This window comes from Camelus bactrianus, chromosome 36, assembly GCF_048773025.1.
Source record: "Camelus bactrianus isolate YW-2024 breed Bactrian camel chromosome 36, ASM4877302v1, whole genome shotgun sequence".
NCBI classification, from domain to species: domain Eukaryota; kingdom Metazoa; phylum Chordata; class Mammalia; order Artiodactyla; family Camelidae; genus Camelus; species Camelus bactrianus.
The window spans coordinates 1,365,023-1,486,918 of NC_133574.1; the positions used below are offsets into that span (position 1 = coordinate 1,365,023).

General features: G+C 52.2%; 1 protein-coding gene and 1 long non-coding RNA gene across 12 annotated transcripts; both read left to right on the forward strand.

Moving 5' to 3' along the window:
- Window positions 1–17,423: 17,423 nt before the first annotated feature.
- On the forward strand, window positions 17,424–20,725 carry LOC141576126 (uncharacterized). Its single transcript, XR_012504363.1, has 2 exons — window positions 17,424–19,096; window positions 19,748–20,725. It is a non-coding gene; the product is annotated as an uncharacterized LOC141576126 (long non-coding RNA).
- An 11,396-nt stretch (window positions 20,726–32,121) lies between these two features.
- Window positions 32,122–121,325, forward strand: IKZF1 (IKAROS family zinc finger 1). 11 transcript variants are annotated; one of them, XM_074358683.1, is made up of 8 exons: window positions 32,122–33,638; window positions 48,481–48,534; window positions 55,945–56,064; window positions 97,301–97,561; window positions 103,209–103,376; window positions 106,727–106,852; window positions 111,218–111,352; window positions 117,289–121,325. In XM_074358683.1, exons 2-8 carry the CDS (start codon window positions 48,495–48,497, stop codon window positions 118,005–118,007), a joined length of 1,569 nt encoding a protein of 522 aa, XP_074214784.1. In that variant the 5' UTR covers window positions 32,122–33,638; window positions 48,481–48,494; the 3' UTR covers window positions 118,008–121,325. The 11 variants fall into 11 exon arrangements, with proteins under 11 accessions (XP_074214784.1, XP_074214783.1, XP_074214782.1 ...); XM_074358682.1 differs by lacking the exon at window positions 32,122–33,638 and adding an exon at window positions 33,654–33,880; XM_074358681.1 differs by lacking the exon at window positions 32,122–33,638 and adding an exon at window positions 33,654–33,859.
- Window positions 121,326–121,896: the final 571 nt, after the last annotated feature.

Genomic DNA, 121,896 nt, shown 5'->3' on the forward strand with positions numbered 1-121,896 from the left:
AGAGCAGTCGCTCACTGTCTAGGAGGGAATACGGGTCAGAGTTCAGGGCATTTCTTCTTCAAGGGGCCTGGGAGTAAATCGCTTAGGTTTTTTGAGCTTTAGCAACTCTGTAGCAACTGCTCAACTCTGCAGTAAAGCCACAGTTTGTAAATCCCTAAAGAGGTGATAGATGTAGTTGAAAGAATGAAAGAAGGAAGGAAAGAAAGGAAAGAAGGAAAGAAAAAGAAAGAAAGAAAGAAAGAAAGAAAGAAAGAAAGAAAGAAAGAAAGAAAGAAAGGGAAAGAAAGGAAGGAAGGGAAAGAAAGGAAGGAAGGGAAATAGAAGAAGAAAAGAAAGGAAGAGGAAAGAAAAGAAAGAAAAGAAATGAAGGAAGGAAGGAAGAAAAGAAAAAAAAAGAAAAGAAAAAGAGAGAAAGAAAAAAGAAAACAAGAGAGAAAGAAAGAAAACGGAAAGAAAGACTGTAAGCACTGAGCCCCACGGAGGAGGGGATTACATCTTCCCGGTTCTGAGTCCCCATCCGTGCAGACGTGAGCCCGCAGAGCCCAGGGGAACCTGCAGACAGTCTGGGATGAAAACAGGAGAGCCACCTGCATGATCAGTAGTGCCAGTTTCTAGAAAAGAGATTATTTACATGTGTTAGATTCTGCAGGGAAAGAACTAAAGATGCGATCTGAGCTAGGATGTGCCTCATTCCATCCCACAGGCACGGAAGCTGAGGTCCAGAGAAGTTGAGTTACCCGCCCAAGATTCCATAATTACAAAGAGGCCAAAACAGGGATGGAAGAGGTTCGTTGTTCCAAAGCTCAACTTTTTTTTTTTTTTTTTTTTTTGATGGAAACAGCCTTCCTTGCCTCCAGGCCACGAGCTCAGACTCCGCCGTTCCCACCCCTGCCGCTGCTGGAACTTCTCCTTCACTGATACACAGAGAGATCGCCACCGCGTCTCAGAGAACCAGGAGCCTGGGTTCTAGCAACAGCCCTGGCTCACTTCCTGTAGGTCCTCTGAGCTGTCACGCCCGAGGCTCAGAGTTTCCCGGCGGCGTGCTGGCCACAACACGCCAGCCCATCTCAGGGAGATCAGGGAGGCAGCGTAAGCAAAGATGCTCTGAAAAGCGCAGAGCAGCGTGTGAATAGATGGTGCAACTTTGCATCATTTTTAATTGGCGTTGGCCATTATGATTATGTTTTTGTTTTATTCCAGGAGCAGGCTCAGCTTTGTGAATCAGCCATGGTGCTTTGCAAGGGCGTGCAAGCTCTTCCCATGTGGGATGCGTGCCTGGACCAGGCGCTCATCTCTGCGGAGGCCTCCGTGGGGGGGAGACCTGTTATCTGTGGGCGCTCGCGGATCTGTTCTGCTGATAAGTCAATCTTTTACGGATTGGATTTGAACTCTCCCCCCGCCCCCGTAGCTTCCTCTGATCAATATTTTCTCCTGGGAAACTGTGTATAAAAAGTCACTCCCCCTCCTCCTGAATCATAGCACCACAGGTTAAAAGCTCCATGAAAAGGATGTAATCGTGACTCCCTCTGGCTTGGAACCCAAGGGACCTCAGAATGCTTCGACTTTTAGTTTAGATAAGCATCTCGAGGTTGAACACTTATCTGGAAGCTTTGAACTTTCAATGCCTATTTGGGGAGAAATAGCGTGAGAGTAACTTTTTGTTGCCTCATTTCCAGAACCTCCTGGTTTTGAAGGGGCCAGAAATTCTTTGAAAAAAGGAAAGAGACAAGCCAGCGGTATCTTCTGGCGGGGAGGGACCCAGAGGGAAGTGCTCAGGGACCATCCTAACAAAGCTCCCTCCTAGCCTGGCCGGATTCTGAGCAAGAGGAGTGGGGTGACCTGGTTTTCTGGTTTTTATTGACCCTTGGTGGTTGGATCTTGCTGCGCAGAGAGGGTCGTGCGGCGGGCAGCCCAGACCTCCCAGTCTTCGAGTCTCAAATGCATCCTCTGAAATGTAAGAACAGAGAAGATGTAATGATGGGGGTTATTAACAAAACCAGCACACAGTTCCTGGCACTGAAAATTCCCATCCTTTTCCCCTTTTCTACCACTGTCTCATGGGGGCACTTGTCCTGATGAGACAGCTGCCCCCAAATCAGGTTGGTTATGGAACCTGCCATGTGCACTGGTGGCCCCTGAGCACCACGGGGTCCTGCTGGGAGCCTGCATCCCAGAATGGGGTGGGGGTTCGGGGCTGGATGTGCCGGAGAAGGGAGGGTACATCACACCTCGTCTCCCTGGAAATTTCCGAGATCTCTAGAGCCTCCTTGACCAACCTTGCTTTCCAGTCAAGTCATCCAACTTTTCCATCTGGATATTCCAGAATAGCTCTGGTTCTCCCCGCCTGCCGTGCAGTGATCCCAAAGCAGGGTCGGAGGAAGGGAGAAGAGGTTCCTTCCATGTTTCCTAGATGAGGTGAGGAGCCCAGGGGTCTCCTGTAATTGCTGCAGATCTGCCCAAAGTTAGACAAACAGGAAGTGACCCCGGGGCCAACTCAGATTGCTGCAGGAGAGGGCAGCCTGCTCTCAGCACAGACGGTGTATGTGAAACTGCAAAAAAAATCATGTAATTGCCAATTCAGAATATTTCAGAAAAAACACACCTGATTTTTTTTTCTTCAAACTGAAAAATTCAGTAGGCAACACCCTCTTTTTTTTTTTTTTTTTTTTGGCAACACCTTCTTACCCCATCATTACACACCATCACCTTCACCCTCCTCGTGTCTCCTTGTTCTAAATGCCCATGAAATTAGAACTGATCTCCAGTTGGGGCAATTTCTCCCTTACAATCTGTGTGTAAGACATAACCCAGGGGTATTTTGGTCACCACGGCATCGTTAGTGTGGCACTATCGCAGCACCTGGGAGCCACAGAATAACTGCACAGTCCTGTTCCTACTGCGGATTGAAGCCCCGTGGATGTACGTGCCCCGAGAACAAATCACTCTCTCTCTGCTCATGCATCCAGCTCTGCGCATGGGGCTTAGCGTCCCGCCTTCCACATAGCAGGTGCTCAGGAAACAGTGAATGAGAGAAAGAACTCACAGAGACATTAAACCCTTACTGAGTACCTTCCGGAGAGGAGATAAATTTAAGACAGTTTCCCTGCCCTCCCTGCGGATACAATTTAGTCGAGAAGGGCTGATACAGGTACAGAGAGCTAGGTAATGATCTCAGGCAAGTTACGCCCCATGTGAAGTGTGCTGATGGCACACACGGGAGAAAACCCACCGAAGTGTTGAGGCAGAGGGTGCGGGGTGTCTGGGCAGGGCTGTAGAAAATGCAGGACGTGGGGCGAGAACCAGCCTGTTGCCATGTTCCAGATGCCTGTTTTCTTATTTCACCTCGTTCGATAACTTGCTATTTATTGCAAAGAAAAAAAAAATGAGGCAAGTAAGTAGTGAAGGCAGGATTTTAGTCCAAATCTGTCTGATGTCCCAAAGAATATGCCTTGCTCCCGGTGGGAATGCCTCCCTCTGGCAGAGAGGAAGAAGGAAGGGATATTTGTATCAAAAGCGAAGTTCTTATTAAACATCCCTGATGAAAAATTTGCCAAAAGGCAGTGACTCCAAGTGGCTGCTTCTTTCAAGAAACCTTGGCGGGGGGGGAGACCATATCACAAATCATCCCGCCAATTCGGAGGCTTTGTGGGGTCTTGGAGGGGCAGAGAAGGGGGCCCAGGAGTGTCCATTTGTGCACTTCTGGCTTCAGATTGGGATAAAGTTTGGATAACCTTGACGAAGCCACTTCTGGTCGCCCAGGCAAATGCTGCTTCCGAAGATGTGAGCCACACTCAGCTGCCCCGGGGGAAGAGGCACGTGCTGTTACCAGCTCTGCCTCGGGTGTGGGATTGGGGTGGGCGGACGGCACCCCCTTCCTTGGCTGCCGGCGCCTCCCTCTCCGGCAGACCCCTCCATCGCCTCTTACAACACCCGCCCCGATCTGCACGTTGTGGACTTCGTGTCCTCTGCTCCTTCTGCAAGGCGCGAAGTTGCCCTCACCCCAAGAGCCCAGTCTTTGCGCAGGGAAGGCCATCAGGGTGGTCCTCCTGGACAAACGTGTAGGTCAGCCTGTCCTCTGCATGTCCCCAGCATGTCACTTCGGGCAGGTGCTTCTGGGTGGACGGACTGCACTTTTTATCTCGCCATCAGGAGTGTGTGCTCTGAGCCTGTGCTGCGGACCCAGAGCTGGAGAGGCCTCCCCTGCACCTGTCTGCCTCCTCCCTGCGGGGGCTTCGCGGGGGTGCCCCTCCCCAGACACTTCCAGCCATGCGCTTCCCTCTCCACGGCCGCCGCGTGTCCTGTCTAAATGCGTAATGAAAAAGAAAAAAAAAAAAAAAAACAACTCAGAAGCGGGCCATCACGAGCCTCCCCTGTAGAAATACGCAACTTGTTCCTATTAACAGCAACCTGAAGCACGCCAGAGCCTTGACACGTACACTTCAGGATAGATTAGGGATCGCTGGCTGCATTTACATAACATTAAAATCCGCCGTCTCCACGCGCAAACTGAAACGCATCTCTCCGCGGTCCTCCCGCGGGGGCCTGCCTGAGACAGGCCTCTGCCTCGCCTTCACTTCGAGGGTCTGTTGATTTATTGAACCTGTCCACTGTCTGCTTTCCTGCTGAGGGATGGGAGCGGGGAGGGGTGGGCGCGGGGACCAGGCCCGCCTGTGCCAAGCCGCCCCAGGCGCAGGGGATGAGGTGGGGCCCGGACCTGGCGCATCTCCTGCCCGGCATGCCTTGCAGCTGCCGGAAGCCACCCACCCTATTTCAGAAACCACAGGCCCCTGCGGGTTCTGAGATCCCCCGTTTCATGTGCTCTTTGAAACCCTGCGCCACATGTGGTGCCTTGTGTGTGTCCTGTTTTCAGCTTTCTGAGCTGGGACTGGGAGACGGCACCCACCGCGCGCTCCGAGCCCGCGTGCTTGGGCCTCCAGCATCCCCTGTTCGCAAACGCGGGCCCCCGGGCTCGGGTACCAGCAGGCTGTCCCCCCTCCCTCCCTCCCTCTCTCCCCCGGCGGCGCCAGCACCCCGTCCCCTTCTCTCTGCAGAAAGGAGGGACCTGCTTCCTGTTGTGGAATCGCACCCTAACCACACAGGCAGGGCCGCTGCGCAAACGGGGATGTGTTTTTAGCTGCCACTTGTCGCTCTGGAAACAGGGATGTCTCTCTGGGGAACGTGGAGGGAGGGGGGTGTTCCGGGTCCGCGCCCCCGGCTGGGCGCTGCCTCTCGCCACCCCTGCGCCTTTGCCCAGGGCGCCCCTCTCCCCGCTTTCTCCTGCCCAGGGTTTCACCCAGGGGTGCACGGCCCTCCTCCCCCCATCCCTGGATCCGATGGGCCTCCCCTGCTCTGAAGACCCCACAGTTCAGGCCCCACGCCTGGGGTCTCGATTGTTAATCATTTTGCCTTGACTTTGGGTTTTGCATGTGAATCCACGGAGCAGCGGAGCGAGCCCAGGCTCACCGCAGGCCGCCCTCCCAGCTGCCTCCTACGCCCGCCGCCCGGGGCCCTCTGCCACCTGCCCCGCCACCCCACCCAGCCGCCGCCGCTGCCGCCCTCCGCCCTGCGCGGGGACCTGAGCCTGGGCATGGGGGCCTGGGGACGTGGGGACCCAGGAAAGGTCAGGCACACAGTTGTGGGCGGGGCCCTGGGTGCTGCGAGGTCTGCAGATGCCCATGGGCATCCTTGAGCCCAGGCGAGGCGGCATTAAATAGCAAGTTTAAAAACATCCTGACCAGTTAGGAGAGAGACCATGAAAGAAGGGGGAAAAAATGTCTTTCCTCTTTCTTGGGCAAGGGCCCCTGTTTGCAGTTTCCTCTGGGCCGGCACAGCGCGCAGCCTGCCCTGCGGGACAGACGTGGGCCAGGGAGCCCGGTGACCCAGGGCCCGAGGCTGTGGATGGAGCCCTGACTCTGAGGGCTGCCCATGCGGGCTGGCATTCTGGGCGATGGCTCTCCTTCAGGAGGAGGGTGGGTTCGGAGCAGACAGTACCCCCCTGCCTCCTCCCTCTCTTGCAGCCTCTGATGTGCACAAGCCAAGGGCCTCGGTGGCTGGCAAGCTGGGGCCAGGCCACCTCCTACTCAAAGATGGAAAGGTGCTGCTGAGAATTTAAGAGCTGCGTTCTCAACTCATGTGGCTAAAATAAGGCTGCAGTTTTGCATCTGCAAGTATTTATGCCTGGAAATAAGGAAGTGAAATTCTCACCTACTGGAAAGACTGTTACGAGGGCCGCTCCATGAGGCCAGTGTGGCTTTGGGCTGTGCGAGCAGTGTGTCACACGTGCAGAGGCGGGGATTCAGGAGCCGCGACAGGCAGCTGCCAGAAGTGGTCCTATTCAGGGAGATAGGGCTGGAACTCCGTGTCTTCATCTGAGACACAGAGAGGGCTTCACAGGGGAGGAGACAAGGGATGGACTGTCAGCAGTGGCCCGTGCCCCCCAGCAGTCCTCACCACCTCTCACTTGCAACCCTCCCCATTCAGGACCTTCTCAAGCTGTCCTGGAGCTCCGATGGGGTCTAAGTCACGTTGGGTAACGCCTTCCTGTCCCACCGGCACGTGCTGCTTTCCTGCACTGGGCATGCCCCATGGACTGCTTCACTTTCCTGCAGCAGGCCACGTCCTCCAAGCTGGCGTGGGAGTGGCACCGATTCCACGGTCAGCTGGAGGGATGGGCCCTAGATGACTGACCTCAATGGCTCATCAGACGCCAGGGATGTTTCCTGGGGCCCTTGGAAAGAAGAACTCTGCCCTAGGCAAGAGCTTCAAGGGCAAACATTCTCCCTCCCTCTGCTTGGTGACACAGAGAACCCAAGGTCTGGATGTGAGGGTGGAGATTATCTGAGCAAAAGCCCCCTTGTGGAGTCCAAGGACATGGCCGACACTGTCAAAGACAGATCACGGAAAGGGAGAATCATTGATTTCCTTGCTCAGTGTATACATTTCCTATATTGTTTAGATAAGATACAGGGCTTTTTTTTTTTTTAACTATTATTGACTTAATAGCTCTTAAACTGCATCTCAGTGTTGTTCAACTTACATTTTGGTTCAGTCATGAGGTTAACTATTAGCTTTATTTCTTCTTGACCCCGTGATGAAGGAGAGCACCTGGAAATCCTTACCTGGATAAGTCTGTGGACCACTGGATGGACCCACCCCCTCTGGGAAGAGAAGACCCTCTTGTGAGTGTGGGCGTTCACCTTGGGAAGTGTGAGCCTGGCACTTGCTTTGCATTTGTTTCCTGGAAAGACCATTAATCTAGACAGGGAGGCAGAGTGGGAGGCGGACAAGGTAGTAGGTAGAATTCTGAGATGACTTCCAAAGACCCGTTCCCTTGTATGTTTTCCTTCCCTTGTATGTGAGTGGAATCTGTGAGTTTAATGAGGCATCCACTCTCATAACTATATTATGTTATATGGAAAATGGGATTTTGCGGATGGCACGAAGATTAACTAATCAGTTGGCTTTGAGTTAATCGAGAGAAATCGTTTGGTGGGACGTGACGGCTTTCAGTCTGGCTTTAGAGGAAAGAGACAGGAAGTGAGAGACTCAAAGCATGAGGGAGCTTCTCCAAACAGCCTTGAAACTGGGGAGGACCAGGTGGCAAGGACCGTGGGCAGCTGATGGATACCGATCACGGTCTCCCGCTGACAGACAGGGAGGAAACGGGGACCTCAGTCTTCCAAATGCAAACAGCGAAGCTGTCAATAACTTGAGTGAGCTGGGAAGCAAAGCCTTTCCAAGACAGAGCCCCAGCTGGGAGCTCAGTTCCTGGAACACCTCGATCTCAGCCTCAGTCTTGCAGGGACCAGGCTTCTGACCCAAAAAACTGTGTGCTAAAAAAAAAAAAAAAAAAAAAAAAGGAATAGTTTTAAGATTCAGATTGTATGGCAATATGTTATAGAGCAATAGAAAATTAATGCTCATAGCCAGACCCAAAGACCCTCTTTCAAAGCTTCCACTGAGACAGCTACAAAAACTGTCGTACCCAGGACCTTACCTGGGAATATCCAGTCCTTTGCTTACTGAAGCTGGATTTTCATTACTGGTGACCAAAATCTCCTCTACAGCCCTTAAATTCTTTCATTTCTTATCTTATACCCTTCAAGGAACAGGACTCTCTGCCCAAGGCATCCTAACACCCTTAGGAAGCCTGGTGAGAATTTTTAATCGTTTTCTAGAAGAGCGTGTGAATCTATTCCATTGTCAAAAAGCCATAAATATGCCAACACCAGCATAATTTGTGTCATTATTGGTCCTTTGATTATATGATGCTCTACGGTGACAGCACGGTTTTCGTTTGTATCTCTGGGTTTTTTTTTTTTTTTCTCCCCAGCTTCCAGATTTTGGATCCATATAATCAACTTGTACGAATTGCCTGTTCATGAAGTTCACCCAACTTTCTATTGGAATCTTAATTTTCTCCACCAGTTTCTGTGAGAATCCATATTAAATCTCTGTCACATGTATTGAAAATGCTTTCCAGTCTGTTTTCCTTTTTAATTTTATTTTGATTGTGCAGTCGCTTGATGGAAATTTCCTATTTTTATGTTATATATCTGTTATTTGCTTTCTTCCATTGGCTCTCAAAATGTAGGAATGAAGAAAACTTTTTTATACATACGTTTACCTCTTTATTCCTTTCTGGGATTTTTTTTTTCTCCAGATCGTCTGTTTTTCGATTTATTTCTCCATTTGGCTTTTGTGTGTGTGTGTGTGTGTGTTTTATGGTATTTCTTTTTCCTTTTAGCATATTTCTGAGGAGCCTCCAGTCGCCAGTTACAGGAACCCAATTTGAATTGAACATGAATGAGCTGTCTTATGTAAAATGTGCTTGATAACTAAACAAATAGATGCTAGAGTTGCCTGGAGGCGTGAAGGACAAACTGGACCACGGAGCCAGACGGATGATGGTGTGGACAAGGCTTGGCCAGGGGATGCTCTCTGCCACCCTCCCTCTCTCTTCTTCTCTGAGCTCCTAGGTCTTCTTCTTGGTGCATGGTTTGTCTGGTTGTCCCCCCAGCGGGGGACATTCCTCTGTGCTGACGACAGCACAGCTGGTCTGGCCAGACACCTGACAGCTCCCTCACCCCGGGTGCGTGAGGTCTCTGTGCTCCGGCAGCAGCCAGGAACGTCCAGGGACGGCCCAGCTGGCCCAGCGTGGGTCTCCTGCGGGCCCAACACACAGAATCAAATTACAGTTGGTGAGCATTCCCTCCGGAAGAAAAGTCTTGACTCTCAATACTGAGAAGAACTTTAAATTCACCGTTTTAAATCTGGGCCCTTTATGGGGGAGGTTCCATGGTAGAGCGCGTGCTTAGCATGCACAAGGTCCTGGGTTCAATCCCCAGTCCCTCCACTAAAATAAATAAACAAACAAATAAACCTAGTTACCGCTCCCCCCCAAAAAATAAATGAAAAATACAATAGTTGGATAAATCTGAGCCCTTCATGAATCAAAGCATTGTGGACATTTGAGCCCCAGGCTGACCTCAGAGCTGAAGACGGAGCTCTCATCTCTGAGCAGCGCTGGTGGGGGCAGGGCTTCATGACAACCCCTGCGCACATCCCATCTTCTCCCCGAAATGACCGTGGTCGCCTGCTGCAGGCGGAGAGCGGGGATTCCCTCGGGGAGGGCCTCCGGCTTCCTAACCAGCTTCCCCACCAGCTGGAAAGAGATCTGAGTCCTTAAATCTGGACTTCTTGGCCAATGGGCCAAGGTTCAGGCTTCATTTGGCCAAATCCAAAAATTCCGAGATCAAGCTTTTCTCTGTTCTCATTATTAGCAAAAGGAGGGAGACAGACCACGAAAACAGCCTTCCTTGTAGAACTTCGCCTGAATGTCACGTCTGCCTGTCCTGTTCACCACCCTAGTTCCCCAGGCTCCACCCTTCTCCAGCAGTTCGTCCCCGGCATCATGGGGTGCCACCCGGGAACACTTACGGGTGACCTTTAAGCCACATGTTTTTGGAGGAGCAACCCTTTCTCCACTTCGTGAATAATTCTGTCTTTCCAGCGCCTGTTGGTCAACTTTACCTGCATCGTCTGGGGCGTTGATCTCAGTCAGCACCATGAATAATTTACTCTTTGGCTTAATGGGGCTGCCGAGGGAATGAGGGAGATCTGGTTCAAATGGCGCGAGCGCCCTGGTATGGACAGCTCCGGGCACCTCGTGTGGGCTGCCAAGTGCGTTACGGGGTAATAAATGAGTAACGAGCCGGGAGGCCTGTGCGTGCACTGAAAACGAACTCTGAGTTAAGTCAGGGAGGCGCTTCCCTGGTGCTGCCTCTGCTCTCTGTGGTCCTTCACTCCGCTTCTCAGACGGAGCGTGGTGGGCACCTCCACCGCCAGCCTGGGCGCCTGGAAACGCTGTTTCTGCATCCGTTATCCCCATCAGCAGAGGGCCTGAGCTGTGCAGGTGTAGCTGGGGGGGTGTGAGATGGTTAAATGGTGAAACCTCACGGGTTTAAATGCAGGAGCAGTGACCGTGCGTAAAACGGGAGTGTCAGTCACCTGCAGACGCACGGACGGAGAATCCTTTTCAGTTGGGGTAAAACACACTACGCCAGAAAGATCCCCTCAGGGGGAACAGGAGAGGGGCCGGAGCCGGGGCGCTCCAAGGGGCACCTGCAAATGATGGGGGCCTGAGAATTCACAACACTGGCGAAAACCGGGACCCAAACTTCCCTTCCAGGGCTTCTCCAGCAGAGTGGGAGTGGAGGGAGACACTTTGCAACTTCCATAGTCTTTGATATAATTTTATCTATTTATTTAATTTTATTTATTTATAATTTTATATATTTTTTATATAATCCGAAGAGCCTCCATTGTAATAACCTATAATATGGAGAAGAATCTGAAAAAGAACACAGATGTGTGGGTGCAACCTGCTGTACGCCTGAAACTAACACAAAGTTGGAAATTAACTGTATCTCAATTTTTAAAAAAAGTTAAAAACAAACAAAAAAAAACCCTTTTCAGGAGTTGTCATCTATAGCTTTCCAAATTGGGCAGGCCACACCTAGAATGCACTCCGCCTGGAAGGCCACGTTGCCATGTTTAGTGATAACTTTGCAGGCACAGAATAATAGCAAAAACTGTCATTGTACCAAACGTAGAGAAGGGGGACCAGGAACACGGCGTTCTCTGCAGAACTTTGCCTGAATGTCACTCTCTCTTTGTGCTGCTTCGTATATAGACATAGTCCAAGATTTCCAAATTGTTTAAAAAAAAAATAAGGTGAAGTATAGGAATGCAGGTTTTCTGCTATTTCGTTAGACTTAACGCGTTTCGTTGTATTCGACGCAGCCCCTCTCCCTGAGGGAGGCACCAAAGGGGCCTGAGACCAGCTGTCTCCCTCCCAAGTGGCAAATCCCGTCCTTACAGCTGGGATGGGTCATTCTGCCCAGCTGGTGCCATGTGCTCAGTGGGAAGTGGGAGGGCAAGTTAACCCATCACTCTCTGGTCGTTGTCTCTGAAGCAAAGCACCAGATCTCCTGCAGCCACAAAGCCCGCTGGGCACTGAGGAAGAGCAGTCCTCGGGGGGCTGGACCCTCCTGCCCACACACCCACCACGGGGTCCTAGTGGCGGCCGCTCCAGCTTCCAGATGTGGAATTAGCTCCCATTGTGGAATAAGGACTCAACCTTTATGTATTTATCCAATAAACCTTCACTGAGCACCTGCATATCTGAGAAAGGGAAAATCTTCAGGACCCTGTCCTTGAAAACTCATAACATAGCGTCAATCAAAACGGACTTGATTAAACCAAGGTGGGGGGGGGCAGAGGGGTGCAGATCCAGGTCGCCCCGTCCTGGAAGGACCCGTGGGGTCACAAAGTGGGCTTTCTGAGACTTCCTCTTGCCATCATGCAAAGTTTAAAAACTTGCCTCTGAAGACGGGGAAAACACAGGAACAGCTGTGCAGAGACGGGCACATTACGTTCTTACAGAATGACGTGTTTGGTTAAGTGCCCGCCATGTGCCAGGTTCCCTTCGAATCCCTTTTGTGCCTGTTTCAGCCTCACAGCCACTCTGACTTAGGCCAGAGTGTGTGCCAGGCGTGTTCTGAAGCGCTCCACAAACACAAATCCATTTAATCATCGAGGATGGAGAGGTGCCAGGATCATCCCCATCTCACAGATGAGGGAACTGAAACAGAGAGGCTAAGTCATTTGCCCAGGGACACACAGCAAGTAAGAGGAAGGGCCGGCATGGGAATTCAGGCGGCCTCACCGTGGACTCCACACTCATATCCACGGTGCCTTATCCCGGGTGGGGAGGCAGCAAGTGTCAGGCACCCGCAGGGGGAAGCAGAAGTGGGGGGACAGCCTGTCCCCGTTGCCAGATGTACAAACGAGGAGACAGCAGCAGCCGCTTCAGCTGGGCTGCGGGGATGAGGGGGAGCAACGGTGCAAAAAGGGAAGAATCAGCTCGTCCAAGATACGTGTGAGTTCAAGTCCTACCTTCACCCTGGCCGGCTGCTCTGAGCCTCAGTGTTACCCGCCTGCCTGCTAGAGGTTTTATGGGAATTCAGTGATGATAAAAGCTGTTCGCACGGTAGCCGATGAGCAGAAAATGCCAATTACTTCTAACCGGGGTCTCTCCTTCACGAATAAAGATTGACCGCGGGGCAGGACCAGGCAGTGCGCCCCCCACAGCGCTCCCAGGGTGCCTGCCGTTCCAGCCTGGTGCTGATCACGGCTTTTACTGAAGACACAAGCCTGCAGGCCACTTGGACCACCGTGATGTAGCTGGACCCCCGAGGTCCCTTTTGACTCCGTCCATGTTTCCAGAGTCGAGATTACCATAATCACAGTCACTGCCAACAAACTGATCGATGCCCGTGGAACGAAAACACATCGGCGTTGGGAAATTAAACAGAGTCCATCCTCGGGCAAACTTTCCTTGCCTGACATACAGGAAGCAACCATACTGCATGCAATAGATACATATTTAAATGCACGTACGAATTAATTATTCCTTAATTCGAATAGCTTCAGACATAGCACTTTTGGGGAAAAAAAAAGTTATTGTATGACCTTGGAAGGGAGGGCGAATCCTCTTTGGGGAACTGAAATTTCCACAAGAGATAAGCAGAAGGTTTGACACATTTTCAGACTGTCCAAATGGGATGTTTTTTCCTTTATCTTTCGTTCTTTTTTTTTTTTTAACTGAAGTTTAGTTGATTTACAATGTTAGTTTCTGGTGTACAGCATAGTGATTCAGTTTATATAGATATACATACATATATATATATATATATATATATATAGGGGTTTTTTAAAATTTATTTTTCTTTTTTAAACAGAAAATTAAAAAACAGCTACCCACACATTTCCAGTGCCCGGACAGTGACAAACAGCATCTCATGGTAGTACTGAACCTTAGCGTTTAAAGAAACTGCTTTAGCAGCCAGTATAGGGGATTACGTACGTGGGATGTTTGGGAGACGGGAAAAATGAAAAAGAAGGGAAAGGTGAGGCAAAGGAGATACATTTTTCTAATCTGACCGTACGGTGGCTCAATTGCTCTCTTTTACACTTCATTTACTCTTTGCCTCTAAGTGTACACAGCTCACAAACCTGGCCCGGCATCCCCTGGAATATCGCCCATCAGGCTCCGAACCTCAAAACTAACACCCTAACCCTCTCTAAAGGCTGGGCTGATCAATCTCATTAATTGGCCAAAGTAATTTATTTCTCCTCTAATAAACGCTTCTTAATGCAATTAATCTCCTTCCCAGAGCATATGCTGAATTCGGAGATCGTGCTTTTAACTGCAGAGGCACCCATGACGCGGGAACGTGGCTATAAAGCAAATTCATTCTTTCCAGAACATTAGCCCGGAATTCTTAATCACCTCGCAGGAGCAATCCGGTTTGCACGGGAGGACAATGGCCAAGTCTCCGGCCCAATTTATTCTCTTACTCAGATACCCGCTGTAATTCGCAAGCTTGAAAGGTATCCGTTTTAAATTGGGAATTTAGAGGTCTTCTTGATGGAAAGCGGGGGACGTGGCAACGCTCTGATTCCAGGCATGTCTAATGGAAATCTTATTCCTCACAGTTATTTAATTGCTTGGATATTGTGTTCTTGGTTTCTGTAACCCATTAGCTACTGTAACATCTTTATTTAAATGGCATCTCAGACCATCTTTTCAACAACCTATTAAAAAATAACTGAGTTGTCTATAATAAAGGAACTCATTTATTAACAGTTCTAAATTGAATAAATTCCTCTTTCTCTTTTAGGTGGTCAACAAATTAAATAATCAACCAAGGTTCAGAAAGCATCGTAGAGGTGGCGGTGGGGTGGGGAGGGGATTGTACGCCTAGAATTGACCGGTCCTGGGCGTCCTTACAAAGATTGATGCAGAAGAACGTAGATCTCTTACGCCTTCTCCTGTTCATTTCTTTATAAATCCAATCCCCAGTTCCTGCATTGTCATCCCCAATACTCGATTTAAAAATCTGATTCGTAGGCGTTATTAATACATTCTGAAAATGAGTCGTGTGTGATCTTTATGTATTCGGGAAACGACTGCGTGTATTTTTATGTATTTGTGAGAGAATTTGAAAATGCAACTCTAGCGGAGTTTCCAGGGGGTAAAGAAGGCATTCTAAATTTACAGAGAAGAGAACGTGGCGTCAGAGACACTTGCACGGGGGCAGCCGATGCCTTGAAGAACATTCAGCAAAACGAAGGGTCCAGCTCACCACTACGGAATAAAAGGCGGGCAGAACTTCTTTGGTGTCTTGATAATGGACCAGGATTGCAGATCCTCACGGCGAGGGTCACCGCCTTCCCCACCGCCCCTCTGCACTCTCTTCCTTCTTCTCCGATGCCCAAGGGTCAGATCTTCCCTGTGGAGGAGTTAGCCGGCATAGGTGTGTTTGTTTGGTTAAAAAAAAGACACTTCCTTTTCTGAAAAAAAAAATTTTAAATCCATTTTCAGATTTTGTTACATGAGAAGAGTCAAAACTTGGGAAACACAATCCTTAAAGTTACATCAGTTGGGAAATGAGTAAGTCAAAAATGATGTAATAATACTATAAACAGTTACATATTTTTTTTTTTTTTTGCCAGAGTGAAGCAGAACTGAATGCTTGAAGCTGGAGAATTGTTCACGACATCCTCAATTGTTCTTTCTTTTTTTAAAATTTACTTTTTTTTTTTTAAATGGAGGTGCTGGGGATGGAACCCAGGACCTCATGCATGCTAAGCACGTGCTCCACCCCTGAGCTGCACCCTCTCCCTTCAATTTTTCTTAACTGTTGAGTAGATACAATGTTATAAATATACACAAAGAATAAGGAATACCCAACCAACAGCCATGAACTCACGTGGCACTTCAGGAAGAACAACTATCATCATGACTTTGAGGTCATCTTCTAATTTCATCTCCTTCTGTCCCTGCTCAGCGCAAATCGCAGTCTTGAAATCTGAGTTTATTTCCCTATGTTCCTTAGGAAATGACTCTCATTTCTCAACATCTATTAATAGTATATCTGCTTTTGGACTTCACAGGAATAAAAGTACCCCTGTGACAGTCTTTGTGACTTACTTTTTCCTCCCAAGAATCAGTTCATGACATTCATCCATTTCTTTTTTTATTATTATCAAAGTTCAGTCAGTTACAACGTGTCAATTCCATCCACACTGACCTGTAACGTATAGTTAGTTCATTTTCGCGCAGCGAAGTATCCCGTTGTAAGCATATGCCACAGTTTTTTAAAAAAATATTCACTTGCCAGTGGACCTTCTGGTTTCTTACAGCTTTGTTTTTTGTTTTTTGTTTTTTTTTCACAGAGAATTGTACTAGTCTCTATGCTCTGAATATTCTGCTTTTTCCAGTCTGGTGATATGACAGCATGGCTTTGATTTGCGGTGACCTAATTACTGGGGAGGCTGAGCACCTTTCCATGGGTTCATAGCCATTTACGTTCCCTTTGGCAGGTGCCTATTCAAGCCTTTTGTCATTTTTCTGTTGCTTCATGATCAACTTTGAAAACCTGATTTGTAGGAGTTACTAACACGTTCTGAAAATGAGTCGTGTGTGTTCTTTATGTATTCGGGAAATGACTATATGTATTTTTATGTATTTGTGAGAGAATTTGAATCTTGCCTTTTCACTCTCTTTATAGAAGCTTTTAAAAAAAATTTTTTTTTCCTTCTTAAAATGTGTCACAAAAATGTGCTGTTCATGTCAAAACTGTCCTTACCTTAAGATCAAGAAGAGAGTTTTCTGTATTTTCTTCTGAAACAAAAGTGTGATACTTCACAATCTGGTCTTTGCTGGTTTGATTTTATAGGAATGGATTGAGGAAAAGGTTAAATTTCATTTCTTTTCCTTATGTAGGTAACAGGTTATTCCCTCATTATGACTTCTTGAAAAATCTTCCCTTCTCTATTATTTGCAATTTTAGCTCCATTATAAATTTTTCCACTTATGCATAATTCTGTTTCTAGGTTCTATATTCTTTTCCATTGATCAATTCGACTATTTCTGTACTAGTAACAGACCATCTTAATCTCTACATTATTCATAATAATTCTTGTTATCTGACAACAAATATGGTCCCCTATTTTGTATTATTGTCTTGGCTACACTAAACTTTTGGATCCTTTCCACATAAACACTAGAAACATCCTTTCAAATTCTTTAAAAAGGCAGAGCTTTGATTGAATTCCTCAGTCAATCTGGAAAACTGACGTCTTTAAAATACTGAGTTATTCAGTCCATGGACATGGTACATCTCTCTGCTTAAATCTATGATGATAAGTTTATCTATTTTTCCTTCCAGGCCTGTGTGTGCATTTATGTTTCTATCTTATGAGGCTGTTTCTTACTTTACAAGTTTAGAATTGTTATATTTTCCTGACGATGATGCAGTAATTTTCTTTTTTTGTCCTAATTCCCTTTACCTTAGAGTCTCTTTTGTTTGATAGGAATATAGCTGCACTTTGTTTTGGTCTCTTTTTGGCTACTGTTATCTTTTCCCACGGTTTCCTTTTCAGTCCTTTGGAAATCTTCTGTCCTGTGTCCACTATAAAAAGCATACACCTTGGTTTATTTTTGAAGGCCACCCTCAAAACCTAGTTTAATCTCAATTAGAGAAGTTAGTCTATTGAAATTTATTTAAAGAAGCGTCATATTCTGATTTCATTCTATCATTTTGCATTTTCTGTGTTCTGCTTTTTTAAAAGTATTTTCTTGTTTCCTTTTAAATTCAGTGTTTTTTTTTTTTCTTTACTAATAGTTAGAAAGTTACATACCTTATTCCTATTTCTTTCATGGTCACCATAGAAGTTAAAATATGCACACTTAACACACGAAGTTAATAAATATTTTTACCTCGATTCAGAAACTGTTAGGACCTGAGAACACATCAGCTCCACCCTCTTCCTTCTGGTTTACATGCAGCTGAAGCCCCACAAAACCTGGGGCCAACACTCAGAACTCATCTGGGTGATACTTCTCCTGAAGCTGAAGTTCACTTCCAGTTTTTTCCCCAGTCCCACCACTGTTCTCCCGGGCTCTTCCATCACCAGCTTTGGATGGAGTCGGATTGCTCATCCACAGGCTTTTGTGAAACCAGAGAAAGTGGCAGGAGGAAGCCACTTCACTTGGATGAAAATGACCAAGGAATATTCTCCCTGAATCTCCCCTGCCCCTGGCTAAATCCAGTCCACCTGGGCTCGGCATGCAGCGATCAAGACCTGGGTCTACCAGCTTCTTCTCAGCTTGGGGGCTCCAACTAGCTGTAAGAATATTCTGAAGTCCTTTTCAGAGAGGGGAACTCTGAGGCTCTGAGAGGAAGTGACTGAGGTCACCCGGGAGTCAGTTGGCAGAACCAGAAATAGACATCAGGTCTCACTCAGTTCAGACAAGGCAGCATGCACTGCTTTGATGCTGTCGGAGACAGACGGAGAGAGACGTTCAGCAGGCACCATATTTGTGATACAGATGCAACACAACGATGTCCCTAAGAACGCGTCTCTTTCCTCCCGTCCCCTCAAGCCCATCTGAAAACCCTCTGCTAACTGGGTTTAGCATGAGGACCTTTCCATCTAGAAGGATCCCCGAGGGTGAGATGCACAGCTGCCCTTCCCACAGCGGCTACCCACAGCTTGTGATTTCCGCTGCGCTCGGGCTGCGCCCCTGGGCCGCTCCTTGCCCTGGGTGCTGAGTGTGGGAAAATTCTGCGTGGGAGACTTCTTTCTTGAGCGCTTGGGGACTGTGCCACCGCGGGCCGCTTCCTCCTGAGGATACCAGCCTGCATCTGCCTCTGTGTGAAGGACAGCCCTGATATGAGGTCAAGACGACTTTTGGACACCAGGAGGAGAAGGCACGCTTTTGACCTGCCTCTCCCCCAGCTCTGAAAGCCCTCAGTCAGGGCCTCAGAGATGACAGCAACTGTGGAACATTCGAGAAGAGGTTAGATCGAGAACCTCTGGAGGAGAGGCTGGGCTCTCCTTGGCTCTTTCCCCAGTGGAGCAGCCAGAGACCCTCCACGCTGTCCTCCTGAAGGGGACCAAAGCCCACGCAATGAGGTACAGTTTCGCCTTCAGATTGTCTCTCTTTCCCAGAAATAAGAGGTTACAGAGAAAACACGAATGGAATCTAAATCTGGTAAGATTTGCAGAACCTCAAGGTTTCGCTGGGTCAGGAACAGAGTAAAAATAGTCTCTCAGGATGAATCCCGGCCAGGGAAGGAGACCAGTGAAGGGCCAGAAAATGCACAGTAAAATTTCACTTTTTCCAACTTCCTACTTGGTTTCATGGTTTTTCTCTGACTCATTTGTTTCTCCCACCATCTTCATGGCATGACCGAGGAGCCAACTAGGACACCAGAATCCAAGGGACTGCAGAGCAGGGAGTTTTCAAAGATCTGCTCATCAAATCTGTGGTGAAGATGGATTCCGAAAGACGACCTTTCACCCACAGAGCCGGCCAGACCAATTCCTATAACGCGGGACCTCACCCCTCGACACCAAATACGGCCACGAAGCAAGCCCAGAGGGCAGACGCAAGAAACCAAGGGGAGGAATGACCCAGGGTCACTTAATTCCCCTGGACTCTTCCAAGTGTCCCAGACAGGCAAGTGGCTTTCTTATTTCTGGAAATCTCCAGGATGGAGACATCCCTTCTTCCCCGGACAGCCACTTCCTCTGTGTGTGGACACTTCTGTTCGTTTCCCTTGGGGTGATCCAGCCTGTTTTCACCCAGTTCCTCATTCTCTCCAGAAGCTTCTACTATATTCTGGGTCATAGACTCAAGCAGAGGGACTTGAAGATTCCATTTATCTGTCTTGATGGCCATAGTCATCTCTTTTGAAAGCACTGTCTGAAGGAAGCCAACTGCTTGAGGTCAGAAACAGGGACAGTAACTCACGCTCGGGAGAGATTCTCTCTTAGGACCGTAAGTCAAGTTCTCCAGGTTGCCAGGAACAGAGGCCCACTCGAGCTGCCTTACGTAAAACTTTTGCTTCCATTTTCTTTGCTTTCTTTGTTTCTTTCCTACGAAGGCAAGAAGGATGTCTTGCAGTTCCCCAAAGCAGAGAGGCACCCCACATTGAGCCCAGCCGGGAACCTTGGTTTCACCCTCATCCACTCATTATAGAATCATGCAGAGTGGTTTCCCGGCCCTAAAATCCTGTGTGTTTTACCTATTTATCTTTCTCTGCCCCCTCTAAACTTTGATAACTCCAAGGATTTTTTTTAATTGTCTCCATATTTTTGCCTTTTCCAGGATGTCATGTAGTTGGAAATATACAATATGCAGCCTCATCAGATCGGCTTCTTTCGCTTAATAATATACATTTAAGATTCCTCCAAGTCTTTCTGTGGCTCGATGGCTCATCTCTTTTTAGTGCTGAGTAACACCCATGGTCTGGATGGACCACAGTTCACGGGAACACTCGCCTCCTGGAGGGCATCTTGGTTCTTCCAAGTTTTGCCGAATCTGTATAAAGCTGCTGTACCTAAACACGTGCAGGTTGGTGTGGAGTGACGTTCTCAGCTCATTTGGGTGAACACCAAAGGGCACAATTGCTGGGTTACATGATGAGAGTGTGTTTCGTTTTGTAAGAAACTGTCGAGCCGGCTTCCAACGTGGCTGTACCGTTTTGCGATCCCGCCCGCCACGAAGGACATTCCTGTGGCTCCACCTCTTCACCAGCGCTTGGTGTTGTCAGTGCTCCAGATTTCGATCATTTAAATATGTATGTTGTTGTCTTGATTTGCAATTCCCTACCGACACATGACGTCGAATGTTTTTTCATATGTTTGTTTGCCATCTGTAGCCCTTCTTCGGTGACACGTCTGTACATCCATGCCTTTGGTTCGAATGAGGTTTCTGACAGCAGACTCAGTAAGGGTGTTCCTGCATGGAATTATTGCAGGCCTTCCTTGTTAGTTCATTTTTATTTTGGATCCGTTTTCTCCAAAACTAAAATTACGTCCCCATTTTACAAAACTAAAACCAAACTGAGCTCAAGGATTGGATTTGTCACTAGTCACAGAGCTTCTGAATTGACATTGTTTAAACTCATTATTATTTTTAGAGGCATTCTGAATCTCTTTTTAAATTTGGAGGCTATGTTTATATTTTTTTCCTCAAAGAATAAGTCACAGATCAATACGTGATGACTTCTAATTTCTTCAGTATTAGAGGATACAAGCCATTGGATCCAGTTGCACTGAATAAAATCATCTTTTACTTTCAAAAGTACTTTTTTAGAAGCTTCCTTTCCAGTTATAGCCTACATTTCATCTTTCTAACATAGAAAGTTTTAGCTTTCAGGTGACAGTTTTTTGTTTTTTTTTTAGGAAGCAAATAAGACCCATGAAAATTTCCCAACTTCTTAATTTTACACTAAAGTTTTATTTTTATCAACTGGATGAAAAGTTTGCTCTTTTTAAACACAATAACAAAAAATGGTAACAGACATTTTAATATAAAATAGTTTCAGGGAAAGAAAATACATTTAAGTAAATAATCATGGATTATAAAACACACCAGGGTTCCTCTTATGGATAAGTCTGAATATCTCGAAATGCAATGACAATGGCATTAAGATATGACACCAAAAGCGCAACCAATGAAAGAAAAAAACAGATAAGTTGAATTTAGTCAAAATTTTAAAATTTTGTGCATCAAGAAATCAAGATCACTATCCAGAGAGTGAAAAATGGGCCAAAATATTTGCAGATTGTGTATCGGATATGATTCTGGATACTAAAATATATAAAGTCTAGGACATGTGCAGAGTATCTAAAGTATTCAGAATTTATTTATAAAAAAAACACTTTTAACTCCACAACAAAAATACACACAACCCAATTTGAAAATGAATAAAGGACTTGAATAGACCTTTCTCCAAAGAAGATACACAGATGGCCACCAAACATATGAAAAGACGCTCCATGCCATTAGTCATCAGGGAAATGCAAACAAAAACCACAAGGAGGTATCACCTCACAACCACTAGGGTAGATACAATTCAAAAAATGGAAATGAGTGAGGGTCAGGGAGGGCGTGGAGAAATTGGAACATTTATACAAGACTGGTAGGAATTCAAAATGGTGCGGCTGCTATGGAAAAGGGTTTACCAGTTCCTCAGTTAGTTCCACATTGATTTGCCATATAAGCCAGCCGTTCTGATGTGGGAGGGGTGGGGACAGAGCTCAACCACTGAAGGAAGGACACAGCCATTGGGGACAAGCTGGTTACAACCAAGATGGCGGGAGACTTGACTTCCAGTTGACCATGAGCCCCGTGGCGCAGCCACAGGCACCATGACAGTTTGTAGGCAGGCTGACCTTAAAAGGTCCAAGAGTGAGTGGGGGCCCGAGTCCTAGAATTCCCTGCCCCTTTCCCCAACATAGTTGGAATAACCTTCCTGCTCATTAGCAAATGAGATTAACACCAAATGGTCCATCACACACACAACAGATGAATAAACAAAATAGCCGTAGGCTGGGATGCTGTTCAGCTATAAAAAAAAGGAACGAACTGGGGGACACGCTACAACCCGGATGAACGTCATTCTCAACACCATGGCGCTAAGGGAAGGTAACCAGACACAAGAGGTTCACACACTGTATGGTTCCGTCCGTAGGAATTATCTGTAATAGACAAATCAGTGCAGAGAGAACGGAGATTCCCAGTTGCCAGGGGTTGGGGGAAGCAGCGAATAGAGCGACAGCTCAATGGATATGGGGCTTCCTTGGGTGATGAAAAGGTTCCAGAAATGTCTTATGGTGAAAAAGAATATGAAAACGAATATATGTGTGTCCATGTATGTCTGAAGCATCGTGCTGTGTGCCAGACATTGACACCACGTTGGAAACTGACTATACTCCAATAAAAATATATATTTTTTAAAAGTTCTAGAAATAGTGTGATGTTTGCACAACATGGTGAACGTACTTAATGCTCCTGGATTGCACACTTTAAATTGGTTACAATGTAAATTTTACGTTACTTGTATTTGACCACACACACGTGCACACACAAAAAGCCAAATGCTTCAAAAGCATTATTTAAATGTTTCCTTAGTCAATTTTATTTCAGAAACTAGTAAAAATAGGGCTTTTCTGTGTCTTAAGCTTCTTGTCTACGGAAGTATGGAGTTGGAATGTTTCTGACCTTCATCTCATGTTCTAAAACAGTATTTTATTTATTATAGTGGTTTGAAAAGTATGTCTTTTTTTTTTTTTAGTTAATTTGGCTTCCATAAGCATGTGTTAAGTCTCGGGGTGCAAAACGTGTCTTAGATTCATCATAAATTCTATCGGAGATGTATTTATGAGTTCTTCTAAATTTTGCAGGTCAAGGCTTTATTCACCAGCGTGCAAGAAACTGTCTTTCAGTTTTCTGATACAGTTGCTAGTCATGCTATCAAAATGTGTGCCCCTAACTCTCTCGGACTCATGTATGTCTTAGACTCAAATTAATTTTCAAAGCAGCCTTTGCTTCCTATATATTTTTATTTTTCCTTAAGAATGAATCAATTATTATGACCGTTTCCCACATAACTTTGACTCAACCTACGTTCTTCTTGAAGCTTTTTTTAATTCTAAGAAGCAAATCAAACGAGCTATCTCAGCTACAAGTTTTAAATGTACAGAGCTTTGTTGATAACATTAAGCATTACTAATGAGGAATAATGCAATGCAGTGGAAGAATACAGAAAATTATCAGGAAGAAACTATAAATTACTCAAGAACCTCCCACCCACAGGTGAGAGCCTTGTGGACGCACGTGTGGAATATCTGTGAACTGCTTACAACTGTGGCAATCTGAGCTTTCGCTCACCTGTGCATTGTGGATGGCTTTGCACCTCAGAAAAGCATTTACACCTACTTTTACGGCTCCAAAGTACTCATGTATGGGAACGTATCAAATTTAATCCCCTCTTGCAATGAGCATTGAGTTTGTTTTCAATTTCTGTTTCTAAAAAACCTCATTTTCCAAGGAACAGCATTACACACACACACACACATACACATTTCTTGAGCATGTGTTCCCTGAAGTTACAAAGTAAACGTACATATTTTACATCTGGATTCACATCATTTGAATGCCACCAAGGAGCCCCAGTTTCTCACCCCCTTAGCAACAGTCTTTGAGATGCGAGCAACAAAGAGCCGGATCCCACAATTTATTTTAATTTTCAGTTTTTAACCTCTGCTAAAGCTGAATCTTTTCCCTGCATTCAGTGGCCTTTTGAATTTCCTTGGTAAGTTGTATAATTAAGTTCCCTGCCCTTTGTTTACTGAGTTATTTCTTCTTCTTTTCTTATTAATTTGCAAGAGCTCTTTGTATATGAGCAGATGTAACCCTTCGTTCATTATTCATGGCAAATACTATCTCAAAATATCGCTTGTACTTAAATGGTGGTCCCCTTGGCTTCTTTTTCTTTCTTTCTTATGAAACAGTATCACAGAAATTTTCAAATAGATACAAAAATATAATGAACCCCCATAGAGCCATTACCCCTCCATTAACAATGATCAAAGATATTACCAACCTGGTTTCATCTCTCAACTGCTTTTTTTTTTTTAATTTATGATTATTGTTGGTGTTGTTCTGCTGGAGTATTTGAAAGCACAGCTCATTTCATCCAACCACACATCAGTACACATCTCGAATTTACAAGAACATTTTGCCACGTAGCCACGTGCCGTTCGCCCTGCCTAACCGCCTTTCATTCTAAGAAAATTTCACTTACTACGTGAAACCCTCTTGAATGACACAGACCCATGTCAAAACACCATCCCCGGGTCAGTTCCCTGAGGCCATGCCTAATTTTTTTTCCTATCTAAGCAGAGACAATTTCCTCCATGCACTTTGCATCGCTTCTCACACACATTTCTAGCATCCTTATCAGATTCTCCTCTCCTACAAAGGATTCTTGCTTCACTCGGATGGTCCCTACACAGTCATCCCACTCTCTCTTCTGAGCATCAGAGGGCTGTAGACCTTTGAACCTAAAGGCAGGTGCAAGTCGCCTTTTTACTGCCCCCCTTCAGTTTCCGCTCAGCTTTGCCAATTCAAGCGATGGTGTGTGCTGAATTCTCAAGGTCTCCCTGCTACATTTTCCATGTTGTAGGCATTTGCAAAGGCATCTGGGGAAGTCATGGGTTTTCCCCAAAGCATTTGCTAGTCACCAGCTGCCTGTTCAGAATTTCCCCCAGATCGGTATCCTTACTAACTCATCTTCCTTAATTCTTCCTTTGCTTATGCAACAAGCAGCCTTTCCTAAGCAGGCTGGTCGTCCATTTCTGCCTTCTCTTACTAAGAAGGACTTTCCCAGGAAAATCCTGCTGCAGGCGAGAAACATAAAACTTCTCCGTGAGGGCACGGCCTGGACCAAAGGCAGGTGGCTCCTTAACTCCAGGGCACACCTGTTTTATGTCTGCTTCAGGTTAGAGCCCTTCACTTCCTCACTCCCACTCACGCTGTCCTGAAGTCAGACCATCCAGGGTCATTAACATGTTGGTAGGAGATGGAGGTCGTGGTCGTGTTTGCACCTGTTTAAGGGGTGTCCTGGGTTCTGAGTGCTTTTTGCAGAGTTAGCGCTCAATGCCTGGGGTCTTCTGGGATGGCCGGGCCCTGAAAGACACAGTAGGGTAGACCTAGAGATAACGGGCCAACAGCAAGGCTGTTCTCAGTTGCACGCAAGTCCGTGGAGACACACTGCCAAAGCCAAAGTCAGGCCATGGAGTGTCAGTTCGGCAAGATCACAGTGAGCCTCTCGCCAGCCACCCCAGTCTTAACGACGGAAGAAGACGAAGCTTCAGAAGGTCAACTGAATGACCGCCCAAGGTTGGAGAGGGAAGCGTGACCCAAACCAGGTCTCCTGGCTCTTCTGAGTGACGCTCTCCGTCCTCCAAACCCAACCTGGTTTGAAGGTCCCTGGCTCATCACCTTCACCCTCCACCCGACCTCCACCGATGCTCGGAAGGCCGGCGATGCCCCTCTAAGGCACCTCATCCTGGGACAGAGCCTAACGTCACCTCGGGGGGCGGGGGGTTGACCGCCATTGTCAAACTGATTCCAAGGAGTTGCTCAGCCCTTACAATTCTGCAACCCCTCGTCTCGGCCATCAGGAAGATGGGATTAGGTACGGGCCTACGGGGTGAGCCGAAGTCTACGAACACAGAAGACGATGGCGTGCCTCTGCGAAAAGACACAAAGCGGACGTCACAGGAGACGAGGTTACCGTCCCCGGTGTCCTCAGGCGGGTCCAACCCAAAGCTCCGATTCCACCCTCCCCTCGACCTGCCTGAAGCTCTTTAAGCACTTGGTCCTTTGTCTGTGAAGAGACAACAGGGCTGGGTCTTTAAGAGCAGAAATAAACAGCAAGTGGGTTCCCCGGGTTTTCTGCAGCGGTGTCTCGCCTTTGACGGCCGCACACTCCGCGGCTTGACAGCCTGCTTCCCCTAATCCATATGCATATACGGCGTGCATTACCGCCGCGTCTACGAGACTCACTTAGCCCACGACATCTGTCTGTGAACTGTCACGAAACGCTGGAACGAGTCTTTCTTTTTCGGGGCGTCAATTCCTCCTTCTGTCATCGTTAACCTTGCTAAATGCCCTCTCCCCTCCCCTCGTGAAAGGCATGAACTGAGTGCTCAGTTTCAAACCTACCCCCTTAGCGCAGCCCGATGGGAGCGCTATCTGCTTCATCAAACATCTACTTTTGCTCCATCAGCGGGGAGGGGGCCCCTTTGTACGGTTAACAAATGCAAGCAATTTAGCAACTGGGTTAAAATCTTTGTGAAGTACTGCAACAGCATGGGACCTGAAGACACTGGTCCTCTGTCTCAGAACTGGTTAATGGAAGACGTGAAGTCTCAGAACGCGCACAACAGTGGCTTCTTACAGAGCCTCCTAATGCACTGCTGGGAAAACCTTGAGAAGTTTTCCATCACGGCAGGGAGGGGGGGCTGACAGTTTCCACCTTGCCTGTCAATTGCACTGTGGGAGGCTCCTAAATTTATTATATGCAGGAAATCATCCGACTGCAAACCTATCCTGGAGGAAGCAAAGAAGTCAGGCGTGCAGGCTTCTCTTCCAAACGCACCACCCATCGTCCCCGCAAGGCTATGGCGCCCGAGTCTTGGCGGCTCGGTGGGCAGTGGCCATGGGCACGTCTCCATCTAACTCCACCAAGGAGAGGCAGGGCGAGGATTAGGTCCCATTGGCTCTTCTGCCTCAATCAATTAAACATAAAAGACTCAGAGCACAAACTAGAACCATCACAAGGGCAGGAGTGGGTTCCACTCGGTGTGAGTGTCTCCGGAAAGCCCCACTTCTTCCAAGTGCTCAAAACGCTGCTCACCTCCCCTTGGAAGGTCAGGTGTCAAATGGTACTTGGGGACCATCCAGAAGGAGCCTTTTTGATTTTTTTTGGTTGTTGTTCTCCCCCCTCCTCCCCAGTCTCCTCACTTTGGGAGGCTCCTTCACTGCAGTGTCCTCTTCCACAAAGTGAGAGTGGTGCTGTGGTCCAACTTCCCGGGGAGGAGACAGGTGAGAGCTTTTTGCTGGCGAGCTCAGAAGTCACGCAAATATAAATCACCGAGTCTTGCCCACGCGGCTGGGCTGGCATCCTCACCGAAGCCGACGGGAGGTCCGGGAACCGACGAGAAATCTGTGCTGGGAGAGACGGGTCCAGCGTGCCTTGGTGGTGAGCCCCGAAGCGCTGTTGCCGTGGAGAGGCGATTGCTAAGTGTATGACTATCGACCGCTGAACTTGGACTTGCTCTGGGAACTCTGCTCCGTCAGGCAGTCCGGGTCCAGGCGTCAATCACTGGGGGGCAGCGTCCGTGTCTCGCAGGCTTAATGGCGTTGGAATCCACAGCGCCAAAAGCTGCCCTTGGACGCGAACACAGGGCCGCTCACAGGCTGCGGGAGCACGAGTGAGACGGCCCTGACTTTTGCATCACCAAGAATCTCATAACAAAGTAATTAAACCAACATGCAGTGTCTGTGGGTCTAGTGTTGATGGGACGATCCATAAATGTGCATCCACACTCTGCAGCTTTGCCAACAGAGCCAGACCCCTTGGATTTACACACAGGTCACTCAGTTGAGTTGTCCTCTTCCGATGTGTCCCCAGTGGTCATCAACTGTCCTACAAACATGCAAATCCTTCATCTCAACTGGTACCAAGGGATGGGCTCTCGAGTCTGCATATTCTTTCCAACAGGAGCCCCTTGCTGACAGCAAATCCACACCACATTATTCCGTCTCCCCAAATTCAGGCTCATCTGCTGCAACCGACTGCAAACACACTGCCTGGCGGAGAATGTTCATGAGGTCTAATCGGAGAAAATAAAGGGATATTATGAGAAGTCAACCCTCCAGCTTAATTGCAAGAGGCTGTTTAAGCTGAAGGAAATTGTGTATTTGAGCTCTGAAGTGGAAATAAAGTTGCCAGGGTCTGAGATGCATATCACAGAAAATGAGTTTCTTTTCTTCATTAGAGAAACATGGGCAAGTAACCAGAATATTATGAGGAAATCCCAAAAGGATGCACAGGCGTTGGACGGCGAGGAGCCACCAAAGACACTGTATCTTTAAGTAATTTCTAAATCGCCAACTTTGTAAATTAGTATCTGTGTTCTTATCCCGCAGGAGTTAAAAGGATTATAGTCCCGGACACCCAGGACAGGCTTAGAACCAGTTCATTATAAACCTCAAGGGTCGTGTTTTCAAATTATCCTGTGCCTCTCTTTTGGAAAACAGCTTGAAAATGAACAGAATGATGTGTGCTTAGGACGACGGCATGAACCAAATTGTCAGATTCTCTGTAGACCCAAGAAGTAAAGGAACGTGGAGCTCTCGGGGCTGAACTGGGAACTGGGGACGGTGACACCCCGCCATGTGTGTGCGTTTGGCGCTCCGGGCGGACGGAGGGGCAAAGAGAAACCGGCTCTTGCTGCGCTCGGGCCAGGAAAAAGCAGTCCCTAAAGACAAAACCGGTTTTCGTGAGTTGGAAAAGTCAAACCCTTCGAAAGCAGTTACCGAGAAATGGGAATTCACGTTCGGTGTTCTGGCCGCTGTTCCAGGCGCTGAGAAACAAAACTAGGGAATGCACCTCCGTCTTCCTAGAGGGGAGACAAAATAAATATTAATGGGGCAGCACATTGATGATAAACGGGGCTATGGGGAAAAAAAACATAAAGAAAGGAGCATAGGAGACGCTTGGATGGGACTCAGGGAGGGCCGTTGTACCTTACAGAGGGTGGTCGTGACAGTGTCTGAGCCAAGGTGACATCTGAGCAAAGATGTGAAGCCAGCAGGGGGCAGGTGGACAGGTACCCAGGGAGCAGTAAACGTGCTGAGCCGGTCCTGACTCTCACGGAAGAGAAAAGCAGACAACAGGTGATGGTAGTTGGGACCAGTGTGGTTGCCATGGAGATGAGAGGACGTGGATTCTGGACACCTGTCGGAGGCAGAGCCAGAGGGAGGTCCTGGTGGATCGAACAGTCGGGCAAGGAGGCATAGACGGTGCCTTCCAGCTTTTTTGACCTCGGCGACTTCCAGCTGCTGTTGGATGAGGCAAAGAAGGCTGCAGTGGAGCAGGCTGGAGGGGAGAGATCAGGAATTCAGCTGGGGACACGGTAAACACGAGATGCTCATTGAACCTCCGGGTGAGATACGTGAATCGTGACTTCAGAGGGAGGTCTGAACTGCACAGGGCAGGAGAGACATAACATTGAAACCTCCGTCCAGCATCTCAGGAACTGAGCAGGAGCAGGGAAGGCCCCGGCAAAGGGGGCCCCCTGAACACGGTGCTGCCACCGGTACCAACAGGTCCAAAGGAAACGTTTATGGACGTTTTTTGATAAACTTTACAGCCCTGGATAACTGCTGACTGGCTGGTCCTGGAACCAGCCAAGCTCTGTACTAACTGCTTTGAATGAATTCTTCCCAGCTCTGCTCAGATACAGAGACAATCTATTTGTAACTCAGTGAAGTTGCAACTTAGTTCCAAAGACCTTTCCGGCAGCCCGCTGACTTCCTCAGCTGCTTTCTGATGGATGTCACCTTCCAAGGATCTTCAAGGACCCCTCCAGTCAGGGGGAAGGAAGGAGAGGGAACGAACGCGGATAACCAGGCACCAGGACGGACGGTTTATACCCACCCTGTCATTCAAGCTTTAAGCCAACTCCACGAAGCAGGACTGAATTTCTCCGCTGCAGACGCAGATGGGACCGTGACGCTCAGAGAGGAGCAGTGACTTAACTGAGTTCCTACAGTGGCCCCATACGGGGCTGGGAGACACAGCAAGGCCTTCAGGTTTCCAACCCCCACTTCCTCTAAAGCCTGGATAGAAAAGATTCACGATCTATCCACACTGAAAAGAGGAAAGTTGCTCTCACAATGCACAGATAATCAGACTCAATTTCTCTGTGCTTTGCAGACTGCAAAGCCCACTGTCAAACCTCATCCTTCCTCGACACATTGATCTGATCCCTCGGCCAAGACTGGTGCTGCCAAGGCGGGCGATTTGGCCTTTAGGGGAGATTTTAAAAATTGAAAGGGAACTGGAGAGAAACGGTTTCCACCAAGGGGGGAAGGACGTCTCGAAGGTCATTAATGAGTCCTTGCGGGGAGCTCAGTCCTCTGCTGGGAAAACAGGGCGTGGGGCAGCGGGCTTGGCTGAACGGAGGGATCCAAGGTTTGCAGCCCAGACCAACCACTTAGAAACTGGATACTTCAAAAGAATGAGCATCCATCCAAGGGCGCCTACCATGCCCCAACTCATTCAGACGGGGAACATTCCTGAGGGAAGCCTTAATAGCCCCATTCTACAGGTGAGGCAGTGGAGGCACGGAGATCTCAAACACAAACAGCCTGGCTCCAGTACCTGTCCCTTCGCCTCCAGCCCCAGGCAAGCCGCCGTCTCTGAACTTAGTGCCCTTGGAGGCACCGTGAGACGGGGATTGATGTCTGGAGATGTCCTCCACAGAGCTGGGCTCAACAGGGATGTGATTCGAATACGACCCTTCGTCTTTGGCCAATTCTGTCTTTGGCGAAAGCTCTTTTAAAGCTCCCGCAGGTAGAGAAGACAGTTTCCTTATGGCCTCTGCCTCCCTCCGCGTGTGCAGAAGGCTTTGTCCACTGAGTGGCGTCACCCTCTGTGCCTGAATTTACCACGTTTCTCATCACAGTGCATTTGTGGCCATGTCACTGGATTGAGAACGGGAGACCCTTAAGGGCTAAGGTCACATCTTATGCTTTCTGGGGACCGCCTGTCACTCAAATGCCACCTGCAGGGGCAGGCGCTCTGTCAACACCTGGTCACTGAATAATGAGAAAATGCACGCCACCAGGAGGTGTGACACCTCCAGAAATAGCGTTCCAGCCCCGTTCCTAAACCACGGTGCCAACTGGGGCATGACGCCCACCTCTCTGTTTTTCTCGATGTTTGCCTGTTCAGGTCAGACCAGCGTCTACTTTTCTTTCACTCACACAGAACATTTTCCAAACCGTTTCACCCAAAAGCTTTTCGGGTACCTCGATCTTCTTCAGATCATGCTATCTGATTCGGTTTTTCAATTTCTTCTAACCAAACGATACTGATTTAAAAAAAAAAAAAGGCCACTATTTTTGAGAATCTATGTGTATTCTTCTCACAAACACCGAAGGGAAGACAGTGAAAGTGTTACGATGAAGCGGGAGTGATTTGGTTGTCAACTGCATCACAAAACCTAGCACCAGAGCTGTGAGTGACCAGTGGCCCTGCTGGGTTTCTCCGGAACCCCCAGAGAGGACATGGCGCACCCTGAGGGGTCTCCTTCTGGGACCCCAGGCGTTTCCCGCCCAGGCACCACCAGCTGGACCCGCCCCCGTGTCCTGTCCCTTCTGTGCCCAGGAGCAGGTGGGAGCCAGTGGTTTGAGCCGAGCCCAAGGAGGGGGAACTCCGAGAAAGAAGGTCGAGGCCCTCGCCCCAGGCTGGAAACCTGTGGGCTTGCAAAAGCAGAAGCAGCAGAAGCTGGAGATCGTGAAAACCAGGAAAAAGAAACTCAAGTGCCAGAGTCCTTCTCGTGGAAGTTGCATCCAGGCCCTCGGTCTTTCTTCTCAAGTCGACGGTCCTTTTCAGGCGAAACCACAAGCATTGCGTATCAAGTTCACACAGCAGGAAGGTGAATAGAATTTTGTTTATTACCCACAAAAACCCCCCACTTTTCCTGTTATTTAAATACACTTGCTCTTTCCCAATTGCTGGGGAAAAAAAAAAAAAGAGATGCTCATTGCTTTGCTGTTTAACATTTTATTAATTGAAGGAAAAATGTCATCGTGATAATAGCTTCCTGTGTACATTATCTCATTTAACTCCAGTGAATTCCAGCGACACCACTGGAAAATAGGTATGTTCTTTGTCGGTATACACATGACAAACTCAGAGAGGTCAAGTAAGCTGCCAAGACTCACACAGCTAGGAAGAAACAAAACTATTCACTGTATCTTTTCACCTCACTCGCCCTTTAACCCCATAAAACCCACACTCCTTTAAAACCCTTTGCCGAGGGGACGGTATAGCTCAGTGGTAGAGCGCGTGCTTAGCATGCACGACATCCTGGGTCCGATCCCTGGTACCTCCACATACAAAAAAAAAAAAAAAAAAGATTTTAAAATCCCCTGTCATCTCTGCCAGAACAGAAGTGCCAGGAGCTGCCTCCCTGATTATAACAGTAAGCTCTGAATAAATAGCCTTTGATTAATTTTATAGGCATTCTTTATTCTTCTGAAAAGATTACCTAGAAAAGAAAAAAAAAGTGGTAATGTAGCAGTCATTGGCTGAATAAACCAAGCTGTTATTAAACATTCTAACCTTCTGAAAACAGCTAGATACGTATATTGCCGAAGAAAGAAAACAACTTTAGAATTATAATTTTTAAAAGGAGCACCCGGTTTCAATTTCCACTGATACGTTTTCTCCTCCAGTGGGTTTTTATTGCTGTCTCGTTCCTTCTGTTCCACCTGTCTGGAAACTGATTTTTCTCTGTTTGCTCCCCGTCTTGATAAGACCCCCCGGTTAATAATTATATTTATAGACGGGGAGACAGAGGCTCAGAGAGGTTAAGGTCGTCGGTCAAGATCACACAGCCCAAACCATCTGGGCTCCTAGCCCCCTGCTCTTCTGTCTTAGGTAGATCTGCCTTGGCCAGAAGTCCACGTCTGAGTCCTTGACCCCCACTGCTGGGGACCACGGCACCTGTTTAGAGAGAAGCCTGGGGCGGGATGGGGGGGGTGGCTAAGGGAACTGCCCTCATCCAAGAACTGGAGGCGTGTGTCACAACCCCTCCACTGCACCATCAGCGTCCCTTCGGGCCTTGCACCTCATGTTTCTTGCCTAATTTAATCTTGGCAAGGACCCTTAAAGATGGAGTAGCATTGAATTCTTTTGCAGATAAAGAAGACGAGGGTCGGGGAGGTTCAGGAACTTGCCCAAGGCCACAGAGGTAAGGGAAGGTCTAGGAATTAAGTCAGAGAACCTTTTACTAGTCCCGCCTCCTCTGGCCGTAAGCAGGGAGTTAGCTGGCTGGGGCGCAACACAGCGGAATTTCAGGACCAACTGAGGAATCCTATTGCTTAAGTGGTCCAGGGAGAATGTGACGCTGTTTGAAGCTCATGGAGGGGAGAAGAGCCTTCTCCTGGGGCCGGGATGGCAGGGGCTTGGAGGTCACCAGGGTGCCCGGCCCTGCCACCTGCAGCCTCTTCACACAGGCCACCGCCTTTGGCGGCGACACTCAGCTGCCGGGCCCTTGGCTAGTAGGCAGACCAGGGCACTTGGAAGTCCCGCACGCACTCCCCTTCAAGGCCCACGGCGCCCTGTGTCCCTCTTCCCGGGAACGACCCTGGGTGCAGGTGTGCTGCCCACAGCGATGCTCCGGGCACTTGTCTGTCCCTGCCAGATGCGCCCTGCAAGTCTTACAGGGCAGGGGCCTCGACTCCCGCAGCCCAGTCCCTCCCCCAGAGCTCGCGAGGGCGCGGGGTGCATTTGCAGAATTCGTGGCTCTCCCCTCTTCTGCTCAGATTGAACACCCTTGCCTGACTCCTGCTCGGGTGGGGCCCGCCTAGTCAGAATGATGGATTCCTCGCGGAGGGCGAAGAGGTGCGCCGTCAGAGCCGGCATTCCTGTTTGAACCGACACACGGCGCCGCTTCCACGCGGCTCCGGGGAGTGGGGAGGGGGAGGCCCGAGGTGCACCGAGCCCGCCGGGGACCGGGCTGCAGGTCTGCCCGCCGCACCAGCTGCCCCGCTGCCGCCCTTTCGCACTCGCGTGTGCACACAGGCCAAGATGGAAGGCGCGATCCTAACTTCTGCCTCGAGCAGGTGGGAGGGAAGACGCGAGAGGTATTCCATTGGTTGTCTGGGAAAATGAACTGCACCTTCCCCTGACTTGCCGAGGATCAACTTTGCCCACCCCCCTCGGGTGGGCACTCAGCGCCTGGGGTCGCAGCCGGAGCCTGGAAGCCAAGTGGCCCCGTGGCGAGGGAAGGGGGCCGGGTGGGCAGCGGGCGTCCCCAGACGTTGGGGAAAGTGCTGTTCGGGGTCCCGAGTCCCCCCCACCCGCCGGGGCGAGCAGGCGGGTGCCCAGAGGGATGGCCCGGGACGCGGGGCGGCGGGTCCCCGGGAGCACGCCCGCCCCGCGCGCGTGGTCCGAGGGTTAAGCGCGGTTCCCGTGGCGCGGCGGCCGGCGTCGCCGCCGGGGGCCCCAGCCCGGGAGCGCCGGCCACCGCGACGCGGCGCTGGCATGGGGAAGCGCGGTGGCGCGGGGCGGGGTGGGGGGAGCCTGGCGCGGGCGAGCGGGCGGCAGCGGGCGGAGGGCCAGCAGGTACGGCCCGCGCGCCCCGCCGCCCCGGGGGCCCCGCCGGGGCGGGGGTGCGTGCGACCCGGCCACGCGGTAAAGTTTGTGCGCGCGGCCCCGGAGTTGCGGGCGGGCCGGCGGCGCGCCCCGCTCCGTGCCCGGCTCCATGTGTCGCTCGGTGCCCCGCGCCCCCTCCGAGTCCCTCTCCGATCCACGCGCCCCGCGCCCCGCTCCGGGGGAGTCTCCCATCCCCGCGCCCCGCGCCCCGCGCCCCGCGCCGAGGGCTCTCCCATCCCCGCTCCGGTGCAGCCCGGCCGGCGCGGCGGACGCACCCCCGCAGGTGGGGAGCGCGGGCCGGCGGGGGCGCGGCGCGCAGGGGGCCCCGGAGCGCGGCCCGTGGGCGGCGCTGTGCGCGCGGGACGGGCGGCCGGCCGGGAGCGCGGGCGCCGGGTCGGAGCCGGCGGCGGGGAGGGGGGTGGGGTGGGGAGCGCGGCGGAGAAATGGGGAACCGTGCGAGTGAGCAACTTCAGGAAGTCATTGTGAAAGAAAGCCGGGAAGAGCTCGGCGGCCCGGCGAGCCGGGCGCCCTGACAAGTGCCCGCGCGGCCCGCGCCCGGGGCGGCGACTGCGGTGACGGTCCCTGGGGCCCCGCGGGGCGCAGCCGAGACCCGCGCGGGACCCTTGGCCGCGGCGGGGCAGCCGATCGGGCGCGCCCGCGGGGCGGAGGAGCCCGGCTCTGAGGACCCGCTGCGGACCCCCCCGAAGTGCGACGCCCGAGTCCACGTGAGTGCTTTGCGATGGAATTTCAGTAGGAAAACTTGGGGCAGCTGATGGACGGAGAAGGAGAGACAGAGGGAAAGAAAGGAGGCGCAGGTGGGTGCCGCCTGGGTTCGCCCTGGTCAGCTTCTCCTTTCCGGGGACGGGGAGAGCGGCGACCTTCGCCAAAACCTCGGCCACTTCGAGCTGCGTGAAGGTCCAGGCCGGCAGGGGGACACTTCTGAGCCGCCCCGCTGCCACCATGAGGAGGACCTTCTGGCTCCCAGCCGTATTTAAATTGATGCAGGCTTATGCAGTGAGATCGCGGAAGTCAGCCTTTACATAAAGTCATTCCGCTGGAGCTTTCTTGTCTTATTTTTGAGGCGAGGCATTTTTGCTCCGGCTGTAAAATAACTTGATCGAGTCTGAGCTCGCTTTTTGCAAAATAGGAATGATCCCGGTGTGGAAAAGTTGGTGGTACTTTTGCTGAGGGCCATGTCTGGCCCTCGCGGTTAGGAAACCCCTCGGTGAAAAGGCACCGGGTTCCTTGCGACTCTGAAATGTGTTTCTACAAATTTGTCAGGGATCCTGGCTGATTCCTAAGGAAGCTTCCTGAAGCTGTGATTGTATTTTTCCTTCTAACTTGGAGGCACCGAGTGTGGCACAGATGAGACGCAATGAGGGCGAAAGAGAAGGGTCACCATTCCCAGGGTCTGAGCAGACACCGCTTGCAAATGCAGTTTCCATTCTGTCTGGGCAGCAGCAGCCGCTGGAGTGCGTTTCCAGGCCGTGTGTGTGTGTGTGTGTGTGTGTGTGTGTGTGTGTGTGTGTGTGTGTGTCTCCCTCTCTCACACACTCACAGGCTCCCACCCTGCTCCCCGAGGAGCTTTGAGATGCCTCGGTTTAAACTTGGAGACACAAACCAGTATTGAAGGCATATCTCCTTACCAGTCAGATCAACTTCTGTTAAAAGTAAAAAAAAAAAAAAAAAAAATAGAAAATTATGGAAGTTGAAAATATTTATCACGCATAATATTTCAAGTTTGGTGGAAATTTAAAGGCTATTAAGGATTGGTTCACTTTGGTTATGGGTTGATCGGAATCCACAACCTGCAGGAAACACTCTGAGGCCCTTGAATATATTTCTTTGTTTGAAAATGTTTATTTGATCAGGTTGTTTGGATGGATTCACCTTTGATACGGGATTTTTAAAGTAACAGTTCTGGTGTTACTTACAGTGAATGTGCCAGAATCGTTTCAGGGACAAATCAGATTATTTGCTACGTGGCTGAAAATTTAAACAGTCACAAATATCTGTGGCCAGGAGGAATATACTTGCCTGTACCTTAGGACATACAGAGAGAGTTATAAAATAATTTGTCCCCGTGGATATAAACGGTGGTGTCACATTTTAAAATCCTATGCAATTTGGGTTTGATATAATGTATCTGCTATCAGAACTTCCCATGGACATACACATTTATTCCTTTTTTAACGTGGGGGAAAAAAAGTGCTTCTCGGTCTCAAAGTCCACCAGAGCTGAAGACACAAACATATTACAGAGCTGAATGGTCAGGTTTTCTGCCCCTTCTGTTTCGTGGTGATAGTTGAAGGGAGGAGTTTGAGACGCCCCACCCGGCTTATGTCTTCACTTCATTCTTCTTTTAATTAAAGGGCTGCTTCTTGGAAAACTCTGCATCCTCTGGAATTCAGAAGCACTGTAGTAATAACAGCCCTTCATCAGGGTCTCGGGGGATGAGCCCTCAGGTCCGTAAATGAAAGTGTGTGTGTGTGTGTGTTACGTCTTTTGAGAAGTTTGCCCCGAGGAGAGAGTCTTGTAGCCATTTCTCTTGTAAAAAAAAATTAAGATCACAGCCAACTTCCTGGCCAGGAGGCCTGCCGCCTGCCGAGCTGGGGAGCTCTGTGTCTTCCTCACTCGCCTGGGGACTCAGAGTTTGCCGAGAGGTGCCCTTTGCTTTGGGGACCTCCCCCCTCCACCCCCCACCCCCCCACCGCGCCCTGGGACTTGGATGTGTGTGTCCCCGTTTGGTTGGCCTGATAGCGTATGGTCAGTGTGAGCGTCAAGCTCTTGAGGTCGGAGAGGACGCGAGGTTTATATACATTGTCTACTACGAGCCACGCTGCGAAAGCCACACCCCACACACACGCCGCTTATGTGCAGCCTGGTGCGTATTAATAGACACAGGAAATAAAGACATTATGCGAGCGTGTGCACAGCCGGCGTGGGAAGAGATGCGTGGGGGGGCCGGGTGCCACGGGCCTTCAGCATCAGACGCACCTGGCCTGAGTCATAAACCCCCCCCTTTTTGGAATTTCTTTCTTTTCACCGTTTGCTAAGACAAGGCGGGTTTTCCGACTTGTGCAACGGTGAGCGTTGGTCCAAGGATGTTAGTCCTTTGAGGGGTGTCTGCCTCAGACGCTGGCAGTTAACCCCGAATGCGTCAAGTGTGGCCGCGCCGAGGGGCATTTTTGTTTTCTTTCCTCTCCCCTAATCTTTGTAATTATGAAGTCGTCTCGCTGTGAAATAAGTAATGGTTTCCTGGCCTTGCTGGAATGGGGAGTCAGGTGCTCCAGGCCCTAGGGAGCGAGAGAGCGAAGACCCTTTTGGGTGATTTCCTTGCTCTTTCTATACGAATTTTTGGGCGCTGTGACTCCTGCTTCTGGCCACGAGACGGTTAACGTCAGTCCCGGTCCCCGGTGGGGCCACTGGTGTGTGCAGGGCCCTCAGACGTGTGGACTGTCCTTCCATTACCGGGGAGCAATCAGCGATGCATCCTTTGAGGCTTACGAGGGGGGACCATTCCGTTTTCGCTCAAAACAGGCACCCGTCCAAGTGGGATCTGGACAAACACATTTCAAGTCCAGCCGAGGAGGGAGCGGGGAGTGGGGCCCCCCAGGGGCCGGATCCCAGGCCAGGGCAGCAGCTCGGACCGTGGTGTGGCCCAGACGCTGACGCTGGCTCCTTCGCGTAGACCTGGGTGACTGGCGTTCCTGGCCGTTGAATAAATGAGTCCCCTCCCCTGCCCCCGTTATCTTTCTGCCTCTCCGGCAATGTCTGTTCACGCCCTTCCACATTCAGGGTGTTTGTTTTACTAGCCTGTGTTTGCCAGGGTTTTGAAATGCTGGGTGCTGTTCTAAAGAACATGTTTGAGAGGCTCTGAGACGTTAAGAGGGGAAGGCTGCGGTCAGGGTCACAAGCAAAACAGCAAACCAAAGAGGCTTTGCAGAAGGATCCCAAGTGGAGACGTGGGCAGGGCCGGCCCTGCGCGGTGTGTGTCGCTGCGGGTCTCTGCCGAGAAGGGTCTGGTGGGGGGGCCTGTTCAGTTGGGTTTTTTTTTTTTTCCTTCTCCAATGTTACTGCAGGGAACAGGTACACATCCTGTGTGCTTCCCATGGCCAAGCTAAACGTGGTGAGGACTCCAAGTCCCGGGCCTGGGGGCCACTGGTCATCCCTGCCCCAGGCCTGGTCCTGTTTCCCTCCTCCCGTGGCCTGCGGGGGAGCTCACGCTGCCTGTTGAGTGAAAGCTCCCTCTCCCGCCCCCCGCGAGCCCATCGGAGCCGCCGACGTCCGCATCATCTCTGAACCCGATTTGGTCAGGACAGGAAACTCAAGCTCCCTTCCTGCCCATGTTTTCCTGAGAGAAAAACACTCTTCCCTCCTTTTTTGCATATTTGGCAAGTCGGTCCACCTTCCTCTCCGCCCCAGTGGAGTGCGGGCCAGGCGCTGGTGACGGAGGGTCCCTTCCAGGTGGCGGAGTCGAGGGGACTCTGGGCAGCCCGGGGTCCGCAGACCCCAGCCCTCAAAGGTAGGATTGGGTGGGAGAGGCAGCCCCCCCACCCTGGGGTCCCTGGGAGGCACAGGCTCCTCGGTGAGTGTCGCTGGTTTCTTTGCTGCCTCAGCCTGGACGGGCCACCTGCCGTCTTCCCGGCGGGTGGCGGCCTGGGTCCCAGCACCTGCCGGGCACCCCCACCCCGCGGGGCTGTCTGAGGGTGATGGAGAGCCCATCACGCGCCAGTTGCGCTCTCTCGGCTTTCGGGTGGTCCCACGCGCCACCTCCTGATGGCTGGTGGCCCAGGGCCACCGCGTAACGGATGGCTTCAAGCAGGCCCTCATTAGTGGTGAAGGGCCCGCTTCGTTTTCTCCCATTCAAGTGTGCAATGATTTATGTCTCTTCAGCAGCCGGCTCACTGCTGGAGGAAATCTGACTCCCCTTCCTGCCGGTGTTCGCGCCAAAAGCTGGCTGCCATGGATGGGCAGCCGGGAGCGAGCCTCCAGCGTGTGCTGCGTGGGGGACCCGAGGCTGTTCCTTTGGGGCCCCCCAGCCCTTCCGTCCTCTCTGCCCCTCCGCCTCTGACTCTCCTCCGCCTTTCTTCCAAGTGTGGGGTTTGGGCTGAAACCACTAAGAACAGCTTACAGAATTTTTGAGGGACCCCATCCACGCTGACACGGACGTCTGTGTCCCCGTTTGGGAGGTCACAGACACTCCCAGGCGCTTTTCTGGCAGTCTGAAGCTGTCTGAAATCGAACAGCGTGGTTCGGATCCGAGTCCTTTCCTAAAGCCATGTGTTCCAGTACGAATTTGGATTCCTGAGTTTCGGGCCCATTTTTGGGGTTACATCAGGTTTTCTGGGTGAACTTGGAGCAAATGGAACAGGCCATGAGATCCTTCCCCTCGACCTGATGGGGGAAAAAAAATGTTTCTCTTAGAATCTTGAGGAGGAATGAAAATGAGGGATTCATCTTTCATAAGCTGCCTTCTGAGGCATTCTGAAGTGTCCCCTGGGCTCTTAATGGAAATTGCAAAGTGCCAGTGACCGCCCCCCTCCGGCACGAGCCCACTTTTAGCCTGAAAAAGTGACCTTTTTCCCTCCTCCTTTTGTACTGAGTTTTGTGCAGGGCAGAAAATTAAAGTGTTGTTCGAACAGGTTCACGGTGACAGCGGATTGAGAAATTGTGTACCCTGCTTCGTTAAATTAAAATCCGACTGCTAATGACCTCAGCTTGTTAGAGATAAGGCCAGTAATTACCATTTAAAAATCATGTGATCCCACTGGCACCACCGAAGAAAAAAAAAGAAAAAAGAAAAAAACCATAAAAATAAAATTTAGAAAAATGGTTTGGAAATTCCTAGTGCATTTCTGTGTTTCCTCGCTTCTGCCTAGACTGATAGGTGTTAAACCTGCATTAAAAGACTTTTTTTCAGTTTAATTTGGTGCAGACAGGCTTTTGTAAAAGAAATCCAGTTTGCTGCAAAAAAAAAAATAAATTAATAAAATCACTGTAAGTCAAATATTGAAAAGAAAGAATTTAAACTTAAGGGCCGCAGAAGAATTCTGACTGCACTGTTTCAGATGTTTTCCCTGCATGTTGCTCCCGTGAATATTTCTGCCCGATTATAGAGACAGGCTGATTTTTGTAGCCCTGCGAATGAGGAAGTTGTAAGTTTCTGTGAGGTTCCACTGATGACACCCCCCCTCCCCCTGGGTTTGCATGAAGACGATGCAGACGAAAGGTTGTGGGTTACAGCCTAGGCCCCGAGCAGTCCTGGTTGGGCCTGCCACCCTCTGGGACATCATTTTCCTCATGGACCCTGTCACGTGTTCTGTGGTGCTGGGTTTGTCCTCAGGGCCGTGCGGGCTTTGGTGCTGAGCTCTGTCCATCACAGACAGAAATGGAAGTCTAGAGCGTGCTTTGCTGGGTTGCTGCACCAGAGAGCCAGCTCAGAATAGCAAATATTCCTGTGTGCGTCGCCCGTCGCAATCACTGTGGCCAGATCGTGGGTGCCCTGAGCCTCCCCCGACACAGTTTAACCTGACTTCAGCTGAAGCATGTGAAGCCGGGGTGAGCGAAGGAAATCCCCCACGTACTGAAGCTTCTGAGACACTGAGTGATGGTTAAGGAAACCTGCATTTTGAATTTACGTTCTGTAGGCAGTGAAGATCGTTTGGAAAAGCAAACACAGATGGGTTTTTTTTTTCCTAAGCATTTTGAGAAAAAGTTACTTTATTTCAATTTGTTCTAGCCGATAGTATTGTGTGGGTGTTGTAAACAGAACTGAGGTCAGAATGCAAGTCCTTCCGGGAGAATTACCCATGGGCCCGAAAACCATGTGGCCTTAACCTGGGGAGGGTTACGGAGCCGTTCAGGTGTTGGTCCCCACCCCTCTCCGGAGCGCAGACAAAATCCCCCATATTACAGACTGGGCTGGAGCAGCCTTTTATGTTTTGTTGAATAGGAGGTAGATGGAGATTTAAGCTTCAGTGAATCAGATGCTAGTCTAGAATACATTCTCTCTCTCTGTTTGCATCTAGGTTTGCAACTAAGTCACTCAAACAAACAAACAAACAAAAAACAAACGTGACAGCACCTAAGATGATGTCCTCAGTGGGAAAGTCAGCGACAGCTTTTCAATTACTGTTCATAAATAGATACGTATACATTGTAAGCAACCAGATTACCCTGGGAGGGTTAGCATAATTTTACTTCCTTGGGTCTAAAGAACATGTAGCTTTAAAAAGAAGTCTCGTGGCTTAGTGGAAACTTCGTCCTGCAAGTACGTTTTTCGCTTTGGAATGTCACGGATGTGCAACTGGGTTTTGCTGCCTTTAATGTAGAGTTTTTAACGCATCCAGAGAAAATGATACTGGTATGTTAGGACAACGTCCCTGCTGAGAAGTCGAGATGAGAACACTGTGTTCTTTACGACAGCGTCTTTGCCCTGCGAAGGGCAGAACCAAGTTAACGTTGCATTTATTTTTTTTTTAATGAAAAAAAAATCTTTGAACCTGATAGAAACACAAGTAATTCCAGGCTCCTGTGTCCCTTCTTGATAATGACGGGAGGTCAGCACTTTGGGGAGATGTTTGTGTAAATCTGTGTATTGGGGGCAGTTTCTGCATTTTTTTTCTTTTTTTAGGATGTAGGTCTCACTTTTGTTTTCCAGTTGCTGGCCATGCATAAAGTCTTCTAAAATCGGGAAGAGGCCGGAAAAAAATGATTCTAAACTTAGATGTTATTTTTTTTAATTTTTTTTTTTTTTTTTTTTTTACTGGAGTGATGAAGGGCCAAAGGCATTTCTATTTGAGGAAGCTACATAGGAAGTGGCCTGTGATGACAGCCATGATCAGGAAAAGTCCTACAAAAGTGTATGTAAATTGGGGGCACGTCTGCCTCCCTCAGGATTGCTGAAGACGCAGTGGTGGCTGTTAGCGGTTGGAGAGCCCGTGGTTCAGGGACGTGGAGCTCTCTGCAAGGTGCACGCACGAGGCGGGGGAAGGACACACAGCAGGGATGCTGCACCCGGGCCCCTCCTGGACCAACCTGACATCCACCCGTCCTGAGAGCGACCTGTAAACCCAGGAGACTGTCTCCAGCCCCCTTTTCAAATTTCTAATATCTCACATCTTTTTTTTTTTTCTTCTTTCTTTCTTTTTCCTACCTCACTTTGAGACAGGTGGCCCCATGATGGCTTTGAAAAACACTCTTGTGGTTCATTTTCCTCCTGTATTAAGCACCTTTTCATGCAGGATGTCTTCAGATGGCAGAGTTCTTAGCTCTGTTTTGGAAGGGCCTCCTCAGCTCCCCCCTGCCCCGTCCTCTTTTGCATATCAGTGCCTGCCCCTCGGTGGGGGGAAAAATGTGAGGACAGAATTGCACATCTGAGCTAATTTGCCCTCAGAGAGCTGGTTCACAGCAGAATCAACCGCCAGAGGAGGCGTTTTTTTTCTGCGGCTCAGTTAAATATGGGGGAGGGGGTGGGGGGGAGGGTGAAATTCAAACTGAATTCCCCGCCATCCTGTTTAGATCTTGTTTGCATTGTTCTTGGGGCCAGCCAGCATGTCTGCGGCGGCGTAAAGGTGACAACTGTGTGGATTGGCAGCTCATTTGGGGAACCTGAAAAGAATCAGCGATGAAATAAGAGTGTTCAGAAGTTGTGAGGGTCTCCTGACCTGTTTTGTTCAGTTGTTAAGGAAAACCCATCCGGTCCCCGCCGCCCGAACCGGACACAAAGACCCCACACGTGCGCCTGCTTTCTCCTGGAACGTTCTCTTTCTTAAGATACAGGGTGGTTCACGGTGATGCGATAGGTTTGCAAAAGAGAAAATCCACCTGTCTGAACATGAGAGGACACAGGCGTAGTGGGTTTTATTAAAGAGATCTGTGATGCAAGGCATGTTAAATAGATTATGGTCTTGGTCCCTGTTCCCCCTTCAAAATAAGCATCATCGGGTGAATGCGGAAATGACCCTGAACGTAACTCTGGGGCAACCTCACTCATCAGGGAGGGGACATAATTAATTAGTAGCCTACCTTTGACCGAATGGCCAGAATGTGACTGCATCGTGGAAGTTTTGTGATGGAGTCTGCCTGAACTGCAGTGTGTTGCAAAGCACATGCCTATTTTTCTATGAAGATGCAGGTAACGCATCCTTGTCCCTTTATTTGAGATTTGGGACCCGTTTCCTGGGGCTGTGAGGTTCCGGCGGGCAGGAATGGTACCGTCCAGTGGTCATGGGTTCAGATCTCAGCTCTGCTGTCTGTGTAGACGTGTGGCCTAGAGCAGGCTACTTCTTTCCTAACCTCAGTTTTCTCATCTGTAAAATGGAGATAAGAATAGAGATCATTGCATGAGAACAGTCCTGATGCAGTCTATTTGCATGGATTAAGGATGCACGCTTAGGAAAACAGGAGTTGAGTGTGAGATCTAATGTGGACACTGCCAGGCGCTGAGATAAAACAGCGGACAAGGTGGGTGATGGTCATGGTCTTGGAATCAGCAGGTAAATGCCAGGTGCACAGTAGTTGCTTCAGGAAAACTATTTAATACCACATCCTTCTGTTTACTGTGATTTTCTGGCATATATTAGGTGCTCAAGAGGTGTTCTGAAATATTACTGGACAGAAAATTGCCTACATGGTATCAGGGGAGGGGAAAGACGTTTGTTTAAAAAAAATGTAGTTCGTGCTGTTTACATCTCAGAGAAGGAACTTTTGAAAAGCCCATGGAAGGACTCTGTGCCCCCTGTGGCTCACGACAGCACGTCTGGCCTCCTAGCCACTTCATCCTCTCCTCGCCGTGAATTCGTGAATTGGAAAATCATCAGGTTGAGGTTCTCCACAAGCTTTCTGGCTTCATGGATCCAGGCTCAGGTCTGGGGGTAGGGAAAGGCCGCGGCGCTTCAGAGCATGTGCTTGGGGTGGGGAGAGGAGGCGTTCGTGGGAAAGAAACGAGGGGCGCGGCGGGAGGAGGCAGAGGAGGGTCTGAGCACCGCCCCCCGGTCTGTCCCGAGCTCTTCCTGGAGCTCCTGCTCACGGGCGGGGTGGAAAGGAGGACGGTCCTGGACACGTGCCCGGACTCCTCGCTCGGAAGCCTGCACTGCCCAGGGCTGTTGGATGCTTCTGGCCTGCAGATGGCCAGGTTCCAGGCCCCGTGGGGCGGGGGGAGGAGAGGCAGGCGAGGTCAGAGAGGGGGGCCTCTGAATGGTCTCGCTGTCCCCAGGGAAGCGCCAGGTCTCCTGGAGGACACCGGGGTCCTGCAGCTCTGCTCCATCTTGTCCTCGATCCTTACATCCCCTACTGTCCAAACTCAGCCAGGTGCCCGCTCCAGAGAGAGAGGCGGGGGGAGAGGGGGGGAGAGGGGCCGGACCTCAGCTCAGCGGCCCGTCCTCAGTGGGGGCCCAGGGACGCCAGGCTGCGCCCTCCTGGAGGGCCGGCCGTCCACCGCCTCCATCACGTGGCGCGCCCTTATCTCTCCATCCAGTTCCCCTTGCGCGAGGCTCAGAACGGCCCGCTCCGAGGAGACAATAAACGCATTCATGTCTGTAAGAAGTGCGCGGTGACAGTGAGGGACGGACTGGGCTGGGCTCCCTGCGCTCTGGATGCGGCGCTCTGGCCTCCGGCCGTCTGGGCCTCGCAGGTGGAGCAGAAAGTTGCAGTGAGCTTGTGAAGTGACCCGCCTCCCTTCCCAGGCCTCCTGGTCTGGGTTTGGGTGCCGGGGAAGGTTCCCAGAAACAAGTTATTAAGTGGCTTTGGGGATGAACCCCTCTTAACTGACTGCAAACTCTTTTACACTGAGATCCGATCAAGCCTGAATTCCGTTTTCCACTTGGCTCTGGGCCTTGCTTCCTTGTGGGGAAGAGAAATGCAGAGCTCGGGCTGGGGGAGCGGGGAGGGGAGTGGGTGTAGCTCAGGGGTAGAGCACATGCTTAGCATGCATGAGGTCCTGGGTCGATCCCCGGTCCCTCCATTAAAACAATAATAATAAACAAATCGAATTACCTCTCCCTGCAGGGGCAAAAAGAGAATTTGGCTTTAGGGGAGGGTGTGGCTCAGGGCTAGAGCACGTGCTTGGCACACAGGAAGTCCTGGGTCCCATCCCCAGCCCCTCCATCGGAAAGAAATGCAGACCTTGGCTTGCAAACGCATTAATGTTATGTCACGTCCCTCTAGAGAGCCTTCAGGGCTGCCCCTGGTCACTCGGTCTTGGAGGAAAAGGAATTTCCTTTCCCTCGGACAGGTTTCCACTGGTGCATTATTCCTCTGGTCTTTGTGCCAAAGCAGAGTCGCTTTGAGAAAAGAAAAAGTCAGTACCCTTTGGTCCCAAGAGATACAAAAATGTAGAGTTTGGGGAAGTTTGTGGGAGTTTGTCAGGCCACCCCTCCACCCCACAGTGTGATGTCAGAACAGACGGGCCAGGTGAGGGCAGGCCCGGGGGTGGGGGGGCTGGGAGAGTGCAGAACGGGGGGACCCCGTAATAGGGTGCAGTGGCCCCGCTGTCAGATAGGGTGGGTAGAGGGTGTGCATGAAAATCGAAGCGAGGCTGATTACCCAACATAGCTGCGTGTGATGGGGGTGGGGGTGGGATGGGGGTGGGGCGGGGTTACGGACATTCAGTGGAAATGGACACAGGCCTGGGGCTCAGATCCAGCGTCCTCTGCTCGCCGTGGTCCGCCTCTCACACCCCCACTGTCCGGAGCACAGAGGGATGCGGGTTCCAGGAAGGCACCCTCGCCCCTGCTCCCTGGGGATGCGTGTGTGCGCACGCTCCCTGCACCCCGCCCCACGGTGCCTGGTCTGCACCCCGTCCACGGGCTCAGAGCATCAGTTTGCTGCTTTGGGACGTGTTGTCACGTCTCCCCGCGTGAACGGAAGGATGCATGGAGCAGGGCTCGGCGAGGGTGGATGGAGTCTGTCCTGCCAGCAAACCCAGAGGGTCCGTGACAAAGGTCTCTGGAAGGAGGGACACCTTCTCCCGCGGGGCTGAGATGGGGCGCCTTCAGCTCGTCTATAGAACACTTTTTTTTTTCCCTTTTCACTGGAAATTACTTGAATTACAAGAGGATACTGGTGAAGTCAGTCTCTGCCACAGAAAACTTGGATGTTAATGCATATTTGCAAAATAAAAAGATGCGTGTAACATGAAATGAAAAAATATCTTACACCAGTTTATTTGGAAAATGTCCAGTGCCCTGCTGTTCCTAAAAAAAAAAAAAGTCTTGTGTGTTTATAAATAAATACACACAGAAAAAAAAATGTAGTTCTCTAAGTGGTGGAAATTTGGGGCATTTATTTGCCTTTATTAAAAAATAGAGTCGTGAAAAAATTCTATCACTTCCACAGCCAAAAAGCTCAAAGTCAACATAATAAAAAAGGCGGGTTAACGTAACAGTGGTTGCCGAAAGATCTGAGTTCTGCTCGAAGGCTCTCCAGTCATCATGAGGCTGTTTTAGAGCTGGTTTGTGATATTTGACCATAAAATATTGCATTTGTCTTCAGAAAACCGAATCTCGTACTGCATGGCACGGGGAATACAATTTTCCTCATCTGAGTCTGTCTTATTTCTTTATAATCGTTCTGAGGGTTTCAGAAGAGTCACAGGTTTTTGCCTTTCTTGGTGTCCAAGGAGGTGGGACTTGGGCACACGGGGTTTTGGGGACACTGGTGTTGGTTTCATGTTTGCCTGGCTTTGGCTTGGGTGTGGACCCTCAGTCTTGGGGCTGAAACCCAGGCAGGCCCTGGAACCCTCTTCCCTTGTGGGGTCACGGCTGCCCCCCCGAGGCACACACTTGCCTTGGAAATTGGTGTCATGACTCAGGCTGGTGCAGGGACTTTCAGAAACACAGGGAAACCTTCTGCATCCGGGAATGCACACCTTCTTCATGACAAGGGCTGGTGTTGGTGAAACTGAGGTTGTGTGCCCATGTGCCCCGTGACAGCGGTCACACACACACACACACACACACACATGCACACACACACGTGGCCTCTGTCTGCTCAGAGCTTTCAACCAGGCTGGAGACGGGAGGGCCCCTGACCCCTCCATCGGTGTCCGGGCTGGAAAGCTCAGATCCACACGTCCGAGCCACCGAGACACACAGGTGGTCCCCCAGGAAAAAGTGACCCGATTCAGACCCAACAGACAGACTCGGTTTTGCTGGTTAGGGAAGGACCTCTCCCGAAGGCTGCCCAGCGGAGGAGAAGTGAGCAGGCTTTGCTCAGGTCACCTTCTGCTGGGCCACACATTTCTTATCCACGGAGCCACCAGCTGCCATGCATCGCGGGCACCTGCGTCCTGGGAGGCGCATGCGGCCACTGCTCCCTGGTGTTCGTGGGGGCTGGACCACAGCCTTGGGGACAGACCAGGGCATCCCCACCCAGGGCAGCTCCTCCGGGCTGGCTGTGTCCTTTTGCAGCCATCTGCCAGCAAAATAAACGGGACGGACTGGGCGCCCTCCCGGCCGGGTCTGGCCACCGTCCCCCCGGCGTCCATCTGGGAGCTGGCGGAGTCGGAGGCGAGGGCCCTGAAAAAGGGGGACAAAGAGGGAAGCTGGCGCCTGGCCCATCTGCCAGGCCGGAGGTGTATGCATTATTGATGGAAGGAGCGCGGGAGCTGCTCAGATATGCAGCCCTGCCTGGGTAAATGAGACATTCTTCAACAAATTGCTTCGTTTTTTGATTGCTGATTGTACGCGTGTCACCAAGCTGACTCAAGGTTCATCGATGCATGCTCAGTAAATTAGAAAGAACATAACTGTGGATCAGCCAAGAGAATGAATTCTGTGCCTACAATGACCCAGGGCCATTTAATTTTCTGCTTAATTTTGTTGCAGTCAGTTTGCATTTTGGGTTATTATGCAGTTGGAAATTAACAATAAATAACAAATTTGGTCCTCCTGGGCCGGTAATGATATTTTTATAAATCTTTGTAATGCTGTTTTTAAAAGGATCAGGGTCTGCGCCCGTCTGATACTCCAGCGAGGGCTGGAGGAAGAAAGCTCATCATTGTCATGAAGTGGTCCAGGCTTCCTTGTCTCCCATCTTACGCATCGTTTGTTCTCCGCTAAAACCCTTCTTTTCTCTCTCTCTTCAGATAACCTGAGGACGATGGACGCGGATGAGGGTCAAGACATGTCCCAAGTTTCAGGTGAGACCTTGAGGGACCCCTCGCTCCACGGGGTCTCTGGACCTCAGGTGCTCGCTGCGTTCCGGGGCAGGAAGAGGGCTGATTGTGCAGAACGGAAGACCGAGATGGGATTGGGGTCAACGTTCAACGTCAGCTCTTAGACAGGATCCCAGTGTGGGAACCTGGGTGATGACATGAGGACTCCCGTTCAGTCTGAGCGCCACTGGGCAAGGTTCCAGTGAGGCTGGGTCCTCCTGGGGAGGGAAGATGACTCAGTGGTCGGCCCTAGACCCCCAAACACACGCCAGTGGAGGTGTCCGAAAAAGAGTGAGCGGTGGGAGGGAGGAGAAGGCAGCCTGAGACACGCATCTCTGTATGTTTACTTCGGGCCATGTTGGATGTAGCTCTTCCCATCATGGGAGACCCAGGACCGGGGGCGGCGGTCGTGGGGTGAGCCCCAGGCTGGCCCACAGACGGTCACATTCGGCGACGCCGAGGAGGATGGGCCACCAGCCAGTCCAGCCGGGCCTGCCCGGCCCCTGGATTCTCAAGTGTAGGGACCCCAGGGCTGTCAGCAGCCTCGGGGTTTCCAGCATCTCATATGTTAGGGCCTCGGGCTCATGGTCAGTCCCAGGTGGGCCTCTGGGCAAGAATGACCTGTGTTGTCCTCCGGGCGGGGCCAGCCCGTGCCCACGGGTCCCCAGGTTGCTCCTGAGGTCTGCCTCGCGGGCTGAGTCGGTCCTCACGATGGAGACCAGGGCCGCACGTGTGGCGGCTGCCCTGCCTGCCGGCTGCTGATGGGAGGTGTGCAGGAGAGCGGAGGCCAGTCCCCCCAACCTGGAGACCACAGCCGTCCTCCTCCTCCTCTGCCTCCTGGCCACCCACTCCCATCATTCCGGGCTTTGAAAAGACCAAGCAGAAGCCTGGCTGTTCACGGTGGCATCGAGGCGCTTGGTGGACAGTTGGCAACAGTGAAGACTGGTCCTCAGGTTTCGCATTATCTGTATCATCTCAAGTCGTGTTGGAGGAACTTGCTCGAGACACACCCTCCCCTCCCACCTGCCCGGTAGTATTTCAACAGACGTTCCCGGCAGCGTTGGGACCGACACTGGAAAATGTCGGTACCTCCACGCCCTTGTTCATACATCTCTTAACAGGGAGGGCGGCGTGAATGTAGTTGTGTGGAAAGACACCCAAAATGTACGTGAGAGTGAAAAAAAAAAAACAGGGTGTTTCAGGATGATGTGCAAAGTATGATCTCATTCTATCTTTTTTTCTTTTTTTAAGGACTAATTTTGATTTTTCGAGGGGGAGGTTTATTTATATATACATTTTTAAGTTTATTTTTTCAGTGGGGGTGCTGGGGATGGAACCCAGGACTTCGTGCATGCTAAGCACGTGCTGTACCGCTGAGCTCCACCCTCCCCCTCGTGTGATCCTATTTAAAATGGAAACGAATCGTGCACACACACAGAGACGCTTTGCACACGCCTGCACATACATGTCAGAAACACGGGCTGCTAACAGTTGCTTAGGAAAATTCTGGGGTGCTATTTATTTAATCTGTACCTCCTCTCGGAAGACGGGATGGAAGGAAAGCATGGCTTACGGCAGGAGGGAGGGACACTGGCTTTTTGTCTTCTGCTTTTCAGCATGATTTGAATTTATTTCCCTTAAGCGCATCCTTTTTAGAAGTACAAGAACTTCAAACTGTCGAACACGAAAACAAAAACAAAAGATCTTTGGCTCTTTGAAGCCCCTCCTTTGGCTTGGCCGGGACCTTGTAGCCACTGGCAGGTGAAGTCTACACTGGGGGGAGACCTGGTCCTGCCCCGGGGAAGTGGGTTCCAACCCCTGGGATTGCAGACTACGGCGCACGGTGATTGGAGTGTCAGAAACACGGGGTGTGAACCATTGCAAAGGTGAAGAGAGACCCCATCATGGTTTCTGTTCTCCTGCGTGCACTTTGCTTCCTCCTGGGCAGCTTCTAAGCTGGCATCTTGCACGTTGCCCGTAAGAGGAGACCCTTAATCGGTTTGCGAAAAAAAAATAGATTTTTCTAGGTGGGACCCTATAAATTTTGCAGCCACCGCAGCTGAAGGATTTTTCCAGCGTCAGCAGTGTCGTGGCGGTCCACCTGCTCCATGTGAAATAGTCACTCGAGAAACAGAGAAATACTTTGTATCTGACTTTTTTATTCAATCTACCGGGTTCTGTCTTCCCTGGGGTTTGCCCTGCGTGTGGACTGAGCCCTCATCTTGCAGATAATAGACACTCGATAAACATTTACCGCTCTGTCCCCTCCAGTGTTGGGACAATGCTATGAAATAGGCTAGGAGGGGAGACGAGACACGCTTTCCTTTAGGGCACATCTTGTTCTTTCTTTTGGTAAGTTTTTCTTTCTTTCTCAGAACTTTATCCAAATAATTTATTCCACGAGTGCGTGATATTTTTGGCGGGGTTTCTCAGGGAAGAGCCGACCTGTGGGAAAATGGGATCTGAGATGTGAGTCAGTGCCCCATGCCTGCCTCTGCCTTGGACCCGAGAGCGTTTGCCTGGCCTCCTGGACCACGGTGGTGGCACCTGGAAAAGGAGGGGCTGGAGCCAGTTCATCTTAGAGGGTCCTCGGGCCCCCGTGGCCCTAAAGCTGGGACGTTTTCTGAATGGCAGTTTGCTGTGTTTGTTGGAAGCAGGAGACAAGAGATGCTGTGTGTAGCCCTGTGCCATCCAACAAGGGACGTGGTGGAGTGAGTCACGTTGACTGCAAGCGTCCTGTTGACCAAACGCTGCCCTCGGCGTCTGACTCCTTCCGGCTTTTCAAGACCCCAGTGAAGGAGATGCTGGTCCCAGCTTCAGTTTGCAGGGCGCTGGGCCTCGGAGAGTTTCAGTAACTGAGCAGAAGCCCCCGGGGGGGGGGGCAGACAGGGTGCTCTGGGCAGGCTCCCCGCCTCTTCTCTGGAGCTGAGAGTCTATTTTCCAAACATTTTTATCCACCCCCCCAGGAATTGCGTTAACCTGGGTGATTGTAGACTAAAACCTCACACGCTAGGGACACAGGAGCGACAGGTGCGTTATAGTCTCCGTGAGAAATTAGCTGTTGGCTGTTGATGAGATAACTAGACAACTTTCTCCTCTGATTTCTCCAAAACACGTCTCATCGGTAACGCTGTCTGTGACACGTGGGCAGCAGGGGAAGTAAATATAAACCGGCAAGAAGTTCCTTTCATTTTTCTAAGAAGTCAAAAGATACCGTGCTTCGTAAGTGAGTGGCTCTACCTGCTCGGCGCCTTGCCGTCTGCAGTTCTGTGCGTCTCGCGGCGGTGCACGTGTCCCTGGGGAAAATGTGTCTGATTTTGCAGGACGTTACAGTTTACAGAATCATCCCATGAGCTGCCTGGGTATATCAGCATTCACACATCATGGTTTTTTATTCGCACAACCGCCCTGTGAGCGAAGAGCCAAAATCACGTTCTTCAGCCTTATTTTATTCTTGAGGACAGAGTCTTAAAGAGGCAAGTGATTCCATGTTCCCACCAGAGCCAGCTTGGAGCTATACCCCAGGTCAGCTAATTTCTAGTCACAGTGTTTATTTGTTTTTGTTTTTGTTTTAATAGACTTTTTTTTTTTTTGCTGTTGGCTTCTTTTTTTTTTAATTTTTAAAATTTTTTTTTCTAGTCACACTGTTGGGTTTTTTAAATAGATTTTTTTTTTTTTTGCCACTTGGTTCTTTTTTAAACATTTTTTTCTAGTCACAGTGTTTTTTTTTTTTTAATAGACTTTTTTCTTTTTTTTCTGCCATTGGCTTTTTTTTTTTTTTTTTTTTTTTTTTGAGAAGGGGAGGTGATTAAGTTTTTTTAATTTATTTTTATTTTAATGGAGGGACTGGGGATTGAACCCAGGCCCTCGCGCATGCCAAGCCCACGCCCTGCCCCTGAGCTACGCCCTCCGCTCTAGTCACACTGTTTCACTATCTGGAATGGGTCAACTTGATTTAATAACTTGACTTTTTTTATCTTTTCTCATCTCCCTGTGGTTTTGCATTGTAAGCATTTAAGTGGGTAAATTTGTTTAAAAGCAAGAAATACATCTGCTTCTCGTGAAGGTTTTGACTAAGTGGCCGACATTCACCGTGGAAATCTCTAGCCATTAAAGGGTCCCAGGGTCACTGGGTACAAAAGCCATTCGTGTCTCAGCAAACGATGCTCAGACTCTGGGGCTTTTAGGCAAATCAGAGGACCTGCTAGAAGGCATCACGGAGTGGCGGCGAGGTGGGTGCCAGCGGGGCGCGTGGTGGGCACCTGGCTTTTTGTGACACATGAGAAGCAGGGGAGGTAAATATAAACTGGGAAGAAGTTTCCTTCATTTTCCTAAGAGGTAAAAAGATACCGCACTTCCTAAATTAGTGGCTTTAACTGCCTTCTCCAGTTCTGACTTTCTGCTGGGTGCGCGGCACACCTGTGCCAAGACGGACAGTCCTGTTCCTCCTCGTCCCCGGGCGCTGCTCCCGCACAGGGAGCCCCGATCGATGAGCCCGACCTGGGGCCTCTTAGAATCATTGTCCCTTCTCCTACCCCATGGGCAGGAGAGCCCTGAGGTCCCACAGGAGCGGCTGGGCTGAGCTGGCACCTCGTTCCGCGCGGGAGCCCCTCCAGGCTGAAAAGCACGTCCAGCACCCTCGACACGCTGTCGCTGGTCTTGTTCGTAAACAGCGGGTCAGCTCAATTTGCAGGAAGGTTCTTGGGCTGGATTTGCACACGCACGGAGCCGAGAGACGGCACTCCCTTCCTGGATGAGTGCCGGTTCTCTCTGCTCAACCCTTGGCTCCTGCAGGCTTTCGTATCCGAGCTGACCCCAGAGTTCTCCAGAGTCATCACCCATCGAAAGACCGCGATAAAGAAACACAGTCACGCCACTGAGTGCCTGCACCTGTGGCTCCCACCCACCTGTAATAATGACACTGGTTCGTCGTAAAGGCACATGTGCGCACCCCACACTCTGCACATTGAGTCATCGGATCCGTTTGTTAGGCTGGCGTGGGTCTCCAAGGCCAGTGTTGGGGAGGGGTCTTCATGGAAGTGAGTGGCCTGGGTCTTGGCTGTTCCAGCCTCTCCAGCTTGAGATGCCCCCACCGTGCACAGAAAACTAGTTTCATATACTGAACTTTAGTGTGAGATTATTCCTATCCCGAAAAGAAAGAAGGAAAGAAGGAAGAAAAAGAAAGAAGGAAGGAAGGAAAAGAAGGAAGGAAGGAAGGAAAAGAAAGAAGGAAGGAAGGAAGGAAGAAAGAATGAAAAAAAAAGAAGGAAGGAAGGGAAGGAAGAGAGAAAGAAAAAAAAGTTTCATATATTGAACTTCTGTGTAAGATTATTCTTACCCAAGAAAAGCAAAAAGAAATCTTCAAAGTAGGAAAACCCTTCCTCTAGGAAATTATTGGAAAAAAAGAGTTGGCAGGTGGCTCACGTGCGTCCCTCATTCTCGTATTCAGAGCTCTCTTTTCCCCATTTTTGAAATGGGTGAAAAGTAAGGACAAGACTTCAGCCATTGCTACGTAAGAAAAAAAATTTCTTTTTATTGAGGTGTAGTTGATTTACAATGTTACGTTCAGGCGTCCAGCAAAGTGATCCCGTTAGACGCAGACACAAATGTATATTTTCTTTCCAGAAAATTAGCTATTTCTGCTTTTAAAGTCGTCTGTTCAGGGCAATGATGGTATTATCATGCAGCGCGCATTTACGGGGCGTGAGCGTAACACGGGAACTTTCGATCAATTCCTCTCTGGCCTCTGGTTTTCCCTCGGAAGGAGCTCAGAGCCCGGCCCCGTCTTTAACAATTCATCTTGCATCGGCCATCCAAATGCGCCCAATGATGCTGTCCCTGAAAAGATGCCAGTTGAGGTAACGACCGTGGAGCTGGAATGTGCAAGTGTGACGTGCATTTGCTAGGCAACGCGATGCCATCCCGCAAAGCATCGCCTTGGTGCCTGGCGGGTCCTGTTTTAAATGATTCCCGGCAGGGGCGTCTCCTGGGCTGGGGACCCTCGCCTGGGTCCCGCCTGTCCTCTGATGGGCTGATCCTGGTCTCGCGGGCGGCTTAGTCAAACACACGGGAACGGCTCCCTCTGCCTCGCCGTGTCTGCTGGGCATCATTTGTGTGCCGTCCTGCAGGAACGGGTGTCCATGTGGAAAGCGCCTTTTGTGCGTGAAGCCACGTGGCCAGCCCAGCCATCAGACACGTGGTCCCCGCCTGTCACTTCGTACGGACCTTCCTCTGGAAACGTCATGTCAACCCGCCTTCCCCAGCGGCCCCAATGGGCTGTTTCGTACCCACCTGGGCTCCACTCCAGCTCCTCCCTTGCCCGTGGTTTATGTCTCCCAACTCGATTTTAGGTTCCATCTAGGTTAGAAGATGCCGGAGGCTCAGTTTCGAAGGAAGCAGGTTATTTTGTACCAAGTCTCCAGTTCCCGGGAGTGGGAGTGAGGTTCCCATTTGGGGAGCTTCTGCAGACACGTTTTCTAATTCAGGCATTTTGCATTTGGCAAAATCCTGCCGGCGAAGGATAAGCCACTTCCCTGTGGGTTCTGTTTTGTTTTCGTGTTTCGTGGACTTTCTGTGCAGGTGGAGGGGAGATCGTGTTCTGGGAGGCGTGGGGTTCCCTGGACTTGATCCTGTCCCCCCAAGTTCATGGAATTAGGCAGCTGGCAAAATGCTCCCCAGCTCTTGGGGGAAAAAAAGGGGTGTGGACCCAGAACGTGGAGCCCTGAGCAGGACGCCTGGAAAGCAAGCTAATGTGAGGATGTAGGGGCAGGTCTGCAGGAGGGGGAAAGTCGGCCAAACTTCCAAAGATGCTTTGCACCCAGGCGTAAACCTTCCAGGATTCACACGACGGTGATTACTCAGCCAGCAAAGGCCGGCTGAGGGGATGTCCACTGCAGTGCTATCTCCCCCCCCAAAAAAAAGATGTAAAAACAATCGAAGGTCAAAAGCAGAGAAAAGATTTATATAAAGGATTCCACCGACATGGGCAATACAGTTGTGGTCACGGGCACAGGAGGGTGTTGATGAGAATGTCTGAAAAACAACATTCATTGTACGAATTCAATACATCCCTGAGCATCTTCGTTGATGTGGAATTACACGTGTGTGTGTGCACACGTACACACGCACCAGAATTGCAAGCGTGGTCATCATGCCGGGGTCACAGCGGATTTAGCCGGTTTTCGCGTCTGTGTTCTCTTGTCTGGGGGCTCGGCAATGATACTGTTTTATGAAAAGGAGAATGGATGCTGATCCCCAGGGGGAGGCATTCACTCCATCCAGCAGTTCATGCCGTCCCCTCGAACCCGGGGTCTCCCTGCCGGTCCGTGCGCAGTGACCACCACCCTCCGGGGTGACCGCTTCCCCCAGAACTCAAGCTCTTCCTTGTGTCCACAGGGAAGGAGAGCCCTGCTGTCAGTGACACTGCAGACGACGGTGAGGAACCCATGCCGGTCCCCGAGGACCTGTCCACCACGTCCGGAGGGCAGCATAACTCCAAGAGTGAGAGAGGCATGGGTAAGTGGCCCATCCGCGTCCCCTGAGCTGCGGACCCTTTACATCCTCCCAGAGAGAGTGGTCAGGTGGCATGAGCCACCTGACCTGGCGCTTCCCCTCAAACCCCGAAATACAGATCAGCAGGACGGGAGACACGGCTCAGTGTGTCCCCGAGCAAAGAGACCGAGTCGGAGAGCCCCACCCCCCTCGCTGGGGTCGTCTGTCCCCTGTTCTCTGCAGGAAGACATGGGCGGTAGACTGTGGAAAGTGCACATTGCAAGTGTCCTGGCAAGAGAGCTTTCATTTTGGGAGATTTGGTTTTAGAAGCAGCCGGATCTGGCCACCTGATGTTAACCTCTCTCAGCCTTGTTTCTTCAATGTCCAGTTGAACCAAAACCAGAAAATCTGATAAGCAGACATTTCTTAATGTGAAAAACAGGCCCAGATAATCTCGGCGAGCAGACATTTATGTCTCTTTTCTGTATTTGCCATCTCGCCCACTGCTCCCCGCCGTTAACTCACCTGTGCTCCGTGTTTAGAAATCTTAGAAGAAAACAGAGGCCCAGAGAGGTTGAGCGAATGCACCAAGGTCAAACAGCAGAGCCAGAATCAGACTCAGCTTCTGACTCAAAGACCAGTTTTCACTCCATTATACCGCATTCTCCTCAGCTCATGAGTCAACAGTTCCTTGAAATATCTGTTGTTGTTGTTTTTTTTTAAGAGAGAAAAAAAAAAACTGTCGGGGAGGGCGTAGCTCAGCGGTAGAGCGCGTGCTTAGCATGCACGAGGTCCTGGGTTCCATCCCCCGGCACTGCCTCCAAAAATAAATAAATAAACCTAATTCCTTCCCTCCAAAAAAATAAATAAATAAAATAGAGCAGGGGTCAGCAAGTGGTTAAAAAAAAAAAAAAAAGATTGAAAAAACTGCGATATTGGGAGCCATTTATTTGCAGAAAAGAGTGTCCTGAAGGGTTCACAGGTGGAACCGAGGCAGAACAGACCATGTGTGGATCGGCCGCGTGAGACCCACAGCCAAGCGGGGTGGCACATGGGACGTCCTCAGGGTTATGATCACCACCAGAGTGCTTTTCCGATGCGACAGGCTGATGCAATAACCAAGAAACAGATTTTGTAGGTTTTCATGTGTCTTAGAAACCACGTAGGTTTTATGCACAACGGTTCTTTTTTTTTTTTTTTTTTTTTTGAAGTTAGCTCTACAATTAACTGTACAAACGGGCGAGGCTGATGGCTAAAGCCACTGGGTGTAGCTGAATTAAGTAAATAGGTGCCTTTGCAAATCGATTTTCCCTGTTCCAAGTGGCTGCTGCAGGTGGGAGGGTCGGTGGGAGAAAGAATTGGGAGGAGGGCGTGGCCTTCTGCTCTGTTCCGCGCACATCATTTCAGGGACACGGAAGGCCAAGTTTTGTTGTAACTGATGCACTTACTTCTAAGACTGTCTTCTGTCAATTCCGAGAGAGGCTGGTTTTTATGACGGCTGCAAAGTTTCCCGTCAAAACCCATTTACATAAACTCAAAAGTCAAATGTAAAGAGAGGGATGGTGGTGCGTGTTCGTGAAACATTTGCAAAGGCGGCCGGTGTTCAGTGCCTGAGACGACTGGTGAGGTGGGTCCCTCCCTGTGTCCCTGCACATCGGGCAGCAGACACGCACCCCTAACCCCGGACAGACAGAGGGGCCGGGGGACCAGAAGCCGGGAGAGATCGTGTGCACACGTAGCCACGAACCCTTTAAAGAAACCAAAGCCGAGGCGTCAGAGGCAGGGCTCCAGGGGTCATTAGGGAGAAACTGGGGTGCCCCACCCCAAAAGCCCCGCAGGGCTTGGGCATCCTTTAGAGAACTGAAAGTCGGGCCGATTCCTGGAGAGTGAATGGCGCGCGCTCGCTCACCATCCTTGCGATCACCCACGGTGCATCGCCCCGTGCGGACTTCAGCTTGTGGGCGCTTTGCCCGGTAAGAGGCCGTCAGGCCCCTGGTGGGCGCTTCTGCGGGTCCCCAGGCCGCGCTCTCACGGTGACACTCCGGCCAGGTCCTTCCTAACGCGCACCCAGCGCCCGTGTGGCCGTGGGGCTGGGGCTGGCCTGTGATGGCCGGCGGTCCCTTTCCCAGTGCCCCCCACCCCGGCCCCGCGTGACCTGTCCCCACGCACGTCTCCGGTCAGCGCCAAGTTCATGCAGAAGGAACTTCAGGGTGGCAAAGCTCCAAACACCCGAGAAATCTCTTTTCTTGGCTTGTAAGGATCGGTTGCCAGAGCCACGTGGACGGGCAGGGAAAGCCCTTTGACAGATTCAGGGTGGGGGGGGGCAGGTGCCAAAGGAGAGATGGACCACTGCCTGGAGACAGAAAGCACAGAAGCCCAGAGGACGCCCCGCAGCAGAGAGCGGAGGTGTTTGCGGGGACAAGCCAGTGAGGGAGGGCATTGCAGAGAACTGGCGTGTGAGAAACCATCCTTTGCAGGAAGTCAGCTAACTCCTGCACGTGGTGATGGGTTGGTTGTTAAGGTGATGCGTGAGCCGGAGCACTGAACAAACTGATGCATGAGGCTCCAGGACGCAGTTTTTAGAGCTCGAGGGGTTAGTAGATTGAAGGAAAAGGAAGTGTGCTTGCAGCTGGGTTTCGTCAGCTCCACGGGGAGCAGGCAGAAGGCGAGAGGGGTGTCAGAGGACAGAGCACAGGAAGCAGAAACTCCTCCCTGTGGAGGAGCAAAGAGGAAGGACTGGGAAGGAGGCAGGGTGTGTGCAGGGGCGGGGAGGGCGGAGGGAAGATGGAGCTGACAGTCCCCTCCCACTGAGCCTCCCCCCGTCCTCATTTTAAACCAGCAGCGGGATCCAAACACATCTCACAGAGTGGCTTAAATGGAAAAAAAAATGCAAACCTGCTTTGCTGGAGATGGAATACCAGACAGCCAGGAAAAAGGACAACAAAGGGCAGAAAAAGATCTTTCAAAGATTTGTGAGCATCGTAGCCTCACAGGAGAGACGGGAAAGAGGGTGGGTGACCAGCAGCCCTAAGGAGAGGAATTCAGCTGCTAAGAAAATCTGAGCCACAGAAGAAGCAAACCGAAAACAGAGACAGGGAGCTAAACTAGGGTAAGACCAGGAGAGAGATGACGGGGCCGGCCGGCCCCAGACCCAGGTTCAGGTCACGGATGCCCGCTATTCTAGGAGAAATTTCCACCGGAATGTCCCCGGAACGGCGAGAGGCCAAACGCTGGTAAAAGGTGGGGAAGCATTTGGTGACGGTAGAACGAGCAAAGAGATGTTTTCGAAAGGCGAGGAGCCCTCGTTATCCATTTTACACCAATCTGATCTTAACCAGGAGAACAGACCAGAGAGTCAGGAGCAAGATGTCAGGAAAACAGTGGGAATCAGCCCTTTAAGATTGTGGGGCGGGGGTGGGCGCGTCTTAGGGAGGGTGGGCCATTCCTAGAATGAGGAAGGTGATGGTTTTGCACCTCAAGGCTTCCCCCGGTGTTGAAGCAATTAAAAAAAAGATACGGGAGAAAAGAGGTGAGAGAAATAAGGCCAGGCCAAGGCCAAGGCTGCACCCTCGCAGGGCTCCAGTTTCTTCCAGTAAGAGAAGCAAGGATCTGAACTGCAGCATGAATACTTTGAGTTAGACATGGGGGAGAACTTCCCGGCAGGGAGGGCGTTAGTCATCGGGGCAGTCTGCTTCGTGAGACGATGGCTTGTTCCTCTGAAGTGGTCTCTTTAGGAATGAGAGAAATCTCACCTCTCTGAAGTGGTCGTGCGTGACTCTGGTGGCAGCTGGGGATGTCCGTGGTGGCCTCTCAAGGCAACCCCAGCTTTGCTCAGGCAGGCGTGCTCGAGGAGGGGAAAATGGGTTCAGATTTCTTCTGCCAGGCAGTGACCAGGGGCTCTTCAAATCATCTCGAGCACGAATCATGTCCGGGCTGGCGTCCGGTAGAGCAGATAAACGTTTTGAGCAAACAGTAAACCCTTAGTGATTTTCTTCCTCAGCCAATAGCCCTTATATTTCTTTCTTCTGCATTGCATACATTTTTGCCCGTTACTGCCTTCATCTCCCTTTTTCTTGTTTTTACCTTTTTTTTATTTTAATTTTTTTAATGGAGGGACTGGGGATGGAACCCAGGACCTCGTGCATGCCAAGCACGCGCTCCACCCCTGAGCTGCACCCTCCCCTCTCCCTTTGCTTGTATGGGTTTCCGGGTCTTAAAATTGAGCAAGGCCCCCCACACCCCGGCTCCCCGGTGTCATCAGGGAGCACACAGACCTGCAGAGGAGGCTGTGGGCTGGCTGGTTCCAAACCCAAGTCAGGACGTGGATAATGTGGCAGCTCCCCCCTCCCCTAGGACTGTAGACAGCAGGCCGGGCTGGGGGGCTGGGTGGGCAGCAGCAGAGGAGCCAGGGAGAGGCCAGACGTGGAGAAGGGAGATGAGAGGCCGGAAAGCCGGATGGCCACCCTGAGAGAGAAGACGGACAAGGTGTGGACTGGGGTGGATTTAAAGGGAGGACCCGGGGGCGGAGGCTGTTTAGTGCCGTGGGTCTGAGTGGGAAAGATGGTTCACACCGGCACCGAGGGGGCAGCTGATTAGCAGGAGGCCAAAGACTGAGGCTGATCTGGGGTCGAACGAGGCTCCCCACGTGGCTTGGCTACACAGATGGATACTTGAGATGAGCTGGTGCAGAGGGACGCGTGAGGGTCGGCTTGAGTTTGAATGCAGGGGGTATATCGTCCATTTGTCCATGCCTGTCACCTTCTGGAGCATCCTTGGTGCCTCTGCTCACGGACGTGCCCTGTCCCAGAGTGGGGAGGGGACCCCCGTCGTTTCTCCGGGCTTTGCTGTGGGACCTGATTCTGCAGGTCGCATCCCCCAGCGTGGTGTCCAGGGCCCGGCTCCGCAATCCTGAGCATTCTTGAAGCTGAATTAGCACATCTCAGCTCCTTCCCTTCGAAGGGTGCCGTTCACCCTGGCAGACATGCTAAGAAAAAAAAAAAAAAGAAAGGAAAAAAATCTGGATTTTTCTAACTTCCCCCCACCGACCCCTAGAATTCAGGAAAATGATTAAATGTGTAAAAAAAAAAAAATACATTTTCTCTTTTGGTCCATTCACTTGAAGTAAAAAAAAACCCTTCATTCGGTCATGACTTTGAGGACTGAAGTGTGAATTTTGCATTCTTATTGATTTACTTTTAACATTATTTTATTGAGTCATAGTCAGTTGGCAATGCTGTGCCAATTGCCAGCGCATTTTCAATCGGTGATTCTGGTGCCAGATTTCACTTGCCTCTTAAAGCTCCAGGCCGGATACGGAGACAGTTCCGAGGGCCGTAAGGCTCCTCCGCGGCCCGGGGAGCGGGGGACGCTGGAGAGGTTTTCACGATGGAAAACAGCGGGCTTTGGTCTCACGGGAGACGGGGCGGCTGGCTTTTGAGCACGGATGCTGGGCTGGCTTATCTCATCAGCAGTTAGAGGAAGCTGTCCTTATCTGTGCGGCGCATCTCCTCTGAACCGACAAACCCCGTGTGAGCTCGGGAGGAGCATTATCTTGCAACATCTGAGCGCTGGCTGCAGCTGAGTTAGACACGGGGGAGAGGGCGTCTCCCGGACCTTCATCCAGCGCTTGGGCATCCTGGCGCCCAGCGTTCCATTTCCCTTTGAGGGATCCCTGCAAGAGTGTCGCTTAGACACCGGTGAGCCTCCCTGTGTCAGTCCCTGGGTCCTCCTAGTTGAAGACTCCTGCGGTGGATTTGATGAGTAGGTCTGAAAACCTGCGTGCTGTTCATCCTGCGCTGCCCTCATCCCGGGACGTCACCACGGCAGGGCCAAACCAACACGATCCCCGTTGCAAATATCTGCCGTTGCTTAAAAAAAAAAAAAGAGATACAGAGTAGCTTTCTTGTTTCCCATTCGAAAGTAAATGTTACAGGTTTTTGCGACCCCTGTTTTGTAGGTTAGTGCAGAACGTTTGGAAAGCATCGTCTTTGCAGAACATGGTGACTTGTGGGTACACTCAAAATAAGTGACTGTGGGCTGGGTCAGGTGCCGTCCTGTCCTAGGATTCGGTGTAGACAGGTAGCACCGGGCAGCCAAGGCTTAGAAACATTCCTTGCAGAAAAATGAAACTGACGTGTGCGTGTGTGTGTGTGCGTGTGTGTGTAGTAGTTGACAAGGGATGGCAGTTGGTCCCTTACAGGGGTACCTCTGTGCCTGGGACCCAGCGGTGGGGACGGTCAGTCCCTGGTTCTGCTGTCCCCCGCCTCGCCGGCCCCGCCGGGCTCCTTCCCTGCTCGGTGACGGAGGCACCTTGTCTGTCACCTTGAAATAGGAAAAGCGCCAAGCGGGCGGGTCACAAGGTAGACGGTCGTTCACGGAGGCCTCCAAGGAGGTGAGCGTCACCTCCAGCTGGCGACTGGCTCCCAGAGAGGCTGCAGCATTTGGAGAGATGGATGCCTGCCCGTAACACCTCCTGGCGGGTGACTTGTGGTGACCCCACAAAACGCCTACATTTCCTAAGAAAGCAAACACGGGCAGCAGCCACGGGCAGTGTGGCAAGGCCCCTGCAGGGTCTCAGCCGACATCAGGTGCTTCCCAGCGGCTGGAGGGACTGGGACACAGGGCAGGACCTGGCTGGAGGACCAGGAGGGGTGCGCAGGGCCGGGGGACCTACGCCCGGCTCTGTTCTGTCGTCCCAGGGCCAGCATGTCCCAGCCTGCCTGTACCTGGAGGGCAGGGACCACCCTGATGAAGGCCAGGCTGCTCTGAGCCCCGCTCCCCTCTCTCCCCGAGCTGAGTTCACTGTGCAGATACAGTTTGTGTCGGCTTAGCGTTTGGTCCACACTGTGGCTTCTCCGGCCCTTAAGAAACGAGGACATCCTACTGATTGGGCCCTTTGCTGTGCCTTGCGGCCCCGGGCAGGTGAAGCCTGGGGACAGATGTCCAGGCCGCTGTCCTGCACAGCAGGGCGGGAATGCACCTCCTTGCTCTCGGGGACTCAGAGGTTCCTCTGAAGCATGTGGACAGGAAAGGCTCAGACCTCGCTGGGCTGGGGAGTCGGGGGAGGATGGGGGAGGGTCGGGGGCCGGGGGACTTAGGGGGCTGAAGTTTGAGCCAGGGCGGAGGAGGTGAGTCACATTCTGACCTCAGGAAGCCAGAGGTGGGTGGGCGGAAGGGCAGGGGGGTGGGTGGAGGCTGCAGCCGGCCCTGGCGGGGCCCATAGGGGACCCCTCAAAATGTTTCCTCTGGGGAACAACCCTTCACACTTGCCGGCTGGAAAGATCGCGCTGGTGACCGCTGGCCAGGAGGCCGCGGCACAGAGGGCTCTCCCAGCAGTGGCCGTGGCGCGTGTCCACGCTGTCAGTGTGGGCGCGGGAGGGACACGGCTGAAACTACCCCGGTGGTGGCGGGGGCGGCCGCGATCGGCTTGAGCAGAACCAGAAATGTACAGGGGCTTGGGGTGACCTGGAAGTCGGGGGACGGTTTATAGGCAAGGAGCTGTCTGGAAGGCAGGATGTGCGTGCTGGGGGTGGGGAGCCCCTTCTATCTGTGCCAGGAGGTCAGCGGGAGGGACGGGCGCACCAGGGCCTTGGGGACGGTTGCATGTGATTGTCTGGAAGAAAAAGCAAGGAAGGAGGCAGAGGGGGAGTGGATTCCGGTGCAGTTTCTGGACAGAAATGCTGCGTGGAAGTCACGGGGACAGAGAGTTCAGGGAAGGCGAGAAGACAGGGTGGGTGGAGGGTGCTGGAAAAAGGTGCTGGCAGGAGATGGGTGGTGATGGATGTCCCAGATGCAGCCAGGTCTAAACGTAGGGGAGCCTAGCCTGGGGGGGGGGGGGTGGAGCACAGATAGGCAGAAGGTGACCTTAGGGACGAGGACATGAAGGGACGAGAGGTGGGAGCAGGCTGAGGGGCGTGGCTGGGGCAGGGGGATGTTTTCGGGATGACCTGTGTGAGAGGGCACCATTGAAAGATGCTGGAGGTTCCAACAGGAGCAGGGGCTGGGGACCTCACCTTGTCCCAGCCTGGCCTGTGTCCCCAGCTGTCCCCCTGAGCCTCTCCCTCCTGCCTTCAGTCTCATTCCGGAGTCGCAGGGAGCAGGGGCCCCCCGACCCAAACTGGTGGGGCCCCCGTGTCCCTCCTGCCCAGCTGTGTGTCTGCCCAGGGTGGCCCTCGCAGAGACAGCGCCCCTCCGGGGTTTGCTCAGAGCGTCCCGGCCACCTGGGCAGCCCAGTGTCCGGAACTTAAACTGCATTTAAGGTCCCTCCAGGGGACGATTCCAGGCCCCTGTTTCTCAACGGGCCCAGTTGGTATCTGGGCAGAGGGACCTTCATTGGTTGAGACTGTCCCTCCCACTGGGGGGGGGGGCTGTCACCACCCATGTCACCCCCCCACCCAGGTCATCCTGACGCCCTGAGGCCCCCACACACTTCCCAGTAGAGAACCCAGATTACAGCCCTCCCCTCCCCCCACCGAACCCAAACACCCCATCGTCACGTGGTTCCGCGTGTCCCCCGCACGGGAGCGTCACACTCTGTGGCTCACGGTCGAAGATTTTTTAATACAGTCAGTTGTATCCCAGAATCTGAAGAATGGATTTTTTTTTTTTTTAAAGGGAATCACCTTTAAAAAAAAATGGGCCCAGGAAAAAAAATCAAAACACTTGCCGCCTGGCCTTCCCAGCCCGGCTCCAAGGGAGCATGTTAACTGCGAAAAGTTGCCCATTTTGACAAACAGAAACCAGAAACCAGAAACGTTAAACCTAGTTGTTGTACTGAGGCCAAGAAAGACGGATTCTGAGCTACGCGAGCCGAGAAGACACACGGTGTTTTCTGTCCTAGGTTTTTGGTCCCCATTTTATTTTCGGCTGTGTTCCATCTGTGTTGAAAGAATGTTGAGGTCTGTGTGTTAAACAGCCAACCGACATTTCGGTAACCTTCCTTCTACATGGGGTTTCAGAAAGAAATGGAAAAAAAAAAAAAAAAAAAGAGAGAGAGAGAGAAAGATTCTACACTGTGGTTGCCAGTTGCCACCTGTCCTCCTGGCTGGTTAGAACATTTTCTGATTTGGGAAGTGTGACTATAACCCAGAAAAAAAAAAAAAAAAGAAAGAAAAGAAAAAGAAAAAAAAAAGCTTCCCCTCCTTTTATGCAAAAGCCAAGAGGTTTGAGCAGGCAGGGCTGAGCCCTAACCATCACCCTGTGAAGTTTCCACGGCCCTGGTTTGGTGCGATGAAAACAGTGGGCCGGGGCTGCCGCGCCCCCAGGAAGCGACCTTCCTGGATTCACAGCCACCCCCCGGGTTGGGGAAGGTGGAGGCCGGGCCGCTGTTCCCGCCAGATACGCCCAGCACCCTGCACGGTCTTCGCAGGAACTGCGGTTACTGCAGATCTGCGCAAAATTGTGACCCCTTGGCCTGCTAGGGTTTGGGGGGCCGGGCGGCGGGGAGGCCGGAGCTCACAGGAAACTCAGGAGGGAGCGTGTCAGGCCCCTGAGCCGGAGCAGGGGGACGTGCCCACTGTTAGACAACCTGCCAGGCTCCCGTCCACCTCTCGGTAGCCTGGAACCCTCTGAGGGTGAAAGGCTTGACAGCACGGAATATGGGCAAATGCCATCAGTTAGGAATTTTATATTTTTTATTTTATTTTATTTTATTTTATTTTATTTTATTTTGAGAGCTGGTTTATCTGCGTGTACAGTGGCTCAACGATGGTTTTCATGTCTCGACAGCTCCAAGGGGAAGCTGGCATTCCTTTGCGGGTGGCTGGGTGGGGGTGGGGGGGAGGGGGCAGGGGGAGAGACTGTCTGTCCAGCGAGAGTTGGTTCCGAGTGACTCTGGACCGACTAGACTGTCCGGATTCATAAGGAAGGCGCCGCCTTAAGGCACGTCACTTTTGTGGCTGGGGGAGTGTGACCAGGAAAGGCTCCTGTGTCTCATTCACGAGACGTGATGATTATTCCTATTGTGGTTCTTCGGGTTTGAAGAATTTTAAAGGCAAAGCAAGGCTGGTCTGCATTCCCTTAAGATGTTGCTAAATCACAATGATATTTTTTCCGGGAAAACCCTGGCCTCGCGCTGTCCTTTGAAACGTGGCCTTGAACTCAGTCTTCTCCAAAATATTTCTGTATCGAGATCCTTGGGTGAGACATGTGCGCGGATCTGGGGGGCGACCTCGTCCGTGTCCCTGAGTGTGCAGTGGTTTTGCCACGACACGTTTTCTGCAAAGACTCAGAGACACGTGAGGGGCTCACTGCCACTGAGGGACCCGCCTCAAAGTACCTGACCCTGACCTTGGGGCAGCTGGGTTCAGTGGAGAATCCAGTGCCCTGTTTCCAGGAGGGAGTCCAGCTCGCTGCAGGGAAGTTCGGGCGCCCCGTCTAGGGTGTGGCCCCTCCAGGCCCCCAGAGAGTAATTTCCCTGCAGGGGATGTGGCCGCAGGCTGCTCATTTCCACGGAAACCACGCGGGACTGATTCCCGGAAAGCCTGGAACAGCCGGTGTCGGCGGGGGCGACGGACGGACGGCCCCCAGCCTGGGGTCCCCACTGTGCCGAACAGCGCGTGGGGCCGAAGTGGCCTTTCTCATTTTCCAGGATGAAGGACTGTCACACTCGAGGTGGAGTCCCGCAGAAATGAGAAAGGGACTTTTACGAAGGCCCTGCAGGCCAGCGCTGTGATGGTCTGGGTTATGATTCTTGGAATCAGGCAGAAGTTGGCAGCTTTCGCAATTTCACTGCGCTCTCCAGTTAAACAGGGTAACCATACAAACGCGACCTCGCCGGTGGCCCCAGAGCGCTTTCCAATGGCTTCTGTCCCCTCTCATGGTAAATCAGGGCTGTTTACTATTACCCGGTGTGGCCCCACTTTAGTTAATCTGAGCATCATAGTCCAAGAAGTCTCGGGGACGCTTGTCATCAGCAGACGGTGCTGTGGTTTTAAGTGAAGTGGTTTTAATCCCAGAAGATAACTGGGTCGTTGGGCCGTTGTAAACCCTGCACTCACAATCGTACAGCAGTATTGTTATTACTAACGTGTGGGCTTTTGATGTTTCAGTGTAGCTGTAGGTGCGAAAAATTCTGTTCAGGGCCGTGTGTGCGTTCACTTGTCTGGTTTCCCCATTTCTACATCTATTTCTTGTTACGGATGGAGCACCTCCATTGAAAATAATAGTAACATGGGGAGGGTGGAGCCCGGTGGTGGAACAGGGGCTTGGCACGCACGGCGTCCCAGGTTCGATCCCCAGCACCTCCGTTTAAATAAATAAATATACTTAATTACTTCTCTCCCCACCAAAAAAACTGGAAAAAAAAAAAAGACAATAGAAAAATCTTCAAATACTTACATGCTGAGCAACACACCTGTTTAAGAAAAAAAGAAAGAAAAATGATACAGGGTGGAATTAATTTGTATATGTTTTATTTAACTCAGTATTCCCCAAATATGATCTATTTTTTAAAATATTTTTTATTATTTATAATCATTTTACAATGTTGTGTCAAACTCCAGTGTTCCCCAAATATGATTTAAACATGCACTCAATATAGACAATCGTTAATGAGTATTTTACACCCTTTTTTTTTTTTTTTGTACTGAGTCTTTGCAACTCAGTGTGTCTTTCGTGCTGACACACATCTCAGTTTGGAACGGCCGCGTTTCGAGTCCTCAGAGGCCACGCGTGTCTGGGGCACCCTGTTGGATGGGGTGGACCCGCGGTTGTGTAGACAAGTGTGCCATGATGTCCCAGACAAACTTTTCAGATGAATCCTTGCCGACACTTAGCCAGAAACTGGTTACTGGTCGGCTCCCTAACGTAGTTTTAAAATCGGCTTCGTCTTCAGAACACATTCTCAACGCACCCCAAACGGATGTGAAATCGGGCCTTCAAGTTCTGGCTTTGGCCATCTCTGATTTATGGAAAAATCTCGTTCCAGCCTGACTCTGTCCGTCGTTTGGATTTATTTGCTGTCGCTCTTTGAAACCAACCTCAGTTTTGTAGACACCTGATTGAGTACAAAGTCTCGAGAATAGAGCAAAATGTAACACCCGGGAAACAGAATCGTTTCCCGGGGCCTAGAAGCTGAATTGCGCCCAGAAACATGTTGTTTTTAGTTTTTGTTTTCATCCCTTCAGCTTATCCTGCTGCACCTGCCATGGCGGTTTAGGGGAGTGGGAGGTCCCTGTGAATTTTTTTGAAACCAGGCAATGGTTTTATGGACACAAAGCAGGTCCCACCAGAGGGGCACCGAGTGACCAGGTCTCCGAAAACGGGCACCCTCCCCTCTGCGCCATCGTTTGCAGCAACTGTGGGGATTGCAGCTTCTCGATCACATCCCAAAATATGCTTCCGTGACCTGAGGAAGCCATGAAGCCGAGGTGGTAAAGCAGAGGCTTTTTTTTTTCTCTTTTTCTTTTTCTTTTTGTTCATTTTAATGGGGGAGAGGGAAGTGGCCAGCCTCCTGCACCGCATCCTGAGAAACCCAGCCTGGTGTTCCGTCTCGGCACACGGGTCCTGATGCCCATGCATGGGCCCCCCCTCCCTGCACCCGACCGAGCTGAGCTGGGGGCCCAGGACCCCAGCCTTCCTGTGCAAGGCTGCCCTGTACCTGCTGACCGGGGGACAGCGTGCGCTCCTGTGGCCGCGGGCTTCCTGGGCGTGCCGCGGCCCACGGCCGCAGGCCAGGCGCTGGGCTCTGGTTGCGCCGCTCTCAGTGTCTTTGCATCTTTTTTTCCCCTCTCGTTTTCACCATCTTTCTTTCTTCTTTCATCTTTCCCTCTCTCTCTCCTTCCCCCTCCCTCCCCTTTCTCCCTCCCTCCCCCTTTCCTTCCATTCCTGCCTGTATTTCTTCCCTCCTTTCTTTTAACATTGACTTTGGAAACAATTTCACCAAGATTCTCTTACTTGGGGCCAAGGACCGATGATGGAGACCTTTTAGCTCAGGAACAAACTAAAAAGGCTTCAAGGAAAGAGTGCTCGGGCGCCCTGGGGCACCGCACACCTGCGCGATGGGGACCCCAAAGTGGGAGTGTGGACGGCGGTGCAGGGAAGACGGCGCCGCCTGGGTCTCCAGGTCACTGCTCTGGCCTTTTGCTGCTTGTAAAGATGGGGGGGGGTGTCCCCTGGTTGCTTGGCAACAAGAACTACCTGTCCGCACAAGACGGCTGTACCAGGGAGGCAACGTCGTGGTGACAGGGTGCACACCTGGCTCAGCTGAGTGTTGGTGGAGGGAGGCTGGGCGGCAGGCGAGGCTGGGCGGCAGGCGGGGCTGGGGGCCAGGACGGTGCCCCTCGGGCCCACGTGCCCGGAACGCGCCCTTGGGGGGATCCAGGCTTTCCCATCACCCACACTCACTTTGCAGTCCCCACCCCCCACCCCTGTCATGCCCCTCGGAGCCCCAAACACGGTACTTGAATATTTGAGGCAAGGCCTGTTTTTCCTTTTAGAAACAGTCCAGAGTCCGTTTGGACCCTCAGACCTTTGCACACGGTGTGGAATGAATCCGGGAAAGGCTATTGCTTTGTCCGAAAACGAGGTTTAATGGTAGAGTAGTAAGAATTGTTTTCTGGGTCGACGTCTCAGTTCACCCTAAAAAGCAACCTTGCGGATGATGGTGGGTCCAGCTCGCTGCAGGGTTTGGGGCAGCCGTGATGAGGGCAGGCGTCCCCGGCCTCCGCAGCCATCATCCGCAGATGCGCTGACCTTGTCCTCGAGCGCGTGCTGTGCGGGGTGGTGCTGGGAACGCCCCTTAACCCACTGGCTGGGTTGGAACGATGACCATCTTGCTTCCCCTGCTCCATCAGCGCTCCACGTGCAAAGGATGCCGCGGGGCCCGTGGGTGACTCCTCCATGTAACCCACACGAGGGCACCGGGCTCTCTGTGCCCGGACCTTGTGTGCAGCTGGACTGCTCGGCCCCTGCAGGCAGCTCCTCTGAGATGGGTTTCCCACCCTGGTACCACCGTGGGGAAAAGCCAGAGCCCTGATGACCTCAGATCACACCAGATCCAGTGGATTATGAAAATCCTCTTTCTTGGGTCTGCTCGTGAGACTGGCTGGAGGGGTAGAAAATCGTCTCTGGGGAGAGCTGAGAGTTCAAAGTCAACCTTTTCGCCATCAAATAGCAGTAATTAACACACAGGGAAGGAAGCAGTGCTTACACAGTTGAGGGGGGAAATAAAATGCCACCTCGAAATGTAAATCGAATATACAAGGGAAGGAAGAGGGAAACGAATGTTTCCAGTTGTGCTGTGGAATTACGCTTTGCTTTGCAGAGTCTGGCCTTCTCCCGGCCCTTAAGAGACAAATAATCTGGATTAAGAGCATCGCAGGGATCTCAGAGACCATTAGTGTGCCCTCCGGTGACGCACCATCTTATTCAAGTGTGTACAGGTGTAGATTCTGAATTCATTTTTCCCTCTTCAGTCTTGAACGTTGGAAAGGAATCGCAAAGTTAATTGGCACGTTAGTGAAAACGGTAGTAGCTTCAGAGCGCCACCCCTGAATCGGTTCCCAGCTTCCAGCCGCTGTCATGGGGAGTCAAATGCGTGAGAAGTGGGGTCCCCAAGGGGTGGGCCAGACGGCAGACACCTGCAGAGGACCTTGCACGCCGTCTGTGGCGGGTGTGCAGCCAAGGGACCGGCCCAGCTTCTGAGCGGGGTCAGCATTCCAGAGCGCAGGGGAGCAAGCCGGGCGTGGGGACCAAGCCAGCTTTGGAGGGTCGGTTAATGAGGAAAATGCTTTGTAAGTATCCCCTTTGTCCCAGGCACCCCGCAAGACACAGGGGCGACCGAGAAAGGTCGGATTCAGGGGCTCCAAGGGTCTACCTGCTGGTGGGAGGGAGGAAGGGTGCAGCTGAGCGGAGAGGGGAAAAAGTAAAAAGGGCAAATACACAGATATACTGTGTTCTTGACCCTCAGGCAGTTCTGCCGGGTGTGGAGTCTGCTACGTAACCGTGAGCATGTTTGCCCGGTTGCACTGAAGTTCACGGCCCCTTTTATTAACTGCAGTAGGTCCGTTCCCCAGGTGAAAAGACGGATCTGTGTGCATGTGAATGAAACGAGGAAAATTTAGGGAAGGTTCTGATTTAGGGAGGACCCCTTCCTCCACCCCCCACACCCACAGAAGCAGCCATGCACACAGATTTTTTTTTTCATATAATTTTTAAGGTTTACTTTCCATTAAAACGTTGGCCATATTCCCCGTGGTGGGCAGTACATTTTTTTAAATTGAAGTGGAGTTGATTTACGATGTGGGGTTAGTCTCAGGTGCACAGCAGGGTGATTCCGTTATGCATTTATATATATATCGTTCTTTTTCAGACTTTTTTCCATGATACATTATCACAAGCCATTGCGTGTTGTTCCCTGTGCTGTAGTCGGTCCATGTTGTTTGCCTCTTTTATATGCAGTAGTTGTGCCTGTCGGTTTGATCCATGCTCTGTTGCACGGACGGATTCCCATTCTCACAAGCCCCCCAGACAGAAGCCCCCTGGGTGTCATGAGTGCGGCCTCCAGCATCCTCGCCAGACACCCCGTGAGACGGCCGGTGTGCGGTTTAGGGAGACGCTGGTTATTAGAAAGGCCTTGAACGGATCTGCTTGTGTCCGGAGCCGTCCCTGCAGCAAATGCAGCATCAGTAATTTCTCCGGAGCACGAGGGTCCTTCCAGCCACTGGGGACAGTGGAACTAGCCCCCCTTCTCCTGGCCCTTTCCTGGTTCCCTCGCGTGGGATGCAATAAACACGGGACCACGTCTGCTTTGCTTCCCCGTGTTCTCACACTCCCCTGGGCATCGCTCAGTGTGCCCGCGTCTCCCGGAACCCAGCCTGGAAGGACCTGGCTGGCCTTGGACGAGGAACCCTTTGTCCTGGTGTCTCCCTGCCAAGAGGGTGTGAGGGAAGGCGGCTTGCCGAAGCCAGGCGTGTGATCCAGCAGGGCGCGCCGCTCTTGGTTTACAAGCACGTGGGCCTCAAACGCATCTTCTGTGCTTTTGAAAGTTCCTAGTCCAGCTCCGAAGGGCAGGGAGCCGCATGCAGATAGAACCTTCCAGGCTGAGACGCCGACTGCTCCTCGCGCAGAGTGTGCGTGCACGCAAGCTTCGTGCAGCCCAGACCCAGGTAGGCGGCCGACCTGGGCATCGTTCTCACAGGGACAGCTCTGAAGACACCTGCGCCCCTCATCTTGCCTCTCTGCCTCTGGTGTTTGGATTCTCAGGTCCTGTTTGGTGCAGCGTCCGGGTCTTTTTGGAACGCACGTCTGTGCCCAACGCAGGCTTGGTTGCAAATGAGACCATGCCTCCTCTTTCCATGCTTGGCTCCACTGCACCTTGACGCAATGCCCGCTGAAAATGGAGCCTTTAAAAAAAATTCAGATGATTTTTTTGAAGATGAAATTAGCATACTTGGGCTGCCAAGGACGCCACTCTGTCCCATCCCTGGCCCTGCTGTCAGGACAGGCTCGTATAAAAGAAATCGGTCCATGGCGGTTTGTCAGCCAACCACGCCTGAGGTCAAAAAGCCTTACTTTTAAACCGTTGAAAACAGAGTTTTTGCAAGTTTCTTAAAAGGGGCAAAGCTCACACTGTGCATCGAAGCGAGCACAGAAAAATGCGCCCCTGGAGCACGCCTTCCGCCCGCCTCTATCCCCGGTAAAGATAGTCTTAAAAGCCACCGAGTCTGTCAGACCTTCAGTTGAGTTGAATTTTGACTTTTGTAAATGGAAATGCTGCCTTTGAGCAAATGGATCGATCAGCTCCTGCGATCCCGAATCTCCGCAGCTCAGATGAAATGCTTGGGGTCATTATGTCGTTTTGCGAATCATGTGCGCGCAGGAGATGCACCATCGCGACGGAAGGATTTCTTCGAAAGCTTAAGGGAAAGGGAGATAAGGTGGGAGGCGTGCTTTACGGCACCAGGTGTGTGGACGGTCCTGCTTGTGACGGTTCGTGCAGGCGTCACTGGTGGGACCACTGCCCGTTGCCACTTCCCGACGCTGTGGGTCAGGAAGGCTCACGTACGAAGACCCGCAGAGGAGCAGGGAGGGGAGGGACGGAGACATGTCTCCCTGCCACTGAAGAATGCGATTCATTTAGGAAGAACAGAGAAAATAAAGGCTAGAGACCAGCCTCCAGGATTTCGCTGTGAAATGCCAGCGGCGTTTGCAAGAGAATTCCCGTCTCAGAGGGACGTATCTGTCCATTTGCCCACCCACCTGGGCTGCCGCCCCCCAGACTGTTAAACAGGGAAAGAAATTCATTTGTTGAGTTTGTCAGAAAAAAAAATTAATAATAACTTATTTGACGTCTTCGAATGGCTGTTCGGGGTCCACGGAAGGGACTCAGGGGGGTCCTCACAGGACAAAGGAAACGAAGAGGAAGGAGTGGCTGAGCGCCCCGCACTTTGGCTAGGGGCAAAAATTCTTACCTTAAAAAAAGAAAAAAGAGAGTGGGACGTGTACATTAAGAAACAGGTACTCGGGGCACCTTCTTGGAGGTGAAACACCTCTGTAAGGTGTTGCTTGCCCGATCCCACAGCGCCACGGACAGGACAGTTGTGCGGTGGTTTTGAAGCCTTGCGCATCATTCACAGCGGCGGCGGGGGGGCTCTGCGCACGTGGCGGGGGGCCCGGCCACCGTCCGGATGCGGGCAGGAGCAGGCAAGGAAAACGAGAAAAGAAGAAAGCAGGGCTGGGGCTGGCCAGGGCAGAGCAGCCTCAGAAGGGAGTCGCCACGTGCCGCGGTGACGGTACCCACCCGCGGGGAGAAATGCACCCGCGTCGCGCTCTGCGGATGCTGGCTTTGCTCCTGGATAACGTCCGGTCGGCTGGAGGGAGGCAGGGGGCACGGTGGTGGGGACAGGTGGGCGGGGGCATCTGCCTCTGCTTCCCTGGATGGCCGCGTTCCCAGCACGTGCGCGGACCCTAACCGCGCCTCGAGGGGGCGGGCAGTGCCCAGAGTCATCCCGCCTCCCCAGGCCCGGGGGACAGGGTTGCTTATACAGGTAACGAGGTTGAGTGACTGATTTCAGATCACACAGCTTCAACCTTTCAGTCTTTTGACTCTCGGTTTTACCGTTTCAGTTTAAGCCTGTGTGTTTGTGAGCTAGGCCACCAGGCGAAACTCAGGGTTACCAGCTGAGTGGCACCTTGGACAGCCCTGTCCTGCCGTCCAAGTGGGGCTCGGAGGCAGGGAGGAGACCACAACAGGCGAGGGGCGGAGTCAGCTTTGGTGGAAAGCGTGTAGGCTTTTTGGAAGACGTGACACATGGCTCTGTTCCCCCAAGAATGGGCAGACTTCCAAGAGGCTGATGGAGAGAGGACCGGGTCGGGGGACAGAACCGTGGGCCGGGAAGTGTCCCTGCGGCTCCAGGCTCTGCGTGGTCTGGCCTCAGACACAGCTTCCCGGAGACGTGTTCCTGAGACAGTCACAGCCGTGGGGGTGACGGCGAGTGGGCTGGGGTGGGGGTGTCCCTGGCTTTGCCTCCCCCACCAGTGACTGCCAGTTTAAGCCAGCGAATCTCTCGCCTTTCCTCAACACATCTTGTGGCCTGTGTCCCCTGGACTGGAACCCTATCCCATCGGGGGCGTTCATGCTTCTATTTTAAGTCATGTTGTGGGATCGTGTGCAGTAACTTTGGGGTGCATGGACCCTCCGGGCAAAGTTTGAGTCGAGACTTTGGAAACAAGGCGGCTTGTCTTGTTAATTTTGGAAATTCATCCAGAAAGAAGGTTTGGAAATACGAAATTTGGGGACAAGGCTCCACGTGAGAAGGAAACAGTCCCCAGGTCAAATTGAGGCATTGGGCAGAGCAGACACTGGGTAATGGATGCAAATGGCAGTGATGGGGGGACCCTGGGGGGGCTGAGTCCCTGGGGCAAGCACGTGGCTTTGAGGCCGCTGCCTCTTCCCCCCGAGCGTCCCGGGGGCGCCTTCCTGGGGTCCCAGCTGTCACGGCCACGCTCTGTTTCTCAGGAAGGCCGTGCAGACCTCCCCTTGTCACCGCTGTGGCCACCTCCGTTGGTTTTCACGGTGGAGATGCCCATGTGACTTTCAGGGTGCATCTGGGGACTCAGAGACGTGAGCAGGTGGCACTTCTGAGCCCCCAGGCCGGGGACCCTCCCCGCCGACCACCAGAGAGCACCTGCTTCCAGGTGACTCTGCAGCAGGAGAGAGACCCCGCCACGGGACTGGGGGGCTGGCAGCCGGGAGGGCAAGGGGGCTGCTGAGAGCCACCACACCCACCCACCCCCGACGCGGCCTTCCCATCACGCGCAGATGACTGCCTGCTTCTCGGCCGTTAGAAACGTGCCAGTGAAGTGCAAAAACACTTGTGCTGTTGGATTTCCCATCATTTTCTGTTCTTTCATTTCCTCTCGCTTTTGCATCATTTACTCATAAGTGGAGATCTTTGGGGCGATGGCACAACCGCCGTGTGTCAAGCTGGGAGAAGAAATCTTGGGGCCACTGGTGTCACATCGTCCCCAGGGCCCGGCAGGTCACAGCGGGCCCGGCCCGGACAGCGCGCTGGCCACCGGCAGCTGGAGAGCGGCAGGTCTGTGGTTGGCTCACTGGCTGTTAAGGACCTGCTTTTAAAAATACCAGCTGCCTTTCTAGCACGAGGGGCTGGTGCTCTCACACGACGGCTAGCTGATCCATTCAGGCTGTGCGTGCGTCTCCGAACAAAACCAGCCAATCGGAAACTTGCTGAGTTCTGATTTGAGAGGCTTAAAATTCCCAGCACATCACAGTTGTCCGTTAGCCACCTTCCCTTTTTTGTCTCTTAGTGGAAAAGACCCAAGCTTCTTTTTTTTTTTTTTTTTTTTTTTTTTTTTTTTTTTTTTTTTTTTTTTTTTTGTCTCTTAGTAGAAAAGCCTCAAGCCTTTAGCACCTTCTGGTTTGATGACGAGAAAGGGGTGAATTTAACCGCGTTAGGAGCTGCTACGGCTCATTTTTAGAAGTCACTTTATGGCCAGGAGGAGTCGTGTGTCTTCATAACCTTGATAAACTCAGTTTTGCATGGTTACACCTTCAGGTTGAAACACATTTCATTTCATCATTTCCCAGAAGGGGCACTGAATTCACCCATTTCCTGTTTTTAATCTCAGAATGTTCTGGGTTTCCTCCATGTCTGCTTTCCTGGCAGCAGGACCCTGGAGGTGAGCAACATCAACCCCTGTGGTGCTTCTGTAAGACCGTGCATGCTTTGCACGGAGCTGTAGTCGCGCCTGCGGGCTCTTTGCACAGGACTGGACGTGCGAGGAGAGCGGGCTGTCCCAGCCGCGTGTGAGACGGGTCAGCGAGCTGCTGCAGAAGTTTCTGGAACCCCTGTGATGGCTGGGCCTGATCCCACATCTGACACTCCTATTCGTGGTCCCGGGCCCCCTCGGCCAACATCCCCTTCCTCTAGAATTTTCGGGGAAGGAGCGTTCCTTTGTGACCAGATTTTTCAACTTACTCAAGCCCTCTGCATGAGAAATCTTTCTAGAAACTGCTGGACACCCTGTTATAAGAATATCTTGAAAATACTCTCACCTTTTCTTATTAATTCAAGCTTCCTTTCTTTTTTGCTAAGAATAATCTTTTTAAATTATTTTTGAAGTGCAGTCAGTTACCATGCGTCCATTTCTGGTGTGTATAACCATGTCCCCGTCATGCACATACACACATACATTCCTTTTCATCTTCTTTTTCATTAAAGGTTATTGCAAGATATTGAACATAGTTCTCTGTGCTCTACAGAAGACTCCTTTTTTAAAAAAAATCTATTTATGTATTTAGTAGCTAACGTTTGCAAATCCCAAACTCCCAAGCTTACCCCTTCCCACCCCTTTTCCCTGGTAACCATCAAATTGTTTACTGTGTCTGTGAATCTGTTTCTGTTTCTGTTTCATAGGTGAGTCCATGAGTGTCCTCGTTCTTCTTTGCAGCCTTGGCTCTGATGTTGCAGAGCGACCACTGGCGTGCACACACTTTGCAAACTGTAACCCCGTGAGCCGGAGTGGGGGGGGTGGTTCTGTTACCAGTTACTCCTCCAGCAAACATTCCTCAGGCCTGCCTGCCTGCAGTGTCGTGGGTGATGGCTTCCAGGTTTCCGTAACGGTGCAGGTGGCAAATGTGTAGTCCTCTTGGGGCCAGAAAGTTCCCGATGCCCTGGTCTGACCAGGTCGGTCCCGAATGTCGCTTCAGAACCTGTCGTGTGCAAAGAGCTTATCGCTGGTCCCTACGTGACCCTGGCTTTGGATTCCCTTAACTGTTGGGTGACCATTTTTGGCTTCTTCCTCTACCTGCTAATTTGCAACTTCTAATCTGCTGGGCGTTAAGATAAGGAAGAACCATCTCCTCGTTGCCACAACCGTGCAGGAGGTGAGGGGACAGACGCCCCCGGGGACGGCGGAGGGACTCACCGAGGAGTAAACACATGCATTGGAGTTCAGAGGTTTTTTGTTTTTTTTTTTTGTATTACAGTCGGTTACAACGTTGCATTGATGTCTGCTGCACAGCATCGTGTTTCAGTCACACTCGCATGCACATATATGTTCCTTTTCACATTCTTTTCCATTACAGGTGACTGTAAGGCATTGCATACAGTTCCATGCGCTCTACAGAAGACACGTGTTGTGTCTCTGCTGTATGCGCAGTAGTGTGTGTCTGCGGGCCAGGGAGCGGGAGATGCTCGAGTTCCCATGGTTGCATTTTTGAGTTTTTCGCCCTCCTTGGTCTTCATTCAGACCCTTTCCATTTAAGTTTTCATCGTGCATCTGTCGCTTAGACCTGAAGCCCCCGTGTCGAAATGAAAGGCTGGCGATCATTCTTTATCTGATGGGCAAATACGTCTTCTTATGACCTTATTAGAAACTTCATTATTCTTGGCCCTCAGCTTGACAGATCTTGGGTAAAACTTTCCGTGAATTTCACGCCGTGTCTGTCTTTCCATCTTATCGACGTTTAAACTTGTGAATACCTGTGTTTCCTGAAAATAAAGTGTTGCCCCTCAGGCAGGCTGTGGCTTCCCCAATCCCTCTTCCCTGCGGAGAAGGTAGAATCTCGCTGTAAAAGGCCCCGGCTGGGGGAGCTGGGGGTGGGGAGTCCGCGGGAGTCGTGGGGTCACCGGACAGGCACGGGGCCGTCCTCTGCCGTCTTTGGAAGCTGCAGTCCCGCATTCCCAGGCGTCCAGGCCTCCTGAGAGAGGACCTCGACTCTCTTTCCCTCAGCTCCACCATCCCACGCCGTGCTAGCCTTCAGGCCCTCGGCCACCCCTGCCCCTCCGCAGGGCGGGCCTGGAGCTGGTCACCCACCCGCCTGCACACATCCGTCTGGCCTTGAACTCTGGCTGGGTTTCTGCGCCGTCTGCACTGCCCCTTGGTGGGGAGAAGAGAAGGAAGTCTGTCCAGCCGTCACGCGCGGGGCTCTCTGATGTCACCAAACGCAGCAACTGACATGGAAGCCGGTCCTCTAATGGGGACACCGAGGCCAAAGTGTGGGGGCCTCAGCCTGAGACGGGGTCTCTCTGGCCCCAGCAGCTCCGTGATGGGTCAATGAGTCTCCAAACCTGAACGTGTCAGCCCTCCTTTGTGTTTTTCTCCGTCTGTTACAAGGAGGGACAGCCGCTCCCGCCAGGGACCCAGCCTGACCCAGAGCCAGGATGCAGGGGGTCGCATTAAAAGTCTGAGTGACAAGGAGGCAGGGCAGGAGGAATTCCTTCCGGGAGCATCTCCCGTGGACGGATGGCGCTGCCCCGTGTTTCTCTGAAACTCAGGCTTCAGAACACCAGGTCTGTCCTTCGTGCCTGCGAAGACCTCCTTCTCGGATGTCCCGGCCCCGGGAAGAGATCGGTGGTCCTCCCAGCCCGGTGCCCTCCAGAGCGGCCGGACGTGACTGCTCTGAGCCGACAGCTCACTTCACTGAAGGGATGAGCCTGGGGAGGGTGCAAGGGGCTGGGCGGGAAGGAGGGAGGGAGGCAGTGCAGACCCCCGCTGTGGGCGGGCCCCCACGCCTGCAGGGCCCCTGGGCGCCAGGCTGAGCGCGGTGCCCCGCCCTGGCCGAGGGCTGCCCGGCGGAGGGCCAGCATCCCCGGTGTCCGAGATGTGGAACCAACTGACCAAAACCCAAGGGACCCTCTCGAGCACGCCTGCTCCTTGTCCTGGGACTGGAAAGGACGCTAAGAGGAAACAGTGCCCTGGGGAGAGACCGTTGTCCCAAGGGTGCGTGTGGCCGCCTCCACGGTGCAGAGAGATGTTGGATAAACTGAAGTGTGCCTGGGGTGGGAGACGCTGTGTCTTGGTTTTAGGTGGCGTGCTTGGGCCGGCCGTGTCCAAAGCGTCCTGGGGGGATGGGACCGGTGTGCGGTGCACAGTTCAGCCAGGAAGCCTGGAGGATGGGGTCCTGGGGTGTGGAGGGGGCCAGGCCAGGCCGGGCCTTGGGTGGGGATGGAGACAGGGGCCTCGCCCCTTCCAGAGCTCTCCTTCCCCCCCTCCAGGGAGAGACTCACGTGGGGACATGCAGCTGAGACGACTCTGGGCCATGGCAGCCGGGTGTTCAAGGCTGTCGGGGGTGGTCAGGGCACGACCGCCCGCCGGCTGGGAGGCCGGCCCGCAGGACAGAGGGTGATGCGCAGGACAGCCACCCCCAGGCCCGCATCGCAGCGCCGGCCCCGTCAGCATCCCCAGCAGCCCGTCCAGGGTGCGGTCCAGCAGCCCCCAGGCTGAGGGGGTGCCCTGGGTCCCCTCGGGACCCTGTCCCTCTCGTGCTGGATGCACGGCAATGCAACGTGTTAACTTGCAGAGAGAACTCGAAAGGACCGGCCCTGGGAGGGGACCAGTCCGTGGAAAGTCTCGAGAGATAACCAGTGGGTTTCCACCAGAACAACAGTAGTTCATGGAGAATAAGGACGAGGGAACGCGGTGCGTTCGTTTTCGAACCCGCCCCGCCAGGGAGCTTTCCGTCTGAGCTCGGGGGGCAGGAGAGGCTGAGGGGCCCCGCCGGCCCGCACCCCCTCGCCACGTGGCCCCTGGAAATGCCAGATAAGGATTTTTGTCTGAGCAGCCTCCAAGCTACTCCGGCGGGAATGGCACGTTATCTCCAGGGACAGAAGATGCCGCAAACGGGTTCACTCGGTTTCTGGCCTGTTTCTCCCTAGATTTCAAGTTTTTCCCTCTTTGCCTGTTTTCGTTTTGAAAAGTCATCCTTGGAGGCCCAAGCAGGGTCCACCTGAGTACACCTACACTTTCTGAAGTTGCTTTGGCTCCCAGCTCCAGAATTAAATGTGTGGTCACGGGGCAGGGCCGTCCTGCCGTCTTGTCACGCTGCCTTCTGCACACGAGAGGAGGTGGCAGAGCGGCCTCTGAACTCGGAGGGGCTTCCGGGTCTAGGACCATGTAGGGCCGACACGCAGGTGACCTGGGACGGCGTCCCCAGCCGGCCGACTGAGAGCAGGCCTGTCACTGTCCGGCCGGGCCACCAGCCGGGAGATGGTGCTCGTGTGGGAGCTGGAGTGAGGGCTTCGCTGCAGGGGAGGGTGTGTGAGTGTGTGTCTGTGTGTATGCGTGTGTGCGTGTGTGTACGTAGGTGTGTATATGTGAGTGTGTGTGCCTGTGAGTGTGACTGCGTGTGTATGTATGTGTGAGTGTAAGGGTGAGTCTCTGTGTGTACGTGTGAGTGCACGTGTTTGTGTATATGTGTGTATGTCAGTGAGTGTGCATATGGTTTCTGTGTATATGTGAGTGTATATATGTGTGTATGTGTGTGAGTGTATATGTGCATGTGTATGTATATGTGTGTATGTGTGTACGTGCGGGTGTCCGTGTGTATGTGCAGGTGTGTATGTGTGTGTATGTATATGTGAGTGTGTGCATGTGTCCGTGTGTGTCCATGTGTATGAGCATGTCTCCGTGTGTGCATGTGTCTGTGCATGAATGTGTGTGTCTGTATGTACGTGTATGTGTGTCTGTGTGTGTGTGCCCGTGTATGTCCATGTGTATGAGCATGTCTCTGTGTGTGCATGTGTATATGTGTGCGCACATGTGTGCATGTGTCCGTGCATGAATGTGTGCGTGTGTATGTATGTACGTGTATGTGTGTCTGTGTGTGTGCATGTGCGTATGTCTGTGCGTCTGTGCATAGGTGTGTTTATGTGCATGTGCGTGTGTGCGTGTGTCCGTGCGTGTGCGTGCGTGTGAGTGTGCGCACGCACGCCCCGCGGAGCGCCAGCTGCAATTCCTGCCGGGCTGCGGCCGTCACTGCTCCGGCGCCTCGGCGTTTGGCGGGGCTGCCGCCGGCTTCCTCTTTCCCGCATCCCTGTATTTCGTTATTCGCCTGCTTCCCCTTCTGGGCTGTTACAGCGCAGCCAGGAGGATGTGGAAACGCAGTTACGCTATGACACAGGCCGCAGTGTCACAATCGGGCCGGCGGCCTGCATCCCGGAGGTTTCTGGATGAGGCGGGAGGAGGGAAGGGGGCAGAATGCAGAAGTGGCGCTCTGGAAACCCAGGTTCTGGCGAAAGCTGGAATGCTTTTCCCCTAAAGCCCAGAGTTTCCCATTAGCGGCCTCCCCAGGCGGCTGCGGAAAGCTGCAGGCGTGTGTTTCTGCTTCAGGACCTGGGGCCCCTCGGAGGGGGCTTCCCGAGCCAGAACCCACGACCCCCTGTCCCCCAGGCCGCCCCGCAGGCTCCCGGCTTCCTTCTGTCTGTCTGCGGGGCGTTGGCCTCGTCTGCATCCCCTCTGCCTGCCTCCCCTCCCACAGCGTCTCATCCTGACGCCTGCCCAGTGCCCACCACGAGGTGCCCTGAGCCTCGACGGCTCCCTGTGGCCTGGGGACCCCATCTCAGCTTCCAGAGACCTCCGGAGCCCGGGTCCCTCTCCCCCTCCACATCCTGAGCCCCTGGGAGGACCCCTGCACCCACACTCCTGCCCTGCGTGCCCACTGGGCCTCCTTCTTGCCTCTCGTGTTGAACGCTGTCCTGCTTGGGGTCCAGGCAGGGTCGCCCGTCCCTCCAGGCTCTCCCCACGCTGGACACGACCCTGCTCCCGAGGAGGGCCCTCTGGGGCTGGTTGGGGCCCTGCCCGCTCCCCCGGGCTCTGCGCCCACCCTGTGTGATGCTGGAACACAGGCCACCCGTCGAAGGCTGGGGGCCGTCACAGCTCACGGGCGGCAAAAGCCAGGTCAGCCCTCGAGGGACAGCAGAGGAAGGTGACCCGTTCGCTCCCTCTGGGACAGCCCTCTCATCTGCGCCCTCACGTCCAGTGGGTGCACGTGGTGCCCTGGACTGGCCCAGGCGAGCCGGGGGTCGCAGCCGTCCGGGAGGGAGGGGCGCACCTGCGAGCCTCACGATCGGGGTCCCCACTCTGCCCCGGTGCCAGCAGGCGGCCTGTCTGAGCCCTGTTTCTCCGTTTGCAAAGTGGGGTCCGGGTGTCCTCATGGGGCTGCTCCAGGGAGGGAAGAAGAGGGGGTCCGGATGGCACTGCTCGCAGTGACCGCGCCCGGTGACAGCTCACCGAGGGTGGGGGACAGCTGGGTGTGGGGGCCAGGTCGCCCTGCCCCGAGACGTGGCGCGCTCGGTGTGCCGCGGACTTGAAATGGGAAGAATGCATGACCTAAACCGGCCCTGCTCACGTGTTTCTCAGTAAACACAGTTGAATCATAAAGCTGGGTGGGCGGGGGCGGGCAGGCCAGGGAGAAGGGGGGGACCTTCCTTATTTCAAAGAAGTGTGGCCTGAGGGGAGGACCGGGCTTCTGGAGAGACCCTGATCCTAGGAAACAGCTGACACCTACCAGGAACAGCGTGACGCCTCAGGTTCTTCCCGAGAGGCGCGGGGTTTTGGCAAAGTCCCGGCCGCCGAGGGATGAGGGAGGCCTGTGACGCGTCCGTGGCCCGTGGCCGCCGGGCCCTCCTCGCCCCTCCGAGCGCACGGAGACCTGGGCCAACCTGTGTGCCGGGGCCATGTCCGAGGGGACCGGGCCTGTGGCCGGGTGACTGTCTGGGGTCGCAGAGCTTCCGGGAGGTGGAGGGAGGCGGGGCCAGGGGCGCCTTCTCCACGTCCATCTCATCGTGCTGGGGGTGGGTGGTCAGCGCCCTGCCCTGGACCGGCGCGCTGCAGGCGAACAGTGCTTGTTGGACGTGGCTCTGAAAGTCAGCCCATGATGAGAAGCGGGGAGGCAGGAGAGGAGAAAAGAAAGGGGCGAGCGCGAAAGACTTCCTTCGGGGAAGAGCAGAAAGTGCGAAGCGCTCGCCTCTGGCTCCCCAGGTTTGCAGCTGTTCCCACCGGATCCTGGAGAGCTTCACGCTGCCCCGTGCCTGGCTTTGTGTCTCCCCACTGTGTGCAGGATGCTCCCCGGTTTAGAAGCGGGGGGGAGCAGGGGCTTCACTGCCGGGCTGGGCTGGGGGCAGTGTGACCGGCGTGGGGAGGGGGAGGCCCGCCGGTGCTCAGACCCCGGCACTGCTGTCCTGTGAGGGTGCGAGTCCCCGTGAGAGCAGGATCGTTACGCTGGAGACTTGCACTGAGCTGCCTTGCTAGATCTGCACGACCTTTGCCATTGGCACGTGCACACACGTGCGTGGACGCACGCATGGGCGCGCACACGGGTGAGCCCTGGTGCACAGCCCGAGGCGCCCACCCCACCGCGCGCAGGCTGGGTCCTGGCCACTGTCCCGGCCTCCCCCAGGACCTCCTCCTCGTCTGCTGAGTCACCTTTTGCTTGGAATTCTGGCAGGGACCCCCTCCGAGCTTCTGGAAGGGAGGGCCAGCAGGGGACCCGCCCTCCGTGTGTCCTGAGGGAGATTACTTTATCTCTGGCCTCCCTGACTCAGGGCCCGGGCTCCTGGGATCTTGGGGCCTTGACAGCGTGCCAGCCGCGGGGACAGGAGGGCATGGCCAGGGGTGCTTGCGGGGCCCGGAGGGCAGCCTGGAGGAGGCGGAAGTGTGGGTTACCGCCGGCGGCCCTGCCCGGGCCCCTTCTACAGCCGAGGGCAGCCCACCCTGTGCCTCCTCCGTGTGTGAAAGGCTCACACGGCGACCGTGCAGGAGGCCAGGCGTGTTTGACAGCCAGAGCATCCCCTTTCGTCAGCAGGGCTTGATTTCAGCCTGAGCGCTCCAAGAGCCAGCACGGGAAAGCCACATCTGCCACGTGTGCACAGTCACGCTCACTGACGCGCGTGCCCGCAGGGCCCACGCACCCCGCAGACACCCAGACGGCCGCGCGCCACCCGTCCACCATCCCTCTCTCCGTGTGGCCAGGGAACCCCAGCCCCACGGCCGTGGGGAGCACGCCTGGTCCCTCCTGTCCTCGACATTGAAAGGCGGTGCCCACTCTCCTCCGCCGGGCCCCCCACCCGGCCACACCGGCCACGCTCCTGCGTGCGGCCTCAGTTGGCTGGTACAGGTTCCCTCCCTCGCTCTTCCGGCCTGTCTGATCCACCGTGTTTTTATTACTCCCTCCCTGCAGCAAGATTTGGAACGGAAAAACAAAATAAAACTCGAATTTTCACCTGTCCCCAGGCCCTCATGGGGTCTCCACGTCCCCTGGTTCGTGGTAAGACCTTTGTGGCTTCTCATTACTTCTCCAGAACCTCGATGTCCAACAGCCCCTGTGTGTTGCCTGAAAATGTCCTTTTCTTCTCTTTTCAGAGCACTCGGTTTCCTTCCTCTGGTTTTTTAATTTTTTTTTCCATTTTCTCCTTTTTCTGGTTTTCTCTAAATTGTAGAAGCTGGGGGTCAGTTTTAGACCCTTCATCTCGGTGTTTCCGTAGACTGGCTCTCTTTGAATAGGTAAATACTGTTTTTACCCTCCCCTCCCCAAAAAAGAAATTTTTCTTCAAAAAATTAAAGGAAGAGGCAGGAAGAGTGTAAGATTCAGAACATATCCCTAAATCTGTTCTTTCACCTGCAGATACTTCCCCCTGAGCAGTGGTGGGCTGTGTCTAAGCAGGTGGTGAAGGGAAGGTTCCTGAGGGTGTCCACGCCGTGACTTACGAGGCCGTCCCCTGAACAGAGCATCCTTAGCAAATCTGCCGTCTTCCTTTTCAGAAGGAGAGTCTTTGCTTGTCGGTGCCCCCCCTTCTAAGTTAGAGATTTATCATTCAGAGCTTGTCCATGTTCGCTGTGCATAATTAGAAGTGCGCTGATAAAACACAGACAGAACAGGACGGGTGCCCAGCTGGGCTGTATCGAGACGGAGGATGGAGGTTGGCTCATCCCCATCGTCTGCCCATCAGGGCCCCGTTCAGTCCCGTGTGTGTTGCCTGCTCTGGACCGCAGACCCGACAGCTGTAATTTGAAGTAAAGCGAAGTTGACCTGGGCCATTTTGTTCCGTTCCACTTGAAGCCACCCAGCTCGTCCCTCCTCCTGGCGGTCAGCCTGAGACCCCTGTGCGGGTGGGTGAAGGCCTTGAAAAGGTCCACTCGGCCCCTCTCCCCCGAGGGAGGTGAGGACCCACCAGGGTGTTTGGGGGTCGGAGGGGAGCCCTGCGTCTGAGGGCACGGCCGCCCCTCCCTCCCGGAAGCTGATGAGGGTCCAGGTTCAGAGACGGCTGGGATGCGGTGGGCCCCCGGCAGAGGCATCCAGGGGGGCGTGTCAGAGCACAAGCGCGTGCACACGCAGGCCACGTGTGCTGGGATGTGCACACCCGAGTGCCGGTGGCCGCTGGCCGCTGGCCGGAGCGCTGGCGAGAGTGACTCCCTGTTACTGGCTTGACCGGGCGCCCTGGGAGCCGCACCCAGAGGAAATCAGATGCTTTCGGCCTCACCCCTTGCAAGCCCTGCTCTAATGCACGCGGATTTCTGAAAATGTTCCGGAACAGTGGCTGTCTTCCGAGGTCACAGTAAGGAGTTCGCCGATTCGATGACCCCGGGGTGAGCCCCGTCTCCTGTGCAGGAGCAGGGGAAGTGGGGAGAAAGGAGCCAGTGCCTGGAGCCTCTTCATCTGAGCCCAGAACTGGGCTGCAGACACAGCCGGTCCAGAACCGGGCACGACGTGGGGGAAGGAAGGACACGGGGCGGGTTGGAGCCCAGCACATCCCCGCAGTCGGGGACACCGGTGCGTCACTGCCTCCTTCCTCACGAGCACCCAGCGGTGCCCCGTGGTGCTGGGGCCGTGCAGGACCCCGGGCCGGCTCGGACGCCGGGGACCCTGGAGTCTCAAGGAAGGGGCTGGCCGAGCGGGAATCGGGGTGTAACCGGTCCAGCTCAAGAGTCACGCCGCACCCCGGGGCTCCGTGTCTGGGGGTCAGGCTGCAGCTCCCTCTTCTGTGAGTCTGGAAGGACACCCGCTCCTGCTGCAAGCGGTCAGGAGGCGTTCGTGCTCTCCTTGGACAAAGCCCGGAGCTCCCCAGCGCAGAGGGTGCCTTAAGGACCAGTACCCGCCACCCCCCACCCCCAGCAAAGTCCAGGGGTCTGGACCTGGACCTCTCCTTTGCCGCCTTCTCACCTGGGGACCCTCTCGCTGGGGCTGTGACGGGGGAGGGCGCCAGTCCCTGCAGTGCTAGGCCTGCAGGCGTTCCAAGGGTCCCGGCGGACGGAACTTCACAGCCTAACGGGAGGCTAGCGATCTGACCGTGACCGCCGGGCTCACCCGCCTTAACGAGTGCGTGCGGGAGTCAGAGCGCCTTTCTGCCTTCTCCCAAATTCACATCTGCGTGTGTTTTCCCCCCGATCGCCAGCATCTTGAACGTGGGACAGACCTCCTCTCTCCCATTTTGAGAACAGCAAATGCTTCGGCACGAGATCCGGACTTGTAAGCCGGGCTGTGATGCGGGGCGCATCAGGCCCGCCCCGCGTGAGCGAGCAGAGGGGCAGTGCGGCCGATTCGAGGGCTCAGCAGGCATGCGGGCGCCGCCCGGGCCAGGGCACTGGGGCCAGCGGCTCCGGGAGAGCGCGTGGTGGGTGACCTAGAGGTGGCCCCCTCGCAGGACCGTGGTGAGGGCTGCAGGGGGTTTGGGGAGAGTGCTCCCGGAGTCCCTGATATTTGCAAAGCCCCAGGCCAGTGCCTGCCTCCCAGCAGGTGCCGGGCTGACAAGACAGAGTGACGCAGGATGGGGAGGGACGGGGCGGACAGGACAGGATGGGGTGGCTCGTCGCGTCCTTCTGCACTGCGTGGAGGGAGCACGAGCCAGAGGGACTAGCTCAGTTCGCCTTTCCCCCCGGGGATGTGCCGCGACCTGATGGTTACAGCTGCGTCTTGTGTTTTTTATTTAAGCTCTTTGTAATTTTAACAGCATCAGCTCTTGAGGGCAACGACTTTCCATTTAATGCCAAGTCTCCCAAACCAAACAACTGATTCTCTTGGAAAAACAAAATAACAATTCGCATTCAGCGTCTAAGGATGTCCTGCAATGCTATTTATATTAAACAGCAGTGGGGGGAAGGGAAGGCGTTCCGACCGAATTCTGTGTGTTCAGGGCTGTGACTTGGCCCCCCAAGACCTCTGCCTTGAACGCTTTCGAGAAAGGCACCTTTTGTTTATTTTTTAAATGTATATTTTACTCATTCATTTTATTTTTAGGTGGGAGAGGTACTTAGGTTTTGGGTTTTTTTTTTTCACGGAGGGGCTGGGGATTGAACGCAGGGCCTCGTGCACGCTAAGCACATGCTCCACCCTCCCCCTAATGCAGCTTTGAGATGAACGGTGTTCACGTCTCACCCCGTTGCTCCTTCACTCGTCCAACGGTGGGCCAGTGACCAGAACGCCTCCCTGCGTTGTTCCCCGTCACCAGCACGCGTGGCCCGTCGCTGAGGGGCTCCTTGGAAGTTGCCCGAGTCCCCCGTCAGGGATCTCGGTGGTGTCCCAGGGAAGTGGGGCTGTTCCGTCACCTAACTGGGGAATTTTATATTCTGCCGTGTGTTGTGATGGCCCTGATTTCGAAAGGTCAGTGCCTCCCTTTGCCTCCCCACCCTTGTCTGCGATGGCTTGGTGCCCCCATGACCCAGAGCGACCGAGATGCCAAAAGTTGATACAAAAGGCTGCAGCTCAGTGAGGACAGAAGTGCAAAGGTCGCTGTGAAGTCAGCACCACCTGGACCGCAGGTGCACCCAGGGGGGCCCCGGACGATGGCTCTGTGGACGGGACACAGGGTAGTGGCGGTGTCATTCTGATGATCTCAGAACAAGGCTTTGTTAGCAAATAATCGAGGTTCTTCAGGGAATAGCTTTGGAAGTGTAGCCCAGACTGTGCTTCTCCATTACCTTAATATTTTGATAAATTCTTCACGGTTAAAAAAAAAAAATGGTGGGGGAGGATCTTTGGCCAGAGAAGTTTGAAAAAGACTGGTTTTAAGCAAATCTGAGTAGGTCTGTGTCCTGCAGGAAACTCTTAATACAGTGGGTCATACAATGCGTTTAATTGAGCAGCTACTCTGTGCACGTAACTCAGTCGCTGGGGTGTCACTTCTGCAGGGAAGATGGCATGTGTGCACGCGTGCGCGTGCGTGTGTGCAGCTCTGTTAAGTCTCAGGACACAGGCACACACAGGAAAGCTCTGACCTATAAAACGGAGCAAAAACTTGGAGATCTGAGGTGATGATTGCATTTAAGAGGGCAGCTGATAAAGACGACCCGCGGAAATCGGTATTTCATTTTGAGGGGGACGGAGACACTCATGGTTCCCCCACTCAATATGTGGCCTGAACGTTTTCTAAATTTCCTGCAAACACCTTCTAAGAAAAAGCTCCATGGGGAACCCCGGCTGTGCAGACAGCCCGTGATGGTTCACACAGCTTTTGGGAAGGCAGGTGCCTCCCGGGAGCAGCTCAGGTGTGATGCTGGGATCTGGGGCCCACCTGTCCCAGGTTGGCTGGCGGGTCTCCCAGTGTTCTAGAATGTTCCGGGTTGGCGGCCCCAAGACCCCCAGTGCACCAGAGGGGGCTCGCCATCTGCGTGATTTAATGCCGTGGGCACGGCCCTCCGGGAAGTCCAGCCCTGTTCCTGAGTAATAACACGTTCCTTTCAAATAATAATAATAATGCTTTCTTTTAAACTCTTGCTCTCCCTCTCGGACGCTGCTACAGCCCAGCTTTCTCTTTTCCTTCTTTATTGCAGCTGCCTATGCGGCTGACGGCTTTGGGGATTTTCGTGCAATAATTCCCAATTCTTTGTGTCGTAAGTATACACTTTGCTTCTGGAAAACGGTCACGTGTATTCATCTCATACTCGTTTCCATCCTGTAAATATTGTGAATGCATGCTTTTCCATCATCCTCCTTCATACTTGATAAAAAAAATGAGATAAATTAAATACTGACCATGCTATTCACTAAAACGTCTACTGTCAGGAGCATGACAACACAAGGAGGTACGTATGCAAAGTTCTAGACTATTAAAAGCAAAGTGAATTCTAGTCAGTATGTTGTAATAACCTTTAATGAAAAAGAATATATAAACGAATATATATGTGTATGTGCATGACGTGGACATGACACTGTGCACCAGAAGTTACATAACTGTGCACCAAAAGTTGACACATTGTAACTGATGATCCTTCAATTAAAAAAAAAAATGATGGTTGTAGAAAGCATGCCTTTTGTGGCGGCAGGGTGGTCATAGTGAGGGCAGAAGTAACAATAGTATTAACAGAATTATTGCTCTGCAAATGCTGTTAAACCATCTTGTTATTAATGTTCTGATTCTCTGCTTTTTTGTGGATGGAGTGCGGTGGTGAGGGCCGGACTTCCTGACACCCTTAAGCAACACAACATGCTTTCAAGATGCGTTTTACATGCTTGTAGGACGGGAGGCAGAGACACACCCTCCCTCTGTGGCTCTTCAGTGCTCATTTCAGAAGTGAGAAGGGACACGTCGCGGGGCTTCGAGGCCGTTAGCCCGTGGTCCCCGCCTCCTGAGCAGCGGCCGGTGGGACCTTCCTGATCTGAGCTGTCGGACCAAAAGCAGATGTTGCTTTCATTTTTCCTTTTTAGGTTTGAGAGAGGGCGATAAACACATTTGGGCAACATCCCTAAAGGAGTATTTGAAGGAGTGAGGAGTGCTTTCTCTAAAAGGTGCAGGGAGCCGGATGCTTAAAGCAATGCAAGCGGGTTGCCCCCTTTAGGACTGCAGACTCTGCATCAGGGAATTTTGCATTATTATAAGGCAGCGTGAGAAGGCACATGGTGCTTGGTATACCGTTCACAGTACACACTGTCCTAAAAGATGTCAGTAACAGTTAAGACAGGTCTGTGACATCCTGGTGATCAGAAACTCTTTGGTACCTACAAGGTTTTGCACTGTCAGCCTGAGCCGTCTCCTTTTCTCATAACCTCGATTGGCTGCTTTTCCAGTCTGTAAAAGTTGCAGAAATCTTTCTCTTACTCATGTCTCCGTGAGTTCGCTTAAAAACAACAGCTTGATGTTTACTGTGAGACGTACGCGTAAGTCTGTATAAGTGTGCGTGTGTCTGCGTATACGTGCGTGTGTGCTTATACGGTGACATGAAACACCACGCTACCAGGGCGGGGAGGGTGCCACTCACGGGCAGAGCGCGTGCTTAGCACGCACGCGGTCCTGGGTTCCATCCCCAGCCCCCCCACTGAAAAAACCGAGCAAAAAATTGATTTAAAAAAATACATAAAGAAGCCTAATTACCTCCCCGCTGCAAACATCATCATCATAATAATAAAAGACCAAGGCGATAGCTTCTAAGACGCGTTTGCAGTAAGTCTGAGGAAGGCTCGGGCATCTGGTACCGTCGAAGCCGACCCTCTGGTGAAGACCTCAGACCCCACTCACGGTGTGGACAGAGATACAGGGTTTGGAGGCGTTCCAGGTGACCATGTTATGATTCACTGCCTGTCTCTATATTACACAGTTGGGTTCACAGGCTATAAGCACCCCTTTGTCTCCTTCTTCTCCATCCCCTCCCGGGTACCCTAATTGTAACCCTCCCCCTCCGCACTCCCCACCCCCACCCCCACCCCACCTCCCGCCCCCAAACAGCAACCCAGCTGTTCTGGGACCAACATCACCACCTAGAGGTCACGGTGGAGAATTACCCTCCTCACCCCTCGTCTCTTTTTTCTTATTTCTTGAAAATTAAAAACACAAACTGGCCACCTCTTTTCGCTCCCCCCTGATTTCATTCCACTTAAAAGCCTAAAACATCAAAGAAGGGTGAACATCTTCTTTTTCAGCAGCCAAACGTATCTTTTATTTTATTTTTATTGAAGTATCATCAGTTGGCTGTGCTGTGTCAGTTTCTGGTGCCCAGCGTCATGTCCCCGTCATACCTGCACATACATATATTTTTATATTCTTTTTCATTACAGGTTACTACAGGGTGTTGACTAGAGTTCCCTGTGCTTTGCAGGAGGACCTGGTTGATCTGTTTTATACATAGCAGTTAGTGTCTGCAAGCTGTAAATTCCCAATTTATCCCTTCCCAAGCTAGCAGTTCTCCAATGAATAGGAAAAAAATATTTTTAAAAGATGGAGAAGGTATTTGCAAAAGAAGAAACTGACAAGGGTGGGATTTCCAGAATATATAAACAGCTCATATGGCTTAATAAGAAAAAAAACAAAAAAACAAAAACCCAGTCCAAAAATGGGCAGAAGACCTAAACAAGCAATTCTCCAATGAAGACATACAAATGGGCAACAGGCACATGAAAAAATGCTCAGTATCGCGAATTGTCAGAGAAATGCAGATCAAAACTGCAGCAAGGTGCCACCTCCCACCGGTCGGAGCGGCCATCCTTCAAAAGGATAAACGTACTTCTAATCATGCATCTTTGCAAGGAGAAAGGACCCTACATTTCATTAGTTAGAATAATGGTTTTATTAGCCTTAAAAATGCTTAAAAGTCTTCCTAAATCCGTTAGAGGCAGCATAGAAACATGTCTTCATCTGAAAGTTTCATTCTGTTACCCTCATTCAGGCTACACCTTAAATATTGTTATTGCCTTCGATTTGTTGCTAGGTGCTCGCCGGTGGCAGGAATATTTCTGTTTCTTGTTCTGCTGTTGAAAATACTGAGCAGTTCAGGTTCACATGGCCTCAACTCGTACTGTAGTGTACCCGTTGGGGAATGTCTTTTCAATGGCAAAATGCAGTCTGAGTTCCAAATATTTACCTGAGCAATTACGTCTAAAGGTCCACTCTAAAAGGAAAAAGAGAATGAAGTGGAGACACCATCCATTTGTAAGGCGGGGGCTGCCCTTTGCATTAAAACGTTTTAATCGTTCATGAGTGCATGCGATGCTTGGTGGTAAATCTGGGCCTCTGGCCCCACTGACCCAGAATCACCCAGATTCTGCAGAATCTTCAGTGCCAAACTTGCCTATGTGCTGAGGTTCTGGGGCCGGGGGCGGGGAGGGTGCCCTTAAGACCATCCTGTTACTAACACCATCGCTGTGAACGCGGCCTCTGAAACATACGCCAGCGGGACTTCAATTTTTCCTAATTCTGAATTGCTTCTGTGAAGGAACGTGGCTTTGGCTCAGGGTTTGAAGACATCCAGTCTTCGCGTGATTAAATAGTGACACGGGGCCCTGTCCATCAGCTCTCGGGAGTCAGAGGGAGAGCTGCCGGGTTAGACGCGAGCCAGAGTGGTCCAGAGGTCTCCGAAACGTGTTCTGTGTTTAATCGGTTCGATTCAGCATCTTACCGAGTCGGACATTTTTCTAAGCGGTGGGGGATGAAGTTATAAAAGATTTAAAAGTATGACCCTTCTATTCATGGAGAGTGTAACATTTCACAGATGCTAAGCAGCTTGGGGTCCAAGGAGATGGGGCGGAGGGAGGGGTCTGGGAATTCGGAGGAGGCTGACATCAGCCCTGGCCACTTCCCATGGGGACAGCCGCCGTGGGGTGGACCCAAGTTGGAGGGGACTGACTCGTTCCTGAAACTGACACCTCCTCCCCAAGGCGGGTCTGAAGGGAGAAGACTGAAGGCCTGGTCACGTGGCCTTCTCAAGCGACGGGAGTCAGAAGCCAGCCTGTCCCTTTGGCTGGGCCCCAGGGCGTCTGCTTATGACAGTGCAGGGGACGGGCAGCTTAAGTAAGTGCCCCGCGTCGCCTCGGGCATCCGTCCCCTCTCCCCCTTCCCTGGTCCGGGCAGCCGCTGGTGCCTGACTTCTGCAGCTTGTGTGCCTCAAAATCATGGGTCCCCCCGGCACCCAGAGCCACACAAGTCACACGCAGGGACAGGGACCAGCCCTCTGCACACGAGCGCCAGTCCCTTCTGCGGCTCCTTGAGTGACAAGCTGCCCGCAGGGGGAGCCTGCCAGCCAGGCTTGCGCAAAGCCACTGCCCTGCAGAGGCCACCCCTCCTTCACCCCACCTCCTCCCTCCCTCCTGGAGCCTGTTTGCTCGAGATGCTCGGGGTCTCACCGCTCTTAGCGCGAGGCGTGTTTCTCCGAGCCCCGCACATCCCGTCCCCTTGACGTCCCTGGGGACCGGCTTCTGTGCCCCTCTGACGTCCTTCCTTCCCGCTGACCCGCCCGGGCCGTGCTCGCCCGTCTTGAAGGAGGTGTCCTGCCTGGCCAGTGCAGGGGACCCGGTTGTCCACTAACCCAGGCCCCCAGATGGCATCTTCCACCCTCTTTTCTCGGACCACACCTCTGCCCTAGCTCTCCGTCCCCTAAAACCCTCAAAGCCATTTTCACGCGGACATAAGTGAAGCCAAGAGACCCCTGTCCCGAGCTCGCGTGTCCAGCGCGTGCACTGTAACGCAGGTGGACCTGGCTCGTGTGTCTGTGAAGTTCACCTTTCGAAGCCTGGACTGTGTCTGCCTCGTGTTAGGGTAGTTTTACGCCCGGATGTCTGTCAGCTCCAAAATAATAAGCCCGTAGCCCGTTTGCTCCTGCTCGTTGGATGAGAGACCCCGTTTTTGCGGACACCCTCCCCGATGGGCAGAATCAGGGCCCGGTTTGCGTTTGTCCACAAAGACGGACACATCTCTCCCCACATGGAGGGAAAACTCGCACGTGCTTGAAGCGGAAATGCCCGCAGCCACGTGCTCCTCACCTGTAACCCCCGCAGGCGCCCTGTCCCCTCTCTCACCGGCCACAGAGCTGCCCCATCGTGCCCTGGCGTGGCGTCTCTCGTAAGGAGCCCTCGGGCCAGCCCCGTGATCTGGGGGTCCACGCTGTGGGGGTCGGTTGGCACGCTTCATCTCAGAAACCCAGAACATCACAGCATCCTCAACTTTATTCTTCGAACCTGCAATTTACAACCTGTTCCTGCAGTTTACAACCAGCTCCCCCCACGCCTTTCCATCTCCTAGCTTCTTTTTGGTTCTATTAATACAGTTTTCTCGGAGAAGACGTCGCCTGGCGTGGTTAACGGCAAAGACCCGCCTTCAAGAACCACTGGTCAAATGAGTGACGGGTGTCAAGCCTTCTGGCTGGAGGGCCCCTGGGATATTTAAGGCCACTTCTGTCCTGCCCTTGGCCGTCTCTGTCCTCGTCCCCTTCCCTCCTGACACCCGTCCCCTCCTCTGCCAGCGTGGGAGATGTCAGAACTCAAAGCCCCCTGCTGCATCCCTGCTCCCTTCTGCTCCCCCTGAAGGCGCCACGCCGTCCCCAACGGCACAGGCCACAGGGCGCCCTGTCTGTCTGAATAAGGCAGGGCCAGCGGGGGTCTCTGGCAGGTGAGCCTGTGCAGATGTGCGTTTTGGGGAAAGCAGGGGCCGGCTCTGTGCGGAGCCGAGCGGAGGACCATCCCGAGGGAGCTGTCCGGGCTCTCGTCCACCTGCCTGGGCCCCGTCCCCCAGCTGCAGCCCCGCGTCTCGGCTCCGGTAACTCGCTCCACTGGGCTCTGCGAAGCCCCCATCTCATCTTTAAAAGCCAGCCGACGGACTGATTAAACGTACTCCTGGGCTAAGGGGTGCAGAGGTCTTTTAGGTGTAGAATTAGCCTCCACCTGAAACGCTAACCAGCACGTGGCGGAGAACGCGAGTCCGGAGAGCTCAGAGCTCAGACCGAGGCCGGGAGCATCCTTGGCTGCCTGGTCTCCCGTCCCCGCCGTGTCTGCAGGACTCGGTCCCTTGTCTCTGGAGGCCGGGGGAGCCCAGCAGTGGCCGCTGAGAAGCAGGCCGCTCCTGGGAATCTTGGACGTCTCAGGACAGTCTGACGGGATGCAGGGATCGCATGGAAACAGGTGGCCCTTCAGTTCTGGAATCTTCTTGTCCACAGTGAGGGCTGTGGTCCAGCTCATTGGTTCCACTCACGTATTTGTCGACAAGTCTTCTCTCCAGAGAGCTCAGGGGGAATCCTGGGTGGGAGAGCAGATGGGAATGCGGGCGCGGGAGCCGTTCCCAGCTCCGCTGCTTGCCAGCTGTGTGACCCCAGGCAAGTTGCTCGACGTCTCTGTGCTGGAGCTCCTCCAGCTGTGAAATGCGGTAACAGTGCCTCGCTTATAGGGCTGTTGTTAAATATTACAGGGTTCAATATTACAGTGCGGTGGCCATTCCTGGGGTGAGGCAGACGCCCCTTCTGTGGAAACGTGGCGTCACGTGCCGTGCCGGTCAGTGTCCTAAGCTCACTCGGCATCTCTTCACCCACTATGTCCTCTCAGTGCTCCCACTGGACCAGGGCTGACAGTTCCCCCATTGTTTTTACAGATGAGGAAACCGAGGTATAGAGAAGATGCGAGGCTTACCCAAGATCCCAGAGCTTATGAAGAGTGGAGCTGGGAGGAGGGTGTAGCTCAGGGGCAGAGCCCGTGCCTTGCGTACATGAGGTCCTGGGTTCCATTCCCAGCACTGCCCTTAAGATAAATTAAAATATAAGCCTAATTACCCATCCTCTACACCCTCTGCCAAAAAAAAAAAAAAAAAAAAATAGAGAGGAGCTGAGATTCCAAGCCAGAAACTGTGGCTTCAGAGTCTGGGCTCTGGACCTCCCCAGCATGAGGCATGTGTTGACTGAAATGAACCTGGGGGGGTTACTAGCACAGGTTCCCTCCCATCTGAGTGTCCGTTGGAATCCTCTGGGGGGTTCGTGGCAACGCCAGGGCGGGGCCCACCCCTGGGGTTTCTGGTTCAGTGGGTCTGGGGTGGACCCGAGAGTCTTCCCCCCTTGGCAGGTTCTCAGGAGATGCTGGTGGTGGTGCCCGGGGACCACGCTCGGAGAACCCCATGATTCACAACGTTGGGCAAAGGTTTTGTCGCCGTGGTTCCTGTCGGTCTCTTTGGTTACTTTACTTGGCAGAGTTTACTTACTTCCTCTTACTAATCTTACTAACTCTGATGGAAATGACGGCTTTCAGCGTGACTGCAGGTTATCCCAACCAACATTGGATTCAGCCATGCATCAGCGTTTCAGAAGAATGCAAATCAAATGTCTTGTTTCCTTTACCAAGAAAAATACGTGAATGATGTCAGTCATGACCCTGATTGTGACGCTGGGGAAACAGAGCAGGGTGGACGGTGGTTACTATACTCGGTAGCAGGAACCCTTCACCCCACACGTGCACAAGGCTTTCTTGTTGAAAAGCTAGCCGAGACCTCTTAACGTTCACAAACCATCCCCGTCAACCCTTCAGGAGCTGGAAGAAAACCTAAGAAATCATGGATCTGCTTTAGGACACATGGCTTATTATCATTATGTGGTGAAAGGGATGGAGAATGATGGTGCACCCAAAAAACAAACACACGGAAGTCTTTCAGGAATCCACTGTCAGAAATCTGAGTATGCGTTTACTGGGTTGTGTCCCTACGTTTATCAACCCATGAAACAAACAAAAAAGGTAGCAGCGGAAAGTGAGGTTTTTTCCAGGCTTGATAAGCACTTTCTAGGGATTTTTGCCAAACAAGGTCACACACAACTCAGGGACGCTGTCACCCCATATGGGCCACGCGGCTCACCCTTAAGAAAACAGAACCAAACGGAACGGGAAGAGACTGATACGCTGAAATCTACTCCTCAGACCTTTCCACTGAGAAGTCATGAGTCACGTGATCAGTCCTCACCTGTTGATGGGAGGGGTGCTTTTGGCTCACAGAACTTGGCCTCAGGTCACTCCGGAGGTGCTACAAGGTTGTCCCTGTGCACCCGGTGACCTTAATGTGTTCAGAGGCCCCCCAACTTGAAAGCGAGAATTGATAAAAAGGCTTTTTGTGCATTTGCACACCCTGCCATTCAGCCCTTTGGAAAGGACAGGCGAGTGGTCCCGAACCCATGACATCTCCCGGTGGGTCGATACGCCCGGAGCTCGGGGCCACGGTCGCACGGTTGCACGGTCACCGCTGCTGTACGTTTAGAAGCCTTCTGCTTCCACTGGGTCGTTCCTTTCGCTGTTGTGCTGTTTTGCCTTGTTCCTGCGATGACACTGAGCGGCACCCTGTGTTGTCTCTTTCAGCCAGTAATGTTAAAGTAGAGACTCAGAGTGATGAAGAGAATGGGCGTGCCTGTGAAATGAATGGTGAAGAGTGTGCAGAGGACTTACGAATGCTTGATGCCTCGGGAGAGAAAATGAATGGCTCCCACAGTGCCCAAGGCCACAAAGCTTTGTCAGGAGCCGGAGGCATTCGACTTCCGAACGGCAAACTAAAGTGTGATGTCTGTGGGATAATTTGCATCGGCCCCAATGTTCTCATGGTCCACAAGAGAAGCCACACGGGTAAGGCCTGGCGTAGACCCTCTGTTGGCGACCTGGAGAGGTCCGTGGGGTGTAGCAGAGGAAATGCCCTTTTGAGCAAAGTGTTCTGATCCTGTTGCCAACTGACTGGCAGCGTGGCAGTGGCTCCCAGTCAAAGCGAGGCGTAGCTTTCTTATCCTGCATGAGCAATCCGAACCTGAAATCCACCCTCCCTGGAACCATACCCAAAAAGAGACCTGGGTTGTTGATTTCTTGGGTTTTTTTCTTTTTTCTTTCTTTTTTTTTTTTTTTTGTTTCTGTTTTCCATTATTTTAATATGATCTCCATCCCATAAAATTATACTGCGAACTGGATGGTGGTCGAGTTTTTTAAATTTGATGAGGCTTTCTGGCAGCCAGTTCTGTTTAATGTTTCACTCCTGGCTCTGTTCGGGGAGCTGGGAGTCACCAATCTGGCAGGCCAGGGAGGCGGCCTGGGGGGCAAGACTGGCTACTTCAGCCCACTTTTTCCTTTTGTGTTCACATGCTGCTTTGAGGTGACAAAAAAAAAATACTGACTTCAATTTGATCAGAACAAAAAAAAATCTTCAATTCGATCCTATAAAGTTAAAGCCATAAAACAGAACAGAAAAGGTAACAGCCTCACGCGAGTTCTGTCGAGGGCCGTGAGGTTAAACCCGCTGGACAGGGACAAGGACGCTGTCACCCCACATGTGCCAAATGGCTCACCCTTAAGAAAACAAAACCAGATGAAACGGGAGGAGACTGACACGCTGAAATCTACTCCTCAGACTTCTCCACTGAGGAGTCATGAGTCATTTTGGGGAGGGGTGCAAACGAACAGGGCTTGAGTTTTAGAAGCACGAGTTGAATGAAGGAATAGCTGCAAAATTCAGTCTTTCAGGAAGTGCTCAGTTTCTCCGATGGCTTATCCTGCAGCGGGTGAGACTTCCAACGAGATTGCTTGCTTGCCATCGCTTTTCACCTCAGATTGGTAAAGAACTTAACAGCCAACCCCCCCATCTAGTAGATGATGTGATGGAGGGTTTGGACTTAACAGAGAATACAGTATTCTGTGTCCAGAAATGAAGGAGGGAGAGAGCCTCGTGTCTGATGGCTGCGCCCAGGCTCCTGAGAGGTTCTCACATTGGGGGCTGGAGAACCAGGGTCTTGGTTCTGTCCCCTCCTCGTCCCCAGTGTGCAGTCCTGGTGGCTGGCCTGTCACATTCTTTTCCACCGGGACTGTCAGGTCATCCCTGATGGCACCGGAAAGTCTTCAAAATACAGTATCAACAGGTCACCTTCTCACCTCTTACCTTTAACTGCCTGCACGAGGTGTCTTTTGAGTCAAACAGAAACGTTGCCCTTCTGCCCTAAATCTTTTAAAGGGGGCAAAACACAATCAATTCGCCAAGTCCAGTGGTCATGAAAGCTGGAACATAAAACATGCCCTGATACATTGCTGCCTACGGGGTGGCATCGCAGGTCAGCACAAAGCCGGTGTCTACCACTGTTCTCCACAAGAGAAGGCCAAAAAAAAAAAAAAACAGATTAAAAAGCAGACTTTAGAGGCAAAACAAACTTTATAAGTTGTCCCAGGGACGTGACGAGGAAGACTTGAAAATCACAGCTTCATGCAAGTCTTATGTGGGGATAGACAGGTTTCTGATTATCAAGAAATGAAGCAGAAATTCAGAAAATCCATTGAGCCCAAATACCAATTTGTCCAGAAATGCAGATCATTTTTTAATTTGAATCAGGAGGTTCCCTCAGATGACGGCCTTCTGGCTGTCGTGCAGCTGGAAAACCTGTAAAATACATTTATTTTCAATAAACATTCATTTTCAATAAAAATTTAAGTTCTACAGCTAAGCAAGCCCGACTTTCCCTAATGTGCCCCTTAACCCTCCAATTACCCAGTGAAGTAGCCCCGTCATGTCCAGCCCCACGTGACGCTCCCACGAGCGTGGTCAGGCCCCCCCCACCCACCCTGCTTTGTAATGAGGCGGAAATTAGGGTGAAGGTGGGTTTCCCGGTGATGGACACTTAACAGAATACACCGGGAGCCACGCTAATACACTCCTGATGGAGGAATAGCCTTCACAAATGAATTACTTTCCTGCTAATTCATGTAAAGCCTGGCTGTACAGCGAAAATTCTCTTAAATAAATATTTGATAAATGAATGAAATCCTGGCATACGAAATGGCCAGAATATAATGACTGCCTGCCCGGATTAAAAAAAAGAAGAAGAAGAATTGCATTTAATGAATTAACCTACCAAGTACGGATATGCAGAGAAGCATCAGCTGCTTGCTGCCGTCTCCTCCCCAGGTGGCAGCTAAGTGGCAAGGACAGGCCGACACATGGAGTCCTTCCTTTACGGGACCAGTAAATCCCAGAAACAGGGACATAGACAACAGTTTTATGGTTCTTGCCTTGATTTCTGGGTTAAAAAAAAAAAAACTGAAACAGAGAACCTCTAAATTGTCTTCCCAGTGTTTTTCCCCCTCACGTAATTACAGAGTCAAAGTGTAGAGATAACTTGGCCAAACTTGGTTTGAATAAACAGACGTGCTAGAAAGCTTTCCGTTTTCCTGGCACCTGCGTGGAAGACACGAGAGAAGCACATGCTTTGCTCATCAGCGACTCCGCCCTGGCCCCTCTAAGCCTAAAAGCACCCCCAGAGCAGCGCTTCTCAAAGCTTCAAGTCCACAGAAGCCCCCCGGGGGCTCTGTGGAAACGCAGACTCTGATGCAACCCCAGAGGATGCCGGGGTGCACAGGCTCGGAGCACCCGTGGGCGGCGGGGCACGCACTTGGGTAACGGACCATGCACAGCGTGACTTCAGGGGGCTCTTCGTCTGGGAGCTTAGGGGCCACCTTACTTCCCCCCCCCCGAAGCCGGGACCTGCACCTGCCGGTCCCCAGGTGTCCTTCCCGGATGCCAGGGCGGTGTCCCATGTCGCCAGCTCCGTGAGGGTCCGCTGGTGCCACCATTTCACTTCCCCAGGCTGGCGGCTCAGTTTTAATTTTTTTGAAACCCAAGCATAATCGTAACTCCTGCCCCCCAGCCTCTTGGGGTTAGTGGGAGAACCAGAGGCCAGAGAGGTAGGAAGCAGCTTGCAGGGCAGGGGAAACCCTGCCAGGCGGAGATGCAAACTTAATTTCCTAAATGACTTGAGTTTTAATAATAAACGCCAAGGAAAGTGTCCGAATTATGGTTAGTCTGGGCTGCCCGGAGCCCCCTCGGTCCCCATCTATAAGGCGACAGGGCGCAGTCACCATGATTTATAAACACAGCATTGGACTGGGATGCTGCTCCGAGGTGTGGCTGCGTTAGACCCAAGCGAATTCTTGCAGTTCCGTGTACTTTGTTCAATTCACCTTCTTCTCATACACACCCAGAAATCCCACGATGACTGTATTTTTTGACCCCGTGAAGTTATTTGCAGGACCTGAACCATCCTTACAGAGAGTCCCCGCCACTTGGCAGCTCTGTGTAGGGTCCCTGGGGTGAAAAACTGAATTTTGAATTCATGCTATGGAAGTCCTCATCCCATGTAAATAAAACGGAATACAGCCTTGGAGAAACTGGATGTAACTTGGCTGCCATGAGCAAGCTGGCCACTTGCAGGAGGCCAACGAGAGCAGGAAAAACGGGGCTGCGTTCTGCCCTTGGGCTCCAGGGCCCGGCTCCCTTTTCCTGCTTGCACCTGCAAAGGGAAACCCCCTCGGGAGTTTGTCATTTCGGGGAAGGCTCCCTTCAGGAGTCCCCGAGCCTCGTGTAGGGATTCAGGCCAGCACAGGCAATCAGAAACAGATTTCCAGGAAAGCTTGCCAGGCAAGGCACCAGTTACAGACTGACTCAAATCAGAAGACAGATTTCACTCTCGAAGAGACGGTCCCCTCTGTCTTTCCTTCCCGCCCTGTTCTGCAGAAGGGGCACCCGGCTGTCACGCCCTGTCCTTCCTGTCCCCGCTGACTCTCTGTCTTGCACTGACCCCGGCTGCACTGCAGGGTGTCCCTCCAGCCATTAAGCCAGGCGCCCAGCACGGAGGGAGCCCTCGACGGTGCGTGCGGGTCACGCCACGCCACGCTGGCCACCAGGAGTGTCCCCCATCCTTAGCATCAGCATTTTCGTGGCATGGGGTCTCCTAACGCCCCAGCCCCCCCCCCCAGAGTGAGTGGTTGGAGGATCCATCAATTTTCCCGTGACTCAGCTCCCCAGCTCGCTTGAAAATAAAAATGAGGCTAAACATGAAATTCAGGCACCAAAACAGACTGTTAAATTTAACCTGGCACCTGTCTTAATAGTACCAGTATCCCTCTGCTTAAATTGCTTTGGATGGGTTCTGTCTTGTTCCCCAAAACCATATACGTTAATTGGGAAAATGGCTAAATACACATTTTAACACATTCTTCCCCCCCCCCCCCCGAAGGAGAAACTGTCCTAGGGAAATGCCTTTTCATGGAATCTCAACACCAGATAGTGTGGTCCTGCAGACAGCTCTTCTTCTAAAAAGGAAAAAAAAAATACATTTGGTTTTGAAAGAGCTTTGGTGTTGACTGACTGAGGACCAGCGTGCCTCTGTCTTCAGTGAGAGTTAACAGAAACACTCACCGATTCAGATTCCAAGAGCTGACTCCTTTGCAGCATCCTTTCCTGTTTGCAGACACACGTTTACCACTTTGTTACCGTGCAGGGTTTGGGGACCCGAGATTCCAGTGGGTTGTGTCTTTTTGCTTTTGGGGGGGTTTTGTATTTTTTTATTTTATTTTTTATTTTTTTTGGTCCCCACTCCAGTGGTGTCACCCCTGCGAGGACTCTGAACCAGTAAATCACATCTCTTAGAAATGCATTCTGAAAATGCAACTGTCCTCAGTGGCTATAGGTGGACCCATGAGACCTTAAAGGTTTGGGAGACCCCAGATGAAGCAAAAAGCCAGGCATGTCCATGCAGCTGGGGTTTAAACGCACCTTCGTGGGGAGACGAGGGACATTTCTTTGGACGATGCAGAGCCTCCCGGCTCCTCAGCTTCTCGTTTCATTCGCTCTCTCTCCCTCTCTGTCTCTTTCCTGTTCGCCCGCGTAGGGACAGACAGGTAATGGAGGAGAAATTGAAAGGGAAAAAACAGGGAAAATGTAAATGAATTGAAGTTATTATAACTGCTATAATGAAGTGGCTTTCATTTAAATATAAGAATGTAACGCTGAAATGAACTTCTGATCCTGAAATGCATTTTTAATGAGTTCCCTTTTTATTTCGATGCTTCAGTGGCATATTTTAAAGACCCTTTGAAAAAAGCCGCATTAAAAAAAACCCCACCAAATGCCACAACACGCAGAATTGGATATTGGTTTATTCCAAAACTGCTGATCAGGAAGAGTGCCTCTTCATCACAAAACGTAGCAGTCACTTTATTTAAATGAGTTTGAATTTGCATTGTGATGTGCTATTCTGATTTAGGGGGGAAAAAAAATTAGATTTTCAGATCAAATTGACCCAACCAGTGAAGCGTTAAGGAGCTGCTGGCAGGTTGAGTCTGAAAGCCGCGTGTCCCATCAAACCCGCGGCTGGTGGAAGTCACCGGGCCCGTGGGAAGCAGCGTCCTCGCCGCGCCGAGCTCTGTCCTCACCGGCTGTCCCTCCCGTCCCCCCCCTCCCCAGGAGAGCGGCCTTTCCAGTGCAACCAGTGCGGGGCCTCCTTCACCCAGAAAGGCAACCTTCTCCGGCACATCAAACTCCACTCGGGGGAGAAGCCCTTCAAGTGCCACCTGTGCAACTACGCGTGTCGCCGGCGGGACGCCCTCACCGGCCACCTGAGGACGCACTCCGGTAGGTCCTCGGGGCCCGGCGGCCACCCAGCATCTCCCAGCCTGGTCCAGGACGCAGCCCCCCACAGCACAGCACTGGCTGCCCGTCCCCGGTCCCCCGACCTCCCGGGGAACCAGAGGAAACAGGTCTGGGGGGGGAGCTCACACTCACACACACGTGCACGTGCACACGCATGAGTCTTACCTCAGAGAAGAGGCCTCGTCCTTCTCAGGTGAGTGGATTTCCCTTGCAAAGGCTTTTTTCCCGGCTCCGCTTTTGTGGCCCAGGCCCCCAGAGTTCCCAAACACAGCCCTGGACGTCCAGCATCAAGCCACCGTCAGTGCTTTTCACACGGAGTCATCACCAGGGTCATTTTCGCCGCAGAGGTGACGGAGACGAGGGCTGGGGGCCGCCTGGTACCTGAGGGCCCGCCCCACCTGGGCCCGAGTCTCATTGTCACACCGGAGGCCGGCGGGGACTTCAGCAGGAGAGGCCAGTTGGGGGGGGCTGTTACCAGATTTTAGGAAACGCATCTGGAAAAATCAGAGCCTCAGCGAGGTCACAGGAAGGCCCCACAATTTTCAAAGCACCCCAGCCTGTGAGCACAAAGCCACCACTGAACAGATGCGATCATGTCACCCCCCCGACACACACACACACACTCCGGGATATTTGACGTCACAGCCTTCGGGCAGCCCTGGGAGCAGGGGGTGGCGGGTCCTTGGGGAAGGTTTGTCCCCCAAACATGATGAGAGTCACAGTGCCGGGTTTGGGGGCCCCTCCCCGGGCTCCACTTCCTTGTCACCTTGACCGAGCTCCCCACGGAGCTTTCGGGCACCACGATGCGCACACGTGTCAGAGAGGACAGCGGGAGCACGGGGAGGGGACAGCCGGTCTTGGGCGGGAGGCATCCGGGGAGACGTCCGCTAGAAAGAGGGGCCTGAGTCCATGCCCACAGGTGAGTTTCTAAAGCTGGCCTTCGGGAAAGTTCCAGACGGACGTGGGATTCTGTGAGTGAGCCTGGAGGTGACGGTGCTCGTCAGTGCTAGACAGTGGGTGGCGGGCACTTAACGGGCATCATGGAAACGAGATCTTCCTCCCATGAGTGGTGCCTGCAGGGGGTCATCGGGGGCTTTGCTGCCCCCCCCAAAGGGGGACAATTTGCAAATGCGCACGTGTGGGCAGGGAGGAGCGTGCCTGCTGTCCTGCCGGAGGTGAGGGGGTGCAGAGAGCTAAGTGACAGACAGGCCCAGAGAGGCCACAGATGTGACAGTCACGTGGTCTGTGTGTGGAGCCTAGCGGGCGATTCTGGGACTAGAATGTCACACGGACCACTCACACGGAGTCACGTCGACACCCTCGCAGGGGACGGTAACTCCACACTGGAGGTGGCAGGAAGCACGCACCCCCGCCACCTTTGGGAGAAAACCCGATGGCATCTGGGTTACCCCGCTTTGCAACAGGAATCTCTCCTGCGTATCAGTCCTGCCCCCTTAACACAATGCCTCCCCCTTCCCTGTCCTGCTGTGACGCTGGAAAGTGTTGTGGGCCATCCTGGCTCCCTCACGTCGTCCGGGCAGGCCGGCCTCGCACCCCGGGTGTGGCCAGTTTCTGGAGCTGTCACACGAAGCAGCGGTCGGCCTCGGACCGTTTACTTCTATCATGCATCCACGGATGAGATGATAACTGTGGAGCCAGGGCTGCTGGCAAGCCTGCCGTCTGAGTGGACCACTGGCACACTACACGATGCTTCCTCTAGAACGAAGTGGGGACTCCAGCCTTTGTCTGCAGAGCCAGACAGGGTCGTTTTCTGTTCCGTTCTGCACTGGCCGCACCCCCGTTCCGCTACAAACCGCGACCAGCCGGGCCGCTTTTCCCCCAGCGACCGGTGGTGGCCTGAGATCCCCACGCCCGTAACAAGAGGGGCCTGGGTGGCCTGGAAGGGTGGAGTTGCAAGCTTAGCTAAAGACTTTCTTTCCTGCAGAAGAGTGGATATACTTTGGTTACTGCAGTTCAGTTGCTTCCAGTGAACGTCTTATGTTCCAGAGTTGAAATCAATCATATAATCAGGAAAAAAAAAAAATGTGCCTTTAGACACCAGGCCATGTGTACAGGAGTTTGCTAAAGTTACAGCCTTTCTAGGAAAGGACGTTGAGTGGGTTAGTTAACAGTCAGTTAGTGTCCAAAGGCCGCGCTCAAAAAATTGTACAATTTTAGGCAACATTGTTTATTTCAACGTTGTTTCTCTGACGTTTGGGATGAAGTGCTTTCTCCAGATAAAGAAGAATCCGTTTTTCCTTCTCTTAAATGTTCCAGATTTTGGGTTTTGTCTCAGTCGGCTTAAACCAGAGCTTCTGTCCACCTAAGGAAGCAATTTAACGAAACAAGCTTTGGTTAATCCATTTTACCAAACGTTCCCCATTTAGGGGGCATTGATTTTTCATAACGCTCTCAAACATGTGACATCTAACAATAGGAGAAGGAAGTAAAAGATGCTGGTTTCGGATGGAAATGTGTGTCTTATAAGTAACGGAAGGTGCTTTAAAACCCTGTCCTGGCACTGCTCAGTACCGTGGCCGCTACCAGATGTGGTGTTTAAATTTACATTTTAATCAATTAAAATGAACGAGAATGTAAACTTCAGTTCTCAGGGACACCAGCCATCCTTGGAACGCATGGCAGCCACGGCTGGCTGGCGGCCACATCTTGGCGTCTTGGATGGTGCAGGGAGAGGACACGGCCATCCACAGAGTACATCCTGTTGCACAGCACTGATCCAGAAGCCACACCATCCTGAAGTTCTTTGGGGAGCAAAAAAAAAAAAAAACAGAGTGTTTCCAAGATAGGAAAAGAAAAATACATTTGGAAGCCAAATGCTCATGTCATTAAGGCGTGTTTGTCCACCGAGGGTTTCTTGGAGAGAGACCTGAACGCCTCGGAGTTGAAGTCACCTTGGGTGCGTTAGATCCGGCACCAGTGTCACGCCAGACCTGGCCCAGGACGGGAGTCCGACTCTGGGGGACACCCGTGCATCCGGCCGAGGCGGGGGGCGGTCCTGGCGTCTCTGCCCTGTTGCCCAGCACCCCGGGGCCAACCCCGCGTTTGCTTCCCCCACGTACAGAGTGACCGGGTCGGACAGTGGGCAAGGATCATGGCAGTGCTTGGTACAATCGGGGGCCCCCTGGGTACTGACATTTTTAAATTCAGTAATTCTGACCGAGTCCTTCATGCTTTGAGCAATCAAGAGCAGAGTTAGTTCTGTTTTGCTGTATTTTGCGGACTTTTTAGTGGTCACTGCATGGCGTGCCTTGCCCGTGACCCATGACGCCGACCCTTAACGGGACTCCTAAACGCACTTGTGTCTCCCGCAGTCGGCAAGCCCCACAAGTGTGGATACTGTGGCCGAAGCTACAAGCAGCGGAGCTCTTTGGAGGAGCACAAGGAGCGTTGCCACAACTACCTGCAGAGCATGGGCCTCCCGGGCACGCTGTACCCAGGTAAGCGGGCGGCGGGGACGGGGACGGCCCCCCGCACGCAGCCGGGGGCAGGGCGCGTGGCCCAAAAACCCCGCCCTCTGGAAATCTGCGGAAGCCTCTTGGAAGTTTGGGAATTTTTTTTTCTGATTTTCTTTAATGTTATTTATTTCTTTTTGGTGGGGGGGAGGTAATCAGGTTTATTCATTTATTTATTTTAATGGGATGCTGGGGGATGGAGCCCAGGACCTCGTGCACGCGAGGCATGCGCTCTACCACTGAGCTAGACCCTCCCTCCTCGGTTTTTATATTTTTTTAAACCTGGAGTAGAAATTGCTTCTTTGTGCTTTGTCCTCAAAATAAGGTCTGAAGTCTTGTTTTGAAGACTGTTTTTCTCATGAGGTGGATCGCATGAGAGCTTTCGGGCTGTCTTTTCACGCGTCGGTACGGAACGTGGGGTGCACGTGTTGGGGGACCCTGAGCATCTGCAGGGTTGTGGCTGTCGCAGGGGGCAGGTTGCCTTGTCCCCCTGGGCACGAATGCTTCTGTGTGTTGCATCACCAGATGACACTCGGCTCTCATCTTAGACGATGGAAACTGAAAGATGTCGAGGGAGAGAGCTGAAGGAGGCTGGATTTACTCAGAAGGGTGGCAGACGTCCTCAAAGACACCTTCCTAACTTCCTAAGATGTAAGAATCTTCTGAGCAGGTCAGGGGAAGCTAACCTCTTTCAAGTCACGATTCATTTAGCCCGACTCCTGGAAAAGCCATCCTTGGACCGAGGGGTGGACGTTCAGTCAACAGCGGAGAATTTATCTCGTCTTATTCCAACATTCCGACTTGAAAAAGAAAAAAAAAAAAGTGACTCAGAAAGGAAAATCCACCAGGCAGCTCTTGGAGGATTCTTTTTAAATTTCAAATTTTATTTCATTTTGTTCTTCAGTAAAATACACATAACATAAACTTACTATCCTCACCGTTTTTAAAGTCTACTTCAATGCTCTGAAGTACATTCAGGGACGCTCGGATTACCAACAGCAGACAGGAGTGGACGGAAAGAATGGTCAGAATCAGAATGAGTTGTAAAAATCGAAGTCCTGGCCTCTCAAGGGGACTGTGATCCTGGCGCTGTCCCCCCCTGCTGATCTGCCAGAGACCTGGGGCTAACAGGTTTCTCTGGGCCTTGATCTTCTTACCTGTAAAATGGGCAGGTTCCATTACGTTACCATTTAGCTTCCTTCAGAGTCTCAGGTCTATTTCTGGAATGGAAAGCTGCTGAGGGTTTAGCTGAAGAGGAAACGCTAGACATTAAAATCATCAGCATCCCTGGAATAATGTGTGGCCAGATCGTAGGGCTGGAGGCTGAGGGATGAGGGACTAATTATGTTCCTTTCAAATAAAATGTGAACAGTCAGATATTGTCTTTGTAAAAAATAAGTTAATGGGTCTTGCGAGTAAATGTTTAAATAAGCCATTTACGTACTCAACAGAAATTCACTGAGGACTTATTACCGAAAATACCAAGTCCTAGTGAATACAATAATCTGAATTTCCCCCTAAAACTGTACACGTGGACTTGAGGAGAGAAAGTGACCCCGAGGCCCAGAGGGGGTTGGCGTTCTCCATCGTTCTCATTACCCAGGTGACAAGCCGTGACCTCACAGCAGGTTGGAGAGGTTCCCCCAGAGGAGAAGCAGAGTCGGCTTCACCGAGACCCAGATTCGAGGTCTGCCTTGGAATCTGCTTCTGACCACCGTGACCCGGGGCTCATCCCTTAGGAGGATGACAGTTCCCGCCTGGGCCAGCCCCACAGAAAGGCTGTGAGAGGGGTGTGGGGGCAGAGGCTTGTACCATGCACCTGTCTGAGTGTTCACGCTGAGGCTGCCGGATGGACCCTGAAACTGGGTTCTCCCCCTTGAGCTGCCCTGTCAGGAATATACGCATTAGATGTCACCCTCCCGCTGGGATCCATTTAACCCTAAAACATGAAGCTGTTCCCTCTTGCTGATCCGACGATTGGAATTCACACAATGGCGTTGCATCCTAAACTCAGGACACGCACAGGCTCCCCGTGCGCAGTTACTGCTGGGTGAGACTCTCTCCGGCAAGCACTTTGGTACAAGTCCTACCCGACCACCGGGAACTCGGGGCCCCAGTGGGTGGGGTCTTGTGGGGCCGGGGCGGGTTGACTCCTGCCCTCTGTGTGTTTCCCATCCCCCGGCCTCCCCATGACCCCCAAGACCGGCCCCTGTGAACGCACAGGCGGACGCTCCCAAGGGCTCTTCCCTCTCCAGTCCCCCTTCGGTTGAGGCCACTCTTTCGGATTAAGTACAAACAGGGAGGAAAAGTGTCATTTTTCTGAATATAATTTTTTGTAAAAGGCTCTGGGTGATCTGTTAGCATTTCCTAATGTTTTTACAGAAAATATAAGCTTCCTTTGAGCCTAAGGCGCCCAGCTTGTGTTGCCAGCCCTTAGAGGGAAATTCATCAGAGGCTGGGGCAGCAATGGTCGGTGAGCTTTGGGCTCACTGTCCCTCACTGTGGTGGCTCTGAGGGTCTCAGCTCTCAGCAGGGCCTGTGCCCTGGCAGACAGGAAACCCAGCTGGAGGGGCTGTGGGCTCCCTGGGCAGGCCACTGTGCCCCACTTTGCAGAGAAGGTAGACACATTAGAAGGCATATTAACGTAAGTTTGTTTTCTATGCCTGTGAGTCTGTTTCCGTTTTGTAAATAAGCTCATGTGTATCATTCTTTCAGATTCCACATATAAATGATCTCATATGAAATTTGTCCTTCTCTGTCTGACTTGGTATGACCATCTCCAGGTCCATCCATTTCTGCAAATGGCATTATTCTTTTTCATGGCTGCATAGTATTCCATCGTATATACATACATACCACAACTTCTTTATCCAGTCATCTGGTTACCAAAGGGGAAAGGGGTGGGGGGAGGGATAAATTGGGAGTTTGGGATTAGCAGATACACATTATTATATATAAAATAAATAAACAACAAGGTCCTACTGTATAGCACAGAGGACTATATTTAATACCTTGTAATAACTTATAATGAAAAGGAATATATGTATAACTGAATCACTATGCTGTACGCCAGAAACTAACACAACACTATAAATCAACTACAGTTCAATTTAAAAAAAGAGAGAGAGAATGTATTAATTTGATAGGTCAAAAACACAACCAGTGGAACTGAATTCTATAGATTTAATACATACCCCTCCTGTAAATCAGGGTGTGGGATTTTGTGTTTGCCCACATAATACGAAACACACACTCCCAAAGCTGAGAAGTTGCATATACCAGCAGTAATAACCAATTTGAAATATATTTTTAGGCAACATTCAGAATGAAGCAATGAAGACACAAAAATTTTTAGCAACGATCTTAGCGGGTAGCGTGCAGGGCATGGTGAGAAGTCCAGCAAAGCATCCTGAGGCGAGACTGAGCACAGGGGAGCCTGCAGACACGGCATATGCATCCTCTGGAATCTGGGCCGGGTTTAACATGAAATCGATTTGTCCATCTTAGTGGAATATTGGCAAGTGTATCTGGAAAAATAAATGAGGGAAGTGGCATTTTTTTTTAAACAAGAAGGATGTCTGATGCTATATGAAAATGTAGCTGTGTCACAGACGTCTTTGAAGAACAGACAGACAATCAACGCTTGAGATGGGTAAACCCTCCAACGACCCCGGGGTGAGTCAGCATGTCCCGTCTGAGCCAGGAGGAAGCACACGGCAATGCGGTCCAAGTGGACCCTTCAGAACCGGTGTTGGAAGAACTGACTGGCCATTGGGAAGATAATATCAGTTTCCATTTCTCGCTTCTTACACGTGAGGATCCATTGCAGGGAGATGACAAAGTTATCTTTCCAGAGATCCAATCAGGAAAGCTGGGATGCAGCTGGACTGTGCGGGATTCAAAGCTGTGTCCACAGTTCTGGAAAGAAAGGGAGGATTCAGAAAAGTAAGGCTGGGCTGGAAACACTCCCTGAACCAACGCCCGCCTCCCCAGTTTCGGGATTTCCTGCCGGGCGGCGTTCCTCAGTCTTCGGTTGGCTGCGTGTTCAGGGTCCCGGAGCTCTGGGCCTTCTCCCCGCGTTGCCGGGAGTCGGTGAAGCATCTTGGTGGCCACGTGCCTTCTGCATCTCAGTTTGCGGTGCTGGTTGTTAGAATGGGGCCCTTAGGTCACGTCCAGCTCTGAAAGTCCTTTGATTCTCAAGATTGCTGCTGTCCGGATGGACTGAGTCAGTGCACTGGAGGGAGGATGTGAGAAGTTGAGGGCTGATCAGACCGGTGTCAGACTGAACGCTGGGCGAGACCGAATCCTTTGTGCTTCTAAACCGGCCTCTCTAACTGTCTCTGTCTTTAGTCATTAAAGAAGAAACCAACCACAGTGAGATGGCAGAAGACCTGTGCAAGATCGGACCAGAGCGCTCCCTAGTGCTGGACAGGCTAGCAAGTAACGTCGCCAAACGTAAGAGTTCTATGCCTCAGAAATTTGTTGGTAAGAGTTAAACGTTTGCTGTCTCTTAAAACCACCACCACGCGGGTGCTTTTAGCCTCAGGCGGTAATGAGTGGAGGGTAGAAGAGAGGAAAAAAGTAGCTCCTTTTTTACAAAAGCAAAAATTTGGTAAGCTTACCATTTTGGAGTTTATTTTTTTCCAATAGGCTTCTTAAAAATAACAAACCTCCCTCCCAAGCATTTTTTTAGACGTGGGTTTGCAGCGCCCGGGGAAGTCACCTATGGATGCTCGGTGTCCACCTGGGGGAGCCCGGGGCGGTGCGCACAGGGCTCGGACCCCCCCCCCCACGACCTGAGCAACCTCTCTGAGCATCAGGCGCCCATTTTTCACAAGAAGCTCATGATATCCCCACATGGGCGACTTTGGAGGTTTAAAGGGCAGAACGTCACAGCGGCTGGCCCAGGAGGTGCCCAGTAAAGAGGAGACATGGCCTCGGTGGCTGTTCTTGCCGCCGCATCTCTCCCGGTGCCCGGTGCCGTCAGGGTGGGGCAGCCCTTGCCTCCAGGGGCTTGTGTCCGCTGTGGGTGACAGACACACACACCCATCGCCCTCATGCAGGCCAGACACTGGAGCGCAGGCAGCGGGACACCTGGGCAGTGGAGGGGAGGCGCCTGAGGGTGTCAGTGCACGGCCACCTGTCTGCACTACCACCGTGGCCAAGTTACTCAGCCTCTCCGAGCCTCGGCCCCCTCTTTACGTATCTTACAGGGTTTTGTGCACATAGATGAACAGCAAGGCTGTGACAGCATTTAGAAACCCTCAGTGTGATGATAATACCATGAAGATAATGTGGAAAGTGGACCATGGGGGAGGGTCATGTCCAGGGGAGAGGACCATGGAGGGAGGGTCATGTCCAGGGAAGAGGACCGTGGGGGGAGGGTCATGCCATTGGGGGAGGGTCATGTCCAGGGGAGATGACCGTGGGGGGAGGGTCATGCCATTGGGGGAGGGTCATGCCCAGGGGAGATGACCGTGGGGGAGGGTCATGCCATTGGGGGAGGGTCATGTCCAGGGGAGATGACCGTGGGGGAGGGTCATGCCATTGGGGGAGGGTCATGCCCAGGGGAGATGACCGTGGGGGAGGGTCATGCCATTGGGGGAGGGTCATGTCCAGGGGAGAGGATTAGGACTCTGTTGGAGAACACTTTTGCGAACCACCCACCGGCCAGATAGACAGCGCGGGGAGATGCCCACATGGATGGGAGCCCATGCGCCATGAGCACGAGGCAGACGGTCCATTTCCCCAGCAGGGCAGGAGGGAGGTGACCCGAGGAGGTGGGGTCTCAGGTGGCTGGGTGGCGGTGAGAAGGCAGTGGTCCCCGGCTCCTCCCCGATGTCCGCTTGGTGATGGTGGTGGGGAACCTGTAAGGCAGTATGATTTTTGCATTGAGCATCGCTCAGAAGGGCGTACATTTTTGCTTCATTGACACACGACCTCTGAATAGAGTGTTTGAACTTGGGCATGAGTGTAGGTAAGCTCCCTCGCCATTGTGTCGTCAAAGAGCTGATGCTCTGAGATACGCAGACACAGGTGCATGTGACTGACAACGCCCATCAGGAAAGGGACAGCCGTGCTCAGCATTGCTAACTGCCGTCTTGAGTCCACGTGGTAAGGGTGGGAAGACGCTTTTAACTACAGAGAGGAACCAAAAGAGGACTGTGACCGTGGTCGGCTTCCTGCCACCCATCATAACCTCCTTGGTATAGTTTCTTCTTCTTCAAGTTAAAAAAACTGTTTTATTATTACAATGACGCATGGTGAATGTCAAGAATTTTAATGCAAAGATGTTTGAAAATCACCACAAAATCCATCATCCAGAAACACCCAACATTAAGAGTAGCTGAGCCTCACGGAAATTATCTTTCTTGCTTATAATTGTGAGTGGATGCAACGCAGAGGTGGATCGATAAACATGAAGTTAAGACTTCCGTAAGGACGCTGGCATATGACAAATGCTGGTTCAGATGAAAGTGTCACATTTAGACGTGTCTTAAATTTCAGAGGCGGATTTGTTATTTCGATTTGAATTTGAGTTTGCTAAGCACCAAACAAAATTGGACGGCTGGCTTGTCATCAAATAGATTTTTCCTCCCAGAAAGACATTCTTTTGTAAAGGATTTCTCTACGATTAAAAAGTTGTGCTGTGAAAAACGCGAAGATCTTCAAATCATTTTTAAATCTATTTGATTCTGGGAGGCAGAGCATATAGCTCAGTGGTGGAGTCCTGGGTTTCATTAAAAATAAATCAGTAAATAAACCTAATCCCTTCCCCACCAACATAAATAAATAAAGATAAATTTTTTTAAAAAATAAATCTGTTTGCTTCCACTTAGACAATGTCAGCTGAGTCTCTGCTCTGAAAATCAAGAATGTTACTCTGCCTCCCAGTGTTCGGTTGTATTATGATTTTTACATTTTCCAGCTGCCTACTATTCACATTTTAGTCTGAATTAATTCTCCAAGTAGTTTAGCTGTTTGTTATTCATTTTATAAGTAAAGTCAAGGCTCAGATGTAGCCCTTGCCCTACTATTTCCATTTATTTTGAGTAATCCCTTAATTCACTGGACTTTTCAAAAAGCTTCTATAAATGTTCTGATTCCTCAACTGTTCTGCGTTTGAGGCTGCCTGCTTCTGCCTTTCTGCTTGAAGAACTTCTTGGCGAGTATATGATGCTGGTCACTCTTTTTTCCCTCCCCTGAGAATTTTTTAGATTTTGCCCTGAGGACAGAAGGCAAGACTTCCATGTTCTCTCTGCACGCCTGAAGAATTTAAACACCCTAACTCGGACATGTCTTGGTGTTTCTGGATTCTGAATTAAACAAAAAAAAATTTCCTGACATTTTAATCTGGAGATTCCCCCCTTTTTTTTTTTACTCTTCTATTTCGTGGAAAGTCTTTTTTTTTTTATTTATTTATTTATAAACATATCTTTTGTTCCATCTGTTGTAAAGGATACCAGTTGTCCTTGTGTTGGAGTTTGTCTTCCATATCTGTTAGCATTTCTCTAAGTTTATTTTTTTTCTTTCTCACATTGATTTCCTGTATTACCTTACGTTTTTTTCTCCACATCAGTCATTCCATTTTTGGTACTTTATGTTCTATGTCTTGCTGTTTCTAATCCACGTATGTATAACACTATAATAATACTGTCTGGACTTCATTTATCTCCTGAGATCCAAAATCACCATTTTCGTCTTACTCTGTTGCTTTAGCATGCTGTGTTTCAGTATTTTTTTTTTAAATTGAATCTATGTCACAAAGCCATTATGAGGCATTTCTTCTCCTCCTTGAACTAAGCTTCTTTCCTAGGCTGGCCTCATTGGTCTGTGTTTCACTTCTTTATTCCCTTGGATGAATAGGAAATACTTTCATGGTGAGCCTGACTTTTCCCATTTCATCCATTAGTCTATTTGGGCTGATGCAACTTGATTGGCATGTCAGCGTTCTTCCCACTGTATCTGAGATTTTTTTTTTTAACCCCTTATGAGAGCTTTTGACTTTTCTAAATCCTGAAAGGATGCCAAGGATGGAACTGGGGGAAGTTCAGGGGAGGCGAAGGGCAGTCTTTGATAAAAGACTTTCTCTCTGTCCCTGGTTGAGGAGTGTGGTTTCCAGCCCTGCAGGGGGTTACTCTGGACACTGGGCTGTTTCCTCTCCGCATGTAGCATCGAGGGCCTAACTCCTGTCTCCTGTCTGGAGACCAGCCTCACCGCTCACTTGTCCAGGGTCACCTGGTTCCCATCAGCAGAAGTGTCAGCTGCTTTTTTGATCAGAAGTGGAAAAAGACACCTATCTGAATTGATTCTCTACAGATATGAGGATTTTAGGGAAATTGCTGGGCATTCTGTTGGTTCATAGTTAAGATTTTTGTAAGTGTGATCAGCAGGGAAGCTTTGCTAGACATGTTGTGTTAGAATTTTCTTCTTTTTCTTTCTTTTTTTTTTTTTTGGTCTTTGATTTTTTTTATGAGTATGTATTTCATTGGAATATGTACCTTTCTTTAGCTTCTTGCCAAAGTGAATTTTGTGGGCTTTTTCTCCCCTTGTAGCATATTAAGGAAGATAGATTCTGTGGGAGGTTTCAATATGCCAATATGCCACATTAATCTGAAATACACGTTGTTTTTTCCCTACCTCCGTTTCTTGCTGATTCCCGGTTTCAAAAGCAAACAATTCCAGGGGTTCCTTGGGAAACCACAGAACCATGACTTTGAGAGACACAGGGTGGTTAAGTGGAAAAGTGTCATTTTGGGCGGGGCTGTAAGCACTTTTGTACTGATTAAAATTGTCCGCAAAGCGCACTCCCCTCCTCTCCCTGCCGGGGTTTGGGGGAAGGATGGACTGAGATCCCGCTGGGGTGAATGTAAGAAGACGCTTAAATCCTCAGCACAAAAACAGGAGATGATGACACGGTTTCTCTGATGCTATTCTGTAACTTCTAACCTTCAGTGGAGAGAAACACCACGTCTCTGTCCCCTGCCACCCAACTTGCAGAGAGAGTCCATTCCATTCAGTTTCTGCAAGGGCGTGGCTGGCCACTGGCAAGTCTCTTTGTGTCATCCAGGGTCTCATGGCACTGCTGTCAGGCTGTGCATCCCTCTGGACCACCAGGAGAGTCGACTGAAAGGCAGCCAGGCCATTGTGCGATAAACATCCACCCCAAAGCAAGAAATTAGACCAAAGGTACCTTATAGTGCGATGGGGCAGACTCTTGATGATTATCAATGGTCACTGATAATAATAATAATTTAAGTCAGTGAACTATAGAGCAGTTTACCCTTCTGTTGCTAAGAACCAGCCGCAGATCTTAATGTCTGATCTTAATGTTAACATCTTAAAGGTGTCGGTGTGGGGAGTTCTGGCAGAAGCGAGCTTGCCTCCTGCTATGAACCATGATATTAGTATGTGTCTTGAGGCAGAACTTGCTGGTGGGCCCTCGACGGTCGTTCTTGAGGCATCATTCAGGCTCGGTCTTTTTTTTTTTTTTTTTTTTTTTTTTTGCAAGAACAAGTACATGTCACCCCTCTGCCTGTAGCATCCTCGGTCTGCTCCCAGCTTTCCGCCACCTGTCTGCGCAGCCCGGGGTCCACGGCTGCTAATGACTGGAAGAAGAGGGTGGGGTGTGAAGCGAGGGAGGATGTGGGAACTGTGTGTGATCCTTTCTCCTCCCGCCACAAGGCCGAGCCCGCCTTGTGTTACGGGCAAGGCTGACACCATTTCCCTCTACCGTTTCCCTGTTCCCTGCAAGGAGTATACAGTTACTGTATTTTTATTAAGCTCTCTGCCAGGGTGTTACAGTTATGAATTTAATAAATCTGTCATGCCGTAGCCCTTGAAATAAGTCCATCGCTCATGAATGATCCTATAATTAAGTATTTTAATTAAATGAATTGGTGCTACACGGACCAGTTACGGCAAATTACTTAGAACATGGTATTGAAAATATATACAACTACAATACATTTGCTCATCTAAATAGTCACCTTAAATTAAATTTAAAAACCGGTTTAACTGTAATATGTGGAGTCAAAGACGTGAGTATGGGTTCAGTCCGTTTGAGTATGTGCGGGTTTTTATAAGGAGGTCTGGGGATGGAGCCCAGGACCCGTGCATGCTAAGCACGCGCTCCCCCGAGTAAGCGCTGCTTAAATGACGCTCGGAGTGTGGTCCACCCCCTCGGGCATCGCCCTGTCCGGCCTGGCTGGTTGAAGTGCCGACCCCGGTGCCAGGGGCCCTCGGGGCAGGGCTGTGCCGGCCTCGCCGGGCCTGGGGGGCGCTGGCCCTGCGGGGTTGGGGGGGGCGGCGGCGGCGGGGGGGGGGGGGAGGGGGGAAGGGGGGCGCGCCGGCCGGTGTGGACTTCGGCCCCGGCCGCCGCGCCTGCCGAGCTCGCCTGACCGTCCCGCGTCTCCCCGCAGGGGACAAGTGCCTGTCGGAGCTGCCGTACGACGGCGGCGCCGGCTTCGAGAAGGAGAGCGAGGCGATGCAGACGCACGTGATGGACCAGGCCATCAACAACGCCATCAGCTACCTGGGCGCCGAGTCGCTGCGGCCGCTCGTGCAGACGCCGCCGGGCGCGGGCGCCGAGGCCGTGGCGGCGCTCGGGCCGCTGTTCCCGCTGCACAAGCCGCTGGCCGAGGGCGGCCCCGCGCGCGCCGGCCCCGCGGCGCCGGACAGCGCGGCCGAGCACCTGCTGCTGCTCTCCAAGGCCAAGGCCGCGTCGTCGTCCGAGCGCGAGGCGTCGCCCAGCCACAGCTGCCCAGACTCGACGGACACCGAGAGCAACGCGGAGGAGCAGCGCGGCGGCCTCATCTACCTGACCAACCACATCGGCGCGCACGCGCGCAACGGCCTGTCCGTCAAGGAGGAGCAGGCGGCCTTCGAGGCCCTGCGCGCCGCGTCCGACGGCGCGCACGACGCGCTCCGCGTGCTGGGCACGGCCGGCGAGCCGCTCAAGGTGTACCGCTGCGAGCCGTGCCGCGTGCTCTTCCTGGACCACGTCATGTACACCATCCACATGGGCTGCCACGGCTTCCGGGACCCCTTTGAGTGCAACATGTGCGGCCACCACAGCCAGGACAGGTACGAGTTCTCGTCGCACATCACCCGCGGCGAGCACCGCTTCCACATGAGCTAAAGCATCACCCGCCGGCCCGCGCCCGCCGCTGCGTGGACCGAGGCGGCCCCGCCGGGGGGCGCCCGGGGCCCCGCCAGCATCCCCGCCCCCCCCCCCCCCACCCGGCTGCTGCCGGCTCCGGACCACACCGTTCTGCTTTGACTCCTCTCTGCGCCCCTTTCCTTCGTTCTCTTGCTTTGGGAGACGCGGAGGTTTTCGTGCTGGATGCTGGGTTACACTCGGACCCCACCCCACCCCCACCCCCACCCCACTCCTCGCCAAACTGACCTCTTCCTGGATGTGTCTGGACACTGCTGGCTGGCATCCCCTCCCCTGTGGCGCCCTGGATCCCTGCCCTCCAAACCACTTGTCATTTCCGGAGAGAATTCTCTAAAAGCCGGCCAGAGCCTGGGGAGGAATGAACCGGTTCCCGGCCTCCGCAGGGGGATTCACACACCAGGTGTGGTTTCCAGGGTCCCAGCATCTGAGCGTCGTAGCCCCTCAGGTGTGGCCGTGACGGTGGATCGGCCCGGGAGGCACCCCACACAGCAGAGCCTGGAAACGTGTGCGCGCGCTCATGTGTGTGTGTGTAGCTGGGGCCAAAGGCCACAGTTTCTAAACGCAGGTGTTATTCTAAGTCCAGTTCTGCACAGGAAAATTCGCTGTTGGGGAAAAGTGGCTACTGGGGCCAAGGGAGGCTGCGATTGAGAGCCTTTCAGACTCATTCGCAGTTTCCAAAGTCCTGAGCTGTCACCCTGTCCCCGTGGTCAAGCAGAGTGAACTCAGTCTTCCTGTGGGCCCATCCGGACACCACTGTGGTCTGTTTGAACATCGTCAGACCTTCGATGGCCCCAAGCGCTGTCACTGCATTTCTGCCACCAGCCCTGAAATTTGGCCCTGAATTCCTTCTGAAACTCTCAAATGATGGGATTCCTCAGAAACCAACCTTTAGTCTAAATTCCACACTCATTTCCTTGGTTATCCATTCCTTCCCAGAACAGGATCTACCTGTGACCTCTCTCCCCCGCCGAAGGCCCCTTCCAGACCTCATTTCATGTCTGGCTTCCAGCCGTGGGCCTGGATCTCTTCCCATCAGTGGATTTCTCTCTCTGGCCACTGTGAATAATCTTCTCACATTAAAACCCAGAGAAGAGTGATTCAGGGTGACTATTCATTTTCAGGTCAAGGAAAGTCCAGCAGACGTCACTGACATATAGCAGCTCCCTGTTTGAACCTAAACTTTCAAACAGTCCAAAATTCTCTGCAGTAAGGATGTAAGCTCTGAAATCGTTCTTGCTGGGGGATTGGAGTGTTCAGGACACTCTCGTGACCAGCCCTTGAGATATGACAGGACAGAGGCAGGTGAGGACCCTAATTGCTCTCTGAAACCCCACAAAGGTGTCTGTGGTTCGGATCGCCACCAGGAAGGTAATAGAATTGGATGATTCTGTCATTAAGTACATTGAGTACATTCCTCTCTGGCTCGTAGGCAGGAAAATTGTCCAATTTCTGATGTTTACAGTATTCGTTTGCAACCAGAAATGTCCCCTGGGGGCCAAAAGCTTTCCCCTGGAGAGAACCGCTGGTCTAGACAAGTTCTTTGGAAACATACCTGCTCGGGTGCATTTGAGTTTTGTTGAAGGGACGGCTTCCCCGGAGATGACCCATCCTTGAGTCTTGGGTCCCCTTGCTTCCAGAACGCTATGGCAATTTTGAAACTGGAAAGAGACAACATTGTGATAACTGAGGCACTGACGCACGAATGTCCTGGGTAAAGGAGCAGGTTGAGAGCTGACCTGCTGACTGTTACAGTCAGAGGAACAGGTTCAAGGTGAGAGACTTCGTAGGTTCCCATTCGCTGGCCAGTACCGCCTGCCCTGGTGTTTCCCGTCCATCAGTTCATTGAAAGGAGGTGTTTTTCCCCCCCGTGGCTTCAGACAAAAGCTTAACGCACAGTTGTAAATAGTGGCCACAGCAATTCTCTTCTCCAGGGCTTCCCCCCTCCTCCCTCTGCTTTTTATAGCCAAGATGACCATTTATTTACCCATCTTTTGTTGTGGTTTTACACCGTAACGCCATTTCTCTTTGAAAGTATTGTATTTAAAAGTAAGGTTGCATATCATGTCGACAAAGAATTAAATTATGTTTGCGAGCTGACCAGATTCTGTACCGAAAGCTTGGCAAGGATTGCTTCTAGCTGGTAAAAAGTAGGATTTTGCATGACCTGACACCCTTTTGTTCTGTGGTTTGTTCTGCTGTTTGACAGTGAGAGTGTGTGTCGAGGGGACCGCTGGGTGCCGAAGCGCGCCCAGGCTTCGTGCACTCTCGTGGGGTTTAAAATGAGCATCCGCAGAAAGAGGGGCGCTGGTGGCACACGGATCCGTGGATCACAAGAAGAAATCCCTGTTTGCCGTTCCCGCCCCTCCCCGGTCTCCCAGCGTCCATCCGTGCAGAGCTCCCTACCCAGGTCCTTCTGCGTCCCGTGCCTGAGAGCGAGGGCTTGTCTTAGTCGAAGACTCACTGAAAAAAATTGCGTGATCATTGCTTTGTCACCAAAGGGCATCGCTTCGGGTACCAGCATGTGACACTTCCAATTTAGCATCAACCATGGAATGAGATCTCAGAGCCTCGTGGAGAAACACCTTTAAGGAGATGGGAAGACGGGAGTTCTTTTGTGTCTTTTGTCTTCTATCTTTGTGCTTTTTTCCTTGTTTTGCTTTGATTACCTTGTGACTCTCACAGCGTCATCTTCTTGCCGAAACAAAAGCGAGACGGCGTGGACTTGTGTAGATGAGACATGAAGGAACATGAAGGAACTTCTTGAGTTCCAGCAGAAATGGAAGGTCAGCTCTATGCCAAACCCAGACATCTCTCCTTCAGTTCAAGTGTGTGTGTGTGTGTGTGTGTGTGTTTAACTTTGAAATGAACCAAGATTAGACTTATTTAAGATACACAGACATCAGAGGGAAAAAAAAAAAAAGCACAATGCTGTTGGTACGTAACATTCACTGTGAACACGTGTAACCAGATTTCAATATGCAATAACGCGGCCAGCTCTTTCTAATACACTTTTTTACGAAGTTGTGTGTGGTGATTGTTAAGGTCGGCTTTGTTTGTATCCAGAGCAGCTTTCAGTGTTCAGCTGGCAAATTCATGTACAGGACTGTAAATGAAAAAAACTGCCTCTATGATCATGTTAAATTATTTCTGTTTAGCTGTGAACGACGGCTGTGCGCCCCACCCACTCTGGAGGAATAGAGTAGAGTTTTGTACACATTTTGAAATGCTTCTTCTGTAGTGATAGAGCGAATAAAGACAACGAATACTCTGTCTGGCCCATCCCGTGAAGCCCACGCTAGCCTCAGAGCGGCGACGTCCCGGTCAGGGGGCTGGGGGTCCTCGGGGATGCTCTGCACACAGCGGCGTCAGCTCGTTTGGCAGACTGACCACCTGCTGTCCAAGCTGTGCCGGGCCTGGGGCCCTCAGTCTCCGTCTCTGATCTCTGGGTGTGGATCCGAGGCTGGGTGGAGGTGGTAGGTGCCGGCTGCGCAGAGCACCCTGCGTAACGCCCTGGTGGCGCTTTGCTCGCAGAGCTGCACACTTGGGGAGGGCCGGGGGAGGGGGTTCAGTGCCGCAGACTCCCCAGCTCTGCCCCAGGTCCTCCAGCCCGTCTGGAGAAGCAGCCAGACGCCACGTGACATCAGAGCTAGCGAATAAGGGGCGGTTGTCAAGTTCACACGGCACAACATTTGCTCCAAATGAGGGAAACTTGAATGAAATGAACAGAGTGTAGTGTTTCACGTCGGGTCCAGAGGGGACTTTGAAGGGTGCCATTGGCCGAGGCAGCATCCTTCAAGGAAGTCCGCAGCACCACCCTCCTCCCAGGTTACTGATTTGAAAGGGGACGTTG

Excerpts from the sequence above, each read along its gene's own strand:
- IKZF1 (XM_074358676.1), top strand. The coding sequence starts at position 35,164 with ATGGACGGAGAAGGAGAGACAGAGGGAAAGAAAGGAGGCGCAG. Across the intron at positions 103,377-106,726 it reads CCACCTGAGGACGCACTCCG|TCGGCAAGCCCCACAAGTGT; the intron begins GTAGGTCCTCGG and ends TGTCTCCCGCAG. Across the intron at positions 106,853-111,217 it reads CCCGGGCACGCTGTACCCAG|TCATTAAAGAAGAAACCAAC; the intron begins GTAAGCGGGCGG and ends CTCTGTCTTTAG.